The sequence below is a fragment of the Dermacentor albipictus genome, chromosome 10, assembly GCF_038994185.2.
Source record: "Dermacentor albipictus isolate Rhodes 1998 colony chromosome 10, USDA_Dalb.pri_finalv2, whole genome shotgun sequence".
Lineage (NCBI taxonomy): Eukaryota > Metazoa > Arthropoda > Arachnida > Ixodida > Ixodidae > Dermacentor > Dermacentor albipictus.
Window position 1 is genome coordinate 29,697,287 of NC_091830.1, and position 111,429 is coordinate 29,808,715.

Consider the following 111,429-nt stretch of genomic DNA (forward strand, 5'->3'; position numbering starts at 1 on the left):
GCGGCCTCTTGTGTGCACCAATCCCAGAGGTAGTTCACAGCCATGCCAAAAAGATTGGATCATTTTCAGCTTTGTTCTTATTTCGCACTTTTATTATTTTTAGTCAGATAGTCTGAGATTTGACATAAAAAGCATTCGCTGTCGGTGTTTTGTTTCACCACATTTTTTTGTGGACAGTCATTCTTGAAATTCCGAGGAATAGCATCAAAAATGTAAGACATGTTATGAGCAGCTTTAGTGATAGAAAGGTGCGGCAATAAAACCCACATATACCGCATGGCATATAGCAAGGCGTGGCATATACCTATACCTAAATATATAGGGAAATTTTCTGTCATGGACAACTCCGTTGACACGGAATATTCTGTGACATGGGGCCCTTGATCACGTTAAAATTGTTCCAGTCTAATGCAGTTTTCAGACACTCGAAGATAAGTGACAAGATATAACACTTAACGTATTTGGTGATTGAAGTGCTTTGGCAGTGCCATTAGGTACTAAGTTCGTGCAAGACTGCTTTAAAGCTGCATCAAGAGAACAAGTGGGTGAAACATCAATAAACCAGTCTTATTGTTTCTGTTGGAGCACGCTTGTGCTAGTAGTAACACATGATTGCTGTCTTGCATGACCTCTTGGAGCACATCTGGAATGCCCGGAAACAACCTCTTCAGTGTGCCATTACTGTCACATGCTAGCTGCTCCATCGCATGCGAATCACGAGACTTTGCCGGCCCACAGCCTCGGCCACCTGTCCCCAGTGCCATGTGGAAACAGGCTTGACACATACTGGGACTTAATGTTGTTGGACGTACTCCACGACAGAAGCGTAGTGAGAATTGGTCATTGTACGTCTTTTGGTGCTGCAAGCTTGAGGTGCCTACATAAATATGTGTTGTCCTACATAAATATGTGCACCGCTTGCCAATTTACATGTGCCCTAATGTGCTTTGAAGTAAGAACTCGCAGTGAAATGCTTCCTGCTTGGTGGATGTTGCCCTGTCCCCTAACCACATTGCAACTTGAGCTCAGCCTACATATTTTTAGCAGTTTAGCAGGTGGGCCTCTTAAAGGCTCAACTAAAGCCCTTTGATATTTCTTACTACTGCATTTATACAGTAGTTATACATCCGTGGTTTCTAACGTCGGATGGAAATTGTGGTATCACGACCCAGGTTGGCCTGTAGCATTAGGTCAGAGCCGGGTCCCGGCTCTGCACCTCAGAGAGTCTGTCTGCAGTTATACACTGGTCATGAATTCAGACATGCACTGAAACAAGCCACATAGGGGGCGCCACATTCCTTGGTCTAGGGACCATCCTTTATGCAAGACTTCCTCAAAGGCTCCCATGGAACAGAATGAAGTACTTTCAGTGTAAGGAGAGGCAAACAAAGATTACTTGTGCTAAGCAGTCTGATATAAATGTCTGAGGAGGTGGCACTGCTGCAGCAGATTATGCAATTTCTTAGGCCTGCTATAGGGGGATTGCCTCATGCAAATGGTTGGACATTCAAATACGGGTAGCTAGGTTTCAGGCAGGCTGCTTTGCTGGGAATTTTCCAGCTCGATATGCACGTAGAAACCACGCCTCGGAATTGCATCGACGCAGCATTTAGAGAAACCCTGTTCAAACGACGTGCAATATCTGCGAACTATTTTTGGATGTTGATCTGTCTGCAACCTGCACAACACATCGGAGACGCTGCTTCGGTGCCAAGGCCCTCTTCAGTGCCGGCAAAGCACTGAACCTCAAGCAAGAGAAATTTGTTTCCGAAAAACTCTGTGGTGGGACGGATGTAAGCTAGTGTGCTACCTTGTTTCTTTGTACTGAAATATGGGCAAGTGGAAATTCGTCTAAATGAGAGGAAGCTCTAGCTCGGGCTCGACTCCAATACTACGTGTTTACACTCGTAAAACACCGAAATGCTTTTCTGAGGTACCTACTGGGCCAATTTAAATGAAATCTGTTGCATTTGAGAGGCAAAAAGCTTAATTCTACTAACTGTTGGAAGCAGAATCTTGATTTAAGGCCTGAATCTGTAGAAGTTTTTTAAAAGATTGGTCAGATAAAAAATAGAACAAATTAAATTTGTAGCTCTGTGCCAAGAACAGATATGGCAGTTGACGTCCTTTAGAGCATCCAAAGCAGACAAATTTAGTGATGTGTGTGTAACACATCAATTTTGTCTGCTTTAAATGTACTATTATATGCAACTTGGCAGTATTGTGATACTTCTTTTTGCAGAGTTGAGGGTTGTCAGCTTGATCGTTTAGTTTTATAATTCGCGATTTTGTGCAATTTCCATAAAATAATCGACGGCCGGAATCGAAGATTCGCTACCTAGCCTTGAACTTGAGTGCAACAAACCTTAACAAATTTGGTGCTGTGGTTGCCGAGAAAAAGGATTTCTTTCCTATGCATTTAGATAGGATCCCCGAGGCTAAAGCTTAAGATGAACATTGCAAACATGCCCATGAATGAAGTATGAAAACCATTATGAGCATAAGGTTTGATTTAGAAAAGGTTAAGGTGGTGCCAGATGTGGTGTGCCAAGCTACATGGTAACGGCACATTGCCTTGCAGCCCGTTCAGTCGAGCACGTGGGTGCAGGGTGCACCGTTAACATGTGCAGAAAAACTTGGCTGAATCGAATAAACCTATAGTCGCCATTGGCCAGGCTGGTAACCAGGGTGTCTACCAACCGGGAATTCTCGGGGATTTTTAGTTGTCTGGAAAAAGTCAGGGAAAACTCGGGGAATTTGGGCCTCTATCAGGGAAAATTAGCGCCAATTTTACTGAAAGGGTCGAAAGTCGCAATAATGCTGGCTCGAGTAACAGACAGGAATCGTAATGAATTGTCTTTGACGCCCTGTCGTCGGCTGGAGGAGTTGCTAGTGTACAGTCAAGGACTGACTTTCCGGATTCCCGATAATTTGGACGGCTTCGCGGCACCGTCACGTACCCCATAGAGTCAACGTATCGGAACGTGTGAAATTTCCGTCGCAAGAACTCTTCGCCGTCCGATTTTCCGGACGTTTTGCCGTAACGGCAGGTCCGAAACGGCAATAATCAAAGGCACCACGGCTGCCGTTTTGATTACTTCGCCACCTCGAACCGGCGCTCTCGAACGTAGATCCGCTGGCAGCCGTTGCCACCACTGCGGCAGCGCTAGGCCTAGCTGCTTCGACGTTCGCTATGAAACTTCTTGCCGTTGGGTGCCGAGTTTTTTATTGAAACAATTCGCTGCTGTCAGCAATGGCATGGACTCCGCCTTTGTGATCCTCGCGATTGGCATAGAAAATGCCGGTTCCTGAAAGTCAGCTTCGCCTTTGTAAAGAAATGTTACTTGGTGAAGCATACACAAAAGTATTGCAGTGAAGCATAACAAGCGTGGGAAGGGGCTATTGCCACGGAACACAGTATGTATTCCTTAATTATACATGCGTGCAGCCGGTATTTCCTGTCACATTACGAGCACCGATATGTCTAATATGTGTAGCGACAGGCCTTCAGAGCGTTTGCGAACGTGCCTGTGGCAGTTTGAGTCCCTAAGGGTAGTAAATGACACGCATTTATTTTTTTGCAACTGGCCGATTTTTCGGACGTTTTCGCGGCCCCTAGGGAGTTAGAAAAATCGGTCGTGGACTGTGCAACTGACCAAGATGCTTCAAATGGTCCTTGGGGCGAACGAGTGGCGGAAGGAGGACAAGAACAGAAATGAACTACGCATTGAGGAATAAACGGGAAAGGAAGCTTGCTGCCGCCGTTTTGGAGGAGCTTGAGCTCAAAAAATAGTTTTGGTTGATGCCGAGATGCAGGTGTCCTTCATCCAAACCAAAATAAACTCTTTAAAGCAGTGAAACACAACACTCGGGCGTCGTGCGCGGGCTGAGAGTATGTCGGAACAGTTGAGGTTGACTTACGAACTGTTGAGAGAGAATCTCAATTGTGACAAAGTTCGGGCCTCATACCACTGAGCTTGCGATCAGTTGATAGAAATAGCTCATATTTGACAATGTTTGCTTCTATATGCATCTCCTTTTTATTCGTATTTGAGAATGTCCGACTCCATTGCAATGTTTTTCGAAGACACTTTATTTGCTGTGCATTTTACTAACCACTGCCTTCTGTTCTCTTTTTGAATAACATTAACACTACTCGTTTGTATTCAAATTGGATTAAGTCGCTTTTTTTAATTTTTTCATGTGTCTACTAGGGAGTGACAGCATCAGGCCACATGTTTTCAGCCCGTCTTGAGATAAAACATAGTTCTGCATCACTCAGGGAAATTTGCAATGGCACTCAGGGAATTTGGAAATGTCAACTTGGTAGACACCCTGGTAACTGAACCAAGCAGCCTCCTGTAGCAGCAAGCACGAGGAGCAACTCGAAGCACCGCAGGTGTGGCAGCACCATCGATAGTGATAAGCTTTCTTTGCAGACCTTTCCATGCTTATGACAGTCACCGTTGTCTTGCAAAATTGCGACGTCTCCATGTGATACACTCCTGCGCCAACAGCCGCGAGAGTTCTCCCCCATAACCACAAAGTCTGGCATGTACACACGCCCTTTCCAGGCCGTCTGCATGCGTAGGTGCAAGATGTACGCTTATGTTAGGCAATCCTTGGATTCTAGTATATGTGAAGTGAAGCGGTTCAACAAGTGCATAGCACAACATGCAACGCGCATAATTTTATCGAGCCGAAAGCATCAAATGGCTCATTGAGCGGTAGAACCCACGTCTGTGACAGCTAAACAGCAGCTGAATTCCTATTGGGTGCGACACTCGTCACGTGCGCACCTCGACGGAACAGAGCGGGCAAAAGGGAGCACTTGCTGGCCGCGCTACACTGCAGGTTAATTGGCCAGGTGTTGGTGAGGGGAGAGGACATTGCCGCGCCTGACGTTACCCTTGCCCTCGGAAGCCTGCATTATCTGCATGTTCCTTGCCAAGCTCGGGTTCAAACTTCACCTTGGTGATCGCTATGAAATTGATGTCTAAAAAAATAAATTTGAAAGTAAAAGCATCAGTGGTAGCAAGTTTTGCACCTACGACCCCGCACTCGGAAGCAGAGTGTGCTGCCCACTGGGCTAAACCAGGACAAGTGTCTCAGTGCACTTGCTTCCCCACAAGGAGTTCATAACTCGGACTGCTCAGCGGTGTTCAATTCGACATTAACGCTTTCGCATTCACAGCTCGTACAAAGAGCTTAAGTGACCTCAGATGTCTGAATGGTTAAGCCAATGTTACAAGTTCGTCAAGGAAGGAGTGGTTATGAGAGGTCTGTGAGCACAGAGAAGTACGACACATAAGTATGCAAATACATTTAGGCATTCTATACTCTGAATCGGACTCGTACTTATTCTGTAGTAATGGTCAAGTATATGCCCATACCAAGTGGCACATATACTCATTTGGGCAAATAACGGGTGGTCCAAATATATAATTTTAGAAAATCAAGGAAGCTGTCCGAAATCATTTTGAGGTATGTGCACTTCGGAGAAATCTGAGCTGGCTCGCGCAAAGAGAAAAAGTTACGGAATAAGTGGGTGCAAAAGGGTTTTGTTTTAATTCTAATAAGTGTACGTGAAACTACCTGTTTCTCGGTATGAACCAGTGTTTGGAGGCAAGACACTGGTCTTGATTGAGTGTCTTGTCCTTCACCGTACTTGAAACCTGGTTTACCGTAGGAGGTCTTCCGACTTAACGCTGACATACTTCCAGGTTTTAGGTTGTGCTTGATAATTTTAATACTCTTAACTGAGGTGTGTCTATTGGCACTCATTCGTCGGTTAAAATTCCATGATATATAAGCCAGAGCACCTTGTGTCACATTAGCTGCCCAGGAATGTCTGAGGTAATATACAGGTGGTGCCTTTTCCCATTAGGAGATTCAGACGAGCCAACATATATATATATATATACAAGATTTTTTTCGTGTTCTACCATTTTACTACCCAGAATGCAGAGGCTCCCACTTTTTATTTTTTCATAACATTCGGTGCTGTGTAAGCAGGTTTAATCAGTGAGAACACCGAAGCCTGTAACGTGAACGGTACAGCTGCACAATTAGGCCCCGATTTTGTCTGCAGATCCACAATACTGGCATATTCAGCACCAGGGTTCATATCTGATGGAAGAGCAATGTGATCACTAATAACGTACAAAGGCGAGGTAGAATGCAAGGCAGCACTGAAAAACTTACTGCCATAAGATCCAGACCCTACTCTGCAGGAATACGAAGCCGCTGAAATCTGCAGGACAGGTGTGGCTTTGACATTTGGCATTTCTAGTCCTGGCAGACCAGGCACATCTAGTTTGATGTGCAAGACCGGGAGTTGACCTTCCCTACCTCGTGATAGGAGTGCCATGCCTGTAGCCAGTACTAGTGCAAGATTAAAAGCAGGCTACCCTCAACCATCTGCCCTGCAAGTTTTCAGCATTATACAAGGCTCCAAGGGGAGCGACAGGCGAGAAATAAAATACTCTTTCCTGGATTACCTCTTGGAGACCATCTTGCCGCAGTGTTCAATTGCCTAGACCTAGTTCCTCTTGCCCCTCTTCTTCCTTCCCAAGTGGTTGCCACAAACTAAAAGGGGAAGTCGTGTACATTTTTATAACATTTTAAGAACTTGGAATTGCACTTGCAGAAAGCTTTGGTTAAAAAATCGTTTTGTAGAAGCACACCTCAGAAGCAACACATAGTTTTATCGTATCAACTTCACTTTATGTACCAGTGTGATCAAAAGCGATTGCACAGCTAGAAAGTGCTCCTTAACGAAGCACTATGAAATTATCGCAAATTTCAAGCGTTCACGACTGTAGTATAACTAACATGCATGCCTACAGACGTCGTATGCTTAAAGCTGGACTAACGGTACTGCCATTTCTAAAATCACGGGAAGATAGTAAGCCTGTTCGATCCGCGTGCACCATTTGAACAGGTCTACGAGGGGCTGCACCCAGCCATTCGTTTCATCAGTGCAGCAGTGGTGCCCTTTGAACCACGTTGTTCATTTTAGAAGGTGCAGGGCTGGTTCCCAATTTCGCTGCACCCTCTCTCCTGTCGGTGCCGACTTGGTGCAGACCTATAGGTGCGAGCACCGTCGAAGCCCCGCTCACATACATATGCTGCGTCTACACAAGTGCAGGGTGTATTTACGCCTCGAAAGCCGATCATGCCATCGTTTCTGGACCGCACAAACTTACACATTCGGTGCATATTATTCTGACAAAATATCTGCACCTCGGCATTCGTTTTGAGTGTCCTGCTGTGCCTGCTCCACAGAAATAAAGCTGCACCATTTCTGATCTTCTCGTGAGCCGCTGTGAAATGGTTCACAGTGGTGGAGGCAAATCAAATGACCTAGTGTGCATTTGTGCATTCACAAATGAGGTAGCATAGTCGAGCTGCAAATATAGGCAAGGGATGGATAAAAACTCCACAGAAGCTGACCCACCTGAAATGTAAACTGTTCCTTTTTTTTTTTTGGTTTTGCTCTGGAGGGAAAAAGTTATGGTTGAGTTGCAGTTCGCGCAATAATGGATATTTTTCTCTGGTGTTTGGTTCAGTTTGTTCGATACCACAAGACATATATTTGTAAGCCAAAAAATTTAAGTACTGTCCCTTTGTGTCTGGATCTTGCAGTGAAAGCTTTAAGCAGTGGAAATGACACATCCCTTATGTCCAAGTAGTGAAGCACTGAGTAGAGCACTTTGTGAGCTTTTATTTACAGTGGTCTATGTACATGCCTTTAAAACAGTTGAGTCAGACAAGGAATTCATCGCTTATGGAAAGCTAGCAATGACATTAAAGAAATGGTACAGCTCTTCACTGTCGTACACTGCAACCTCCGTTCGGCAAACTTGGCACCGCACAGGGTTGAAAATGTCGCGTGGGTCATTCACACCTTCGGGAAGATGGCGGCGTTTAGATGATGACCTCGACGGAAGACATCTGAGCGTTTCTTTTCTGTCAACAACACAATTCTTCACAAACATGGCACGGTACTGCGTGTTGTAGATTTCATGCCTGCACAGAGCAAAGTGTGCAATTTGAAGATGTAAATCCCACAATGTCAATGCCACAACTGCACTAGGAAAATATGAAAGGGAGTTCAACACACACACACAAAACATACAATATTTGTATATTGGCTGATTACAGAGTGCTAGCGTTTTTTACAATAAGACTCTTAGCGAACTCGAGAGCCGCTGTTCCCAGTGATGCGAGGAAAGATTGAGGTTTGGTGGGTCTTCCGAGTTTACGTTACAAGTGAGAAGATGCTGTTCACAAGGGGTGAACCGTCTTATAACGAGACTGAACAGCATGTGATAAGGAAAACCTTTTACTGAAATTTCCAGACTACAACCAAATGTTCCTATATTCTAATTTGAATGTCTTCCCAAGGGTCTTCAACCTACCCAAAAAGCCACCTGACATCACTCGCTTTCCACTTTTCATCTAGGCGCATATATTAAGGCTCAGGAGCAGTTGCAAGGCCATCACCATTATTAGTATTGGGACGTGCCTCTTGTTTCAGAACCTTGTGGGACGCCATCCTCCAAGGGGAAATATTTGCATGCTTATTGGGACGTCTTAGCCATTCATTGCGTGTTCTTGTGTGTCGTGACGAGGCAATAGAATGGCCATTGTCACTTCACCCCGCAATAACATTGCGCTCGTGAAACAAGCTGCAAAAGTTGTGCATATAACTTGTCTGCTTGTGCGCTGTCCACGAAACCTTGGCTTTCTTTACGGCTGCCAGTCTTCGTGTTGAACCTTCTGTTTGGACAGATGTTACACACTCTGTGGAAAAAGCAACAATGCTCCCCTTATGGTAAATTAAGTACGTTTGCTTTGGACACTCAAACAGATCCCCTCACAGAATAACAATATTATATATTTTCACTGCACAGTTGCCGAGCTGCAAACATGCCGTGATTTCTTTTACAGCAAAGCTGTATATGGCTAGCTGATTCGTCCATCTGTTCGTCTGTTCATCCGCCCGTCTGCCACCTGTGCGCCGAAAACTCCTCCGGGGCAACCCCATGCACGAGAAAAGAGAAAAAAAGTTGCGGCGGTCGCTCTGAATGCGATCATCTTCTATGTATAAAGTGCATTACCATTTCTGCTAGATGTTATCTGACGGGGTGGTCCCTCTGTATGTTATCTTACTGGCCATGTTCTGATGCTTGATCTTCATGGCCATATAGAAAACTTGGGATGGAAAAGCTCCTTCGCTCCCGTTGGAGGGTCCAAAAGCATAATAAAATGCAATAGTGTACCTACCAATTGTCGACGTTAACATCGACCTAGCACGCCTCAGTGGCAAGTGGATTGTATCCTTCCTGTTGGAATGGTTGGGAATTGACTGCTACACAAACATCAATGTGCAGACCATGCATCACCAGTCGTGTATAGATTTAATCTTTGGCAAGAATGTGTCTACCATAGCAGTGCAACTGACTGCGGTGTACCACAGCAACCACAAAGCTATGGTCATTGTGGTAATGAAAGACAAAATAAAGACGACCACGAAGTTATGTGTCTGTGTCTTTATTCAACCAATATAGAAATAACCATATAAATCAATATAGTCATCCGAATACAGCTTCGCTGGTTATCATTCTTGCACAGAGTGGAAGGGTACTAATTTTTTTTAAACTTCTCTTCTAGTTTTGTGATGTTCGGCAAGGAAAGTTACGAAAATCTGTTGAACTTGAACTGTATTTCATTAATCTATAAAACTGAATGCTTCAGCACTTGCCTTAGAAGGCCATTTTTGTGTGTTCCGTAAGAGGCAAAGCAAGCACTAAATCCAGTTTAGACGCATAGAATTTTAAAAAATTTCAGTCCTTTAACTGAAAGAGATCGATTGCTTGGAAAATGGCCAAACAGCAGTGCCACTAGGTCAGCGTGATGACATGCATTTCTAAGTATTTTCTTGCATATGGGCTGTTCTAACATGGAAAAAGTTGCCAGTAGCTCTATATTCTGAGCCTTCAGTTAACTAAACTCGTGCAGATGTCAAAAATCTGACATCCCAAGAACTCTAATATGCTGCCGCCACTTGTGTTCCACTTTTGTGCCTTTTCTGGATTGTCAAACCACACTGAACCTACTCCACATGCGTATGTTTACTATTTCTCGTAGTATCTCTAAATGACTTACCGCTGACAGTCGAGGCAGAGAAGTGTCATACAGCCCGGACAATTAAGGACAGCATCACTCTGGGGCAATGGCTTGACTTTACCACCATCCTCGTGCTTGGACTCATTAGGAAATATACAGCTTCGCCGTTGTTCATTAACCCATTTTTCATCTTCGTCATCCATTTCTGGATCGTAGAAGAGGTCGTCGTTGGACGGACCGCTCTTCTCGACCTCCTTGTCGCCCTCTTCTTTCACCTTGGGTGCTGTGCCGTCTGCTGCGGTCATCTGCGCCGAGTCTTGTGCTTCGCAACTCTCCGTCTTTGCATCTTGGAGGCCACCTCCTGACTGGCCTGGTTTCTCAGTGGTGTGTGCTTGCTGACCTGTTACGACGAATATTGTGACCTTTCTTAGTTTCACGACTGCTCCAAATAGTCAAACACACGTATGAGCATACAGCCTCGCGTCTCTCGACTGACGTCCTAGTGGTCAACATTTTCCGGCGGTCCAAAATGTTGCCCAGTTCACCACATACAACGTACCTCAGGCCTGTGCTAAGACATCGTCCCCTTTCCGTGTGCACGGTGCTCCCAGTTGTGTCGGGGTGTTCGTGTAGCTGGCAAAGAAAGGTATGCTATTCTCATTTTTAGCACGTGAATCGATAAGCTGTATGAGAGCTTTTATTCCTCCAATTTTCCCCATGACACGATCATTTATATAAATTTACCGATGACTACCAGTACACGAAGAACATTAACTTAATCTGACAAACTCTGAAGAACTGTCGCACGAACTCCACCTCCCAACTGATCTGCTAGTAACTAGCACTACCAATAGCAACAGAAGATACGTGAACGTTTTATTTACGTGTCTACAGAATCGTTCGACGGTGGGCTTTGATCCCCCCAATAGCACGCCGCTAATTGACGCTGTCTACTTGACGCGCTTACCTTTCACCGCTAGTTGTTGACGGGACCGACCAGCGCCGATTCCATAATCCGTAGAAGCGGCGTCGAACAGCTGTTTCTGTTCGAAGACTTTAAGCGTAGCAGAAAGCTCGTCTTCCATCTCCTTGTCGAAATCATCTTCCTGAGCAGGCTGGGACAGATACTTCTGGCGAATGTAAGCTTCGAAGGCATCTTCAGAACTGCAACAAGAGCAAATTGAGACGCTAGACCGAATGTCTAGGGCAGAAAAAAAAATCCACACCAGTTTTTTTAGTCACCCGCTAGCCACTGCGCAGCGAAATGAACGGCGCAGAGCCCCGGCCTACCTGCTACTGTCGTAGCCTTCGCTGTCCGAGTCCTCGCAAACCTGATAATCGTACTCCATGCCGGATATCACCAAAGAACAGTCACGTTAATTTATTCGTCCCGTAGAACGCCACAAAACGTTTCACCAAATACGGCGATACGCTGCGGACACTGCAGATCATGGACAACTAAAAGCCATGTTTGTTTGGAAATCATGCGTGTTGGAAACTTAAGGTGCGGATTGGATTGGATTAGTACAACGGGCGTTGCTGCTGCTAGTGGATAAATTATATGAAAAGGCTACAAAAAGCTGCAACTAGTCGCTCTCCCACTGCAGCTAGTCGCTCCCACAACGTTGGCTCCCACCACAGAGTTTCTAAATAAATATTGATATACTAATATGAAATTCTGTGGCTCCCACCCTGCTTCCGAATGTGGTGCACGGCAGCACATGCAATTGTACGAAATAATGAAGTAGTGTGGTTTTGTAGAAATGAAATTAGTCTCTCAAATATTCTGGGCTTTGCAGTATTAGTTTTCAATGTTTTATAATTTTGTGGCCCCATGTAAGTTATGGCCAGTATTCTTCAATTTAAATCAAGCGCACGTGACCAAAATTTTATACCCTTTTCTGTAAAAATGAAAAAAATATATATACAAGTTTCTGCTTGCGTTTCTTTTATTATATAAGTAACAAAAATTAGTACCACAACAACAAACATTTTCTAACCGTTTTTGAAGGGTTTCACAAATTTATGCGCCATCTGTGCATAAAGAAAAAGTTAGTTCTAAAATTTTAATTTGTTTAGGCTTGAAAAATGTGTTTTTAATTTTTTGAGGAGGTGGCAGAGTGATTACAAAGGTATTATTTTTTTCCGGGATTTGAAATTTGAAGGGTGGTGAGAGTTTTGCAACTAGCAGCGTTCAAGAGCTGGCGCTAGTGACGAAAGAAGGCAAGGGAGCATCTTTCCTTTCTTTAGATCACTATCATCATCATCATCATGCAAGGGAGAACGAAAGAGAAGTAGCGGACGGTGAATGGGAGCGGTGATGGGAGAGCCCGCGGTGTGGGCGGTGCGCGTCTGCTTGAATTTCGCTGCGTGATCAGAGGGCTTGCACACACAGCGGCGTTGCCTTCGTCGTCAGGCTGGATCCGCACGGGCGACGTGGTGCCGAGTTGGGGCGACGAAGGATGGACGCGGCGACCAAGCAGCGCTTTCTGGGAGAGCTCTTCCCAACTCGCCTGAGCGCCGTCGTGTTTGTGGCGTACATCGGCTTCTTCGTCAACCAAGGCGAGTACGGATGTAGTTTCGAGTCGTGCGGCCCCAGTCCCGACAGCTTAAGTGGCCACGCTTTGCCTATTTCATATTCGCTGATCGCTGTTTTGCTTTGCGCTGTGTGCGAAGCACGGAAAAGCGGCGTTGGCCCGCGTCTCAGCTGAGACTGGGAAGTCTGCACAGAGTCGATCGTGTCGTCTGCATGCAGCGTTTTGTCAGCTGTCAACGAGCGTAGCTTTTCCTGTGTTCGTATCGTTACCTTTCAGGTGTTGCTGTGGGATGGTTTAGCTGCGTGTGAAGCGTATTCGCAGGCGTCGTTTAGTTTCGGATCTGACTTCGCTGGAACGGATCGAGTTGGAAACATTGTGAATTAGCGTGTAAATTCCCGTGCCGGTGCCGCTCGTATTGCGCGGCTGTATTTCGATTGTATTCAGTGCAGGAATACGGCGCCACCCAAAGCGATCAACGTATCGAACTGTTACAGGCAGACACATACTTTTGGCGTACCGTTCCTGCAACTACATTTTGGCCGTCATCTTGGAGCTGGATTCGGCCATTTGAAGTACAGCGCGGCGTTCGAATCTGTCTCATTGGGAAACCCGCAATCTTACTTCGGGGAGCGCGCCTTTGGTTCTCGTTATTCCATTTTACTCGAGGCAGACGTTGTTAAGGATCCGTTTCCTGCCGGCATAAAGACGCTAGACATATATTTCCGCGTTCAGACGCGGAAGTCCGGTGCGTGCGATTCGCTTCGTCGTTGATAACACGCTTTGGCACGAGCACGCGTTATTGTATTATTGTTACTACATCGATCGCGGCAGAGCGTGCTTATCGAATAAGCTGGTAGGCAGTGTGCCAAATGTTTTGCCGCCCTGCACACGTTGGATAAGGCCCTTGCATAAGTAACGTACTCATTTCGTTCCGTGTACGAAGAAGCAGAATTCCGGGCATTCGTGCGTTGTGAGTGGCAACCAAGGGTCGTAATTTCGGTAATCACTTTTGCCTGAAGCGGTTGGGTAAATTGACAAGAGGCATGTGTAGAAGCTGTATGGGCGCTCGCCTAGTATTGGGCTTCAACGCTTTTTTCTACGCGCGTACGTTATCGAATAAAAGAAAGAAATAAAGGTGCCGATAAACGCATAACGTGGATACTTATTAATTAGGGGTGTTCGAATATTCGGAAACGTCCGAATAACGAATTGGATGGTGTCTTATTCGATTTGGTCTTCGAATCGAATACAATCGTCATTTGTAATTGCGAATACTTCTTTTTCGAATACTTTTTGAATGTTTCAAAACGTCAGCTGCGCCCAATTAAACATAAAATTGGAACAAAAGTCCGGTAAGCTTTCATCTCCCCCCCCCCCCGGCATAGTATACACAAAATATGGTAACTTGCGTGGTGGAGCTGGCTACGTCGCTTAGGTAACCACACTTTACAGGCTTGTTCATGCAAAGAAACTGCTTGTTGCTCTTAAGGCTCCATTCGTGCTTTTCATAAGCAATGATTCATAATGTACTACGTAATGACACAATCTTGCCAGCTTTAAGCATGCTAGGATGTGAACATCGTTTTATATTAATTGTGACAACGGCTGTTCATTATTCGAAAACTATTCGTTTCGCTTCTGGCACTATTCGCGCTCCCATACTATTAACATAGGGTCAGCATGTGGGCAGTTAGGCAGCGATTAGAAGAATAATTATGGGGCTTGCAGAATAACTAATCGAGTAGCGTCCTTCTCGATTCAGTATTCGAATCCAGTAGTCACTATTCGTAAATACGAACATTTCTCGACTATTTGAAGACGTCAACTGCTTGCAGTCGAACATGAAACTGGAGCAGAAGTGCGATAAATAAATACGATAACGCTGTATTTGTTAAATACAGCGTTACAACACAGCTTAATGTAAGTAGCATGCAAATAATCAATGTTATAGTTTTTACAAATGCTTGCTGTTATACAATGTTATCTCACTTTTCCTTTTCAAAAATTCGCGTTATTTCGGCGGGAAGTTGCCCTTTGCTTCTTTGCACATGGCAAAAATGATCGTAAAAAACAGACATGTGTTGCATGCACAAATCTTTATGCTGGTAATCAATGAATGCACTGAGATAAATGATATGTAGTCGTTGCATGAATTTCGGACGCAGAGTAAAGGTACGTAGTGATACTGTTTATTGGGAAAAAAGTGATAGTGCACTAATGCAATCATTCTATGCATAAAATGCAGGACCCAGATGATTCACGTACAGTACTTGTGCAGCCTTGTGTGCTTTAGAGAAAGCATGCACAAACGCATAGCAGTCTCTAGATTTATATGCACGATGCTCAGTAATTGAGTAAGGAATATGTGGTTTGCAGATTCGCATGGCAGTCCTTGAGCCTTAGCAGTACTGTATATCTCGAACCTTAAAACAAAGTACCATTGCTTTAGACAGAAATGACGAGGATTGGATGCGTTCGCAAATATGTATGAAGATTAGTATGCGAGTGTATATGTATATGTATGTCATGACCATGTAAACCCAGCAGGCAATGAAGCCAAGGCTCTGGGTGGCGCTGGCTAACAGTCCCAGGGATAGAGCTGGTGCCCGCAAATATGTAAGTTGATGGATTGATATATGTATACATATATATATATATATATATATATATATATATATATATATATATATATATATATATATATATATATATATATATATATATATAGGGGGGGGGGACGAGAAGAAAGGGGTTAACCGAGGGACGCGATTTTTTTATTAATCATATCATTAGGAGGCAACAAACAAGGACACGAAGGACAACATAGGGGAAATTAGTTGTACTTACTGAGTGAATTGAGCACTCCCAAGGTTAGTTCTAGTATTAATACATAAATGCTCCAAGACATGGATGGGAAAACGGCGCCGCGGTAGCTGGAGCACCGCACGTGTAATGCGAAGACGTGTGATCGTTCTCACCTGTGGCAAGTTGTTTTTTCATCCGCTTTCATTCCCATTAATTTATCATTTCTTTAATTTTACTTACAAATACTGCTGTCTTTATTTCGAGACATAGCAGGAGTGGGTAAAGATTTTAGTACATTGTAGAAAAGAACAAATCAACAGGGTATATGATTAGGGGTCATATAGCAGGAGCGTGTACAGATTTTAGTATATACAAAAGAAATGACACTAGAAAAGAACAAGTCAACAGGTAATATGACTAGGCAGTGGCTCAACAATCTCTTCAAATGGCAATGCGCGTAGCGAACCATCCAAACTTTTCCAGATTTCAGTTGTGAGCGGAAAGAAAGAAAATTTAAAACAGTCAATATGTGGCCTACAAGGAACAATGTTTAGCGGATGGCTCTGTCTAGTTGAACGTGCACTCGAAGATACAAAAGAGATGGGTGCCTGAATGCCGGATGACTTGTGGATAATCTTATGAAGCAAAATGATACGTTCATGTATGCGTCTACGTTTGAGATGCGTCTATGTTCTATGCGTCTATATGTGGGCGTGTGATGAAGGTGAAAAGGTGCGATCATAACGACCATAGATGAGTCTGATTGCTTTTTTTAATTGATTCCAAGTGGTCAACGTCACGCGTGTAGTGAACCAAACAGTTTAGGCGTATTCTAGTATCGGGCGAACTAGTGATTTGTAAACAGCTGTAGTTTACATTCTTTTCTTGCATTTTTGAAGCACATTTAAGGTAGCCAAGTTTCCTAAGCGCTTTTTCAGGGATGTGGTTAATGTGAGCGTGCCATTTTAATTATGTGAACAAATAACACCCAGGTATTTGAAGTCGCTAACACGAGACAAGTGGTTGCCATTAATGTTGTAAGAAAAATGCATGCCTTCTTTTTTGTTACCAAAGGATGTTGCGACTGTTTCATTTAAGTTAATTTTCATTTGCTACGCATTACTCCATTCCCAGAACGATGAAAAAACCTTGTTCCTGTTGATCGTGAGTGTTAGTAACAGTGCGGTAAAGGACTCAATTGTCAGCATATAGGCGCAATATGGCGGCGGCGTTGTTAATTACATTTACTACGTCATTAATGTAAATTACGAATAATAGATGTCCGAGCCCTGAGTCACGCCTGATGTAACTTCGACTGGTGATGCGTGAGCATGGTTGAAAGTGACGAATTGAGAACGCAAGTGTAAGTAATCTGTGATCCAGTCAAGGAATTTAGTCCCATTAAATATTGCACGCAATTTGCACAGAATTTATGACAGTCCATGTCAAATGCTTTCGAATAATCAATAAAAATGTCATCACTTTGATCGTGATTATTGAGGGCAGAAGCTATGTCGTGCGTAAATTCAATTAGATGCGTGACATGGGAAAAACCGTTTCGAAAACTGTGCTGGTATCGTGAGAGGAGATTGCGAAAAGTTAAATATTGAACTATGTGCTTATAAATAATGTGTTCAAGAAGCTTGCAGCAAGAGGAAACTAGCGATATCGGTCTGTAGTTAGATATTAGTTGTTTATCACCAGATTTAAATACTGGAACAACGTTGGCGATTTTCCGTGCTTGGGGAACTGATGACGTGTCCAATGATTTCTTGAAAATTATTGTAAGATAACGGGCATTCCATTCTGGATGCCGATTTAGGAACATGTTAGGTATGGTGTCATGTCCCACGCTTTTAGTTGTGTCAATCTTTAGCAACAGATTATGAACCCCAGCGTAAGTTATTTCGAGACTTGGCAAGTCATGGACCGAACTGTGAACTCAATTAGTAAGTAAAACTAATTTCTCCTATGTTGTCCTTGGTGTCTTTGTTGGCTTCTAAGTATATATATATATATATACACACCTTCCTGTACTGGCTGTAATGTTCGTTGTTTACTCGCTCAACCCATCGGCATACCTTTGGGAGACTCGTAGACGGCTTCGCGATTGCAGACGAATGGCATGTGTCCACAGGTTCCTTCGTAATTAACCAGCACACCGTTCACGGGCTTGGCGAGCGTCCTGGCCATTAATCAAGCAACTGATGGGGAATCCACTGGCAGCTACTTCCAAGGAACTCATTTGCAATGTCTGTTCGCGAAGATAAAATGGCGGAAGGTTGGCTATTAGTTATATATGCACGTATACTTGATAGGCTTAGTTTTGCCTTGGCATGCTTAGTTATCAGGTCGGGAGATTGCAGCTTGCTGGCATTGCGAAAACGCAATAGACAAGCAAATACGAATACAACAGAAGACGAGGCAGCGCGCGATGGGCGGTCAAAGGCTGTAGAGCTGGCATCCCCAACACTACAGCTCCTCGCACCTGCGATCAGAAAAATAGTCCATCACACACACGGAAGGTGCGGGCGTACGCGTCATGTAAATCGTTGTAACACGAAATCTTGTATCGTTGTACATATCTCAAAACGTGACGTGTACGTGGAAGCAGCCGCAGATTTGAACCTGTAGATACACTTGACACGAGATGGGCGGAGTGACACGCGCCTGTGCGCCCAACAGACACAGCGCTCACATGCTCGCGATCCGAAACATAGTGCGTCGCGTATCGGATGCACGGGGGTCCACAAATAATACGTAAATTTGACGTGACCTTGCGTGTAGTTGTAATGTATGTTTAGAGTGTGGTTCTTCCGTATAAAGCTTCGCAGGTCAAACTGCGTGCACCGCGAAAGTCGCGGAGACGGTGACACCTACCTATGATCGTACTGCAGCTTCCGCGTTGTCTGCGAAGCATGAAACATAGCGCAGGCTAAAAAGAGAAAGAAAGAAAAAAAACTGGCAGACTCAACGCCAGTTGACATCTACGTAAAGCCTAGCATTCTTGATACGGCGGCCGCATTTCGGTATGGGGGGGGGGGGGGGGGACAAAATGCGAAATACCCGTCTACTTAGATTTAGGTGCACGGTTAAAGAGCCCCAGGTGGTCCAAATTTCCGGGGTCCCCCACTACGGCGTGCTTCATAACCAGAAAGTGGTTTTGGCACGTAAAACCCCCTAATATTAAGAAGCATTCTTGATGTGGCTACCTCATGGACCACGCATGTGCGCATATAATGAAGTGTGGTATTCGAGGTATATTAGTATTAAATAGCAGCCTGCTATACGAAGCAATGATATTACTTGCAGTGAATCACAGACAGGGGCATGGATATTATATACTATAGACATAGTTACATGCAGTACGCCCTACGTATGCTAACTGTTTAAACTTCTGATGGTGATCCGTAATGTCGTGCTGCACTCTTGGGGTTTGCTCACCCAGACCTAGACAGGAGGCAAGCACGGGACTGGCGCCGCCTGCAAACAAACACTTTCCCACATTTATACAGGCTACACAAAATGTACCCAGACAAATACAGCAACACATGCCCGTGGTGCGAAGGAACACCGACATTGGTACACATAACATTCCAGTGCGCGTCACGTCCGGCGGCTGCCACCTCGCCGCTGCTAGACAACACTCTACATAACTGGTCGTGGGAGGCGCGACTCGCGGAAGTGGAATTGGGAAGCCAACTGGCGACCCTTGACCAGGCCCGGCGAGCCGCTGTAACCAGTGGGGCCCTGGAGGAGGGGCTCCACCCACCATAACCAAACAGTCTCTATTACAATAAACGTTTACTCTTTCTCTCTTATGCGTCGTATTCTTCCAGTGTAACTGCGTATCGAAGCGCGCCAAGCGCTTCAACGCGTTTGCTTGCTCGCAAGAGAGGATGTTCCACACCTCTATTTAGCTTTTCGCTAAATAGATGTTACTTTGCTGCTGCGCTGACCTTATTAGTATAGCGCGCAGTTGCAACGAGTGTCCTGTAGCGAATAATTCTAGAAACTATAAGTATTGGTATACACCTTCTTCTTGCATCGCTGACTCCTAGGCACTGCGAGTTTTATCCGCTGTGTATATACTTCTAACATGTGAACACGTCGCTCACAGTATAAGAGGGCCGCAGGTTGAAATCCAGTTCACTATACCAAACGCGCTACAGAGGTACTACTTTGAGATATCTTTAGTGTATAGCTTCTTGGGTGAGGGCTTGAACACCAATAGAGTGCTTCGCAAGATCCGAGTGTTCCTTTTATATGCGTTATAAAGGAGTGTCAAAGTGGGGAAAGAAGTGTCTATATATGTATGTATATACACTGCGCTCGTGTTTTATCGCGGAGCCCGCCTTAATTCGATTGATGCGATCGAAGTGCAAACTCGCGCGTTATTTAAATTTAGGCGCACGTTGTATATATATATCCTCAGTTATTGTGCGCACGTGTTAAATCCGGAGCCCCGTCACCGTACACGGCGTATACCTCGTAATGCAGAGCGTGATTTTTGTCGCGCGAAAGTACAAAATTTAACTCCGCCACAATTCGTGAAATCCAAATTATTTTAAAATTTACTTCGAGGTTCTCGTTTCCTCGAGAAAAGTGCACACAGGTGCACGTATACGGCGAGCGTTTTGAGACCCGTGGCTGTGTGTGTGTACACCCCCACCTGTGTCCAGTCTCCCCCCTCTAGACGTGACTCGAAAATGTCGCGCGAACATCTGGCTGCGGCAGTCACGTGCCAAGCGCGTATATTTATGCAAAAGCCAGACCGACAGCTCTCGTACGTCAAGCAGTCACGCGTATATAGATACGTATATAAACGGCGGGAAAATGAACTCGCGGGAAAAAGCAGCTCTTCTTTTAATGAGAAGCATTCTTCCCGAACTTCAAGCGCTTTGAGTGTATATATATCTATCTATCCATGCAGCTACCTACGGCGTGATGGCGTCGTGGTCGTTTCTCCAACTGGGTTTGTAACAAAATAGGCATGGGGAGGCGTGACATGCATGCATAACATGAATGACGTATGACACCACTAACGTTACGTATTTGTCATGACATAAATGGTATGAATGACATGATGCCGTAGTGGTCGTTTCTTTAAATAGATTTATGTATATCTGGATATGAATGTCACCACATGCGCGCATGACCTGACATGAATGTAATCACATGATGGCATGCGTGTCACGACATGAATGCCATGAATTTCATGACATTTCATGTACGTCATTACATCACCATTATGATAAGACGTACATGGGCATGTCATGTCCAGTGTCATTTTTGTCATGTCATGCACGCATGCCTCGCCACACACATCCTGATGCATATCCAGTCAAACGACCTCGACGCCATCGCCCTGTTATTTATGTTATTCATGACAATCACGTCACGAAAGTGCCTCGAGCGGCCAGTCGCGCGGCAATTTTGCGTGTATTCGCGGACTTCCTTCACGCTCGGGAAAATCACCTTAATGTAGAACGCATTGCGAAACAGAAAGCAGTATCGGGAGTTTTTGACGTTGCTCTACAATTTTCTCATTCACCTTTTTCATCTACTTATAATGTTCGAGAAGTTGAATAACTGATTAAGACTAATTTATGCAATTAGACGGAATGCAAAAAAAAAAAATAACCTGAGTATCTCCAAGCGACGGCAAACAACGTTACCTCGGTTTTGTCCGCCTACGTGTGCATTTGCATACCTTTAATGTTTGGCCAAAGCTACGTGGGGCACCTTGTATGCTATTCGAGATGCCACGATGGTCGCTGCCTCGTATTGTTTTGACCAAGAACGTGAAACGTGTTCGTCAAAACAAGATGGACAATCCTACGCCGTCGGAACCCGGAAAATCTCGGGATGTGTTCACATTTAGAGAGGCCTGACAAATATTAAGAGATAGTGAGATATGTATATTTATCGTGATTTATTAAAATTTCTTTTTTCGATAAATGTGCGAGACCATGCCCGCAGAAGCTGTGATGCTTGTATGCGGGACAGGGCCTCAAACCACCTTTTGCTTCTTCGCGGAAACTTCAAAAAGTGCTTACGCCGCCAAACAGTTGTTTTCTTTTTTACCAAGAAAAATACTTAGCTATGCCATTTTTTTGCCCGAAAGAATCGGCGATGGTCACTTTTGGGGTCTGGGACGTTTCGCGTGGAATGGACCCAGTGGTGTGTTGCGTGCCTTCTTCACTTTTTCTTTTTCCAGGGTCGATGTCTTCTGCAGGGAACTTTTTTTCTTGCAATGAGCAAATTATTTCCTTTCTTTTTCTTTTCTTTGTTTTATTTTTGGGGGGTGGATGGGTTGGGGCGGGAGGGCGTTTGCAATATTTTCTGAAGTTTTACCACCTCCGCTCGCACTCCGAATTCGGCTCACACATGTGCGTCACAGCTGCCCGCGAGTCGTGCGACGACGACGTCGCGGTTTAACTTATACTCCGCACGTGAAGGCGAGCTACGGTAATTACTCCAGCTCACGTCACCTTGGATGCCTCGACGCAGAGAATTGGAAAGTCGGGCTTGCTTTCCGTTAAACGTGGCTATACAGTTTGCGGACGGAGCCTGCAAATTAATGAAATACAGCTGCAAACGCGCTTATAAAGCGGACTTTCTTTTGTGTCCGTGCGGTCATTGTTCGGGAAGGTGTGCGTTTGCGCGAAACACTTCAGCTGGCCGCTTTTCTCTCTCTCTCTCTCTCTCTCGTTGTGCCATATGGTTGTGCACGCAACTTTCTCGATTGGCACAGCTGTTGTCTTGTGAAACGCGGCCGCGCCCCATGACGCCGGCGATAAACTCCGCGTTTGTTCCGTGCAGTACGCGTGGGTGCTCTCGCGCATGGTGACGGAAGAAAATATGTGAAGGCAAGCTTAAGTGTATACAGCGGTTATTGAAATGCTTTACAGCTAACGGAGGTGCGCGTACAATTTGCCGACGGCGGACGTATGCGCAGAAAACTACGACGTCACCCATCGAGCTGCATTTAGGGATTCTGTGTCTCTTACGTCACACGTGGGACACAACCATTCTCACGGAAAGGCAAAAAAAGAAGAAAAGAACAAGGGGCACCCTTGCAGGGTTACGTATACCCAATGGCTAAATCAAAGACAGTAAATCGAAGAATTTGCGCAATATAATTAATTCTTCCATAAAGAGATCTATGTGCTTCGGGAGGCGCGTGTGAGCGGACATTATATACGTTCATGTTTTGCATGTACGAATCGTATACGTAGCGGGAAGTGCCCATTCTGAAGCATTTGCCAAGAAGTCGGTGCCTGCCGCATACTGTGTGGCAAAAAAGAATAAAAGAAAATAGCCTAAAATCAAATAATCAGTCAAATATAATTCAGTGATCCATTGATTGACCGATTGGTGTGCTATATAGACGATGCCTGTGAGTCGACATTGTAGGTGTGCTGTTTTATATATTGGAACTTAATTTTTTTATGTTGTTACACAGAAAAGAGCCGGGCATACGTGGTCAGCCATGCATGGTATGTTTTATATAAGCCATTTCGTGGGTACCTTCATTTTTTTTTAATTTTTAATTTACGCTCACTCCCGCTCTGAGCATTAAAACCTACCGCGCACTGTGACGTGCTATGACGTCTGAGGCAGATACTGCCGATGTACGTTTGGCTTCACTCTTGTTGCGCAAGGCTCTCTCCTGATTCATTACTTCTTCCGCGGGATCGACCCCCCCCCTTCCCCTCCCCCCCCCCCCCGTTACCCTCTCTGCCATCTCCCGTACTCTCCGTATGCTCATCCCGGCCACGGCGGCCGCATTTCGATGGGAGCGATATGCCAAAACACCCATGGTACTTAGATTTAGGTGCACGTTAAAGAAGCCCTTGTGGTCGAAGTTTCCGGAGTCCTCCACTACGGCGTGCCTCGTAATCAGAAAGTGGTTTTCGCACGTAAAACCCCATAATTTAATTTTTTTTTCCCGTATACTCAGAGGCTTGAAATCGCCGCTTACGTATCACGTGGCGAAGGCCTATTTCCCCCACGAGCTTTTCCCATGCTTTCTATTTAAGCACTGTATAGGCTCCAAGATTGTCGCGTGGCGCTCACTCGTCATTTTTCTTGCCTCTGTGTGTGGCAATCGCACCGTATATACTTTCGGCTGTGTGAAACCGCGCGACTGTCTTGTGTGTGCACGCGCGTGTTATCTCGCCGGTCGCGCGATCGCTTCGACTGTGATCGTGCCACGATATGGGGAGTGCCGAGCCGAAGTGCGTCCTTCCCTGTTCAGAGCGTGCGGAGAAAAGAGAAGGACAAAGTATGAGATAACCACGTGGCCGCGTGCGCTGTTCGAAATCGTTATCTGTGCTGCACGCGCGTGTTGATGGGGGCGAACTGCGGACGTAGGTGGGCGCGGCATCGCGTAGGTCGCGCGGTTAGTTTTCTATCTGTTCAGCTGGGCTTTCGCTGATGGCGTGAAAGGGGGGGGGGGCGGAGGGAGGAGGAAAGAAGCTGCAGTATCGCGCGAAAGGCGAAGCATCAATTGCGATAACAAATTAGTGGACAGCTTCATAGTAACCTACGTAACATAGTAACCTTCATAGTAAACATAGCAATCTGTTGTAGTAGACAGCTGTACGATGTAAAGATAGTATAGTCTTATCGGCCGCATAAACTTTAAACTTATATGCTTTATATGGTTAAGGAGTAAGAAAAGAGCAGATTGGGTGAGGGAACAAACGTGAGTCATTGACATCTTATTTGGAATCAAGAAAAAGAAATGGGCATGGGCAGGACATGTAATGAGGAGGGAAGATAACCGATGGTCATTAAGGGTCATGGACTGGATTCCAAGAGAAGGCAAGCGTAGCGAGGGGCGGCAGAAAGTTAGGTGGGCGGATGAGATTCAGAAGTTTGCAGGGACAACAGGGTCACAATTAGCACATGACCGGGGTAGTCGGTGAAGTATGGGAGAGGCCTTAGCCCTGCAGTGGGCGTAACCAGGATGATGATGATGATGATGATGATGATGATGCAAACTAACTAAATTTACAAGCACGGTGTCACGCGCGCGCAAGCAAACGTGAACACATCTCGCTCGATGACCGCAGGCGAACGTGAACATATCTCACTCGATGACCGCGGAAACTCGCTGTCAAAACGCTGCAGTGAGGAAACGCGGTGGCGGTAGTGGAAAGCATCTATTGGGCTATATATACAGAGAGGTGCTCGGCAGCAGCAGCGATCGCGTTGACCTTCGCGCGGCCGGTCGCACCAACGCGAACTAAGTCGCGAAAACAAGGCGCAGCGCGGACTCGGTACCCGTCGCAGATGGCTTTCAAGATACAGCGGCCAGGCCGGATGCGCGCAGCCGCCCGTATTAGAACGTGACTCCGCCCTCCCTCCCTCCCCTCCCCCGAAGGCTTGCGCGCGACGGAAGGCGGCGCGCATCCTCCCCGCTTTCCGCCGTTGCGTGCGCGAGATTTGAGCCGCGATCGCCGGTCCACACTCGCAAGCTTTCGCTCGCGCGTACGGCATACGGCCGCACGCGGCGACCATTTTATCGCTTTTGGACTTTATACGGAACCTCACGGCGTCGCTGACGGCAGAAATGCGTCTGGAATGCGTATGTAATTGATGTCGCAATAAAATATAACTTTCGCTTATGTAGCCAACAGGAAGAATTCACCGTGTGTTTGGGCGCGGTTAACAATTAAGTGCACTCGCAACAGTATGCGAGTACCATACTGACCATACATTATACATTTTTTTACCAAATTTATGGGAGCTGGGTTAGGACCCTCCTCGCCTGGCCATAAGAATTCCATACATACATCCATCCATCCATCCATCCATCCATCCATCCATCCATCCATCCATCCGTACATACATACATACATACATACATACATACATACATACATACATACATACATACATACATACATACATACATGCATACATACATGGTCGCCCACTTTTAGGGGAAACACGTGGTCATGTATACAAGCCGGTATAACTCCGTTTGTTCTACTTCACGGAGTAAAAGTGTTTGATACAATATACAGTGTTGATGTCGATAAATTAAACAATAGTTTTCTTTATTTTTTTGCTAAACATTAGCTGTACATACATACATACATACATACATACATACATACATACATACATACATACATACATACATACATACATACATACATACATACATACATACATACAGCCGATGTAAGTGTAAACCAGCTCTTGAGCAGCTCATGCATAAAAACAGCTGAGATGTGGGGTGAGCAGGGCGCATCCACTTGGAACGACTTCTCTGGACAGCACCAGTTCCGGGATATTAATTGTCAATGTGTCCGTCGAAATGCATTGGTGTTCCAGTTACCTTTGTGCTTCGGTGCATAAAACAGCGGTTTCTTTAAAAATTAACTGGAACGCCAATGCATTTCATAAGACTCTTTGCAAATTAACATCTCGGAACTGGTTCTGTCCTGAGAATTCGTTCCAAGTGGATACGCTAGCGCACTCAGAGGCTATAATTCGTAGATTGAAATATATGGCGTGAAGTAATTAACCAGAAACTTAATTAGCGTAATTACATTAATTATTCAATGTAACATTTTGATTTTTCGTAGGAGTAATGGCCGCCTCATCGAGTAACTTCGATCAAGGGTTAGAATTGTGATATCTGCCATGTAGGCAATCATTAAAAAATTTGATGCAGCCAAAAAAAACCACCCTGTATAAGTTTGTTCTGACACCCTTGGGAAGTGTTGCGGTTCTGTCAGGCCACTGCGTAAAATCTGCCCATGGCTTTGCAGACTTTTCGGTATTTTTATATGCTTCGCTATATCCGAGCTTAGCACTTCTATACTCTCCGTTATATCCGACTCGTGTTGCAGTACATGCTGCGCTTTCCGATATGGGCTGGTAAAGCTACTTGGCTGTTCGCTATGTGTCGTCACAGACGAGGCAAAGCGCCCGTGAAGTGCGCTTCGGGTAACACATCTACCGAGGTAACAGCAAAATGCCAGCCTTTCTCATGATGGCTCGCTTTCATCTTTGTCTTTGAGCGATAAGTAACGCCGTTTTCACGACAAGAAAACCGAAGGGATGGTTACTTTCTCCATGCACGTGGAGATCTGGCCCTCGCCTTTTGACCACTGCAATATGCAGTAAAAAAATTCGTCGTTAATATTAACCGACTCGGAAAGCGATTATATGCTCGAACTGTCTCAACGCTGAGGAGAGTATGCTGAAAATCTGTGGATTTTTGATAAAATTTTATTGAAGACTGTGGAAACAGAGGAGGAAACTTATCCGTGTGAATATCAAAATAACGGTTTTGTAAGCTTGTAAAGAATGAAATTTTTCTTCTCACTCTATAACAGTCAATTAGGAATATATAAAACATTACATATTATGTCGCGCCCTTATCACAACAAAAAGGTGAGACATTTTTCCAGCGGGATCAACGCATTTAAAGTTTTCTTTCTCCCGTGCACGATTTCCGAATGGGACGCATTGCCTGCCACAACTGTTGACTGTCCAACGGTTTCATCCTTTCCTTCTGCAATTTGTGAATAAACCATAGCGTTCATCCATCGTCTCTACCCGTCAAATCATGATTGTGAAAAGGTTCCTGTTATGCTGTTTGTTATGCAGATTCTTGTTCAGTGTCTGCTATCTTGTTTGATCTTATTTCATACTTGTCTTTTGTTCCAAATGCCCACTCCTGCCTAAGGTCTGGTGACAAGGCTGGCAGTACTTGTAAAAGAAATAAATAGAATGCAAGAACACTCTACAAGACATTATCGATTTAACCCATTCTTGTAAGGCGAGTGAGAAATCGAGGTGCCTACGCTGGTGCATTATACACACCGTCGCGGCACCTCAGATAGAGTTGTGTAAAAAGAACGGCCCTCTTTCGCGTCGCAGGCATCCTGGTGACGGCGACCAAAAACTCCCAGGACCGGTACGACTACAACGTCACCGCGGTGGTGATGCTCACCGAGCTGTGCAAGCTGTTCGCCGCCACGCTGCTCTACCTGAGGGAGTGAGTGGCACCGACCCACGTGACGTGCAACACGCCGCGTTTGCTCGTTCGCACTGTTCGCGTTAGAGTACAAAAAAAACATGGCCTCCGAGATTTCACCGCCCGATCTCGGAGGCTGTGGAAAGATGAGCGGGTCCGAGAAGAAGAAAGATGGCGCCGAAAGGGGTTTGCGAGCTGTGCAAGCGGTTCGCCGCCACGCTGCTCTACCTGAGGGAGTGAGTGGCACCGACCCACGTGACGTGGCACGCTCCGCGTTTGCTCGTTCGCACTGTTCGCGTTAGGTTAAAAAACATGGCCTCCGAGATCGCGCCGCCCGATCTCGGAGGCTGTAGAAGGCTAAGCGGGTCCGAGAAGAAGAAAGATGGCGCCGACAGGGGTTTGCGAGCTGTGCAAGCGGTTCGCCGCCACGCTGCTCTACCTGAGGGAGTGAGTGGCACCGCCCCGCGTGACGTGGCACGCTCCGCGTTTGCTCGTTCGCACTGTTCGCGTTAGAGTACGAAAAAACCTGGCCTCCGGGATCGCACCGCCCGATCTCCGAGGCTGTGCAAGGATAAGCAGGTCCGATAAGAAGAAAGATGGCGCCGACAGGGGTTTGAAAGACGAACATTTAGTTCCGTGCACTCGCGTTAAAGAAAAGAAAATGCCCTCCGTCTGCTGGATGAAGTTACAGCGCTAAAACAAAAATCATGCACGTCCCACGCATCGCCTTAAACATGGCTATCGTAACGTATTTCCGGCAGCGTATAATCACGTCCGGCGCATGCAACCTGCAAGAGCATAGGCTTCGTAGTCTGCCTTTGTTACTCGGCAGTAACTGCAGCTGGGGAGCGGATTTGGACGCTACCCGATGCGGACGCGAAGCTTGTCGGCGGCATATAGGCATATCTACCCGCTGGTAGATCATTAAGGGGAAGCTTTAGCTCGGGTGCTCCCATCTGCACTGCATCACTGCACCAAATTTGACGAGGCCTATTGCATTTAAAAGAAAAGCTTAAAATCTAGCGACTGTTGGCTTTCAATCTCTGATTTAAATCGTCAATTTTTTAGTAAAAGTTGGCAAAAATAGAAAATTTTCAGAAAACGAAACTATCATGTTTACAACTTTCTAACTCCGCAAGGAAAAATGATGTCACAGTTCTGTGAACTGCATCTGATAGTACATCTAAAGAGTACAAAACGGATGATACACATAAATCTAAAAAAATTAGTAATATAGAAATACAGCTTTTGCAGAACCCTTGTACACAACGTTCGCTCCTTCTGTAAGCTCTCCCATGCCCTCTCTACCTCTACCACGTGACCGGATTCTCACACTTCACACGCGTACACTTTTCTTTCCCACTTTGACACTCCTAATGCTAACGCATGAAAGAAGAGAAGGAAGCAAGGAAGCAAATATTCGCTTGCTTTAAAAAAGAAGTGAACAAGGAAATAAACGAAAGGAATCAAGGGGCTTCGTAACTCGAAGGCACGTCCTAAACGCGAGAACAACTTGACATTCCCGCTGCACCCGCCGTGGTTGCTTAGTGGCTATGGTGTTGGGCTGCTAAGCACGAGGTCGCGGGATCGAATCCCGGCCACGGCGGCCGCATTTCGATGGGGGCGAAATGCGAAAACACCCGTGTACTTAGATTTAGGTGCACGTTAAAGGGACCCTGAAACGATTTTGGCGATTTTCTACAAACGTACTGAGTCGTTAGAGTAGGTTCTTCTGATCATTAATTGATGCATCTAAGTGCTCTGCGTAAAGCGTGTAATTTATTATAAGGTTTTAAAAATACCCATCGCTGCCGATCGCAGCGCACTGCTCGGCGGAATTTTAAGCTGCCCCTACCCATATGATGCAAATAACCCATATTACGTCACATGGGCGAGCTATCTGATTGGCTGACCAGGGCGCGTGGTCGATAATTTTTCCAACTTTATGGTGAACAAATGATGCTCGTAATAGTTGGAATGTTAGTTACTTTGTTTTTGTAAAAAGAAAATAACTTAAAGAGAATACACAAGAATAGTTTTTTAGTACACTTCAGCACTTCCGGCACACAGCAAGTGTCGTCTGCTTGTGTTACAACGTACTCCATTTTGACGAGAGCTCCGCGGTCAGAGTCGGTCTCAGTCTTTTCGCGAGCACTATGATTCGACTTTGTTGCCTTGTGGACTGCAAACCTAGCGACCTGCAAACCGCGAGTCCAGTATTAGGGCAAACGCAAGCGCAAGGGGACAGGGTCTGGTCGCTTGACTGTGCCGGGATGAGCCACGAGATGAGCAGAAGGGCAAATGTGAATGGTCTGCATGGTGCAGCCACCTGGTGGCACAGAGCCCAACCATACACAGTAGCAGCAACGAAGTGTATTCTTTGCTGCTGGTGTGTATTTTTCGCAGGAGTGTAATCATCAACACGTTGATTTATAGATGTTTAAAATGCTTTACACTTGGTTAGAGCAGTATTAGCGCTTTGTTTGACTGGTTAAGCGCTGCGCCAGCAAGTGTCTGGACCGTGCAGACCGATCAGGCTGCTCACGTACTACGCTAAAGTTCCTTCATCAGCTTGAGTTTATGCCCCCAGTCATTTGCCGAAATGACCAGCTTGCCTGTTTTTAGCGGAGTACCGGACACGTTCGGCGCTACGACAGAATGCTCGCAACGCACGCTGCTTCGATAGCTCTCGGTCGACGGCCAAGCGGCTAGCGGAGAGGTCTCGCGTGGGAGGGGGCGTGCTCCTAAACAACCGGAAGTGAGCGATGTGACGTCGCATCGTGACGCTGAACCAGTGAAGGCGGAGCTTAGCGCCGCTCGCTCGGCGAGCGAGTTGAAGAGGAAAAGCATAGATAGGGAGGAGGGTAACTTCTAATCGCTTGCAGCTCCATTAATACGTAACGCTTCACTTAAATTGTGGTGCGAATGTTCTACTTAAGCTGTACCCTACGCGCCTACAAAATTTGTCCGAACCGTTTCAGGGGCCCTTTAAAGAACCCCAGGTGGTCCAAATTTCCGGAGCCCTCCACTACGGCGTGCCTCATAATCAGAAAGTGGTTTTGGCACGTAAAACCCCATAATTATATATTATTATATTCCCGCTGCTTCTCGCGTAACCGCGCGCTGCGACGTCGAAGGCATATGCACACGGCCCGTCTCGGCGACGGGCAAAGATGGCGCGTACGACGCAGCGGTCAACTATCCGCGGCTGTCAGTCGCGCGTCTTGGTACGAAAATGAGCCTCCTCCGCACGCGGACGCGGCAGCCCTCAGCAGGCGCATTGCCAGGTTCGCGTATGCGTTGCACACGATTTGACGTGTGTCAAACGGCTATGGCTGGGCGTCGTTTCTTCAGGGAGCTGCAGGTACGCGTCAAAGTCGATCCGGCCTTTTTCTTTCCCGTGTACGGGGTCGAGTGGACGTCGACGGCCGGCCTTCATTCAGTGTCCGGGGGGAGGGGGGGCGGAGGCGGCTTGGAAGGACAGGAGATTACGCGCATGTGTGTGCATGCATCTATAAACGGCGTTGGCGAGTGTCGGTGGAGCTGCGGAGGCAGGGTTTTTCTTTTTTTTCTTTTCTGCAAGCGGCTGGAAGCGTGACCTCCGAGATCGCACCGGCGCACACCGTCACGATCTCGGAGGCTACGCCGGAAGCCTCGAGTTTCCTAGAAAAGGTTACTGCAGAAAGCTCTGTGGTCGCAATCTTTCGGCTGCCATAGTCAGCGGTGGGTAGCGCATGGATTTTTCGAAACTATCGTGCGTGCGGTTTCAGTGGCTTTCGTGAAGTTTTCTACTACGCTTTCTCCTTCCGAATTTTCGATAAATCGTATCTTTCTAAATGCATATATATGAGAGCAATAAGACTTGATCCGCGCACAAGAGTAACCATTGCGGATTTGTTGCATTTTACATCGCAAGTATTTTTTTTTTGATTACCAATTAGCAAAATTTCGAGACCGCCTGAAAAAAAGCCACGAGGTCGAAGAAGTGTCGGCAAAAGTTTTCCCCGCGAGAGCTTCTTTTTCGCGCGTACACGCCCGACCTTTGTGCGCACACATGCGCACGAAAAAACGCCGTTCTTGGCTTGCGCAGCTTCCGTACACCGCCAGTTCCACATTCGAGCTCTCGTAGTTTCACTCGCGTCACTTCACTTTGCTTCTTACGCAGGAAGTACACTCTTAGGCAAAGTTGCACCCTTTGGCTTGCCCCTTCTGCCACACAACAATAATCGTTATCTGCCTTGATGCGTTTCCTTTCTTTAACGCTGCGAGCCCGGCACTTTCCAGTGACGAAAGGCACGCGCGTTATCAGCATAGAACAGTTTACACCTTTTGGAGTGCCCCTTCTGATAACGCGCGTGCCGTTCGTTGCTGGAAAGTTCCGGGCTCGCAGCGTTAAAGAAAGGAAACGCATCAAGGCAGGTAACGATTATCGTTGTGTGGCAGAAGGGGCAAGCCAAAGGGTGTAACTTTGCCTAAGAGTGTACTCGAAAATTCTCCAAAATTATCACCGCTAACGCAGCTGAGATGGATGGATGGATGGATGGATGGATGGATGTTATGAGCGTTCCCTTTGGAACGGGGTGGTGGTTTGCGCCACCAAGCTGCCTTATATCTTATACTGCCTGAGACGAGCAGATATACCGCGACGCGTTGCGCTCACCAGCAGGGATTCCCGTTACATGTAGCATACCCGAAACCGACAGGCGCGGCATGGAGGTCACCGTCGACCGGCCAAAAGCCCCTTGACCGGCGTAGCCGAAGCGCCGCCTGGGCAAGCCCGTCACGCCCATAGGCAATGCTTGGCGGCCCCTTCGGAGAGACAGCTCGTCTACAAGCCAGTGGCTGGGAGGGATGGACAGGCATTGTGGGGGACACGCGTTCGCGGTAAGGCAGGGGTTTGCTCAATCGCATTGCGCTTATACGCGCGAACGCCTTTTCCGGCGTCGGCGTCATGCAAGCGTGTGCGAGGTCTCTGTGGCAACAGCGGTGTCGCTCTGCTGGAGGAAGTAGACAAGGGGGGGGGTCTTTTGTATACCGCGTTCGAGTACAAGGCGTACGTGTATATGCGCGTGTATGATGGGTTGCCCGCCTGTAAGTACTGCCGTGCGCGTACTACACGGGATGCGAGCTGCCTATTTTTTTCTGACGCGGGTGACGTCACACGTGCCGGCTCTTTTGCTAAAGGGGGCGGTGTAAGCTCTGGGGGAGGACGCTGACACGTCGCTGGCTTCCCGCCATTCCGTGCCCTGTGCCGTTTTGATAGTTGCGTGCTGTGCAAGTGAACGGGCGGTTCCGGCTGCGGTGTTCATTGATTGAGTGATTCATTTATTCATTCATTGACAGATTGAAAGATTCGTTTACCTATGCATACTTCCCAGAAGTGGCGCCACTTAGGTTGGAACGAGGGATGACTCATTTGGTGATTGATTCATACGTTGACATCTACGTCCAGAAGCGGTGGCATTTAGGCTTCAAGCGATTATTGATTGATTGATTGATTGATTGATTGATTGATTGATTGATTGATTGATTGATTGATTGATACCCAAGTCCAGAGGCAGCGGCACTTTTCGTTCATCCTGCGTTTTTTAACTCAATGTGTCATCATCATTAGCCTATTTTTATGTCTGCTGCAGGACGAAGGCCCCTCCCACTGTCTTCCGATTTGTACATCATATGGGTCTATAGTCTTGTGGTAGCCGATTCCAAGTTGTGCCTACAAGATATCCTAATTCCTGATCACGAGGAGAAAACTGAACAAAAGATGGGCTGGAGCGCATACGGCAGGGTTTACCAAATCACGACTGGCGTCTTACCGCTGCATCCTTGAAAAGTGTACAGTCGTAGCATTCTACCGGTGCAAACACAGGGGTTAGAAACGTGGAGGTTAACAAAGAAGCTTGAGAACCAGGAAAGGACCACACAACGAGCGATGGAACGAAAAATGCTAGGCGCAACGTTAAGAGACAGGACGAGAGCCGGGAGGGAATGAGAGCAAACGGGGACCTACCGATATTCTAGTTGACTTCAAGAGGGAAGAATGGAGCTGCGCAGGCCATTTGTGGTCTATATTATAGAGTTACAGAATGGGTACCAATGGTGTGGGAATCGCATTTGAGGACGGCAGAGAATTAAGTGCTGCGATGAAATAAATAAGTAACGCGATGCATAACTGGCAAATTGCTTATCGGAGTGCGGTCAGTATATTAAATCGCGACCTCGTGCTAAAAGAAAAAAAAAGTGCAGTTGCGAAACTAACGGTTGCCCTAAACTTCGCCTCCTTGTTGAAGCGTTTGTTTTTTCTCTTAGTAGATGGGGTGGTTGTGTTGTGCAGGCTCTGTAGTTAAAACTGTGAAGTTGCGGTGGTCCGTATATTCTCTGTCATACATTGGCAGTGACTGTATACCACTGTAGAGCTTTTTCGATAGTGTGTAGACAGGATAGAAAAAAAAAAGAAGTCTATGGATGTTCTGTGAACCGGCTAAATAAATTATCTTGCGATCTACAGTTCCAGCCTCTCCCCTCACCCTTTCCTTTTCGCAGTAATCAACTAACAGTTTTGGACTATACAGGGTGCTTCAGCGAACACTTTCAATGTTTTTTTTTTAATCTCTTTTAGAGTTACCTGTTTGCCGACAGCACAATTCTAGTACATAAGCAGGTCTACTGGAAGAGGCGGTCATGCACACAAAAATGATATGCATAATAGAATAAATAACAAAATTTGGCGAATTAAGTTTTTTAACTAATTACATTGTGGTACATATTGTTATTTATAAATTCTAGCGGGTGAGACTGCAGGGGATATGCACGTGAAAAGAATTCTGACAAAAAGAAAGAGGTGACACCATTTACGAGATACGCGCCGTCAAACTTGCGTTAAAAATGCGCTGTCGTTCCACTTGCTTTCTTGATAAACGGTCTTTTAACGCATTGAAGCACAAAAGTAACTGGAACGCCAATGCATTTCCCCGCAAAGTCCGGGAATGAACATCTCGAAATCGGTGTCACCCTGAGAACTCGTTCCAAGTGGATCCGGCTTGCGAAGTCCCCGGCTAGAATTCGTAAATTGCAATTTGTGTCATTGCATTTGTGTGTGTTAGTTAAAAACATAATTAGTACTTGTTTTTAAATTTGTCTATTATGCGTTTCAGTTTTTGTGCAAGTTACGTCGGCCTCTTAGTAGACCACCTCAGGGACTACTATCTGCCACAGTCAGTCCTTAAAAATTTTTTTTGAAAGTGTTCGTTGTCACACCCGGTATATAATTATCAGCCTATCGCAGCGCTGCACGCAATTACTGAAAATAGTTATATTGACTGACCGCTTCAATCACTCGCATCGCCGTAGTACAGTTGCATACAATTGCGTTTACCATATTTAGAGAACATCGCAGGAAGCAAATCGAGAGAGAGAGAGAGAAAGAGAGAGAGGAGGGAGAAAGGCACGACCGGTTTTGAGAGGACACCGGTAACAACGTGACACCATATGTTCGCTATTGTGGACCGCGCTGATGAAAGACCTGGCGTTCGCAGCGCGAGTTTCGTGTTTATTTTGGCCATACAATACGTAACGGCGGAATTGCGTGTCCATCACGTCATCCCTACCATTTCCTTTGACCCCCCTGCCGATGCAGTCTTTGCCGTCGGACGTACGCCATTTGTCTGGCAAACGACAACGATTTGTCAATAGCCCGCGGCGTCCATCAATCCCTTCCTTCGTTCCCTTTTTTTTTACCATATTATAAAACGCCCATGTGCCCCGTCACTATAATCGAATATGGTCGTATGGGTTTGTATGGAAACATACGCGTTTTCGCACCGTATACCATGTGGACATGACATGCAGGGTTGCGGATGCAAGCCATATGGGCATACGGGGCTTTTCAGTGGTGTTTGTCTTCGTATCATTCTTTCATTCTTTCTTGCTTTCGGCACGTACGGTTCGCCTTCACCCGCGGTCGTTGAGTAGCGGCCGTCACGTGACACAACGCCCGCGACGCCGCCGTGCGGATGTCGATGTCCCTGACCGCGACCGAACGCACGGTTTTCATTTGAAGGCTGCGCGCGCCTCGGCCAGCTTCAGCTTCATTATGCGCGCGTGCCCGAGTATACGAAGGGACGCCCTGACATCGGGCCCGCCATTTCCACGAACGTCGTTGTATAGCAGTGTCGTGACAACGGGCCCGTTGCGAAGGCACCACCTCGATCACCACTATTTGCGCCCGTTTGAACGTCCGAGCGCGCTCTTTTGTGCGGAGTCCCAGTTAGAAAATTTCATAGTGTTCATAGAAGAAAGTTCATAGTGTTTTTTTTTCTTTTTTTTTCATTGGTTAACCTAGGTAGGATATTAGGCAGCATAGTAGCAAGAGCTTGGTGGCGCAACCCACCGCACCGTTCTAAAGGGGGCGCTGATAACATCCATCCATCCATCCATCCATCCATCGCACGGCCAGGCCGGCGCATTTACATTTATGGGTGCCTGCGTGTGTGTCCGGCTTATTAAAGTGTGTGTGCGCACACACACACACACACACACACACACACACACACACACACACACACACACACACACACACACACACACACACACACACGCACGCACGCACGCACCAATCGCCTAGCGGCTGGAACTGCGTTAGGTTTTTCTTTTTTTTTATTGCGATAAAACACTCTTGGCGCGGTCTCGCCGTCGCCGTCGTGCTGTCGCGATATCGACAGCGCATGTGACAGTCCCGTGCGCGCGAACGCAAGCTTTAACGGAATATCAAAGTTGTCCGCTTGAACGGATGCAGTTTACATGTAACTGTGACATGGTTTTCTTATGCATTGTTACGGATTTTTGTGCATTGACTGCTGCTACAACTGTAAGAACAACAATCGGCGTCCTTGTGTAATGCGTATACGCTGCAGTGCGGCCCGTACCGAGAGGTCCTCGATATCGCGGCACGGTAGGGTTTCACCGTGATCTCTTGTCGAACCGATAGCCGCGCTTAAAACTTATCCCCGATCTCTGAGGCAGCGCGTCGAGGGCTCCATAGTCTACGCTGGCGCCACTGAATCTGCCACGACGCACGCGTATTGAGCGTGCGTGGCTTGTTTTCGCTTTGAAGCGTAAATGGAACGAGTTTGTAGACGGCATAATATAAAAGTTACAATTTGTATACATCAATAGATTTGACAGAAACTCTTTGCAAGCTTTATCTTAGCTAGCAATTCGTAATTTTTATTTGCTCCCGTCGCTTATCACCAGCTCCACGTTGGGGGTCAGCTAAGAGGTGGCCATGTCGACGACTGTCGTTCGTTATCGCTTCTCGGCCTTTTGGCTAAGATCAATGATAGTATCTGTTCTTATCAGCTTAATATCTGATAGGGCCCTCTGATGGGTCTTGTGATATTAACCGTATTTTTGTAAGGCGGCGCCGTGTGCGGGGCTTGCTCCTGCGGCGCCATGGGTCGGCCCGGTATTGCACTACAGCTGGGTACGGCCCTCACTTGGAAATTGAAAATCAGAATTACTTTGTGGATATGGAGAGTGGGTATGTTTCGCAGCCGCCCTCCCTCCTACGTCACAGCTGTCGTCACTCTGCGCTTCGCAATGTAAACGTTCGGCGAAGTAGCTAGCTCGACGTCACCAAAACAGTGAAGGTGTGCTGTGCCTCCGAAGCACTACCATTGCGTTCCCGATGGTCGCGATGGCCGCATTGTGTGGGTGTGGTATCTGAAAACTTGTGTTCAGTGGGTATGCCTAAAAAAAACACACCCAGGTCTTCAATATTAATCCGTAATCCGCGACTACGGCGAGCCTCGTTGTCAGATCGCGGTTTCTGCATAATTTAGCAAAACCCGAGGATTTAAATATGTTTCACTGGATGCTCAACGTACTGCATTCTGTCAGTGGTCGTGAAAGCAGTTTTTCCTTCCTCTAAATTCTTTCAGTGAGTGTGGATGTGTTTAATGGGTTGACTGAGTGTGTTGAGCTGGTGATTCAACTGTTTTTGCAAAAATATGCAATGTGACTATCAATAATTAGTTACTCTTTAAGTGTGAAAATTCCCTATGTAATGCACAAAGCCATCCTGCTACAAACATCACTTTCTTTCACTAATGGCGTGTGGTTTCCACATGATGTTTAAAATGCCAGAATTACCATTTACCATGTTTACCATGTTACCATGTTTACCAATTACCATGCCAGTTACCATGTTCAACATGCTGCATTCCGTAAGCAGTCGCGAAATAATACTTTTTGGGGAGTTGGTATGATGTTGATGCTGCTCTTGGGTTTTCATGTTATCTTGCAGTATTTGAAACACACTTCACCATTTCGTTTTGTCATCTGTGACAACACAATATTGACCGTGCGCGGTTTGTTTTCGCTTTGAAGCGTAAATGGAAGGAGTTGTAGATGGCATAGTATAGAAGTTATAATGCGTACACGTCAGTAGAATTGACAGCAACTCTTTGCAAACTTTATTTTAGCCAGTAATTCGTAATTTTTATTTCTCGCGTCGCAAGAAAGGTGTAGGAAGCGCAAATAAAATCTTGGAATATAACTGGAGCCAAAAATTATGGATGAAAACAGTGCCAATGTTATCGTAAGCTGACGTCAAGAACATGATTGAACTGCTTCCGTAAAATTCTACATTGATTTTCACTTCTTATCAGAAATGAATACTCTACACAGTGAACTCCGAGATAATTTTGGGAAGGATTGAAGCATATATTGTGTGATATAATGCACAAGGGGCCCTAAGAGGTTAATCCAAAGTATTGTGTGCGTTTTCCTTAGTGTGAAACGTTGAATTTGCGGTCATGCTTTCCAGCCATGAATGACATGCAGCATCTTTACATGCCATATCGGGCATGGCATTCCTGAGTGAAAAGTAGCTGCCGCTCAGCCTTCAATATATGCACACAGTATAGTCCCCCTCAAAACATTTGGATCTTTTATTGGGGGTTATTTTATTGTTCCCCAGCAATAATTGTGACATGAATATATTGAATGCATTTAACACTGCCCGCCCGGTATTTTTGGGTCATAATTGGCATGCACGCATCAGCGTCACATAGTGTTCCTGACAGGGAAGTAGCGACTGTAGAATGTTAAAAAAAGAAAATGCTTACAGCACACACAATTATTGCTCGGGGACAAACCCCCGAAGGGTGTAAGTTTTTAATAGTGTAGATACAATTGTTATTGTTGCATCCGAAAGGTTGCCACATTTTTAGAGTTAGCAAGCATTAGTGACCGACCTCAGCAAGGGAACGATCTGCGGCTTGTATGCTTTTCAATAGGTTGCACGTCTGTACAGATTGAGTGGTTTGCGGCACATTGTCTGCGACGCATTCCATATCCACATTCCACATCGTCTGCGACGCATTCCATCATAAAATTCCATCATGAAATTGAAATATCATGAAATTGCTGCTGTGTCTTCCTTTTCTCAGGTGTACTTATAGCCTTGCAAACTAAGTCATAGTAATATAAGGCTGTCGCTTTGATATGCCTTACCTTAAGTTCTTGCTGGCCACTGAGTAGGTTGGGTCTGGTTAAAGTGAAGTAGAATTAGATTAGACCTGGTTTTGTGAAATTATAGTACTTGCCCACAGGCTTTCTTGCACTCTAGTGTTGTATTCATTGCTCTTCCATTTCCTACTACAGGCATAGCTCTGGCAATAGGCTTGGCACAGCTTTTATTACCTTAGTTTTGTTTGCTTTCCATATATTTTATTGCAGCAGCTTCGCCGTGCTTGCTTTTTCTCACGACACACATCAGTCTCATTGTGCATTGTGTAGGAAAATGTGAACCAGTTGCACGTTGAAAAAAAAAATTTTTTAAATTATATTGTGGGGTTTTACGTGCCGGAACTACTATCTGATTATGAGGAATACCATAGTGGGGGACTCCAGATCAATCTGTACCACCTGGGGTTCTTTAACGTGCATCTAAATCCAAGTGCACGGGTGTTTTTGCATTTTGCCCCCACCAAATGCGGCCACAGTGGCCGGGATGTGATTCTGCGGCATGCATGTTGATTGACAGGCATCATTGTTCAGTCATTTGTTATAGCTTTTGTTGAACGCACTGTTTCTTTCTGTTGAAATTATGAATTTCTCAATATTTTGCTGTTTTATTCCGTGGTATAACTAGCTGTAGAATAATTTATGGTCTCCAAGTATTATGAGATGGCCACACTGGTAGGAGGTTTGCAGGAGTGGCACATCATTTCTTGCTTTTTCTTTCACAGCCATTCGTTCCAGTCCTTGCTCTTGGAGATCAGCAAAAACCGGAAAGGTGCGTATATTATACATTCGTTTAGAATGGCTGAAAGTTGGGTATGTTGGCTTTGATTCACAATGAGTGCTTGAGAATGAAAAACTCCTTTCAACGAAACTTGTCTACCATGCTGAATTATTAAGGGAAAAAAGTAAATTTTTCTGCCTTATCCTGCTGTAACTTGAGCCACCTAGCCTGTAACACGTTTTTGTTACATAGCACTACTGACAAAAATGTGTTTATTTGGCAACGTCAGAATTTAGGATGGTTAATTGATCATTTTGAATTTGTAACAGTGCAACATTGGACAGGTCTTATGGTGCACTGTCCTAAATTCAACATTATTTATTTCATTTATGTAATGGCTTATTTATCTGTTTGTGCAAATTTGACTCTCCTGATCATCAATTCTTGACTCACCTGGCCCTGACTATGCATGGTCATAGCACCATTTGTATCCGAGATCCCTTTGGAAGTTTTACGTCATAGAGCATAATCCATGCCAAGTTTGTCTGTTGTTCCTGAAATAAGAGCAAAGCGAGGATCGGGATAATATGGCAATTCTATGTTTCAGTGATACTCTTTTTGACACTTCATCAGTGGTCTGAGGAGTGCTCCAGCTACCTTACCACCAAGATGGGCTAACCATGAATTATGGATGATAAAGCAATAAAATTGTGCCAAAGGAATCCTTATATTACACCGTCACAGGTGTATTACACAAAGCCTTTGGGAGGGTGCTTAAGCTTTGCCTTTAAGAGTGGAATGCAATAGCATTCAAACAACCCTGAGTGCGTCTCACGTTTCCCAGCAACTGCAGCTTATGTAGCCGTAATGTTCTCCTAGAAGTGCTGGTGGTGAACGCAAAGCACGAAGGTGAGCTTTCTGGTTCTCTTTTTGATGGTGTTGCAAAGAAGAGCGCGGACCACGCCGCTCCTGCTAAGAAACACCTCAAATGGGAGCTGGAATAGTGGTTTATGTTCAAGTTTCCACATAACTGAATTATGTTTTCTCATATATTCAAATTACAGACCAACGCTGTCGTGTCTGTAGGTTGTGCGTAAGTCACACTTTATGAATTTTGTGACGCATTTTACTTTGAGAAACTCAATTAGTTCAGTAACGCCTATGCACCACACGGGGGGCCCTGCAAGGTTGGGGATGCATGGTTCGGGATCATGCTGCAATGCAAATCGAGTTAGCAGGGAAGGAGTTTAGCACAAGAGAACTTGTCTTGTGATCCATACTAACAGCCATTCTGGATCCAAACTGTTTTTGCATATTTATGTGTCAAAATGATGCTGTTTCATTCTCATTGTTCCAGTGCTGTTCCTATACTTTGTTCCTGCGCTGCTCTACTGCTTCTACAACAACCTGGCCTTCGTCAACCTGGCTGCATTTGACCCCACCACCTACAACCTGCTGCTCCAGTTTAGGGTCGTCATCACTGGCCTCTCCTTTCAGGTGAGTGCACTCACAAATGTGGTGGTTTGCTCAATTGTTGCAACAGATCTGTCCTAGCTGACACATTTAATGAAGGCATACCATCGGGAAAATAAAGGGGAATTGCCAACATTATAGTGGAGATCAACAGAAAGGAATTGGGTTGGAGAAGTCATCTGGTGCGTAGAGCTGATGACCAGTGATTCTATTGGAGTAATGGAATGGATGCAAAAAACAACAAAACATGGCGCTGTCCACGTGACAAGCATATACAGGGTGTTTTCGTTTCGCTGCAGCAAATTTTCTTCAAAATTTAACATCGCCTGTGGCAGATATAGCCCAATTCTAACCCTTGAGCTAAATTACTCAATGAAGTGACCATTACCTCGATGAGAAATTAAAATTCTTAATTGAGAACTTAACATAACGTCACTAATTACATTTTTAATGAATTACTTTATGGCACATATATTAATCTATGAATTGTCGCTAGCGAGTTTGCAAGGCATATTGACTTAAGCAACCTCTGAGGATGGCAGTGATTTCAAGATGTGCAGCGTCAAACTTGTGATAAAAGTGCACCGTTGTTCCACATACCTTAAAAAGAAATGCTGTTTTGTGCATTGAAGAGCAAAAGTAACTGCCCAGTACATTTTGTGAGACGCTTTAAAAATCAACATCTTGAAACTGGTGTAATCCAGAGAATTCATTCCAAGTGGATACGACTTGCGAACTCACCAGGTACAATTTGTAGATTGAAATACATGCTGTAAAGTAATTAATTAACGAATATATTAGCGTAATTGTGTTATTCAATTGAGCAATTTGATTTCTTGTAGAGGTAATGGGCTGCCTCATCGAGGAACTTAGCTCAAGGTTTAGAAGGGTAAGACTGAGGCTGTCATTTCCACGTCAAAAAATTGACTTATTCCACGGCATGAAGATATTATATTAAATTCACGTCCTGAAATAATAGAGCAGTAGAAATAATAGACCAGTTCAAATGCCCAGGGGTTATATTTTCCTCCAATATGTCATGGGATTGTCACGTTAATTACGTCTCAACCAAAATGGCTCAAATCACTGGTGCTATAGGACGTTTAAAAAACATCCTTCCTACACAAACTAAGATGCTGATTTACAATGCAATGTTCAACGTGCATTTGAATTATTGCCACTTAATATGGGGTACCACAATGTTCACTAACCTTGAATGCATTCACCTAATCCAAAAAAGGTATCTCTGGCATGTGTATAATACGTCATACAGACATCCACGTGCAGCTTTATTTAGTCATTCTAGAGGGATTAAAGTACATAACCTCTATAATTATCGTCTCAGTGTCATCTTTAAATCGGAAATTAGGAATAATATAAACAATCTCAGGAAATTAGCAGAACTAAAGAAAAAAATTTTAAGCTATCCAACAAGACATGGCGAGAAATGGATAGCACCGACACCTTGACTTAAACTTGGACAAGAACGCCTTCACTATATTCTTTGATCACTTCTTAATGGCTATAGTCTCATTAATTTCGATGTTTTCTTGTTCTCGAGAAGAGCTTCACACTATGTATTTAAATAACGTGACTTAAGTTTACTTACGTGTACATATTGCTGTTTCATGTATACTTTAGTGATTCCTTGTTATACTTATTTGTTTATTTAATTGTACAAGTTCCAGTACTGCCTTCCTGCTGAACATTAGGTTTGTAGACTCGTCAAGCTGCCCTGGTGTAGCTTTTTTTCTGCAACACCTCCATCTGTATTGTAAGATGGGAAAATGAAATTGAATTGGGCTATCTGTCTCAGGCTTTTCTTAAAAATTTGGTGCAGCTAAAAGAATGAACAAACACCTGGTAATTGTTTCTCACGTGCAGGTACTCTTCAAGAAACAACTGACGCGAAAGCAGTGGCTGTCCTTACTCCTGCTCACTGCTGGATGCATCGTGAAGCACCTCGGTCTACCAGCAAAGCCACAGCCCGCCGCCACCGGAAAGGTGGTCGGCCTCTTCAGCAGTCTGTTCAGTGCTCACATGCTGCTGTTGCTGGTACAGGTGAGTGACGGACAGTCCAACAAGGCTTGTTATGGGGCAGACATGTTCTGAAGAAGCCAGCAAGGTGGAGAGAGCTTTATCGGAGTCACCGTATTACTCCGTTGATCGCTTACGGATGACATTTGCCTGTCACAACACTTCCTCCATCTTGTGGTCTTCCACGGAACTGATTTGCCATCTTCTGTGTCATTGTGCTTCCAGCTGTCTGCTAATTCAGCCGCGCTCCCCAAACTCTTGGCCTCCTGCTGAGCTCGGATGGTAGAGCGGCTGCACCAGTAAGGCGTTGGTCCCAAACTCGATTCCCCGACCAGTACACATTTTTCTTCAACTGCGAAGCTTTCTGAGAAACCCGTTGGAATTTATTTTGTAGCACCATGCTACTTGTGGAGTGCAATTTGACCTTGGTAAATTTGACTTTTCACCTAATTTGAAAGCACTGCATAGCTCGGGCGAAAAACCACACATTGCTTATATGGATAAAAAACTTGTTTAGTCTAACTCGAAAGCACATCGCTTTAATTATTTTGGCTCTCACCAGCGTGGCCTCATGTGTGCAGCTGATACTATAAAGGCTTAAATAAACTAAGAATTCAGCAGACGGTGCTACTGCTTCCCTAGGCAGAAGCAGTTCTTTTTATTTATTTTTATTTTTAATGGCCGACGCTTCTTTCACTCATGAAGCCGTCCATTCCCGCTTGTTTTGCATCTTGTTATGCTAAGGCAGTGTTTGAACATGTTGCCATCTCGTGATGGTTGAATAATGCTTCAAAAGCAAAAACTAAAAAGACATTGCACACTCCTTTCAACTACAAGGTTTGAATTCTATCCTTTTGCCACCATTTTCTTATTTGACCTTTTGGATTATTCGAAGAAATTATGTGGCCCCACCTGGGTCTAATTGACGAGAGTCGACTGTATTTCCCTTTCACAAGTCCCATTATACTCTGTTAGGGTTTCCACCTGCTTTATCGCGACAAAGAAAATGATCAAAAACAGTTTTGGGTCATTAATCCTGGAATGACTGGAAAACTGGTGCAACTACATTAAATAATCTTTTAATTTGGAGTGTACGGGAGCATGTTCTCACTTTGTAGGTCTTCTGTTCCTGCTTCGCCGGTGTCTACAACGAGTTCCTGCTCAAGGACACAGGCGTCAACATTGACATCATGATTCACAACGTGTTCATGTACATTGACTCGATCGTCTGCAACGCAGCAGTGCTGCTGGTGCGGGGCGAGGCGTGGAGCGCGTTCTCTCGCGCTTCGGTTGCGACGCTCGTCAACCCACTAGTCATCGCCATCGTCGTCAACGGTGCCATCTGCGGCATCGTGACGTCGGTCTTTCTGAAGAGCCTCAACTCGATCCTCAAGACGTTCGCAAGCGCACTAGACCTGTCTGTGATGGCTGTGCTATGCTGGATTATCTTCAAGATTCCCGTTGACACATACACCGTTGCGGCGATTGCCATAGTGTCCGTCGCCATCTACTGCTACTCTCAGCAGCCTGTCGTGAACAAGCCTAAGGAGACGCCGCACTGTCACGACGATGACGATTTGGAGCGCAGTCTTGTGAACGGTAACCAGCGGAGTGCCGTCGTGGCTGTGGAAAAGGGTGCTGTAATGAACGTATAAATAGTGTTGTGATGAGCATAAGTTTAAATAAGATGCGACTTCTAGCCAGGGCGCAGGTAGCCTGCAACTTCTACGTTGGCTGTTGCATACTGGTCACAGCTCTCCGGCTGAGCCTGAGGGTACTGTTATATGCAAAGCGCACGCGTTCTCGAAAACCTAGTCTTTGTACATGATGCTGCTTTCATCCCTGTGTGATATGGCTTTCTGGCAATGCCATTTGCTGCTTCGTTACTGTGCAATATTATTTTTTGGCTGCAGCAGTGCTACTGGTGAGCTGTCTTCTGATTTGTCCACCTGTAATTGCAGCTCATTCAAAGCCTGATCGGTCCACATTGAGTGTTGCAGCTACTGATGCCACTACCGACTCGTCGATAAATTGTGTAATTACTTATGATCGTAAAGTAATACAAAGTCACTTTATCGAGTGCGTATGATGATTATAACAAGCAGTTAAAATGTGACTGTAACAATTGTAGGCAGCACTAGCTTGTGAAATCATTAAAAGTGCAGGTTAGAACAATTAATGGACATGTTTCTTTGCTGTAATAGAGGGAAAGGGTTTCTGGGTGCCAGTAACATTGTTAAGGACCATGTAGTAGGCATTAACAAGATTACAGGTACCCCAGCAACTTTTACTGCCAACATCATTTGGAAAGTGTGCAAGTGTGTGGCCAACATGGGTCCTAACGTGCAGGCGCTTCTTGCAAGATCCTTTTTCTTGTCACGACACGGCTTGTGTTCTTCACCATACACACTGCTAAATGCATTACAACTTTTATTACGTATCGCAGCCTTCACTTGTAACATGAAAGCTCGCCTCTGAGTTTCTTTTCATAGGCGATAAAAGTTCATGGTATTGCCAGCGATGGGATGAGAATCACCTGTGCAAGTCTGCATAGTAGCATTTGCATTTTTGCCAACACCCCTGGCATTTTCTTTTATTGTTGCACTGAATTTTAAACACTAGTAAATTAATGTTTCTTGCAATTACGAGATGGAGCACTGTCTTTCAGCCGAGATGTTATCGGGGCATGCATGAATTCGTGCAAGTTACTCCTGCCCCTCTGGGTTCAATCTGGAGACCAGCGTAGTCGCTTGTGGTCATTGTCAGCAGGGTGCCAGCATTTGGAGCCCGGAATTGTCACAGTGCGTTCTCTGAATGTGACACATTCATCAGTGCACATATTCATGTAGTGGTGAAGTTGCATGCATCACAACCACAACCTTGACAAGGTATTGTTTGAGTCTGCAGTTTGTCAACAAGCGCATCAAAGAAGCTATGCTCATCAGTATTGCCATCTTTGTATCATTAAGTGCATTAGCATTTTGGTATCTATGATGCTTGCCTGCGTGCTTCGGCACTTTGACAGGCACAGCTTTACGATTTCCTATTAGACGTCAGCATAGGTTTGTTGGCAGTCTGAAACTCTTTTTCTACAATGCAGGTGTTCCATAAACAAGAAAAATAAACGGGTGACATTTGTCATCTGTTTCATCACAGCCCACATTGACAAATAGATTTATAATTTCATCAAAGATATCAAGGCATGCTTGCTTGTAGTTAGTAACTATCGTTAATGCAGTTAGACAAAAAGAACAGACATGTGTTGTCCATGTGTGATTGGCAATTGTATAAAATTAAAGAAGTTATGCTTTATGATGAAAGTATATAAGCCAGGTGAAAAACCATGCGACTGGAATGTCCATCATATTGATAGTCTAGGTGCCCTGCTGGATGGATGTGAATTTTTTTCTGGGTGCTAAAAGCACAATTTCGTGCCCTCCTCACTGTTTTATCTGTAACCTTGATTCAATCAAAGTGAGCTATGCCAAAATATGTGATGATGACATCGGAACTGAGTTTGCTGTATGTCTATTATTTGTGGTGATAGAATAAGCGAGAGACATACCTTGTGGCAGGCAGCTTTTTTGAGCAGCATCTATGAGCCAATGCAAGCACACAATTGAAGGGAAACTAATATATACACACCCCCAGAGTGATTAAAATTCTTACCATAGTAATCACTTCAATACCATTAAACATTCACGCCATTTTGTAATTCTTTCGGTCTGTGTTCGCACTGTATTTTGTTCCTCGCCAATACATAAATGAAAACTGCAGGGTTAGTCATGCCCATTGTCATTTAGCACTCATTTAACGACAAAGTCATTCTCGTATTATCACTCTTGTCATGTGCATGCTTTATCGCCTGAACTACAGCATTTTGTTTATACTTGCCACCAATATAGTTATCAATGGTAGTTAAAGAAAGCATGAACTTGCTGCAGGACATGTCATTGAGGCTGTCGTTTGTGCACGATTCAAAATGTAATGGCTATAGATTCGCAAGAATTCGATATTCGGTGGTTAAAATTTCTGTGTGATGCTAACAAACATTAAAGTTTTGGTTCCATGGGCCATTACATTTCCAAAGCATTTTGAAACCACTTAATTCAGACAAGTTGAACAAGCATTTTCCTTAATCTGAACTTTTGTGGAGCTAATGGCACAACTGATTACAGGATGTGTAACTGATAAGAGCACATTCATAAAGAATACACGGCTAAGATGTGCCTATGTTTGAGATACAGGCTGCTGTGTTTGTTTTGAAGTGCACTACGGCAAAATAATGCCACCTCTGCAGTTGCCGAGAAGATGGATTTTCTGGTTGTATATATTTTGGAACATGACTGGGTGTTTATACTTGTTCAGGTTACGAGTTAAATTTTGTTTTATGTGAGACTGCACGTATTCATCTACGAATACTTCAGACCCAATAATTCGAGCAGTTTTAGTTAATGCAGCAATGCCGTAATCATTTCTGGATGAGTTGAATATTATGGTGCAAGGCTTTATGTAACATAGCCTGTAGAAAACACCAAATGATCACTGAGTTGTTTTATTAAAGAAGCCGAACTTGCACAAGTCGGAGGGGCTCGCATATTGTGTGTTGGGATTTATATACACTGCAGCATCATGCTTGCTGAACCTTTAGTAAGTTATTTGTGGTCTATGTGCTATACCACTATAAAAAATGCATCTGCTTAAAGAGATCACATGTTAAGCAGTGTCTGGAGTTGGGTCTGTTTCACTTTCGGCATGACAAAGCTTTCAAAACAAACAATGCAGCATACCTGTCATCGTAAACCACAATTCAAGTTCATTCTAACATATTTTAATGTGTTCCTAGTCTATCATGCTTACTCAAGAAAACTTATATCTATGTGTCCAGAAAAGATGTCTATTCTTTGTGCAGATGTTCCTTTAGTTTGCGATAGCAAGTCCACCAACAACATATCCCTTTTCTTTAAAGCTATGTAATTGATTGCATTGACTTTTATCATTTTTATTCCTGTTGTATAGTAAATCTACACAGAACTTTCTGAAGCAAATCCTGTGAGAAATCTAGAATGTAGGCTGGAGCTTGTCTGTGATACAAGTTGTCATTCTGTGTGTATATTGAATCTCAGCATAAGTGTGACACGAAAACTACTATATCATACTGCCCATTTAACTTGGGCTGGTTTAATGACGTTATTCAAAGACCTTTCGAACTCCTGTGTGCCTTCATTTCCAAAGCTAGTGTCAAGTTCTTTATATTGTTATTAAATGCAGAAATAGTGATACATTCGAGAACGCCACAGGCCTACGTAAAACTTGTTTTGAGATAAAATGGTTTATTACAAAAAAGTTGTTCAAGGTATAGAATATTTGAGTGTAAATGCATTTATTTAATTTTTTAAATAATAATTTATTTGTTTTATGTCATTAATGAGGGTCTGTATTCTGAAACGATCCACTTCGGCGATACTATTGCCTCAGCGATGGTTCACCGTTAGGCACACGCTGATTGGCTGATTGAACAAAATCGGATGACGTAGCTCATCCAGTTTAGCTAAAACAACTAATTAGCGCCGACCTGACACCGAACTATCACCAAGAGGATAGTATCACCAAAGTGGATTGTTCCAGAATACGGCCCCAGAACTGCACTCTTCAACCACACTACTGCAAAATCTGAAGTCAAAGTGGTTGAAGCAAAAGTGGCAACTATAGTGTCGTGAATGTCTAACACGGAATTATGACAGTTTTTGTGTTTATGTTGTGCTTGAGCCAGCGTGCCTCAATGTAAAGTCATTATATAAAGTTGTTTTCATTACACATTTGTTTAGCATCACCCAAACCATGCTGTTCAACAGTGTGTGCATTCAATTGCTGAAACGGTGTTAGAACTTTGACAAACCACTGACAGAATGGCTGCCACTGTTCTTAGTAATGTGGCTGGTACAGTTGAACCTCCTTGTAACGAATTATCGGATATAACGAAATAAATCTTACATTTCTTGCTGATATCAGCATGTAATGCATACTATGGTCATAACGAATATCAGACATAACGAAGTTATTTTTGTTTTTGATGCTACTTTATAATGACAAGGTTCAACTGTACTCAAATTGCATTTGGAGTTGGGACATCAGGCAATTAAATCACCTACCCTCTGTTTTTGACTGTTCTCCTACTTGAAGCACCACATTGACTTCTGAGTTTGGAGAGCAGCATTGCCTGTCAACTGAAGTAGTCACTTTAAATAAAAGGCCAACTGTAATGAAATTTTGGATTGCAATTATAAAGCTTACTTTCAGATAGTATAAATATATGCTGCCCCCATGCATAATTTTACATTTAAACTACTAAGCTTGCAAAAAGGCACATTTTCTTTAGCACCAAAACTCAAAATAAAAGCCACCATTACGGCTCACCAGGAATAACTCAAAGCTTGTGTCGCCAACATTCATTATGGCACGTGGGCGTGACCTTCGAGGTTGGGGGTCATTGGCAGCACACTGAAAATCTCAGAGGCCGTGTTCTGGGATTTGTTCATACCTGCTAACCACCAGGTGCCTGTGTTGTAATCTTTGGTGCCCTTTGAAGGCTGTTAATAAAAAAAGACAATTATTGCACCTGTAGCTTTGCTAAGATTGCTTCAAGAGCACAGAACTGTTATTTTCAAACTAAGCTTGCCACAAAAAAGTTTCGTCACAGTTGGTTCTTAATAATGCTCCTCTGTGATTCTTAAGTGAGGAGCTGCTTGATAAGTGTTCCACCAAGCTCAGGTAGACATTGAAATCACCTGATAATGAGGAAATTGTCAATCATCAACATGCATTGCTGAAACATACTATTTTAATCAAGGAGTGTGCCTGCCTCCAATGCGTGAAGTCAGGTTGGTGTTCAAAAGGGAGGAATGCCTAGAAGTATGGTCATTATCTGTGCCTGCAAGACATACATTTTGTTTCCCTTATTTTGGTGGTGTAAGATCCAGTGATCTAAAGATGAGAGACCAAAGTTTTTCAGTAGCTGTTACCTTGTAGGGGGAATAGAGAAAGGTACACACTTTTTTTTTAGTTATGACAAAAAGTGGATTTGATGAAATAAAGATTGTCTTCACATCGACATATGCTTTTCCTTTCTTTTGTGTGTTTTCTTCACTGCCTGCAGTGTAGACCACGGCCGGAGTGGTATTATTTTCTGCTACTCCCTATTCCCCAGCATCATTATCACCTGACTATTCACATGCCTGCCAGCTACTGTGAAGGAAAAATAAATTACGTTTGCGAAAAAGTTTTGCTTGTTGGGCTCCAAACCTTCAGCTAGAAGTCTAGAAGACCAGAGGACACAAGAGGGTGCTTTCTTCGAGAAAGTTTTCAGAATATTCTGACCAATTTTTGTTGTGTACTGATATCGCGTGTCACACGGACACTGCATTCTCATATGAGTATCGTATTATCAGCCACGCAAGCAGCAGTCGGCGGACCACGTTTTCATCACCCTATAAAAGGGGCACTGCATCATAAAACAATGTTTCCTTTTCCACCCTGGCATCCGGCTGATACACAACGAATTGAGAGAAGGTTTTCACACTATTGTGCCCCATTTTGCATACTGTTTCATGACAGCTGTGTCGCCCTGGAGCAGAAACCAGGTCTAGCATAACTGTTTCGTTAACGCTGGAAATGTGAAACCTGCACTACACGTGCACTCTGCAAACATCGCAGATCGCTTTGAATATGAGGCCCGCGCGGGCGCGCACTTTGAACACGTTGCAGGTCGCTTTCAAGACACGGCACCCGCACGGCCGCGCCGTATGCAGCAGCCACCGGAGAAGAACGCAGTTCCCTCGCCTCACCCGCGTGCCTCGCGCGACAGAAGGCGGCGCGCTTGCCTACCGCCGTCCACGCTCGCGCACGCGTGATTGAGTAGCAATTCGCCGGTTCACGCTGGTTTTATGCGAAGCATATTACTAGAGCTCAACCCAGCTCCTCAGGCGCGGCGGTGTCGCCTTCAATACCACGTAACACCGTGACGTCACGACAGAGGAGAAACGGGGCTCCAACTCGCGCCGTCGCTCGCGGCGTCGCCCCCCGCATCGGACGCGGTGAGCGTCGAGCAACGCAGCGTTCGGCGCGACAACGATTTATTCATGAAGTGCAACGCCGCATACACCGACACCGACGACACCGGCTCTTCTGCGACACGAGCTCCTTAACGCTGTCGCGTTGAAATAAAGGCTAGTATGCTTCGCATCCTGGGCGTAACCGTAGCTAAGCCACAGCCATTTTTTATTCTATGCTTTCACTCGCACGTACAGTATACGGCGCACGGCGACGAGTTTATCGCCCTCCTAACCTCACGGTGACGACGACGGTAGAAATGCGCCTGGAGCGTTATACAAGTGCTATCGCAACAAAACAACCATCGGTATCCTTAAGGATACACTGCCGTGCAGTCCGTACCAAAAGGCCCTCGATATCGCGACACGACTACGTTTCACCGTGGTCGACGTCACAGGGACCAAGGCCGACGCTGGTGGCACTGTATCTGCTTGTACGCACGTTTAGTGACGGCGCGTAGTTTGTTTGAGGCTTGAAACGTAAATACAATGAGTTGTAGATGGTATAGTATAAAAGTTATTATGCTCACACGTAAATCGAGTTGAGTGCAACTTCCCCGCTTGGTTTATTTCAGTTATTATATCGTAATTTTTGTTGCTCGTGTCTCTTTCTACCGGCTCCACCTTGGAGGTCCGCTTTGAGGTGGTCAGGTCGCCAAACGCGGTTGGTTATCGCTTCTCGGCCTTTTGGCTAAGATCAAGTGTAGTAGTTGTTCAAACTCGGTGAAGTCGAGTTTCTTCGCCGCTGGTCTACGCGGTACATAACCGTCTCCCGAGGCAAAGTCTCTCTACAGCCAGAATAATGCTCAATTCGGTTGCCCGAGTTCAGGCTGTGTCAGTATGTGCCCCGAGTACCTTTCATAAATTCGAGGCCGACAATAATGCTTTTACGTGGATGTGGTAATGAGTTTCGTTGTTGTTGTTGTTGTGTGTGGCAAAGCCAGTGTCTAGAAGACACCATTTATTATTTCATTTGTTCATCTTTTTTGTTTACATCAAGTATGATGTATTACATGTGATGTACCTCATACTGTACTTTTCGTTCCTACCACTGTTGTAAGTGTGCCTACGGGTGAATAAATTTCCTTTTCAATCTGTTCTTATCGGCTTAATATCTGATAGGGCCCTGTCATGGGTCTCTTGATGTTAACTGTATTTTTGTAAGGCGGCGCCGTGAGCGGGGCTTGCCCCTGCGGCGCCACGGGTTGTCCCGGCACTGCACTGCCGCCGGGTACGGCCCACTTTGACGAAATTCAAAATCAGAATTCAGCTGTTGGATGGGCGTACGAAAGACGCAGCCGTGCTAACTGTTGCGACCCTGCTGTCGGCCCGCTGCGCTACCGCGTAGTGGGAAAACGTTCGGGCAAGTAGCGCGACGTCACAAAAAAAAATTACCGACGATTACGTTACTTCCTAATGCGAAATTTGAGCGCAGCAAATAAGCTGTTTCACCTTTTCGATAGATTGAGGCAAAGAAATCGAGCAACACATGTATGCGCTATCACAGAATTTTTTTTTAATTTTTCACACGTATTACGGCAGCGGCAATTTCGGCTCGGGCGGTGCACATATACAGATCCGCCGCCACCGATCTGGCTCTCTGATTGCCACCGCACAGGGGTTGCATTGGAGGAGGAGCGAAGGAATTAAGTTCGAGCCGGCGCTTTGACAACCGGAGACTCGCAGCAAGAGGGGGGAGGGGGGCGGCGTGTACACCCAGCGGCAAACGATGGGGGCAGAAGCGCGCGCAGCAAGCGGACAACACGATAAAGGGAGGAGGGAAGAGATAGCAGCGACTGACTGATGCCGCTGACACCGATAGTGAGTCAACCCCAGCTGCGGAGTTGGTTTCAGGGACAACGCCGCCGATGCCGACACAAACAATATGATACCCTCGCTTCCGCAGCGCTAAGAACCAGGTCTAGCCGTGGGAAGGTGGTCACGTATTCGTCGACGTGCCGGGGCCTACGTGAAATAACCGGCGCGTCGGCAACTGAAGAGCACCCTATCCGCCACACAAGAACAGGGGGGGGGGGGGGCTTTCCTCCTCTTTCTGCATGGCGGCGACGGTGTTCTATGCAGTCACGTTATCTTGACTCTCTAGCGGCGTCAGCAGCATCCAGCGGTATCAGTCGGTCGCTGCTAGCGCTGGGGGGATGAAAGGGGGGCGGAGCTGGTTACGAGGCCGACGACGACGCGAAACCCAGGAACGGACGCCAAAGAGCTGCGCTCTAAAACAGGGCTTGCAGCAGAACTGATAGTTGGGCGTGATTGGTACGAATTCATAGTAAAATATTTAGCGCGCACAATTGACAAGGGCACGGTGAACGTGATGATGATGATATTGTGGCCAACCCTTTGTATCGGGTGGACGTGGTAACCACGCCCAAGCCAGAATGACGCTCTATTGCCTACCTATCGAGCAAAGCAGGCACAGGTAGGAAAAGGAAAGAACACCAAAAGAAAGAAGAGAAAAGGAGAGAATGCACGTATTTTCATTCCGTGTTTTAACACGTATTTTCATTCCGTGTTCACACAGGATAACTCTTCACTTCCACCTTTTAGCTGTGACTCATACCCTCCTATTGAAGACATCGTCGTCTCTAGCTCAGGTGTTCTGAACATGATCCTCCATTTAGATACTAAAAAGAGCTGCGGCCCAGATGACATACCCAATTCTTTCCTCGTTCGCTACTCCCTTTGGACAAGCAGATACCTCTCCGTTATCTTCCGTAAATCATTATCAACCTCCACTGTTCCCCAATCCTGGAAGCTTGCTACGGTCATTCCGATATACAAATCCGGTAACGCTCAACTTCTGCAGAACTACAGACCCATTTCATTAACTGCCCACTCATGCAAGTTACTCGAACATATAATTTTTAAACACATCACGGAATTTCTTGAAAGCCACAATATTCTATCCAATTACCAACATGGTTTCCGTCGCGGATATAGCACCACTACCCAACTGATCGAATTCACGCACGATATTTGTCAGTCATTAGATTTAGGCGGACAGATTGACGGCATTTTTGTTGACTTATCCAAGGCTTTCGACACCGTCCCACACCCAAAACTCCTCTACAAGCTTAACTCCATTCTAAATAACCCTTCTCTGGTTGGTTGGATACATAGCTTCCTAACCCAGCGTTCTCAGTCTGTGCAATTTAACGGCTCTATTTCCTCTCCTGTTAGTGTTTCATCCGGCGTCCCACAAGGTTCCGTTTTAGGCCCGCTTCTTTTCTTATTATATATTAATGACTTGCCGCATTGCGTGTCCGTTAGTATTCGTCTTTACGCTGATGATTGCGTCCTCTATCATAGTATTAACACACCAATGGATCATGATTTACTTAATGACTCCTTTGCAAAGTTTTGTAGGTGGTGCAAGGAATGGCAAATGAACATTAATTTCTCTAAAACTGTTTCCATGTCCTTCTCCAGACGCCCATCTCCATCGCTTTTCACGTACACTTTCCATGGTCAAGATTTAAAAAGAGTAACCGAATTTAAATACCTTGGTCTTCATTTCTCCCATGACATGTCATGGTCGAAACACATTGACATCATATGTAACAAAGCTTTTAGACGTCTCGGTTACCTCCATCGTTCACTGCGTAAGGCTCCAAAGGACACCAAACTAATGACGTATAAAACACTTATCCGACCTATTCTTGATTATGGCTGCATCATATGGAATCCTCATAAGAAATCCGATATTAAAAAGTTAGAATCAGTCCAAAAGAAATCACTGCGCTTCATTTTTCGCAACTATAGCCGAGATTTTTCCCCTTCTTCCCATTATACAGCTACAGGTCTTACAGTTCTTTCATCTCGCCGCCGCTTAGAATGCATGAAATTTTTACACACGATTATTCATTCTGAGCGCCTTGATACACTAAATAATTATTTGAACTTTAGTCCACCTTCTATCACTAGAAGTTCTCATAATCTCAACCTTATCCCTTTCTTTTGCCGAACGGAGATGTTCAAGCACAGCTTTTTTCCACTGGCCATTGAACTCTGGAATGCACTGCCTGGAAGCATCCGCTCTTTACCTATGCAAGAATTTTTGAAGGCAATTACATATACTTGATATTCATACTTATTTTTGGGCTTGTATCTCGTTTTCTTGCTTTCCTTTTTTTTTCACTACCCACTCCTGCAATAGCCTCACCGAGGCTGCAGTATGTATAAATAAATAAATAAATAATAAAAATAAATGCGCTACACTGATAAGCAGTCATTGGGGTCCATCCGCAAGTGCCGCTCGCCAGCATTCAAGGCGCCTCTTTGTCTCTGCGACTACGGCTCTGTCTATACCGCATGCACCGTCCGCTCTACTAGTCTGATCGAAACCAAGGGCAGCCTCCAGAGATAAACCCTGCGCGGCAGATGGCCCGATGCCCTCACAGGGTTTATCTCTGGAGGCTGCCCTTGGTTTCGGGGAACACACACGAAGCGCTCGTGTGTGCCGCTTCACTGTGTCCTTGTGCGCGCTAAATATTTTACTATGAGTCAGGGCTTGCTGTCCATTATAGGTGGTGTTGCTCCCATGCACTACCATTGCACAATGTTGCTAAGCGCGAGGTCGTGATGACCGCATTACATATTGCCGTGGTATCCGAAAACTCGTCTGCAGTGTTGATTGGGTACAAGTTAAAGAATCCCCCAGGTCATCAACACTGACTCCTAGTCCGCTAATATGAGCCTTGTTGCGAGATTGTGGTTTCTGCAGGATTTTGCAAAACCCTGGAATTTAACATTTTGGAGCGAAGCTTTCTTTGCCTCTTCCTTCTACTTTCCCACTGCTGCTGCTGCTGTTGCGGACTCAGGGGTGGCTCAGAGTGTGTATGACAGCGCGAGTACGAGGAAAAAGGCGATGGGAGTAATTCCCTTTCACCCCACCGCGTCGAATGTGCACAATGCCCTCTTGAGCTCCCTGGCCATCGCCACATTAGCTGCTAGACAGCTGTAATTATCCCCGGCTTCCCTCAGAAGCATTGCACAAACTGCAGTGCTTCCCTTTCTGCTAACATGAGGCCAGAGGGGACGCAGATATAACTGTAGAGAGGAGAAGAAGAGGGAGAAAAGGCAGTCCAATATAAGAGAGGAGGGAGGTGACATAAGAACGTAAGGAAACCCCACTACTGTACGACGGCAGTTACGGGGAAACAGGATAAGCTTAAGTTCAAGATACGGTACAGTACGTTGCTGCTATTTCTGAAAAATAAATGTCAACTGGGCAACTTGTGCAGGGCGTGTAGAAGCAGAGCCGCATTAATTAAAGTGCACCGCAGGGTCCAGGAGACACTACGGAAGCAGTCAACCCTCAAATCAACACTTCTGTGGCCACCGCATTAGCTTTGCAGCTATGGCATTGCTAGAGGTCGTGGATTTGATCCCGATCACGGCAGCCGCATTTCGACGGGGGCGAAATAGAAAACGCAAGTGCACTCAGATTTTGGGACACGTTAAAGAACATCACAGTGTCAAAATTAATCCGGAGTCTGCCACTACGGATTGCCTCATAATCCGAGTGTGGTTTTGGAATGCACAGCTCCATAATCCAATTCAAGTTTAATACTTCTGCCACAATGTGATGTGCCAGGTGAGGAAATGATAACACTCAACCCTCTCAGAAGTTATAAAATATGGCGCACAACAACGCCTCATGCAAACATCTCTTTCTGTGTGTTCTGTGTACTACACAAACAACAGTGGTGCACGCAAGGTAACGTTTAACATCGACTCACCACTCTCGCATTAGCCTAAACGTTGAAGAAATTAAGCTTTAACCATCAACATCACTGCTAATTATTATCGATCAAAGCATCCATCATGGAAAGTTTCACTTACATCGATTCCCACAGTGCGTGGGATCTGCATAATTTTTTTCTCTGGATGTTCAACATGCTGCATACTGTCAACAGTTGTGAAGCAATAGTTTTTCCTTTCTCGTAATTCTTAAAGTGAATGAGTGTGTTGAGCTCCTGATTCAATTGTTTTTACAAATATATGCCACATGACTATCAATATTTAATTACTCATTAAGTGTAAAAATTCACTGGAGAATGCACAAAGCATCATGCTACAAATGTCACTTTCTTTCGAGAGCGCCTTGTGGTTTCTGTTTAACTTTCAGAATGCCAGAAATAAATTTCTATTACCATGTTTCACAGGATGTTCAACGGGCTGCATTCCGTCAGCAGTCGCAAAAGTACTTTTTGGCGAGTTGGTATGTTGATGCTGCTCCTGGATTTTTGATGTTATCTCACAGTATTCAAAACCCACTTCACGGTTGCATTTTGTCATCTGCAACAACACAATATTGACCGGTCTATGGATGAAAACAGTGCCAATTTTATTGTAAGCCTATGGTAAGAACACGATTGAACTGCTTCCATAAAATTCTGCATTCATTATTGACTTCATATCAGAGATGAATACTTTACACAGTCAACTCCAAGATAATTTCACTTCAGTTGTCATTTAAGATGGTGCCTGACATTGCTAGTAGGACTCCAACGGAAATGTTTACCAGTGTGTAAAAGGCTTTCAGTCAAATTGATTAATTTCTATGGTGCAGTATGAAAGAGTTAACCCTATGAATGTGCAAATACATGTGTGGTCATGATGTAATGAAGAGAACTGTGCTCTAGACCCAAAACTAAGTCACTGCTCCACACGAGGTTGCAGGTTTGGTTCCCTCTTTCTGTCTTCTAAAGGTTACATCTGCCTTCTTGCTATCAATTGCTGCTGCTGCTGTTGTAGGATATTGTGCAACTTTCGTCAGCTTCCAAATGTTAGCCCTATAGAAGAAAGAATATAATTAACAACGCATTTTTCTCGGCTCTTCTCCTGTGTGATACCTTCTGGTGCAAGAAAAACAAAAGCAAACTTTAAAAAAATGTTTAGTACACTATATAAAGCAGAGTTGCACTTGCAAAAAGCCCACATTTAGTCCCTATAGTTGAAGAAATCGACCAAATGTATAAGCTTGCGTTTACCTTAAGATCTCACCACAAGTTTTTTGCACCACAAGCAAGACAATTTTCCAAACGACCAGATGTCGATAGCGCTTTCATGAATTTTTTCTCACTAAGGTTAATCAATGCCCGATTAGTTGAACATGATACTTATGATGCTTGTTACACAGGCACTTTTCAATGGCCATTGAGTTGCCTTTGAAACTACAGAACGCAACCGATCTTGAGTGAGTTGCATCGCCGCTACATGGCAAACCCAGTGGACAATAATTTGAAGCCAAGCGCTTGCAACACTTCCATCGCAAGGTTCTGCATCTTTGAAAGTGTTCAGTCTTGAAAGTTATCTAAACATCTTTTTAAACAGTACATGTTCATTGCTGTAGTTACTAAACATTTAGAATAGTTTATTATTTTAATTTACATTATCATCATATTCATTTATGATGTACAGACTGTAGTCAGCATTGTTTTGAGTGCTCTGGCAATGATGGGCTGCTGGCTGAAGTGTTTCTATCCTGGCTTGACTTTAACATCAATTGCAGGTGCAAGCGAATAAGTTACTTTTATAAGGAAGATTGTTTCTGGCTATCATTTTTCTGTGAACACAATGTTGCACTGTTGTAAACACACTGATGACGGCACCCGTGTTGTATGCTCAAAGGCTTTCACGATTTTGATACAGTTGCATGCAACTCCATCAACTAGGCAGGCTATTGACTTGACAGTTGTCAAAGCTGCCCATGTAGCAATGCCATTTCACCATTGAGTCAACATACTATCGATTCAAAGCTCTCAAATGCCCATGTGACATCGATGCAACAATAGTTGTTAATGCTGTGATCATGAAACATTTATTTACAAGAAATGACCTCAGAATCCCACAGCTCCAATCACGACACCATCAGTTCGTCTGCACTGTCTATTTGAGAACTGAGATCATCGTCCCCGCTGCCTCCTTCGGACATCCTTTCCTCTTTCCCCTCTTTCTCCTTGAACTTGCGGAGCGTCTCAATGTAACTCAGCAGGTACTTGTTGTGGTCACAAACCTTCGACAGCTCTGTATGCCTCAGCCCCACATTTTTCGTCACCGTCCTCAATGTTGCCATGATGTTCCGTGACCTCTCCTTCAACACCTCACCGTGACCTTTCAGCAGCGTCACGATCCACGTGACGTAGAAGTGCACATGCGTGGTGGACTCCAGTTTTGCACCCACGAAGTTGAGCAGTTTCTCAACGTAAACCTGCGGCAGTGACCGGCACACGAGGTCAATCTGTCCAACAGGAATGCCCTCAATGACCTCCGTAGTCAACTCGTCTTCATTGAGTCGAAATGCCGCCACGACAGCCCGGACGTAGTCCTTCTCTCGCGCTGCTGCTCGTATAGTTGCTGGCGTCACGCCCTGCTCCAGTTCGAAAGGGTCAAACACTAGGGCGTTGTCAAGGGAGTAAACGAGCACCCCTTCAGTGGTTGCGGCGGCCCATGCCCGTCCCGTCGGTGAGAAAGACACCGCACTGACTCTCACTTCGGGCTTGAAGCTGCGGCTTGAAAGGTCACCCTTCTTGACGCCAGGCAAAGAAAGAGCGGTTTCCTCCGAGGCAGCACGCTCTTCGACGAGCGCCATGTTGCCAAACTCTGTGATCTTCCGACGGCTGATGAAATCGTCGACGGCGTCAAGCGAGTGGTTGCACGTCACCTCGAACTTCTTGAGCAAGAGCTGCTCGTGGACATGGTAGATGCAGACGAACTTGGAACGTCCTGCTGCGAGAATGCACTTGCCATCAGCCGAGTAACAGAGGGTGGTGAATGCCTGTGTCTGGGCCAGCCTCTTGGCTGTGATGATGTCCGTGTCTCGCCGCCCGCTGGACAAGTCGCGTTTGCCTGCAGAGACGTAAGCAGATTGCCACAGTTGCTGAGACCAGCAATGCACAGTAGAGAAAGAAGTGAACTGATGGCTCAAGCAAGCCTTGTAGTTAAAGAGCCCCTCACCATACCTAATTTCAAATTTTGGTTATACATACACTAGAAGTTGTAGGGCACCGTCTAGGGAGCATCTTACTGCAAACATTTTTCAAATTGGTTGATTGGTCAATTAAGTTGATGCAGGATTGTAGTATAGCGACATCTCGTTGTCAAGAGGTACGACATACATTGAATCCTATGGGCGTTTGCCAGGGATAGAAAGATAGTTTGCTGTTGCTAGAATTTTGTTGTGAGATTTTGTTTCTGCGGGTTTTGACTGTATAGCAAACGCTTGCGAGTTACAGGTGCATGTTAAACATTTTCTCTTGTATTTCCAAGGACGGAAGTCATGTGACCCAAGGAAACAACTCTACAAGGTATCATGAGCAACTGAGAACAAAAGAAAGAACAACTGGCCATGTTAGACGAGACAGTCACACAGATGAGCGCTGAGTTTCAGCTACTCTTATTTCTGCAAGAACACATAGCATATAATTACATACGTCTGTAAGCAAGTGCCATTTTTCTCATTTTCACAAGGCCAACGTACTGTACACAAATATTGGGCATTTCTGAAAATAATGTAAATGCCACATCGCCTGCTTCTTTACAAGAAGAACAGTACAAATGCCAGGGACAAGGGCAGAAAACTGCTGTTCCAGAAGCTTGACAAAGGCCCCTACCTCTATTGTATTTGGCAGCAGACATTGTGAATACATCGTTCCCATGTGAACTAATACACTGAAGGAAATTGTTTGAAGGTGTAGATATCGACATCTCAACCCAAAAAATGCTTAGATCATTCTCACAATACAAAGTTCCTTTCTAACAGAATGACATATTGATAGTTCATGGTTAAAAAAGAAAAAAGAATTTCATAAAACTACATGTTACACAGAAACACAAACATTTCTTTATATTTAAAGAATGAACAAAGAAAACTGACATAACTATGACACATTTATTTTTCTTCATAGCCACATAGTTCATAAAACATACTCCTTAAAATTCTGGTGTGAAATGGCATTTATATCTGGTTTCCTTTCTGGGATTGCTAAGTAGGACTGACATTCGACGCTGTTGCCTATCTTTTCTGTAACTAGCTCGCAAAAAAGGCACCACCCAAGGTTCTTTGTGTGCCGTTGGTTGTTTGCCATGATTAATAAAAGTCTGGTAGCCTGCCAACACACTACGACCTGTATGGTGGGTTTCTTGTCCAGTAAGGTAGTTAGTGATGATAGATGAAACATACAATGAAAAGATGCAATGGGACAGCCAAGTGCCTTTTTATTGTCTGTTCAGGTTTTGCACTCTTTGTCATACATAAGTATAAACTCAGTGGCTTAGACATCTACCCTACTGGAAGAGGTAATTGTTCAATCAGAAACAGCCCGCTTTTACTTCAATGGCATTTCAAAAGGCGTTTAACAAAGGGAAGCTGCCAGACAGGCCGAGCATCTAGGGCACGAACTAGTATCTGAAGCAAATAAAGTTCTAAGAGTTGTTTCTGGAAGTACCTTCAATGCATCCTACTTGACTGCTTCCCTGTGGCTCAAAGAACACAATGGCACCATCCAGGGTCGCCACAGCAAACTCGCATCCGTCGGGCCGAAATTCAACGGTCAGCGCATCCGCTGTCAGCGGAATGGCCTCTCGACCACCGCCTTTCTCTGCAAACAGGTTCCAGACACGACACGTCTTGTCCCAGGATGAACTGACCAGGACAGACTCCATTCCAGGACCAAATGCAAGACCAGAGACGCAGCTCTCATGCCCCGCTAGGACGTCAAGCAGACGCCCCGTCTGGAGCGCCCACACGAACACTTCGAAAGTGTCCTGCAAAAAATTGAGAAGACATCAGAGGATGAATGTCAAAGTCAAGCACTGGTTTCGCAATACATATACCTGCTGCTGGAAGACATAACTACAGCTAAATGGACGTCCTTCTAGTGACAATTATGTCTCGCAGTAGGCACCAACTGGGCCAACTACTAGCCAAGGTGCTTGGACATTAGAAAAATTGATTGGTTAAACCATTGGCAACTAAAGCTGGCCATTCGCCGAGTTGGAGGTATTGTTGGTCTAAAAAGCTATGAGTGGATGCTGCGGCAGCCAGTACATGCCATACAACTTCCAAAATATTGTCCATAGAAGGCATCATGTGCTCACTTCAGGAGTGGCTTGATTTTTTTCTTTTTAATTCATACTTGTAAATAAAGATGGGCAAGGGTCAAATTTTTCGAATACAACGTAAATACGAATACTAAGTATACAATATCAAATAGTAAAATGTAGACACACATATTTATTTACGGCCGGAATATTTATTTGTGTATAACTGGGTACCACATCTGCATCAGCTAGTCTACGAAAAGACAGCTGACCATCAGGAACAAAGAGTCATTTTAGGCACTAACTGTCATTTAAAAAATACACAAAAACCCTCTCAAGCTTTTTAGAGCCAATTTGCAAACACGTTTTCCGAGAATGAATGGCTGCTGTATGAAATGTAGCTTTAGCAAAGTGCTATATAGATGATCACCGTAAAAATATTGGTAGTTTAGCAAAAGAAAGAAAAAAATAAAAGCTACTGAAAGACTTGCCATAGATACATGTAAAAGGAGCTGTTGCAAGAAAAACATCATTGGTTGTAGCAGAAAAGATAAAAATGTTACATGACAAGACTGTTGGAAACTCCTAAATGACAGACAAGCAAAACTCACAGACTGCCATGTAGGCTTCTGGCATGAAACCGAAAATGAGATTTGAATTATTGGTTTTGTTTCTGCATTCCTCTCAAAACTTCGATCATTGTTTACCTTCCGATAATTTGCAATACAGTAAAATCTCGTCTCGAACTATGAGATCTCGAAATATTGGTTAAGTCAAAATTTTCTCCTTGCTTGATGTCAACGCTATGTACTTTTGACCTCTTATCTCGAAATGATTGTGCGCCGTAGTGTGGATACCTCGACTGTGAAAATGTCTGGAAAATGTCACTACCCAAAAGTTTTCATATTTTGTGCGCAGCTGCGATATCGCCATAAAGTGACAGGACTGCAAGTTTGTAGCAAATTCCGTTTGATTCTATGCCACTGTATACATTCACGGTTCACGGCTGGCTGCGATCTCATTGGTAATGCGGGTGGAGCACCACTCTGGCCCCCGACGAAAGCGTCGTCAGTTTGCTTATTCGCTGTGCTCTAGTGTTTCTAGGTTTGCGGATCAGCGCGCTACGCGATATTAAGTTGTGACACCTCACTGTGGATTTAGTGAATGCTTCGAGAATTGTGCGAGGATGGTGCTGTCTAAGCAGTGCAAATCGCTGATGCTGGAGCGTAAAGTTGTCCTCATCACTGTTGCTCGCACATGCCCAACGGACCGGATGGTGAGTCGCATATCTCGCAAAAGTGATCTATCGAAAATACTGCTGATTTTCTGCGTGAAATTTAGTGGCTACTAGTGCCTGTTTGGAATGGCTCTAGATGGTCCATGCGCGACCAGGGGCTTACATTTTTGTGAATTCACTTGTCTAAGAACTCCGCTTATCTCAGAAAATTTTCCAGTTTTTACAACTTCAAGTTAATAGGGCCTTACTGTACTTCATTTAGCAGGTAGAGAACATCCATAACACTTAAGCTTGTTGTGAATATTTGGTTAGCCTGGTTAGCTGACGAAGTTTTTGAATGGCAAGATAGGCTGACACCCTTTCAACACTTGTATGCGTCTCATCACATGATCCTATTCCCTGTATATTTAGTCACTTGTTTGGAAAAAATAAACCAGTTGTTAGTGTGCGCTTGTATCGTCCACTTTCTATTTTCCTTCGTTCAGGGTTGTGCTGCGACCCCCCCCCCCCCATTACGAATATGTCTTGAAATACAGTCGCTGTTCATTAATACGGACTTGACATGAACTGTCGAAAAGTCTGAAATACCGGATGTGCCATGGGTGTAGCCCAATCTTGGATGTCAAGCCCAGACGGTGTCCTTAGTTGTCTCTTTTTCCTTCTAGTTCTGGTACCGAAAACGTCCACTTTTGTAAACTTTTCGTAAGGCACCCATTTGTATGTACTTCAGGGTGTAAAATTTGATGCAGAAGCTGCTATTTATTTATACAATTTTACACTATGCATTCGATGCTGACCAAAATTTAATTGCTCTTCGCCTCTACTGTCCTAACCTAGGTTAACTTAACCTAAACAAAAACCAAAGCAACAACAGTCAGAGGATGGAGGATATTACCTGTGAGCCTGCACAGACGACCTCGCCACTTGTGTCAACAGCCAGAGATGCGAACTGGACGGCCCTTGGAGCCGTCAGCGTCTTGAAGTTGCGGTAGCGCTTCAGGTCGTAGGCGCGAACGGTGCCATCGAGAGATGCCGAGAGAATGGCTTTGCCATTCTGAGTGAAGGCCACTGCAGCCACTCCGGCGGCATGGTCCGTGAAAGTCACGAAACAGAAACCGTTCCCTGTGTTCCACAGCTTCACCTGCATTGCAACGTAACAGAAGTTGAAGTTTATTGCTTGTTACTGCATGTGCAGAAAGCGAGCTTGTATATTATGGCGTTTTTCACTGGTCGATTCGGAGCAGGTTTTTTTGCTCTGCAGCAACGAATCCGAATTTCACTGGTCGATCTGGAGCGGGTTCGCGTGTTCCACTGGTCGTTTCGGATCAACTCGCTCCGCACCGGATCGCTCTCACTTGCTCCGCCGCCGAGACGCGGATTCGGGCGGAAATAGAACGTGTCACATGGCGTCACTTCCGTCTTCAAGCGAAATCGGTACCCGGTCGGTACGCACAACATTGTGTTGGGCATAGTTTGCGGAACTGGTTTGTGTCACGTGCACGCAGACTTCCTGTGTGATCTCCCGCGGAGCGTTCGTGCGCTCCACTGGCAGACTCGGATTGGTGAAAGCCGAGCGCTCGCTCGAGGATTCAGGCGGCTGCTCCAGATCGACCAGTGAAAAACGCCATTATACACAGCATCAGGAGGTCCCAGAGTGAGAAAGTGCCAGGGAGACCTTCAATCATTCTTGGCTACATAAAGAGTATTAGAGCAGCAAGAACAGAGGAAAAAAAAAAGCATCCAGAAATACAATTGGTAGGAAGCAAGTTATAATAAATAGCAAACAATCAGATATGCATTAAAACAGCGCTATACAATATCACAATAAACAACCACTAACAGGAATGCCAAGTAATGTACAAAAGAATGCTTTTCTACACTACTACTAACATGGAAAAATAAAACGTGTTTTAAAAAAACATGAAGCCTAACAATACAGTAATGAAAGTAATGTAAAGAAAATTAATAATTATGAAAATGTGTTTATGACAAATGAAAAGATGGTTCTGCTAACATTAATTTTTTTTTCATGTTGTGTTTAAAAAAGTGCTGTGAATGAGATGACTTACTGAAGACGTCAAAGTTTCAACTGCCTTCTAACATAACAGAATTCGACATCTGCAACAAGAATACAGCGAGTTTAGATCAGTCAATGATGATGATCATCTTGACGTGAGAGTGGAGGACTTTGAACTTCGATGTATTGGTCGTCAAGGGCTTTCCGGATACTGATTTGTTACATACACATGGACAATGCTAAGAACGATGTCACAACATGCCTGTGGTCATGTGCGCGATTCAAAGTATAACACCGTGACTTTGGAATGAGGACGAAACCAAAGTACCACAGGCAAGTGCTGAGGTTCAACTCCTTGTCTGTGTTCTTTGCTTCTGTTCTCGTCCAAGAAGTTGCGCTATGTACTATGAATCATGCTGAACCAAGTAGCCCAATATTTGACATTGCTAAGTCATGTACGGTTAGGTTTAACATGGAAACGATGTCTCAACTGCCATCACTACCAAGCGAAACATAAGTAGTGCTGCAATAATGATGAATTGACTCTAGAGAAGACAACAGACCTTGCCATCATCTCCTCCAGTCACAAGATTTGCACCGTCTGGAGAGTATGCGAGGCAAGCCATGTTGTTGGCATGCCCCTGCTGCTTGAGAACAAACGACTCCGACTGCCACTCCCAGACGACCAACTGTCCACGTCGCCCACTTCCCAGCGCAATCCAGTCACCCGTAGGGTTGAAGCATGCTGCTGTGACTTCATGGTCCGAAACATTCAGGGACTGGATCAGGTTGTAGTCGGGCATCTCGTGCAGCAAGAATGACCCATTGGAAAAGGCGGTGACCAGCATATGATTTCCGCCATGGTAGCACGCTGCCAACAGGTTTATGTGCTGTCCTCCTTCCACCTTAAGCGCATCCTTTAGGAAGTGCTTCCCTGTTCGGTGGTACCGAACCCTCTCCACCTCAACGTCACCTCCGGCGTCATCGTCGGGTATGACGTCACCTGTCTTGTCCTCAACGTCACCTTCCTCTTGCTCTGACGTCGCAACACGCCGTCGTCTGCTCGACGACGACGAGGCCGCGTCGTCTGCAATCACGAATCCTGACAGGTCGCAAGACGCGTCCCAAACGCACAGCTGTCCGTTTCGGCTGAGCGTAAAGACATCTGCGGAGTCCTTGTCGAAGAAGCAGTTGACGATGATGTCGCTGTGACTGGACAAGGTGTTGATGCCGAAGTTCTTCATCTTATGAAGCGCCGTCACTCTGACCGACATGTCTTTGCTGCCGATAGCGAGAAGGCGCGAATCGGAGGACCACTCAACGCACGTGACCGCATCGTAGGCCGTATTTAGCACTCGCTCCAGCGCAAACGGCGTGAAATCGCGCCTGGCGTAGCCAGGCGTGCGGTACACAAAGACAGAGTTGTCCTTGGCGACAGCGAAGTATTTGCCATCGGGACTGAACTTCACCGTCGACACGGGCTTGCGGAAGTGATGTCGGTGGATGACAGTTCGCGACACGAGGCTGCATAGCAGGGCTTCGCCGGTTTCGTTGATGGCGATAAACAGGAAGCCTGAGGGCGCGATGTCGACAGCGGTAAAGTTGTAGCGGCTTTCGATAGGCAGCGTTTCTGATTTGTTGTTGCGCAGATCGAAGAGCGAGAGTCGGTTGCCGACAGGCGCCACAACGGTGTTTCCATCCGGCGTGAACAGCAGGTTCCCCTTGCGGTACACCGTGCCGATCAGGTTGGAAAACTTGAACGCGAACTTCATCGTCACAGGGGGGGATTTTTTCGGCACGGAATATAAGCACGGCACACAAATGTCTGAGAAATACACACGAATTTCATCGCACTATAATTGTACGTCGAAGACGCAACGTGCTTCGCACAATGGGCGCCGCCATGTTACTGTTAGTTGGCACTATCACTACGATGTGTCGCCAGCGTCGTGGTTGCATGCTGTGCCCCCCTAGTGGGCCTAGTGGAGATCAGTGTGCTGTGCCGCCTATGTGATGCAAAGATGATACAATGGGGCGACAAAAAAAAATATAAATGCAAATATGTAGCAAAATTTTGACGCACGGTTCAATACAGAGGGATAATTGATAAGTTTTTTAGAGCCTGTCAAAGCAGAAACAATTTACAATTAACTAGTGGCGCCACACAACACCCGTAACGAAATGTAGCGCGTAGTCCCGCGCACGGTGACGCCCGCGATAGGTCACGTGATCCAATTGTTGGCGGCCCTTCTTTAAAATCGGTGGTGGTGTTTTTAACGGACAGTGGGACAGTAGTGGCATTGCAGGTGTTGCACAGGCTTCGGTGTTGCTGTTGAATGTAAGGTGTTCACTGGACATAATCGATTCTCGCGCTGTGCCTTGGCTACGCTGGATGCGTCACTACGTATAACCTGCGATGGCCGAGCGTGCAAGCGACGAGAACACAGAACCGTAAGTGTGCAACATTTCTATTCCGCTTGTCCCCAATCACGTATAATTGGTTTCGGAGAACTATTAACAGCTGCGCAAAAAAAAAAAAAAGAGCTTCGTTAGTTATGCTATCTGAGGCTTGCGCCAGAAAGTAGTATGCATTGGTAATATGTTCTTTTCCGTTTCTTTTAGCGACGTCACTTTGCGGAGGTCACGCCGGCGTTCTTCGGTGAGTTGCTACAGTGACTTGTTTCGAAGGATATTTGACGGGCCCAGCCAGTGAAGGTTGTTGCCGAGAAATAGTCGCCTTGTTGTTTAAACGTTAACCCATTTCTTTATTGCCCTTTTTGTCTTGTGAACCTCAAGGGTTTGGTGCACAAGTTATCGCCGTGACTGCGCCGAAGATTGGCACTATACTGCTTTACTACAGTGCACCTTATTTACGGTCCGCTGCACGTGAATTTCGTCCAGTACACATTGCACAGTACACAACCTCCGTACACATTAGTGCACGCAGGTTGTTTTCGCCGGTTTTGCCCGGTAGTGGCAAGCAGAGCTAAGCGTTAGTACATCGCCTTTCTTACACGCTGTGGCTCATTTGTTGATTACTTCACCACACGACGATTTTGCTAAAGGCACTGCAGTCGACTTCGGTTCGACATTTAGCTCGCACTTGGAAGTTCCGGCTAGAAACCATACACTTGGCTATGGAAGGAAAACTTTAGTTGGAACGAGAAAGCATGCCGCTTTGGTTGTTTCGAGCCCAGTCGCCGCCTCCTGATGCGTGCAGCGGTTATCAAGCTTTAAAATGTCAATTTAGCGGACGGTGGTGGTGATTTTTCTTTAATTTCTTTAAGTGGCCGACGTTCCTTCCGCCCGTGAAGCCACTCGTTTCGTGTCGTCACGCCCACATATTCACCGGTTTGCTTGGTTCGTTAAGCATGGCGTCGCTTGTATGTGTTGCTGTTCGTTAATTTTACATTTTGGATACTTGACGAAATCTCGCGGTTCCGCGAGGGTCGTAAATCGCGCTCATGGGGTTTTAGCCTTTACAGTCATCATCAGCCTGGCTACGCCCACTGCAGGGCAAAGGCCTCTCCCATACTTCTCCAACTACCCTGGTCATGTACTAATTGTGGCCGTGTTGTCCCTGTAAGCTTCTTATTCTCGTCCGCCCACCTAACTTTCTGCTGCTCCCTGCTACGCTTCCCTTCTCTTGGAATAGAGTCCGTAACCCTTAATGACCATTGGTTATCTTCCCTCCTCATTACATGTCCTGCCCATGCCCATTTCTTCTTGATTTCAACTAAGATGTCATTAACTTGCATTCCCTCACCCAATCTGCTCTCTTATCCCTTAACGTTACGCTCATCATTCTTCTTTCCATAGCTTGTTGCGTCGTCCTCAATTTAAGTAGAACCCTTTTCGAAAGTCTGTTTAAAGGGACACTAAAGTGAAAAGTGATGTCTTCTGCATCAGTAAATCACCGTTCTACAACACCAAAAACACCACTCTTACAACGATAAGACGTTTGGTAAGCCAGAAAAAGCGCAAGAACGAAATGCGGGTGGCGACGCCTGCTAGAGTTCCTGCACCTGGGGGCTGTGACGTCTTGGATCTTGATGGCATCTTCTAGGGCCTACTAATTATATATAGCGGTACAGATTGACTACACTGTGTTCTAAAGGAACCAAATATTAAACATGCCAAGTTTCGGGAACCTTTATTCGGCCAACACGGCCCAAATGCGCAAACAAACTTTGGAATCCCTGATGTCACGCTGACGTACCAGCGCGAAATTCAGTACCAGCGTTCAGTACCAGCGCGTTTCGGCGCGAAATTCAAATACTGATACTTGGACCTTCATTTTCTCATCTAATATTCAAACTATTTTCTTGAAATGACTGCCTGCAGGTTTCTCAAACAATGCTTTATTAGTCTAAACTGATTTATTGTTTCCCTTTAGTGTCCCTTTAAATACTCTGCACTTATGAGCACCTCGCTAGAATGCACACGAAGTGCCTTCACATTACAAATGTTTTTGTCAGCAATGTTGACAGTGTTATGCAAATTATGTTTGCAAATTTGACTCGCGTATCACAAGTCTGTCATAGTTAATGAATTAAAGGGCTATGTGCAGATTTCTAACCTGCACGGCAGCGGGAAACGTGGTGTATATGGGAAGCCCTGTTTGTATTCCGCATTCACAGCACTTATGCCTGGACTGACGCTTTGTGTCAATTACAAACCACTCGGGTGATGAAAGGCAACACTTTCCTCTGCAGTTTTTGATACGGCTGCAATTTTCTCTTCATTTAGTTTGACCTTTCTGTGTACGGATTTAGGGGAGATCCAACCCCAAAAAACAAAAGTGGATGCATTAGACTTGACAGCAAATCTGTTAATGTTTAGCTGTGTTGTAGTGGGACTGTAGTAGTTGTCGAGCACAAGGTCGGACTTGACACCTTGTTGCATCTGGATGGGCCCACTTAAACCAAATATTTTTTTGTTTGAGATTTTGGTGATGGTTACAGTGCAATTTTCATGGATTGCATAACAGGAGAGACTAGAAACTCGGACAACATAACACGGGCACTGACTTGAAATGTTTAGTTTGAAGCCAACATTCAATCTGTTATTTCGAAGCCGTTGCCTGTGCAATTGTCTTGTCTATATTATTCTCTCCTGCACTGCTATGCCAATTGTGTACTTGTACAAACCTGCTCAACTTTTCATTCTTGTGGATCTATTTTTCTTGTGGTCCATATATAGCCTATGTCGGTAATTTTGTCCTGCTTTTGAAGTGGCTTTCTTCATGTGAATTTCATCCTTAGGGTTCATTTACGCCATTCTCTTTGGCTCGTTTCTGATAGATCCTGAAGCCTGCCCGACCGATCCTTGAAAGTGTGGACTCAAACGTGGTGAGACTCTCGCTACATTAGTGTTTGTCAGTTTAGCACTCTGTTATGACTTGACATATTGACGTACATTTCGGCAGAGGATGCTGTGAAGAGTGCATGTGGTGTGTTGAACTTTGGCAAGACTTACTATGGGGATTTAAGCCAATTTGCAAATTGCAGCTTGTGAGTGCACGACACTAGTCTAGTTGGTTGTAACGATTGCTGCAGACTGAAAAAGGGATGCAAGCGGGACAGGTGCCTTACCTATGACCAGGATAGTACATCTATGCTGTTCATGTCGCTTGTCCTGTTTGTGGTATTCATCAGGTTTAACGTAAGCCCACTCGCCTATAGCTTGGGGCTTCCCCGCTAGTCTAGTTCTTTGAAGTAACATAAAAGGCCAAGGTTGGCATCATTCAGACTGTTGGAGAACCTTTTCTAGAAACAATGCAGCATTTATTTTCATAGGTGACTTGGTTACAGAAACGGTTGTGACTGGAAATTCGGCACAGTGGGCCTGCTCTCTAAATTCCCTCCTATGAAAGAGATCTATTCCGTATAGGCAGAAACTGCGTGCTGTCTCGGAGGCCATGGTATAGGCATCCTAAGCTACGCCAGCAATCTCCGAGCTCGTGCTCTTCTGGGCACTACTGCCTCTTTTGAGTCTTGGAGCTGCCAGAGGAAGGCTCGACGCTCTTGTAGATAGTCGGGTCCCTGCATGTTTTCAACGTAGCATCATTACCCCTTTCCCTCCTGCATAGAACACTAGCAGCGCCCCAAACGTTGCAAATTTGTCAATACAGGTGCAAAAACAAGCAGCTTTATCACGCTAAATTTACTATCAATACTCGTTTTGAAAGTGTATTTCGTGCTGTAAATCTTTATGTGTATGTTGGTGTAAACCATGCTACACAAATATTTGCGATGTTTTGGGGGCGCTGGTGAAGAGTGAGGTGGTGAGTTTGGGCACATGGGAATGCTATGTGACCATGCAAACTACAAAACCACCTGTGTACATAGATTTAGGTGCATGCTAAAGAGCCCCAGGTGGTCAGAATTAATCCTGAGTGCCCCACTACAGCGTACCAGTTAATCAGATAGTTTCAGCACGTAAAACTTGAGAATTACTTCACATTTCAGTCGTTAAATGCATAGCAACTACAGCCGAGCTGGTCTCCACAGCTTTTGCTGCAATGACAGAAGTTTAGTCCTGCATTGGTCACTTTCTCGCTTACGAAAGCTGTTCTTTGCAGAAGTAATGCTTCAGACATCTCGGTGCACTTGTGTAGATATACTAAATTTTTGCCTCCAGTGTTCCTTTAAAACATTGTTTCGTTGGTTGTTCATCGCATACCTGCAGTCCTTACCGGATTTTCCCATAAGCTTTATCTTTTGGGCTTGTACACCCTTGCAAGTCTTCCAATTGCGAAATACAAGAGATGCATCTGCTTGAAGTTAATTAGGACAAGTTCCTGAAGCAGGTGAAATTCGCAACAACAGAATAGCTGTGATCAAAATACTGGTGCATTGTTTGTCAATCTCTGCTAATTCAAATTTGCTGCTACTTGTGTGCTGAGCAAAACGTTTTGGGTGCTGCAACTAGATTGTCTTTCATAAGTGTGTATGTATAGGGTAAAAAAAAAGTGTTGCCACCCTCTTTCTGTTGCCGTTCCCACAGTACCTTTACAAATTTTAAAGTTCAATTTGACAGGTATTGTCAGTACCTGTATCCCTGTTGCCTTAGAGCAATGGTGCATAATTGTGGTGAACATGAATGGCTTGGTTTTGCCTTTCTCTGAATTGTGCCGAGTCCCAAGGCTGTTTCATGGTTTTCAAGTAATTTGCATGTGTGGCAACATACCCTAACCTAACCCTAATGAAGATGCAAGTGGCAGATTTTTTTGCATTTGTGTTATTTTGAGTAGCAGTGTCCCTTTTCATAATTGTAAGGCTAGCTTTTCTGCAAGACAGTTTGCCCAACTCGTTGTGGTGCAGTCGTTCATCATGTGCAAGTGCACTTTGCGTGTCTGATGGCATGAAAAGTGTAGACGCGGCCCTTGTGATGAAATCGTGTGCTTGTGATGAGGCCAGTCTGATGTCTCTACGTTCGAAGGTGAGAAAACTTGCACGTACACTCTGTTTCAAGGGTTAACGTCTTTTGTTTTGTTGCCTTGCATGTAAGTTGTACAAGAGTTCTGTGTGGCTTCCACTTGCTGTACATTCGGTGTCGAAAGGGTACCTCAGAAAGCATTAACGTTTCGAGCAGTTTGTGACTATAGCCAGAGAAGCTGTAATGCACACTTCGAATATACCAATGCAGGCTGAAAATCTTAATACCAGGCTGTGGAAGTGTTTTAGCTTTCTCTCGGCTCCTGTGGTCTGCAAGCTTTTGATGTTGGCTGTGCACATTGTGAAGCTTGCACGGGCAACGTCTACTCGCGGAAGTTTGCCGTCTTGGTGTTTACCCGATGCAAGTGTTCCTCTTTTCTACACATTGCAGACCGAGGACCTCACCGAGCGTCGCCGACTGTCCAAACGCGTCAGTTTCTCAGAAACGCATCAGATCAAGTAAGTTCCTATGCAAGTTCACTAGAGCTTAATGGAACTGTTCAAGGGCAGAGGGGCAGAAATGCTACACGAGTTCAGACTGATGGAAGTATTCTTTCAAAACAGTTAATAAATTTTGCTGTAATAGTTTGATGATTGAAAGAGGAAAACGAAGGTCAGTCTCTTCTTTTAACTGGGCCGGCACCTCGGCACTGGTATTTCACATCTGAGCTGTTTGGAAACACACTTTCCAAGTTTGCTTTCCAAAGCGCCGGAGAGTGGTGCTGTCGACTTTTACCAATAAACGATTACGCAGGCCTGCACAGATACCGTCAACTTGTGGCGTCGCACCGAGCTTGTGCGGCAGCTTAAAGGGGTCCTAAACCACCCTTTCGGTTTGGTCAGAACACAGTTCGTAGATGGCATATGCTGCTGTGAACATGTTGGCCAAATTTTGTAGTCGTGCACGAAGCTCCCAAGCAGAGTGCGAAGTCGCCTTTCCTTCGAGTGCTTTTCAATAGCAGCCTCCTCCTCCCTTTTTGAGGCTGCCATATTTCGTCCTATAGCAGATTCCCATACAGTTTTATTGGGCAATATTTGATGTCAAGCAAGGGTGTTTGGATCAGTGCACTTCTTTCTATTGTTGCTGTGTATATTCATTGACTCGGTATAGTAAAAGCACTTCTTGTTGGCCTAGTTGGTAGTTGTTCATTATAAGGTATTTTGATAAGAATTATTTACTTCTGGAAGTGTGACTCTCGTAATATCGTCTGCTAACTCTTGGCCCCGCCGGCCGGCCATAGGAATGAGCTTTGGCTACGCTGCTTATTGAAGTTGTAGCGTTGGGTCTCGCCAATTTCGATCTGCTTTGGGCACTCGACTAGCCGTCAACCATGCGAAATGTAAAGGGTTCGACAACTGATTTTCGAGGATCCATTCTTTTGTGGCGCAATGACATGCTCGTCCTCTGAAGTGTTTATGCCCACAGCGGCAACTTAGAAGGCCAGTAGAAATTTGGCAAGCAGAATTTCTCGATCTGAATAATCTCTGAAGAAATGGATTCCCGGCACCAGCAACACTGAGAAGTGGGAGCGATATCCATAGCTGGCCTTGCAAATTGTGTGGCTTTTGCAAGAGTGCACCTTTCATTAACCATCCGCATTTTAACTTCTGCAGCCCTTGCAAAAATGAAATGCTGCTGCGATAAGTTGCTGCATCTGTGGCTGCTGCAAATACTACTACTAGCTAGTGCCAGTGTGGTGCACTCTTTTGGCTGGGGGCGTAAGTTTAGCTGCCCCACTATGGCCTTTGAGAACAGGCTACAACGCATGCCACTGGACCTCGGAGGCCACGGCATCAATTTTCTATTTGCCGCAATAGATTCAGCTCTGTGTGCAAGTTACGGAGAAAATGTGTATATAAAAGATCTGTTGTATTTTACGGAACAAGTGTGTATAGAAAAGATGTGTTGTATTTCACTACTTGAAAAATAGACCAAGGAGCAGTGTACACAAATACCTTACCTGGGAGGGCATCTTATTTTTTTTTGTCATTGTTTTGCCCCATGGGAACGCTGAAGGGTCACTTCTTTGAGATTTGTTCTGAAGAATTAGATATACAAATCCTCGTTTAATGAGGCATACGGCGCTCATTTCGGTCAATACGAAACTGTTTTTTCCATCAGTGGGGCTATTTTGATTCGTGTTCCGAACAGTTCTCCGTCTCTTTAAGGTTGGCCCATATGTGTATGCTTGCCAGCTCGTGCTCGCTTCTGGCTAGACAGCTTGGCAGACTTCCCTTCGATTTAAGCTATGGCACTGAATGTGCAAGTTGGATGTGGCTGCCATCCGTCGGTCAAGCTGGTGCAGGACAAAGCCAGTCTGCACCACATGGCATGGCCAAACTGGAGCATAAGCAACGTACTCCACCCCTTTTGCGCACACAGCTGTGTTGCAGCTTGGTGTACGTACTGCAGCTGCCATGGAGCGCTGCGACAAGCCCGCTCACTGTGGTTCACTGAGCACAAGTGTGCTCAGATTGTCATCTGTGGGTGACGGGACTCGGGGCCCAAGCGCCAAAATGTTGACAAATTGGTCGTCTGCTTCCCGATTAGCACACCAAGGTGCCCTGCCTTCGTGGTCGAAGCTCATTACCTTGGTGATCCTTTCAATGCGAGTCACGAGTGCGGCATCCATAGCTTAGTTGATGTGTGTGCCGCCAGTGTTTGCGCGTGCGCTAAGAGGTTTGTTCAACCCTCGGAAATATGTGCGGTTGTCGTAGACAGCGCAAAGGAAAATGTGCCACTCGCGTCGTTTGGTTTGTGCTACTCGCATCGACGGATACTGCGCATAGCTATCTGCTAGACTCTACCACAGCAAAGGGATGAGACACCGCGAGCTCAACCACGAGCTGATGGATAGCTTCCAAGTTTAGCACGTTGTAGGCACACAAATTGGAAGTATTGGCATTCATGCGAATGTAACTGCATGCCACCGCGAGGTTCAGTAGGCTGAGCGTTGCAGGCACTGCCTTGCTCCGCAGTAGTTTTTTGCAGTGCAAGGCATTGAGGGAGTGGGAGCACTGTGACGACTCTTTGATTCCCTGTAATGCTGCTTCTGCTGAATACACTGAAGCACCTTTTGCTGAAGTGTTCCTGCAACAGCGTTAACTGCCAATGCATTTCGCGGGTTCAGGACCTCTCTGGCTTACGAAGTCTCTACTGTAGAATGCCACGGCAGCCACATTTCGATGGGGCCGAAATGCGAAAACACCTGTGCATTTAGACTTGGGTACATGTTAAAGAACCCCAGGTGGTCCAAATTTGCGGAGTCCTCCACTACGGCGTGCCTCATAATCGGAAAGTGGTTTTGGCACGTAAAACCCCATAATTTTTTTTTATTGTAAAATGGTAATATACTAGTACAGCTAAAATTCAGCTAAGGTACAACTAGTTCATTGCTTCTTTTAGCAGTGACTGAATACTGCGTGTCAAATTGCAGCCTGTGGCAAACAATGAACTGTTGTCAAGGTTGGTGTAATTGCTACGTTTCTTCTGGTGTACCCGACAATTGAGGCGACTTGTCCCATTTTCATTTTGGCGATGCAGATGGTCAGGACATTATTAGACTTGTCTCTTGAATTTTAAATCCTGGCTTAACACGGCTGCAAATGTACCACCTGTAAACCAGCGTCCCGTTTGCCAAAACATAGGTTTTTTTTAAAAAGAATGCACCGTGAAATGCTAGCTCTGTGTGACATTTGAGCATAAACGTGCCTGCAGTTAAATTGGAAGAACCATTTATATATCTTTATGTATGTATATATGTATGCATGTACTTTTTTTTCTTTGTTTTAGGCAATATAGCCCACGACGGTAAGTGGTTTTCTACGTAGCATGCAATGCTTCGAAGGCCACAGAGACTGCTCTTGCTACTCACTCTCAACCAAAAAAATAGCGCGTCCTAATGAAATAAAGATTGGGTGTGCGCCATATGCAATTCGATGCGATTGTCTTACTTTTATGTCGCAAAAATATGATGTAATTATTGCATTCGTGATGCAAGGCATTGTGGCGAGCCATTTCTGTGACCAGCAGCCTAGCACACCACTAGCTACTAATGTCTCTCGCTGGAATTGCAAAGGCACGCAAGTACTGCACAATTTGACTTAAGTTTCCGTCCGCAAGTTGTATTTGAACATGGGGAGTAGGTATCCTCTAGAAAGTGTCGCAGATGATAAACAACTATGCTCTAAAATGCACAGAGTAAGAGCTGCATGACTGCACCACGTACCTAACTTCCACAGTGTTTCCTCTTGTGTGAAACTGAGCATAGAGTGCGAGTCTGGTGCCAGCGTTCATTGCAATTGAACTGGCACGTGGGGATTTGTCTTCGTTGCCTCTCGTATGTACACTTGAGGACAATGTCATCTGCCGCAGTAACTTGGCGGCTGTGGTGTCGAGCTGCCGAGATCGCAGTTCAATCCCAGCTCCAGCGATTGTGTTAGGATGGGGGCTAGATGCAGAAACTTATGTGCTTGGATTTTAGGTGCACATTACAGAACCCTGGATGGTCCAATTTAATCCGGTGTCTCCCCCACTACAGCATGCCTTGCAGCCGGATCTTGGCTTTGGCATGGAATTTAATTTGTGTAATTCATTGTCATTTCGTTCTCTGGCATTGGCTAGTATCGTTTGACCTCCAGTAGTAGTAACTGTTAGACTTTGTTGAGCAGTACACAGGCACAAAAGGCTTTTAGAACATTGCAAAGAATATTCCCATTGCGAGTGTACCTGTCCAAATGTTGTCCACAAGAAAGTGCTGCAGTTTCTTTGTTCATGGGAAATTACAGCTGACAATGACTCTTAATTACCCTTGAATTTAACAGCATAACACAGTTAAGCCTAAAACAAGAAACGAAGTTCCACTAAAGTCGTTCCAAATCTTGGAAGAAAACTGTTCTGGCCGTGATTCTCGTAGTAAAAGTCATGGCAGTAACTATAGTAATTTCATTATAGTATACTAAAATTCCTGTTGTGAGAGCTGCTTTGTGCATAGCACAGTCTAGTGACAAGCCTCTAATTGTTCACATTTGTGCTTCCAGATTGTTCAAGGCCGAACTATCTGGAGAACGTAGCTCCAGCTGCGGTGAGTTGATTTGCACCAAGCATTCCTTGATGCACACGTGTATATGCATCAACTAACCATATTAGCCCATATTAACCAATAGCCTCTTAGCGTTGCTGAAGGGCGTAGTCTGTGCAAATTTTTCTCGCATAATCTTTACCAGGTAGAATTCGTATGGTGAAAACTCTGTGTTAAGATTCGCTGCATATCCTCGCCGGTCGCTGGACGTTGTGTGTTGCATTCACAGATGCATGCACGTTTCAGTGTATCGACACTGGTGCTGTCGAGAGCCTGTGAATGTCGATACATTCAAGGCCCCAGCACACTGTAGCAGGGGTGTTGAAAGCTGGCTTCTCCACAATAAGTTCTTGTTAGGGGCAAGCCTCTCTTCCATTTTATGAGTGGTGCTTGACGTATTGGAAGTTAACTGTGCCTGTTACCGGTATTAGTATAACTGTGGCAGGGATCATTTGCTTTTCTTCAGGGAAATCTTTTTTTTTTCTAAAGACATTTTGTTTTCATGGTGTTGAATGCAATTTTGCTTGAGTCTATAAAATGCTTTCTTGGAGCCTAAATTCTTCGAAAGATAACAAATATTGCAAAAGAGAAACAAAATCGAGGCAGGAGTCCTTAGGAAAGTATGTGAAAGATATGAAAGGAATCTCCGGTTCCTAACAATTCGTAACAGCAGTTATGATAGAAAATCTAACATGGACAGCATGCTGTCGTGTAATCACTGTTATGGTCATTTTACAAATGGTGCATTCCTCGTAAACCAATAGATCCTCTTCGTAATCGTAGTGCTAGCTTTCTTGCGAGGCTATTTGCTGACGTAGTGGGGGCATAGTCACTTTCGTAAACAGCCTATGCAAGCGCTGTTCGGTTGTATTATGACACAGAAAATGTAATGTGGCTTGCAAGATGAACCCATGTGCAAGAGAAGCCCTAGCATGTGCTGCTTGCATGACCCCATTTGAATGATGCATTTGCGAAGTGCATTTGCAATTTACAGAAAGGTCTCTTGCTACTGTAAAAGCAATGGCATACTTGAGAAAGTGTCGGGCAATTTCAATCGGGGCAAAATGCGAAAGCACTTGTGTACTTAGATTTAGGTGCATGTTAAAGAACCCCAGATGGTCCAAATACAGCGTACTACTACGGCGTACCTCATAATCGGATCGTGTTTTTGGCATGTAAAACCCCATAATTTGCTTTTTTTTTCCATACTGCTCAAAGTTCGTGTTTGACGTGCTGTATTTAGACTAACCTGCCCGGTTTATTTTCGTTCTTGCATTTTTCAGGGCACCAGACTAAACATATTAAATTGCATATGTTGTTTCCGCATGTTCATGTCATAGTTCCGGTTAAATCATTAGCAGAGCCGCAATTCTGTTTATGTTCCCTTGCTTTGTTACTGTGTTGATACACGAATAATGCAAAAATTACATCGAAAATTTTTTCTCCATATTCCTAGCACATGCTCCTTGCGGAGGGTGCTGCTGCAATAGTAGTGGTTAGTAGAGTACATGCCTCAGTGCCTTGCATACAAGGGTCCTGATGAGGCTGTAGTGCCACCAACACATTTTAGTGCTGTATATCATCCCTTTGTAACATGTCTTGTATTGTTTTGGCATGCTTCATAGGTAGTGTTTTTAGCCTTGTAGCATAACTGTTTTAACCTTGCTGATACGATACAGCCTTGTTACATCTATCCTTGGCGTGGATCAACCATTGACTGCATCTTACCCTCTCTTGCCGCTCCTGTTAATTGTGTTGTGACTTCTGTTAATTCAACCATGATGTGACTGATGTAATTGGTTCAGTTATCTCATGGGTTGAATTAAGCAAGAAGCAGAACGAAATTGCAAGATCTGATTCATTTCGTAGTATTTGTCCCAATTCTAGCTTATCCCTGAATAAAATTGCTTTTTTTTTTGCGAGTTCAAAGTAGAAAAGTAATGCAAAAATGATGTTCGAGCACCTAAACAAAATAGAATTCAACCATGCATGTCATTTTTTAGCAAGAAAAATGTAGCTTGCCTCTAATGCTGGCAATAAGAATTGGACGATACGAGTGCATTACCATTCACAGAATAGACATTTATTTGCTTTTTGTCCATCGTCATGTCATGACACAATTTTATCCGTAGTGCATATAGTATTCTGCATTTATCAACCGGTTCTACAGCAATCTCCAATGGGATTGTGGCTCATGCCTAGGCTAACAACTTAGCCAGTTTGTTCTGCGACCCATGTACTTCTCCAGAATGCGAAGAACACGTCACAACTTGTTGCCTCTAGCTTAACATGTAAAGTAACTTAGCGTTTGAATGCGCTTTCAGAATTTGAGTGCAAGCACCTCGTTATTGTCATGATAGGCGAAAACTCGATCTGCCACCATTCATGGTTGCCATCTTGCGATGATGACTCTGAGTAGACTGGCTCTGGCGTGTCAATCTTGTATGATCTTGCGGAATTGCACAACGCATATTAGCAACAGTGCAAATTGTGTGCATGTAATTCCTTCTGTACAAGCTGCCAAATCACTCAAAATGGGCAGGAGACCCTTTGCTTTTTTTTTTCGGTGAAGGCCAATGTGCCACAGTGTGCTTGGCATCAATCTGCAATGAAACCTGTATTGGAGTGCCAAATTTTTGCTTTGAAATGGGGGAAACAAATCAATGACTAAAACAACTTGCATGTACCATGCATGAACGGGCACATTCTGTGCAGCTTTTTAGATGGTCATTCTTAATTATTTATTGCATCGTGTTTCATCTGCTTCAAGTTCCGGGTCAGCGAGGAGTTAATATGGGTGCAGTGCTAAAGAGCAGCCAGCAACCCAGTCTGTGTGTGGGAACCCTAAAGCAGTCGCATGTGCAGGGCACATGTTCTTGGCATTGTCGCTTTCGGTGCGGGCTAATTTGGTCGTTGAGCAAGCCTGGATGGGCTAATTTGGTCGTTGAGCAAGCCTGGATGGGCTAATTTGGTCGTTGAGCAAACCCGGATGGGCTAATTTGGTCGTTGAGCAAGCCCGGACGGGCTAATTTGGTCGTTGAGCAAGCCCGGACGGGCTAATTTGGTCGTTGAGCAAGCCCGGACGGGCTAATTTGGTCGTTGAGCAAGCCCGGACGGGCTAATTTGGTCGTTGAGCAAGCCCGGACGGGCTAATTTGGTCGTTGAGCAAGCCCGGACGGGCTAATTTGGTCGTTGAGCAAGCCCGGACGGGCTAATTTGGTCGTTGAGCAAGCCCGGACGGGCTAATTTGGTCGTTGAGCAAGCCCGGACGGGCTAATTTGGTCGTTGAGCAAGCCCGGACGGGCTAATTTGGTCGTTGAGCAAGCCCGGACGGGCTAATTTGGTCGTTGAGCAAGCCCGGACGGGCTAATTTGGTCGTTGAGCAAGCCCGGACGGGCTAATTTGGTCGTTGAGCAAGCCCGGATGGGCTAATTGGCTGCTTGAACAATATCGCGCGAAGCCATCGCCGAAAGTGATCGTCCAAGAATACGTCCCCCGCGGCATTGGTGAGAACATGCCGGCAGTGTTGATGAATCGTATCTAAGAACAGCTAGTAAACGTCCTTTTAAAAGGGTGTGAGAATTTGCATGCGCAGCTTCGACGTCTCTTGATGCATGCCAACCATCAACTGATACGTCTGCAAAGGATTTTTTTATCTAATCTATATTAGCCCGTGTGTCAGGTGTAACTTTGAAGTATCTCTTGAACCTTGCTATAACACTTTTGGCTCTGCCAAGGCAGTGACTGGTTACTGCAGCATTAATTTTGTTTTTTCATTTTTCACCTTCTGTATGGTAAAGTTGCTCGCTCTTTCTGTTGCAGAGAATGCACTGGAAGCTGGCTCTGCGACCATGGCCGGGTAAGTTGCTGCGGTGCAGGTCATGAGGAGCTTTTCTGGGTTTGTGTGCAATTTTCGCATCTGCTCGACAAATGCGATTTCCACAAGTTGGACCTCGATGAAACCAACTGGTCTTCACGGCAAATCTTACTGGTGGCCTATGTGCGGAATTCTCATAATTTTAAAAATCTTGTTGCGGCACAGATATTGGTACGTTGCAAGCGCTTGAGGCATGTGGTACAAGTTCCCACTGCTCCTTGCATTTTATTTATTTTGAATTTGCATAGTGCTAGTTTTTCATTAGTTCGGTACTTGCAGCTGCTCTAGGAGCTATGGGATGGTGCAGCCGAGCACAGGGTTGCTGGTTTGATTCCCATTGTACTGTACTTTGGGTTCAAGTTAAAGAGGCCCCGGGGTGACGAAATTAATCCGAGGTGTTTCACTACAGTGTCGTACGCAACACTGCACTTTCGGAACGTTAAACATTGTTTAATTATGGCAGTGAGCATGAACTTGTTGCAAAAGCCAAGTAGGCTGTAGAGCTTTCTGCATAACGAAAAAAATGAGCGCAAATGGGGCAGCGACTCAAAGAAAGGCGCTCGTCATCATTTCGTAGTGTCCCTGTGATGTTTGCATTCCTTTTCTTTGTTCCAATATGACACCAACTCTGCCATCAGTTGTAGCAAATTGTTGAGAGTGGAGGTTCTGCTACAGTGCCCCTTCGTGGCTTTTGCACAAAAGATTTTAAGATTTGTGTGTTGGTGCTTCGTTTTGAGATGTGGCATTCTCAGTTTGCACTTGTTCTGTCATGGCTAGGAACAAGACGCTGGTGGGCAATGCCGCCGAAGACCTGGTGGGCGAGGCGGTCCAATTGCTGCAGTATGACCACACGCCCCTCGAGCAGAGCTTCTACCACGATGCCGACAACAGCGATGCCGAGGCTGCGTCCCCGACGACCAGGGCATCTGTTCTAATGGAGGAAGCACAGTCTTGTCTCGTGTTCGCTCAACACGGGGACATCACTGTTGCCTCTGAAGGCGCTTCCAGCCAATTTGGCCTCAACACGACTTTGGCCCGTAGGACTATGGACATTACTTACGTTGGCGTCCGCACAGTTGACCAGACCACCACCACCACGCAACCGACAAATACAATGCTCTCCGACAGGAGCATGGAAATGACATTTGCTGGCAACCCCGCTCATAACCACGCAGCCGCCACATTGTTAAGGACATTTGTGGACAAAGGCGCAGACAGTACTCTTGCCAGCACCTCTGCACTTCACCAGGGGGCTGGAAATCTGTCTAGAACCAACATCTTTTCAACGAAGGGGGACATCACTGCTGGACCACAAGATATCGCAGAGTTTCGTGGCGACGCCACAGTGCAGCTTCAAGACACTATGAATATCACTTGTGCAGTTGATTCTACAAGTTTTGCAAGAGGTGCTCCTAACGATACGGACACTGGAGCTGTTAAATGTGCTGGTCAGAGGACGGTTCTCAGCGCAGCAAAACCCACCCATGCTGTTGCACATGCCGGCAACGTTTCATGCACGGCTGCGCTGTTTGATCTCTCTGCCTTTGTGGCATCAAGCCGCCGCAATGATGTCTCAGACATAATGGGCAAGGATGATGTATGTGTCGCAGAAGCATCGTGCACTCAATCTGGCCCATCTGTCCAGGCTCCGGGCAGTTCCAACACAGGTTACGCGAGTATGAAGAGCATAATGGAGGAAACGGGCAGTGTTGGAGCCATTTGCTCTGCCAGCAGCATTTCAAACACTGCTGGGCTATTCGATCTCGCTGCCTTCGTGGCATCGGGCCACCGTAATGATGTGTGCAAGATAATGGGCACCCAGTCTGACCCATCTGCTCCTAGTGGTGCAACTTGTTCCAACACAAGTGACGTGGACGTGGGGCATGTTGTAAAAGAGACTGCCAGCAGAGGCCTTTCACCTGGGGAAACATTGGCAGCGACTGATTACTTGGCAGCTACCACAAACATAGCCGGTCTTGACGTAACTGCAGGGCCACCATTAGCCAGCTTTTCTCAGCTGCCGAATGCAGATTTGCCTTCTGCCTCTTGCACCTGGCCGAATGCCCCTGCTCCAGTTAGCCTTGCTTCCGGCGAGTGCAGAACTGAAAGCCAGATGTTGCACCACTCCCAGGCCATGATGCCGACTTGGGGCCAAAAGCACATGCAAAGCTGCAACTCTCCTCCTGGTGCCACTGGGCGTTCACGGCATCTCAACACAAATCCTGTCGATGCCACCGGCCTGGGCACCAACGCAGATGACTCGGAGGATTTAGTGCAGCATGCTGAGGCACAAAGTGGAACTACCTGCGGTGGGAAAGATTTCGATGCTCAAAAGACTAGCCTGCTCCCTGGTGCAATGGACATGACTTGCACGAGTGAAGCAGTACCCACTCTTCATGCTGCAAGCGTAACTAGAGCACCAGTCGTGAGCCAGCAACTCGAAACTCTCATGACTGTGTTTCCGGATGTCATGAATATGACCTGCACTGACCGAGCGGTATCGGCAAGGGTAGCTTGTAGTGACGTACGCCTCTCGTGTGCCAACCCGGCTTCGATGACTCTGCACTACGACGGCGCTAACCTGACGGGCGCAATGAACATGACTTGCCGAAATACTACAAGGTGCCCTTCGCTTGTCGCGGATATGACATACCTCAACGTAGAGCCGAATGGACAGCTTAATGAGGAGCACGCACTACATGCAGTTTCCGGCAGAACTCGTCGGGACATCAGTGAGCACAGTCTTGACCAGGCAAGCAGTCCTTTCCTTTTGGAGGGACTGAACGTCGCAGCACCCGATGCTGGAGCTCCTGGAGATGGAAATCTTGACGGTGCTGCTCAAGACCCACATGAGTCTGTGGCTTCCCTGAATGCCACCGTCGGGAACAAAAGTAGCATGAATTCCTGCCGCAGTCTGGCTTTCTTGCGTGTACCTGCCAGTGCCGAGCCGGGTGTTCCTGCATCCGTGGCTGAGTTCACTGATGCCGTGCCACAGGACCTCCCGGTTCCAAGTGAAATGACTGCTCCATTACTTTTAAAAGCCGCTCCAGCGGACAAACCAATGGACAAGCTGTCCCATGTGGAACGTGCAACTTTGAGCACAGCACCCTTAAGACCCAAGCTTTTGAAAGGCGGCACAAACGTGAGCATGAGGGGCTCTGAAAGTAAGTGCCTCAATGCTCGTGCATTGCCTGTAAGTGTCCTGACTGGCAAAGACAGCATTGCTTACCAGCATCTTTCTACCCCTATCGCTAAAAGAAGTGACAAAGGAGTTTTAGGCCCAACAAGGATGGCAAGCGGAGTGCCATCATCGATATCAAAGAGCTGGAATGCTGCTTCAAAGGTGAATCTGACTGCTGCGACTGAGATGTTCAACTCTTTGACTGACTCGGCTGTAAACCTTTCTAACGTAACAGCACAGCTGGAGATGCCTTCTGAATATGTCAGCTCGCTGTCACTTTTGGCTGACGTGTTCTCTCCAGAAAGGGTTGCCAAGAAAAATGCAGAGGCACGAGACGTCGATACAAGTGCATCTAAAAGTCTGACCAATGCCCAGCAGCAACCAAGTGCCAGTCATTCGCATCTTGCGACGGATCGAGGCGAGCACTTGACAGATAATGGCGACATTGGAGCAAATCTCCACAAGATTTCGGCGCCAGAAAGAGACGCTCAACGAGACCAAGCTGTTGCTGGTCTTTCGCCTTCCAAGAAAAGTTTGCCTGTGACAGCCACAAGCGCTGACATCTCTGAAGTGAACCTCGAGCCAATGGCCGAGCACCTTGATACTGCGCTCGAAAAAAACACTACGGGGGCGTTGACAACAATGGCGGACAGGTGCCCACAACCCAACACTATCTGTTCACCTGTGAGTAGTCTTAATGCTACCTTTGCTTCTGGCACCCAGCCTGTCAGTGCAAGCTTGTCAGCATGTCTGCACAACATTGAACCTGCCCGGAAGAGTGCAACGTTTCTAGTGTCTTCTGCAAAGAACGCAAGGCCCAGTGCCACATTTGCTGTCTTGTCTCCTGCCTGCAGAGTCATTTGCATTGACAATAGCGCAGATGTATCTCTTGTACCAGAAGATCCTCGTCCCTCCGCGGCCCACCGTCTCTTGGGGAAGGAGCCTGCTGCGACAGCAGACCAATTGGACAACAGTTGCAGAGACCAAAGTGCCGCCCTTTCGAGGTCTAGGAAAAAATTGGAGTTTACTGAAATCAGGCCACGGCCTCCCCAACATGGTACAGTAAGCACTTGTGGTGGTCGTATTGCTGACAGCTGCAGAGAAGACTCTTGCCGAAACATGCCAACTGTCTCTGTCTCGAGCACACCGTGTTCAGACATGCCCCGCTGTCGGACTTGTCCTGACTATGTTGCCTCCTCTCGTAAGCTGCATGGTACGTCGTCGGCTTCATTGACTGTGTTCCAAAGTTCCACCGGAGGCCGCTCCAATGACGTAGAGATGCTGATGGACACCTCAGAGCCACCCCTCGTCACGAACAGTCCACCAACCTCCTCTGTGGACAACTTGCAACCCTCCAGGAGCAGTGAGATCGCTGTCCAGCCAGTGAGCCGTGTGGAAGTAGGGGAGCTCCCCAGCGAAGCAGCGCTGGCATCGGATACTGGTATCTGCATTCCGACCAACATGTTTTACTCCTCTTCTGGGAAAAGGCGGAGCAGGCCGTTGACGCCTTCTCCAAAGCCGTTGGACAAGTGCAGGTCAACGGCAAAGAAAAGGCGGCCGGCACAGGCGGGTCCGAAAGCCGGCAGCTCAAAGCGCCACCTCTGCTCACCTGCATCGACCGGCAAAAAAAAGCGTCAGAAAGGGTTACAGGAGGGGCGTACTGCAGCCAAGTCGATGCAAAAGGCAGCCGCTGGTGTCGCAAGTGCTCGCAAGACGGTGCAGCACAGAACCGAATCAACGGCGAGTACGAAGGACATCTTGCAGTCTGTCTTTTCGTACAGACCAAAGCTACGAAGCCTACCTCCATCTCCTGTGGCCAGCTCGTGTCCCAAAGACAGCCCGGATCCACTGGCTCGCTTGAAGTGGCCCGAGGGCTTGGTGTTGCCAGATGACTTGCTGTTGCCAGGTGACCCGAGTTCCTCGGCTACCATGGGTCCTGTGCAAGCAAGGACCTCTCGGAACTTGGACAACGTAAACGGTAATTAAGTTTTCCACATTCCTTCACTAGTTAATTTGAAGGATTCCTTTAGTCCCAAGTGGAACAAATTGCTATGAAATCGATGATGTCATGCTGGCGGTGATGTTTCAGCAGGAAATTGAGCAAATGGAAATTTGGCCTTTATTTCCTCTAAGCAGGAGTGTGCAAATAGCAATTTTTGAGTTTGAATGCAGTACGAACAAAATATGCATGACTGCCAAATTTTCCAATTTTATAGTAAAATGTCCGATTTCTTGTGCTTCCTTCAGATTGTAATAATGACGCCAATAATTTCGCTATATTTATAGGCATCCTGCAAGGACAAAAGCGATCTCCACAACATGCAAATATGCTCATAGAGCAATTTCTGAAGTAGACTTTTCGGGCCCGCTCAGTTATTCAGATTTACTGGCAATTGTGCCACTTTTAAAATGGCAGATGAAATATTTGGCTGCTGTTGCATGAATATTCCATGACCATTTATTTTTCGATGATTCGGATTACTTTTGCTACGAATATAGAGCAACGCTAGTTTTGATAATTGTTTTGAATATATAGTGTCTTATATAGAAAAGAACTTTCTATTGCGATAGCAAGTATACAGACACTCGAAGCTAACTTTTGCCGTCTGCATTGCCGTGAGGTTCTGTATATATTTAGGTATATGCCGGTTATATTGCCACATCATTCTGTCACGAAAATTGCTTATACCAGGTCTCACCTTCTTGACAAAATTATTCCTCAGCATTTTGAGGCTGGCAGCCCACAAACAAATGTCACAAGACACTGAAAGCACATGCCTTTGATCTTAAGTCTTCTCAGACTCAAATATTAAAAGTGTGATACAATAACAGTGCTCAAACCTGAAAACGTTGCAGTTTTATTGGTGTGGCTGTGCGCTACCTCTGGGATCAGCTCGGGAAAATTTGAAACATACCTGGTATGGAAAAGTGGTGGCAAAGTCGCTGGAAAAGACGTTGGCTTTACTAAACATTAATGAAATTGTGTGATGGCAGGATTCAATCTGAGGAGCCCTAGCACAACAGCTCGTTTTTACTTTGTTGGCTTACGTTTACTTCAGTTCATACTGCAACTATGGCTGTGATTCTTGCACTTTGTGTAATATTCTAATATGTTGCTATCACATTCATTACTTCACCCTTATGGAGAAATTTATATTTTTTGCTAAATCTTAGTATTTTTTTGGCTTTGACGGTATTATGGTTTATAGAATACTTTCTGAGTAGCTTTAGAATAATGAACAGAAAACAATGTTCATTCTAGTATTAATATTGGCAACTTTCTGCCAGTACATTGCACATTACCAAGTCTCGCTCATTAACAGCACAAATGGAGCATTTGGAACAAATATGCAGATCATGTGCTTACGTACGACTTCTTGGAGTGTGTGATGATCGTGGTTTAGCTTGTCAAGTTTGGTTCCCTGAGTGACCTAGCCTGTTCCGCAGCGTAACTTCTCACATTTTACATCTGCTATGACCTTGGGGATGAATTTATTGTTTTGTGTTTCAAGTCCATGTTTGACTGAGCAGAGCAGACGATTCTGAAGTATTCCTATTTACAAATGGCGACTCTTCGACTTTTAAGGACAGAATGAAACAGGACAATATTCAATTCACCATTCTAAAGTTTGCAATATTTGCACATTCCTAATTCTGAGGAACCACTTGTAACAAAATTAATGAAGGTAAGGGTTTTGAGAGAACTAGTACAAACTGATTTAGTGCTCCTCATTAATGTTCCTTAAAAAGCTCGCTCATTACCCCGTGATCTCGGTAAGCTGAGCTGTCTTTCACAGCGATCTGGTGTGTCGGATACTGACCAATATTATGTCCCTGTCCCTAGTGCTGTACTATATGTATTAAGGGGCGTTTGCATGTTCCCTGTCTGATCACCTTGCAATTTCGTGCCTTTTTCTTCCTTTAGGTGCCCTTGCTGAAGCTTCGGCAGCCTTGTCAGCTGAAAAGGATACGGACAAGTAAGTCCCTATTACATTCTTTTCTAGGGGTGTGCGAATAGAGAAAAAAAAATAGTGGAATATTAAATATCAAAATTTGTCGCAGAATGTAATGTGTGCGAATTCTGAGCAAGAATGTATGGTGCTGCACTTGCTCCTTAGTCTCTTAGCATTGCATAACAAGAATGTAGCTAGCTATGAGTAACGTAGGTATATAGAAGTGAAGATAAACAGTATGATCTATTATAGGAAATGCCAAATTAATATGCCAGCAGTGATTACTGCTCAGTTTTAGTACTTGAAAGTCTGGAAATCTTTTTGCGAGAAATTTCTGTTTAATCAAATAGTTTCTTCCTTTTTGTTTCTCTAAAACTAATTAATTAGCGATGTTCTCGGCCTTATAGTGGGCCTGCGTTTCCCTGCATTATTTATATTCCGCAGAAGGTTTGCCTTTCCAGTTTTTCAATTAGACTCATCCAAATTTATGACAGTTAGGTTACCGTAAGGCCAATCTGTGTGAAAGGACTGCGCATCATGCGACTCGATCACTGCTCTGCGCATAGCCAATGGTACAGAGCAGGCGCCACTTCTTTGACAAGTGGCAAACCACGAACCTTGCGAAGAATCTGAAATCTGGAGGGTTGCACGATGCTTGCTCACTCTGGCGTAGGATTTCCCAATGATCGGCAGAAAAGAATGCCACAAAGGCCAACTCTCCCAATTTGCAGGGGAGACTCCTGAATTCTGACTCATCCTTCAGATTGCACAGTCACGACCCCTAAACCTTTTCTCACTAGATTGTAAATAAAGGTGTCTTCAGTAATATGGTGCGCCGTTGCATTGGTTCAATCAAGTGTGGTCGTGTGCGCTGACGCTTTGCAGAGCGCAGTCACGTTGGGCCGTGTTTGTACTAAGAGTGGATGACCTTGTAACTTGTTTCACATTTCCTTGAGAATTTATTCTTGGATTGTAGCTTGAAGTGACACTCGCTCGCTCACTCGCACTCGCTCGCTCACTCGCACTCGCTCGCTCACTCGCACTCGCTCGCTCACTCGCACTCGCACTCGCACTCACTCGCTCACTCGCACTCACACTCACTCGCACTCACACTCACTCGCACTCACGCTCACTCGCTCACTCGCTCACTCGCACTCACGCTCACTCGCACTCACGCTCACTCGCACTCACGCTCACTCGCACTCACTCGCTCACTCGCACTCACTCGCTCACTCGCACTCACTCGCTCACTCGCGCTCACTCGCACTCGCACTCACTCGCTCACTCGCGCTCACTCGCACTCGCACTCACTCGCTCACTCGCGCTCACTCGCACTCACTCGCGCTCACTCGCACTCACTCGCTCACTCGCACTCACTCGCTCACTCGCACTCGCTCACTCGCTCACTCGCACTCACTCACTCGCTCACTCGCACTCGCTCACTCGCACTCGCTCACTCGCACTCGCACTCACTCGCACTCGCACTCACTCGCACTCACTCGCACTCGCACTCACTCGCACTCACTCGCACTCACTCGCACTCGCTCACTCGCACTCACTCGCACTCACTCGCACTCACTCGCACTCGCTCACTCGCACTCACTCGCACTCACTCGCACTCACTCGCACTCACTCGCACTCACTCACTCACTCGCACTCACTCACTCGCACTCACTCACTCGCACTCACTCACTCACTCGCACTCACTCACTCGCACTCACTCACTCACTCGCACTCACTCACTCGCACTCACTCACTCGCACTCACTCACTCACTCGCACTCACTCACTCACTCGCACTCACTCACTCACTCGCACTCACTCTCACTCACTCTCACTCACTCGCACTCACTCACTCGCACTCACTCTCACTCACTCTCACTCACTCACTCACTCGCACTCACTCGCACTCTCTCTCTCTCTCTCGAATACGGGACAAGCGCTCGTCCTGTTTTCTCAGTCTGTGTGTGTGTTTGTCACTGTGCGCTGCTACGATCCATAAATATGTTACTGTACCAGCTCGCCCAACATTCAATCTTTCTGCATCCTTTTTCATTGAGAACTGCCTGTACGCACACCGAGGCATAGTCGAGGGCTTAAGGCAGAAGCTTGCGTTGTTCTGCCTGATGTTGCCCAACGGGCAAATGAAGTTCCCCAAAATATTACACATTCTTTATATATCCATATTCTCGGTCCTTTGCATCATTTAGTCGTAACATAAACGTTTCCTTCAGGTATTTTTGTCTCGTCCTTAAAGGGGTGATTGAACTCTAGAAATAATGGGAAATTAAAGTGGGTGAGACAATCTGCCACTGCATTGCATGTGCAATCTGACGCTTGCAATGCTCTGCCAATCCAGCCACAGCAGCGGCTGCCTTGGTGTGTATCTTGCCCCCTAAACAATAATCGGCATTTTCTTTCCAGAGATATCTGTGCTCTAATCTCCTGTGACGAATACTACACCACGTTAATAATGAGCATATTTGTTCGTAACCTGCATGGGCTTGGTATGTAGTGTTATAGAAAAACCTACACAAGATACAGTAGATTTATTTATTATTTATTTATTCAATACTGTCAGCTGCCATCACGGTATTGTTTGCGCACAGAACAAGCTCCTAGGCTGCAAACATTTCTTCGAGTGAATGTGACCTAGACCCCTCCCCGAGAGTTTTTACCCAGTGCCACTCACAGTTATGGCAGTGCATTTGGAGCATCCTTTAAACTAGAAGTGTCACACGGTATGTGAACTTGGGGGCAGGCAACTGGCTGCTAAAATATCATTGGTTACATGAGGCTGCAAGAGTTGATACATGCTAAGCAATGAGCAAAAGGAAATCGAAGGAGAAACGGAGTTTTTTTTTTCTTGTGTGGTAGCAACTGTGCAAAGCCAACAGAAGCGCAATAGTTCCTTCTGCTTTACGTTGTCATTATCTATTTATTCAGGTTTCCTTACAAGTTCCGTCGGGGAATATTGAGTAAGGGGGGAGATTGAATCAAACACAAGTTTCACAGAAACAATGCAGTATCAAACAATGCAATGTGGTTACATAGTACAAATAAATAAAAAAAAGGTTAACATGACACAAGTACACTATAGTTACAAAAAGCTTATTCTTTGTAAAGGCGTGATAATGCAAGAATGTAAGATCCACAAGGGGTGGAGATAACCTGTTCAATAGGCAGGCAGTAAGTGCATGGCAACAACTGGTATGCTAAAAAAAGAATTCCTTTGCAAACAATGACTTCAGGCTGTGGAAGGTACTCAATCTTTCATATTTTTGCTTACCACAGCAAGTTCCAGGAGCTACTGTACAATGAGAAGGCAGACTGGCAGTTTTCATTCCTTATTTACCCTCCCCCCCCCACCATTTGTATTCACCTAAATTCATTTTTATCCTCCTCAGCGATAATTTACTGTTTTTGTCCATTCTTTAAGTTCTTCAGTTTCGTCATACTTGATAATATATATGCTCCGTTCTAATTTTGAATGTATTGTGACTTGAATTCAGTGTACATGTTTAATATTTTTATTGCTTATTTTGTGTTATGCTTATGGACAAGTTTTTCTTTGTAACCTGTGCTTTTCTCAATTTTTTATTGTTGAATAATCCACTGTCTGCAATAGTGTTACGATTTCAGTATCGTATGTTTATTAATTGTTGCAATACTCGTGAATTGTATCAGCCCGGCCCACTATGTAATGCCCTCCGAGATCCTTTAGGAGTACTTTTGGAAAAAAGTGTATGTTCACTGTATGTTCAACATTGTGTATATTCAACATTGCAGGGACGGTTCTCTCTTCGAAATCCCGGATCCACAGCTTGACCTCACAGCTAACGTCGACATCCTTGGAATTATTGACCGCCTCGACGACACAAACGTCAACGAGTCACTGTACTGGAGCTTTCATGAGATTTCTGCAGAGTCCCTGTGAGTAGACTGCAATTTCTGCAATTACGCCTTCACAAATTTTTTTTTTTTGGGGGGGGGGGGGGGGGTAGGGCAAAGTTCAATGAGCACTGCAGCAGTGTTAATACTGTCTTCAGTATACCTACAAGAATTTATCATCTTTATTTTTAGGACATTCTATGTGGTAGGTCTATTCGTTTAGTAAACTAATTCAGGCATACCTGCATTTCGCTGCTCGTTTCAGCGGTGCAAATGTACCATCCTCTGCATGGCACTGTTTGTTCTGATAAGTGGAGGTAAAGTTCAGGCCCAGTTCCTGAACGTTCTCTGCCTGTTGGTGCCGATGTCATGCGGTGACAAAGCGGTAGGCCATTTGTGCAGTGCCGTGGCAGCAGACGACGCTCCAGGTTACGTGACCAGGCTGCCATTGTCGCTGCGGATTAATCGGCAGCGACAATATCCATGTTCCCAAGACAAGCCAGTATTCTACGTGGCCCTCAATTATGTCTCGAGACAAGTGGGAAAGGCCCTCTAGCTTGAATTCAACATAGTTTTTCGGACTATTTACTGTGTCATCAGCTTGTGCATCAGCATTGCAACTGGATCGTCGTACTGCTCATTTTTGTTTTCCGAGTCCTGCCAAAGAGCCACTGTCCCTTTTTCTTGTGGCACGGCAGTTGCAAACCTGATCAAAACGAGAGAATCGCCATGCACCCCGGACAATGCCAGCAACAAAAGGTGCAAGTTGGGGATGCAGACGCAGAAGGCAACTTGTTTTATTGAAAGTTCCTTCGCCAATTTTCAACGGTGCTAAAGGTACTTGTCAGTTCAGCTTGTATTGAAGACACAGGCAAGAATCTGTAAGACAGAATTAACAACCCTGTCAACGTCGTCCTCGTCACTGTCACTTGAGTCAACGCCCGAAAAGTTTATTGGTCCATTTTCTCTAGGAGCGTTTTTGCACATTGCTTGTGTGCATTGTCGATAATCTTCCCCTCATATCAAGGCAGTGCACCAAATGCTTGTTATACGAGCAATATATTAGCTAGCCAAGTTAAGCTCTGCACCGCACTGCATGCCACTATGCGTGGAGCGTTCCAAGCACTACCGTCGCAACACCTTTGTGACTGCACAAAACCATGTGTGTATTGCAGTTTGGTTTTAACTCTCTCGTCATTCTTGTATTGTAACGGCTAATTTTTATTGCACACAGTGCTGGAAATGAATGAAATTGACCAATACTTTACCTGGTGGCCCACCACACTGCAGGTCACCAGGCTGAATATCTCGCCCGTTTTTATTACAACTTGAGAAGTCTTGCAAGTGCGTGGTTGACGAGTGCAGAATTGTGTAGCATGCCTAGCATGTCTTTGCAAGATGAATTTAATGTTCATCAGGGTTTTGCAAAAGTTCTACTTGCAACTTGAAGGGGCAGAGCAATATGACGAAGACAGAAGGCAGGAACACATAGAACAGCCAGTACCAACTCGCCCAAATATTGATCCTTCTACTTGCAAACTAGGCTTATATCTTAGAACAACGTGCAGCACAATATTTGTCTGCTTTGGATCTACAGTGAAATCTCATTAGTACGAGTCTGCATAATAAGTGTTTCAGGATAATGTTCGCTTTTCGTTTCACGGCCAACTTGCCGCTGGAGCAGTGTATTTTCATACGGTTATTGCAATCGCATTTTCACCTGAAATTAGATATGATTGCAGAAGTGGGCTTGTGGCGGTATTACCAAAACTTGTAGCTTTATATTCCAGCGTACCAGCTTAAATAACATTCTGATGACCCATAAACGTGTGAAGCCCCAGGCATACTGGAGGATAAAACGCACACGGTCACTAAAGTTGTTTTCTCTCTCTCTCTCTCTGCGCGCCACCGGCAGTGAAATGCTAATGCTGCAGTGTGGCTGCACCGCCTGGAACTGCACAACTGCTCAGCCGAGTAAAGAAACAGCGGCTTGTTTTTTTTAAGTTCCAGGAGTTTTTTTACGGACATTGAAGAGAAAATTCGGCGCACACTGAGGAGCTATTTCAACATTGCCGAATAAAGTGCGTTGGCTGCAGTTCGTGCGGCGTCGAGTGATGCTGCTCTGCGTGATGTTATGCAGAGCTGTGTCGCTCAATGCTGCACGACCCTTTGATATTAAGTTTCTCACCGAGTATGCCTATCTTCACATTTGTTAGCGCTTCTTTGCAAAATAAAATTTTCACGCAAGTTTTTTTTCCCAGTTTACTTGAACATAGTATCAACGAGAGTCTACCATATTACGGTAGGTGCACTTTACAGAACTGCGATATCTGCGTTTTCATGTTGCTGTTGCTGAGTTAGAGTGGTAGACTTGATACTTCATTTCTGGAAAGTTCGAAATTTTCAGAAACTTCTTAAAAAAAATTTAGGGTATGAATAAGAGATGCTTCCTACCGTTCCAAGATTCTAAGTCAGGCTTTCTAATGCAACAAACACCTTGTCAGAATGAGTGCAGTAAATGGGAAACAAAAGGATTTCTTCATTTCTACGTATTTAAATAGCAGTTCCCAAGTTAAAGCTTGATCGTAAAGCATGATGAAAGCACCTTCAAAGCTGCTTCAGTATTCTGCCAAACTTGAGCGTTGCGCTAGTTGCTGCATAATTCATTTTTCCCAGGACGTTTTACAAAAACAGAATCTCGAATTGACACTGTGTGTCCATTCTGCTGTCCTTGACTTGTGCATTGGGAAAACATTCATTACTCTCAAGTGGGAATCTTTTTCGTTGCTACTATTTGCTTGTATTTGCCGCTGTTTCTGGAAACTTTCTTTTTCCAAGTTGCCTCAAATTGTCTCTTGTCCACATGTGCTAGAACTGTAGTCAAGCTTGCTCATTGCCGCACGCTGTTTCTTTCGACAGGAAAAAATGGCAGCTGCACCTTTGGCACTTGAAAGCTGACCAAGCAATCTTCACTTACATCAAAGGCTGTCTCGCGTTGGTGATGAACCTCGGTGACTATGTCAAGCTACCCGACACCGAGGACAAGCTGGCGCTAGCCCGAGCGGCATGTGAGGGAGAAGTTCGCCGGCGTGTCAAGCGCATTGCGAGTCTGCGCTATCAAGTCAAGTGTAGTAAGTTGGATCCTGACATCCTGTTATCTGAAACTTTGTTCTCCTGTTAAACACTTCATGGTGTCAACACCAGTGACGAACATTGGAGAGATACAGGCTTCAATGATATGCTGCAGATGTTAGCCTGGCTCAGTCGAACATGCGTGACGTGCCTGCACCCTTGTCTGTAGAATATATGGGTGCCAGCATTCTGTTCGTCTCGTATTCGAGCCTGGTCATTGCTGCACAAGGTGCGGCTGGTGCAAAGTTTGGCGAGCCTTGATGGCCGGTGGCTTCGTGTGTGTGCTGTGGTCTTGCTGCCTAGCGTTGGAGCTGGTGTAACCAAGTTGAAGCTAGAGGTCGCATATAGTGTACGCTCACCAATGCTTCTGCTCTCCATCATGAGTGTTGTGACAGCAAGTGTCCACGGTTGAGTGATCTGTTAATGTTTCCCTGCACCATGTGCAACTGCAATTTATACGGCCGATCAAACTACGGCCCCTCCTTAGTGTAGTGTCTCAATACTTGACTATAGCTATCACTGCTGAACCTTTCAGACATAGCTGCAACATTTTAAAAACTGATGCCTCTTTTCAGAGCTGTCTCGATGATGCATTGACAGAGTTGTAGTGATCTGATACTCTGTTCTTGACTCTACTTGTCTGAGAAATACGTATAGAGTGGCGTTTTCCATCTGCATGTGTTTTTCCAGGCAAAATACCGATCCCTAGGAAGTCTGAAAAATTTAACGCATACTGAACAAAGTTTGAAATCAAGCATGACCAACCAATGAGTACTCCAACATAACAAAACTGAAATTACAAGATCAGAGGCAATAGCGGTTACAACAAAGCATTAGTTTGCTTGCTGTTCAAATTATGTATTCTAGTGGCAGATATGTCGCTCAAGAGCAGTTTGAAGCAACCCATTGTAGACACCTCTGCGTGTTTTGGTTGGCAGCTTGGCTATCTTGCAGCCATTGTGCCGATCCCCTGCAATTGCACCAATCCGGCATTTGCATATTAACAACTGTAAGGCACATGTATAATTCAGCATTTCGTGTACCACAAGTTGGCACAGCAAGCTGCTGACGGACTGTGACAGACGATGGGAAATATTTTGATGCTCCTTCAAAGCATCATGCTTGTATTTCTTTTGCACAGACACGATCTCACTTACTCTGCTCGTTAATATTGGCTTGTACATTTACGACGAACATAGGTTGTCGTGAAATTTTTTGGAGGGCCTGACATTGTCGATATAATACAGCAAATCTTGTTGCTATCGGCTAGAATCAAACAAATCTTTTAAAAACTACTGATGTGCTAGCCCAATGTTCTGTATCGATCACTTCTGGGGATATCTTTGAGCAATGCTGTTTGGCTAAGCCATAGGGCAGAATGTCCATCGCTCTAGTGGCTTTTTATGTGGGATGCGACATTGAGCAAAAGTGAAAGCTTACCTAAGGGGATTGACCGAGAATGCAGCCCCTGCTTTGTGTCCAAACAGCCCTATGTTTTGCTCATCCCCAATATGTTGGAAATGACAACTTGATTAATTTGTCCCTGTCCGAAGGTTCACCTCGACTGTCCTGGCTAATGGCAATTGTTGCATTTTTCTTCCCTTTCAGAGCCGAACGCTCAGTTCAACAAGTACATGTTGAATCACCGCCTTCCAGAAATGCACAATACGGACAAGCTACTGAAGCAGTACCCCACCACAGACTGCTTGCCAAAGGTTTGTAAATGTTGTAAAACTCTAGCAGTTTGGATTTCTTGAATGTTGCTAGTCTTTTTCTGCTTTATAAAGCCCCTAATTGCATCTCTTTTATCATCAAGAAAGGATGTCTTATGCCAGAGAACAACGGCGCTCTAGTCTGCTTTACCCAACCAAGGGCCGATTGAAGGTGGTATCAAGCTTGCTCGGACGTGTGGCTGGGGCGGCAAGGGAGGGTGCGGTTCAAGACCCTCGATCACTTGATATTGCATTCCTCAACCCATACTGCACGTTAAGTTGCAACTGTGGCGGTTTCTAACGAGTGGGGGCAAATACAATGGCGTGATAGTTATTGCTCGGGCATGCAAAATCTATTTGATTGTTTACAGAGGGCCACCTTTTAGGACGAAGTAAAGGGGGTCAGTGCTCGTTCTGTGTGGTGCTTGTTTGCGAGGCAGGAAACAGGTGATCTGTTGGAAAGGGCCAAGGTCTGCAACTGGAAAGAACAAGGAGTCTCTTCGAAACCGTTCCTTTCACCTTCACTTGCACAGAGAGCCGTCCTCGCCGAACTGACGCGTACTGCCTTTTTTCCAGTGACTCTGGTTGAACTGTGCATTGCATTGATCGTGAGGAAAGGCTTGAAAGAAAAAGAGCATGGGTGTGCTCTTTCCATGCCCTCTGCCTGGTTGCTTCGGCACAATATGCGATACTGAACCAGTGCAGTGCACAAAAAAAAATTGGGTGCACATGTTCCTTGTAAATGTTAACCCCCCAACTTTCTAATCAGGTGCGTTGCAACACCGTTTTGTCAGGTAAAATCGTTAGTAAAACAGGTAACTGACCAACATAAAAAGAAATCTTATTGTTTCGAGATGGGTATACAGATTCCTCGTTTGTGAAGGGTTATCGGATTATGGACGAGGTCCCTAAACAGTTTCGGTTTTTTACAGTCGTCGGCAACCTGTTGTCCTAATGATACCTCGTCCTGTTTCCCAATGCCGTCTACACCAGTTTGTCGTTTGTTGCAAGGGATGTCCCAGGTCTTCTGCTAGGTGGGGCTTATTCTTGGTCAGGCTCCAGATGAGTCTCTGCACACCCTAATGACTCTTGGTGATGCTTCGTTTTTCAGTGTGGTCCACAGGCTCAATCTGTGGCCATATGTATCTTTGTACAAAAATACTAGAGGATTGTGGCACTAGGATCATTCAGCTATCATTGGAATGATGGCTAGTACACGTGGATTTGTCTAATCCTTGTGCTTGAAGCTTCAGACACTCTAGTGTCGTGATTTGTATTAAGCTCTACTCTTTTTAACTTTCTAAGCACTTGTTCTTTTCTAAACTCTACAAGGTGGTCATAGTCCTGGTGCACGCACGCAATTTTGTTGTCACCTGTGCGACGCAGTGTTTGAAACCAGGATGGAGTTCAGGCGAATCCTTGTGTTGCTCATAGTTTCCATGTTCTCCGAACAGCCACACTTGCATCTGTCGCATACAGTCGCACCCGTTTGCAATTGGCTCGATAGTTCCACGAAAAGTTGTCGTATCATAAGTTGGTTATATGTGAACTCTCCCATCAAAATGCCTGAAAATTAACACTATAGCCGGCTTCGGCAGTTATGCTTTGATGCCACTTTGGTTTGAAAATGGGTTTTTTGTTCCTGGCACATTTGCAAGTCTAACCGCAAGTTCCCATTAAAAAAATTCATCTAAAGAACAAAATAGAGCGTCGTAGCTCCTTCTAAATGGTGCCCTGCCTCTTTTGTTCACCTGTCGTCGACTACAAGCACCTCTGCTGCCACTTCTTCCTTTAAGGGCTTGTGATATACAGTATATTACTATCGGATTCAGCATACGATAGCGAAGTGTTCTAGTTGGCTGGAAGCGACAAATACTGCGGCATGCCGGCATGTGGCAAAACCCTTGCTGTTACGACTGCAGCATTGGACAAGCGTGCCAAGCAACGCTTGAACTGCTGTTGGTTCGTATTCGTCAAAATTGTCCAAATAGCATGCATAACTTGCTGTTCATGGTATCGCACAGAGAACTGCACTTTTGTGGGTGGTGCGCCGCCGTGCACAGAGTTCGGTTGCACTTCTGTGCTTCAGAACTTTGTGTGCACTCTGCTTGTACGACGACCAGGTTTGAAGTGTTCTTTGCAGCACTGTGGCATTTTCGCGGATGTTCAGTATCTCTGGATGCAGTTTAAATTGGGAGGGATGGAAAGTTGTAAATGCCGTGAAATGTGGTTGTTATAACCCACAGATTGTCGCACCTGGGAATACAAGTGGGCTTGACTGTACCGACACCAGAATTCTCTAGCGATTCCCGCAGAAAACTTTGTTCAAATGAGAAGGTGACAGGTTGCCACACTCTGCTTGCTGTTTCTTGTTCACAGCTGCTGGGAGAGGTGGGAAGCTTCTTCGCACGCTACTGCCCAATCACCCAGGACATCTCCATCATTGCCAGGCGTCACTACCATGCCTTTGAGTACCCTGTGTGAGTAGTTGCTGCAGCTCTGCTGTATGAAGCAGTGGTTTAGTGGTCGTTCGCACGTTCCGTTCAGGGCATTCAGTGCATGCCACTTACAAGCAGGAATAATTTGTTGAAAGGTGGACATTATCTTTTCTTTCTTTCCGTAGCTAAAGTGTTTGTGATGAATTCAGTTTTATATTAAACCATTGTTTGTCTTCTGCACTGATCTTAAGTGTATTGAGTCGTGCCTTGACTGTTTCAACTTGCTCATGATCGACGGTCGAACCACATTGTAACGCATGACAAAAGCAGCAAGTCACTAGACTTGCTGCTTTTGCTGCTGGACAGACATACCCATCGGAAAAATGTTGCAGAGTTAAACAGGCTTGCCAAACAATGTCTTTTTATTTTTTAATAGCCTCCCTATTTGAAAACGCATGAGTTGGCCCCGAAAACCGTCGGCCTTTGCAGCAATGACCTTGCGGAGCAATGCCGATCGTGATGTGATGCGCATTTCCAGCTTTTGTCCGTCGCGCAGATTGGCCTTGCCAAGCTGGTAACCCACAGAAATGACTTGCTGTAAAGATGGAGACTCCCTCCTTTCCCTGGAAGAAAACTAAAAAGCAAAACTTCTTAGGTAATAGATTGCCATTAAGCACAGTATGACCTACTATTAAACTGAAAGCTTCATAGGTATTTCGGACAACTTTGCTGTTTCTTCTGCTTTGGAGGCATAAAGAGCTTGATTCTTTACGACTGAAATTCTATCAATAAAATTCTTTTTCCAAACCTCCATATACGAACCGATTTATCAATGCTGGCATGTCAACTTAGTGTTGCCTTTAACAGGAGTAGAATGTATACTGTAGTAGTACATCCCGACTCCTAGGTACCCAAGTTACTGATGGCTAGCTACATTCTTGTTACATAATGTGAGTAGCCTCTTGGGCATTTGAAGCACCATGTTTATTGCACAAAATTTATAAGCATAAGTCTCCGTTCCAAAGCTAAATATAGAATCTAATATCAGAAAATTAGATTTCGAATCCAATCATGAAAAAAATCATTGTTTATTTGCACACTCCTAATATAACAAAGTAAATACATTTATGAAGCTTTATATACTTGTATAACTAATCGCCGTGTTATGACACACTAGATAAGGGCATTGTGCTGTTGTCCTTGTCTGGTTTGTCCTATCATGGTTATTAGTTACAGCTAATCGGTACCGGCTAACACCAACTAGCCCACTTTCTCGCTGTACTCGATGCTTTATTTCACTGAGTACTCTGCTGCTCATGTCGAAACCAAGCACAAAACTTGCGCTACCCAAAGCAGGGGCGCTGCTGCAAACGCATTGGAATGCTATGTGCTTTGACTCGTGCCCATAGAGCTGACAGCACGAGCTATGTATGTTTTGCGACACCCATGGACTGGGTGTAGGCAGCGCTCACGGTAGCACGTCAGCGATCTTCTAGTCTTCACACTAGTCTTCAGCGACACACTTGTAGTGGATGCTGTTCCTGATGTATGCCTGTTAAGAGTTCGCATGAATCTGCTAATTCCCTTTTCTCCCCCCCTTTTCTTAAATTATTGCAGGCTGTCGGTCCAGATTATCGCCGGTCGCCGCATAATCCGGTTCCACCTGGACCTCCCGATCGACATAGACACGTACCCGAACACTGTGATCGTGCCATCAATGCGTCCGTACTCGGACGAGGATGACGTGATCTCGTGAGTGTTGCGAACTTTTCTTAAACCTTTCCTGGTTCAAACTTTATAACTGAATCAAAAATTGTTTTGGGCATCTGAATAATGAAAGACGAGCTAGAATGAAAAAAACAATTCCATTGCATTTTTGGCAACATATAAAAGGTTTTTAGTTTTGTCAACAACTCGGGATGTTCGAGACAGCATGTGGCGTTTCGTGGTCTTCAGTTATAATGATGGTAAAGGGACTGACAACTGGCCAGAACGTGTTGTGGGACGTTGATGGAAAATGAAATGACCATGCTTTATAGTGATAAAAATTTAAATTTGCAAAAGAAGTCTCAAACCAGAAGTGGCGAGACCTGGTGGTGAAATCTGGGTACTTTGGATGTATTCTACGAGATCACTGTAGTTAAGTTGACCGTTAAGTACATCAAAATTATTGCTTAAAATTGCAGTTGGTGCATGATTACGCTCGCACATTCTACACTTTGGAAATAAAAAATGCACGCGTGGCTATGGCAACACGCTGAACTCTGTATCACGTGTAAAGGCGTCGTTTCGTTTTCGATGTAATTGGTTTTGTCTTGACTGCTTAAATACGAAAGCAGTTGGAGAGTAAAACACGTAGCTATTATTGCAGATATCATTTAACAATTTGGGAACACGTGCATTGCAGGAACGTCGGCTTCATAAACAGAACTATACTGTATTCCAGCACGGCCACACTTGTCTGCCTCCCACTAATGCAGGCACATGATCACTATTGCACTTGCCTCTCGCCATTTTCAGCATGCTTCTAATGAAAGACTACATCCTCACTGCAGATCTAAAAGTTCTGATAAAAAAATGTTTCCACGGCATTTTCCACGTTAGTGCAGTTCATGATTAAACACTCTGACCAGTAAGATTTTTATTGCACTAAAAAAAATGGGTACCATGGAAATTCGTTGTCAGTCCCTTTACCTATGATGAAGCCCGTATGTACACTGTTTTGAAATGTGCCACTAATTTGCAGCTAAAAATTCTCTAGAAGCTTGAGTCAAGACCAACTATTTCACATAGTCTGCACGCTAATTGCTTTGTATACTGTTATAAAGCTTTTCTTTCTACTTGCAAAATAGTAAACTTGGCATTTCATTTTCTTCATAAATTATGTGCACATTTTCTGATTCGATGTGCAATTCTAGTCCGAGGCGTCAAACGATTGATTGCATCTATACGGGAAATTTAAACTACTAGCAATTTTGTTCCAATTGGCATAGCAGTTTCTCAAAATCGGGGCTTCTGTATCTCTTGCATAATTGGGTAATCTCAGTGGGCCTCAATAAGAGTCTTTCTCTTCACACTAATTTACATAAAGCGTTCTATTGGGTACAGTCTAGCCTCATTACATTGAAGTCCCATGCGACACAAAAATACCTTCATTATTTCTTGCTAATACCGGCATTTAAGTTTACTTTGTTGTATCAGACAGGCTCGCATAATGAACTCTCCATGAATGCGTCAAATTTTCACGGCCTTCTTCCAAGACTCTCGACACTCCATTGGAAGAAAAACAAGGTGGTAGAATGGTGCTTTGTGCATTTTCAGCGATAGTTGCAGGACGCATCCCTGCATATTTATTGTCGTTAGGATTCGGCAGTTTCTGTTTAAAAGGAATGGTATTGCAGGCTTCATGTGTACTTTACTTACTGGCTGCTTGCATTATGTATGGAAGCTGGCAGGCGGCACGTCAAGCGTCCCGTCAAACCTGGTGCTGCCTTCAACAAAGTGTTCGTTTGTAGCAGTGTGCATGGCACATCGACGTGAAACGAAGGCACGCATTGAGTAATGCAGAGAGCGAGATTCACCTGAAGCATGTCTACTGCTCTTCCTCAACCACCACTTGACATAACTGGCAAACAATGTGTCTCTGTCCACAAACGTGTTTGCAATATCCAAGCTGTGCTGTATTTTGCTCATTGCTTTAGCCCTGCACTGTTTTCAACTTCCTCAAATCTGCAGGACGGAGAAGCTACGCCGGATTACTGCACGCGTCAAACCTGGGCCCAAGTACTTGATTCGACTGGTTAAAGAGATCGAGAAGTTCTTGGGGGTATAATTGTCAAGTCGTCGACCAGGCTTGCAAGCTGGTTTGGAGTTTGTAAATGTAGCGTCTTGGTGGCTGTGGCTTTCAGCTGTCTTACAAAACTGGCAGGAAGCGCAGGCTGTAGCTCTGTGCAATTCTTGCATGCTATTTATTGTCACACCCGTATAATATTTGAAAGTCCTGCGTGGTTGCTTTCTTTTTAGTTTTTTGTACAGAATGAGTGTTTTATTGTAAAGTTTTAATCTTCCCCTGCGAAATTTGCATTCACCATGTGCATATTTGCAGTAGTGTAAAACAGGTGTATTTTATCGTGTTTGTGCTGTCTTTTTAATTTCCTCACTCATGCTTTTTACCTCAAATACAATGCAATTAACCCTAATTGGACGTATTATGCAACGGAATCTGCACATTCGCGGCTGGTTATTATGTGATTGGCCAATTACTGAACACAATCTGGTCACCATAGGAACCAATGCCACATGTTGTTTCAGTAACAGCAGTCTTCAGAAAATACAGAGCTTCCGACAAATAATGATCATTCATTATCATTACAAAACTTGACTGCTGTGTTCTTCGACAGCTTCATAATTTTTTACTCGGCTTCATATGTATATACATCATTTTTAAACATTTATCGAGAAGTGCAACTATGCAGGGTTCTTCTGTGTATGAACTATTCTGAAGATGCCACGAACACTGCTGTTGTTCTTTTGTACAACTCTTGCCATTTACTACATTCATATATTTGAATACCTATATGGGAACTATTTGCATGAGTTTTAATTGATAAAGTGCGGATTGTGTGCCACAATCTAATCTGTATCATTAAGAGCTGTACAGTATTCAATAAAGTTACATTCTTGTATGTAGCATACTATTTGGTTTTGTTCCTTCTCGATTTTTGTTGACACATTCTCTGTATTTAGATGCACAAAGGGGGAGCCCTGAAGCACATTTCTTTAAAGCCCCAAAAACTCCTTGAAAAGAGCGATACATCCCAGGTATAACTGTAAAGTCTTGTTAATTTGGATTTCTCTGGACAGAAAAATGTCCAAATTAAACGATCGGCTAATTATCGATGCCATCAAGAAAACAAATGCACGCGCTTTTATTCAGTGCAGGAATCGGCGAATCGTGTTTATATTTTTCACCCGAGCAGTGCAAACGCTGCAGTTCTCGTGAACGATTAGTGTAGCCGCGGCTCACGTCTTCCTCCGAGACATGCTTTTCGTTATCGTGCGCACATTCTGATGATTTTTTCCGTCGGTGTGTTGGTCAACGGATTGTCCGTCCGTTGCGGTGTAGCCGGTGCTCTTCATTGTCCACAGCTTTGCACAGAGTTAAAATGAAACTACTGTTCGCCGTAACCGCTGCGAATGAAACCGCCACTCCAGAATCCGTTGAATCCGAATGAATGTGGACAGCGTCCACATTCATGGCGGCTCTTTCGCTTGGTGCTGTGCTCGCCTTTCTCTTTCGTGGTGCCGGATTGAAATGCTCCGTCGAAGCCGAGAGGGTCGTTGCTGCCAATCGCCATATTTAAATCGGTCTGGAAGATTTCGGTGACGAAACGTCTGAAATAGCAGCGCTGTGCATGCAAATGTCCAGCCTGCCCAATGAGCTGCGTCAGATTTTTTTAAAGACAGACTTTTAAGCGAGCTGAAAGAAAAAGGAAATGTTTGTGCGTAGCAAGCTTCTCTGAAAATTGCAAGCACTTGTTCGCGGGGTTGCTCTACTGCAACAGGTACGATACTTCCCTGTTTTTGACCTTAATAGGACAACTCTGCACTGCAGCTTGTGTTGCAGTAATCGCATAACGCATCCCACACTAAGTGGGCAGTAACCTCTGTCATGCTTTCGGAAGCTAAATACGGATATTTTGCACTGAGAGAACGAGGCTAAAAACGAAGGTTACCTGGTCAGTGTCTCTTGGGATAAAAACATGATTTCTGTCTGTGACTTGGGGTGCACCTTTCTCTTTATGGTTAGATGATTCGTCTGATAAGGCAGTCTGTGGCTGTTGACTGGTGCTTGTTCATGCTTGTGGTACGCAGTGTTAAGGTGGGGCTTGGGAATGCGTCGGACACCTGCCGCCTGTAGAAATTGTCCAACCTGGTGGAAACTTGGGCAGTGAAAAAGAACCAGTAGGACCGAGAAGAGTTTCTTCCAATAGGTTTCCAAAATATATTGATGGTTTTGTTTCGGCAAAGTCGGTTGTAGTATTACTGTAAGCACACAACTTGGAAATGAATCGAACCGGTTGTAATGGAATTTAGCTGTGTGCACAGTTTTGGGAAAACAAACTAGCGTGCTGTGTGCGGGTCGAATGCTCCAAAGCTGTAACGAACGCCACTTGCAGTTGCTTCTAAATTTCTGGCGAGTAAATGAACTGACAACTCCCCGTACTGGATGAGAAAACGGCATCTTCTGCTTGCGCCGCTAAATTAAAGCATGTTATGAAAACGATATGTCGCCTCGTGGCATAACATCAACTTCAGACCATCCGAGGTAGTTATCATTCCTGCTACCATGCCTGCTGACAAAAGTACATTTGCGAGAATATTCCTGCTGCTTAGAGCATTCATTGCACTATTTCTGGGGCAATAAACTATAAAACAAAACCAAGCGAAGCTTAAGTGTACATTTCTATAATTTATCGGAGTGCCTGCCTAGACAAAGTACACTCCGAAATTTGAAACACCAGCAAGATATTAAAAATAATAAAAAAAAGCCCCATGATAGGACATCGTCTTTTGCTTGAAGCATAAACCTGGATTGGCTGTTTCTTGGCCCGGATGCCAGGTGCCAAGCATTTACTTCGACTCGTGAGATTTGGTGACCTTGCGGTTCTGAAGGCACGCACAGTCGAAACGAAACTATTTGTTGCAGCCGCTACGGATGAAACTGCGGTCACTATCCGCACTATCATGCGGATAGGTGGCCGAGGTGGCAATGTGTGTGGCGGTAAACGCAACTGATGTGCGTGGCGGTAAACGCAAGAATAAAGGCTTTAAAGGCACAAATAGGGGCGAGGCATTCAGGCATTGATGACAATAGTGATGCGAACTCCACTGCTTTGCTTCGATTGGAAGCTGGCGCTGTTTCTGCTTTTTTGCGTCGCTCATTTGCGGCACTTGCCAAGCTCCGAGAGTTCACCGATTTGCGGCCAAATGCATCTGAATTAACGAGAGTTTGATTGCTTCCAATAATGCATATGCCTGCCGGGACGACAGGACGAGTTCCAATTATCCGATTTTCCCAATTGACGAGGTTTTACTGTATTACCGAAACATATTTTTTTCTGAAAAGACGTAGTACGAGGGTAAATATGTTAAGCATGTTATTTACCTTTTGCTTTCAACGTCCTTCATTATGAAGTTCTCAATGCTCCGCCTTGCAGCGAGAAGATTACGCTATGCATTAATGCTATGCAGCTAAACGCAAGTGCATGCCAGGGCTGGAGCATTTGGACCAGCTTTGTCCTGCATGGATTGTAGGAAAATCCATGTTGCACACTTGGTAGCGCTCAATGTGAAGCATGTCGAGCCAGGCGCGGCCACAAGTGAACACATACCGACGTGCATCCCTCGTAGATGCTGTCATTCCTCGCAAGGGGCGGCAGGTATGGCACACGTGCGGTCTGGGCTTAAGTTTCGCACATTTCAAAGCTAGTTGAGAGTTCCAGACTAATTGAATTGGCGAGACCCAACCGCCATGACACCGATAAGCAGTGGCCAAAGTTTGCTTCCTACGTGGGCAGGTGTGGCCGAGCGTAAGCAGACTATTAGTTGGCTCGCATTTAATTGATGTCGGCTATTGGCCAATAGCAGCTGTGTAGGGGGAACCCGCTATGACTAAATGTGGCAGCCCCGAAATGGGCTTCTCTTGAGTGTGTGAGAAAAAGGTGACCTTACGCTCCACTTGTAAGCCCCATGTGCTGCACTCGAGCGTGAATTTTGGCTGAGATGTTCACAGCAGCGTGTGCCATCTGCGGGATGTTTTTTCACTGAGCTCAGTGGGTGGTTCAGGACATCTTTAACATAAAGACCTTTGAACAGGGAAACCAAAGCTAAATACTATACATCGCTGTGCAACTAATGGACTAAACGGAATGAAATTCCTTGCACTTATTTTATGTCCTTGCAACTCGTGCAAGCTAATTCTTGATTTAAAAGGAAGCTTTAGCTCAGGAGCTCTTATCTAAATACGTAAATTTTTTGACGGCAACCACTGCAGAGATTTTGACGAGGGTTGTTCAATAAAGAAGTTAAAATCTAGCAAGTGTAGGAAGCAATCTTTTTTTTACTTAATGCGTCAATTCTTTAAAAAAAAAATTCAAAATTGGCGTATCATGTTTACAGCTCTAACTCTGCAATAAAAAAAAAGAAAAGGAAAGATGGAATATTACAACTCTGTAAACTGCACCTAGTAAGGCATCTAAAGCAGAACAAAACTGATGTATTATACGCTGCTCTGCAATATGCCACTAATGTAGGAATAGGACTTTTGCAAATCTACACTATTGGAACAGTTTCATGTATGCTGTAATTTCACATTTCGCATATGTCCACTTGAGACGCTCTGTTCTTGGTCCAAAGTTGCAAATCTGTAAGCTTCGTGTGTCTTTTTTCCCTTGCTTTTAAAGGGTATTGACAAAAAAATTCAAACTCGAAATAACCGGTGGATTCTATTGCTGCAAGCTCATAGGTATCATCTGTAAAGTAGCAATAGCAAATGCAGCTATGAATACATTTTAATTTAATCTTGAATTTCATGTGAGCGACAAATTGGAAATTGCAGCAACTATCGAAGCCATCAGCGTGGGTTCCGTTTGTAAACGTTATGTCACAAGTTTTGGCGATTGATTTTGGGGACATGTGACTTCATTGGCTTGTCTTCCACCGACCGCACCGGTAGCCATAATACGAGTAAACTTCTTACCTTTTCACGGATTACTAAGTTACCGTCGCCGTGGCTGGCAGTAGCAGAGCTAGTAACTACACACTGTGACAATTTGTCCAGCAACAAAGCGTTCGAATTTTTTGTTGCGTCGTTACTATTGCTGAAAGGAATTACCATGAATGTACGGTACGATAATTATATCACTACCAACAAATTATACCAGTAGTTAAGCAGAATATGCAAGTTGCAGGATTCGTTCTGCATGCTCTCTGGTTAGACACTGCGTCATCAGATGCCGCTACCAGCATTCCTGATGTACACCTTTCCGGCTACCCAGTAAACCACAAACTGCAGGGAGTTTTCAGACGCACTAAAACTCTAATGCTAGAATCGTACTGCATAGCTCCCTTCTGTCCAACGAATCATTATGACGGCGAAAGAGTGCACAGGTTTTCCACCGAACTAGCAGACAAAATGGGCGCATAGATGGTGTGGCACACGGTCTGCCAGCATGCGTCACAGGTCTATGCGCTCACATGATCGCTGAACATGCGCTGTTTACAAACAACCTCTTGTGTCAACCTCTAATCTGAGCAGAGCACTGCTCCGACCACTGATCAAGTGCAACAAGGAATGACATTGGAACAGAATCGTTACATTATCTCTGCGCAAGTTTTAGTTGTAATCTATAAACTGTTAGAAAGAGCATTAAATCTGTGAGGGGACTAACTAGCACACCACATAGGCCAACTCCTATGTGCCCTCTGGTGAAAGCAGGGTGAAGCATGCAAGTACCAAAATGTTTACACACCAAATATCTGCTTAAGTGATGCATGAAATGTGCCCCAATACTTCTATATATTCCCGTCAGTTGCTTCACAGCCTTGCCGTGTGTGACCCCTTTCTCGCCACGATCATCGGTGGAAAAATAAGGGACCTGAGGCGCTGAAGGAATGTTTTCTTCGGCTTAAGGGTCGCATGCGCTGTCACACCACAGATGGACAGAGTTTAAGCAAGAATATCGACCTCTGAGATTGCGTATGAGTGCTCCGCATCTTCAGTGACCAAGACACGCTGGCCATGGCATTACCTGCTCGGTTAAAGCCCTTTGACCTTAAATGTAGTCACACTCGATCCATGCCACTGTTTCCCTACACCTTCACCTCACCGCTGCTTCATATTCCCACCCACTTCACCTCCTGCAAGCTTGTTAGCTGCAGCATAAGAAACTACTCTGCCAGCTGACTGAGGCGCCAAGTACACTTCATAGTTTTTCCCTTCCAGTGACTGACATGCTTCACTGCACAACTCCCCAGTCTCTTGAGGTTTGGCTTTCCTGCAAGGCACATGCACGACACAAGCCACTAATTAACCCAAGCTGCCCACGTTGTCCGGTGGGCATCTTGGCCTCTGGTAACGCAACACACACATCAAAAGTGCTCGCGGCGCATCTCGCCGCGGCTGTGTAACTACCAACATAGCTCCCATTATCACACATGTATTGTGTGTATAAGCTGTAGGCAAGAACACGAACTTCGCACCAAGATGAACATATAGCAGACTCGAATGCTCCCAAAACTGGTAAGACCCGCAACCAAGGAATTCCACATGCAGCATCAGTTGCTTTTGGTGGAGCCAAAACACCGCTGACTTAAGTCTGCAGAAGTGGAGACTTGTGTGAGGCCCACTCCAATTTTTCAGTTCAGTGACATCAAAAGCAGAAACGTTTATTAGTCAACTGTTCAATCTATTTCAACTAAATTGGCTTCGTTTGAGAGAAAAGAGCCAAACTTATTCACAACAACAGGAAGGGCGCTCCTGACAAAGTTGGGTTGGGAAATAGAAAAACCCCAAAGTAGTAGGGCAATAATACCGGACCTGCTAAGGAAGAAACTACGCATACAACCTGTCTCCCGCAATATGGACCCCTATCTCCATACCAGCAGGCGACAGGCTAGGGCAGAATTCTACGAAAGAACGATGGGGCAGAGAGACAACACAGTCTACACAGATGCTTCCCTCTATCCAAAAGAACACAGGAAACACGCAGTAGCGGTAGTAGCTAATAATCAAAGCAAACTAATCACGAGTCTCACGGCAGCGGTATCAGACATATCCGAAGCAGAGGAAATAGCTGTCGCTCTGGCAGCAGAGGAAGGATATACAGGATAGGAAAATCCCTCAACATCCTAACAGACTCACAAGAGGCGTGCCGAAACTATATCAGGGGTAGAATAAGCAGCACCGCACTCAAGATCCTTAGTAGAGCACCGCTCTATGAAGGACAACCTACACACAACATAATCTGGATACCAAGCCACGCAGGGATTCAGGGCAA

General features: G+C 45.2%; 4 protein-coding genes, 1 non-coding gene and 2 pseudogenes across 7 annotated transcripts; 5 read left to right on the forward strand and 2 right to left on the reverse strand.

Annotated features, from left to right (window-relative positions):
- Positions 1-7,706: 7,706 nt before the first annotated feature.
- Positions 7,707-11,667, reverse strand: LOC139050540 (E2F-associated phosphoprotein-like). The gene is made up of 4 exons (XM_070527053.1): positions 11,425-11,667; positions 11,102-11,298; positions 10,174-10,534; positions 7,707-8,031 (listed from the first exon to the last, which is right to left on the reverse strand). The coding sequence occupies exons 1-4, from the start codon at positions 11,481-11,483 to the stop codon at positions 7,788-7,790; spliced, it is 861 nt and encodes a 286-aa protein (XP_070383154.1). The 5' UTR covers positions 11,484-11,667; the 3' UTR covers positions 7,707-7,787.
- A 716-nt stretch (positions 11,668-12,383) lies between these two features.
- senju (UDP-galactose transporter senju) lies at positions 12,384-50,353 on the forward strand. Of its 2 annotated transcripts, XM_070527555.1 has the most exons (6): positions 12,384-12,696; positions 27,387-27,504; positions 39,735-39,781; positions 41,088-41,227; positions 43,088-43,264; positions 44,359-50,353. In XM_070527555.1, the coding sequence occupies exons 1-6, from the start codon at positions 12,597-12,599 to the stop codon at positions 44,893-44,895; spliced, it is 1,119 nt and encodes a 372-aa protein (XP_070383656.1). In that variant the 5' UTR covers positions 12,384-12,596; the 3' UTR covers positions 44,896-50,353. The 2 variants fall into 2 exon arrangements, with proteins under 2 accessions (XP_070383656.1, XP_070383657.1); XM_070527556.1 differs by lacking the exons at positions 12,384-12,696; positions 27,387-27,504 and adding an exon at positions 27,827-27,930.
- LOC139051148 (U2 spliceosomal RNA) lies at positions 36,789-36,980 on the forward strand. Its single transcript, XR_011509270.1, has one exon. It is a non-coding gene; the product is annotated as a U2 spliceosomal RNA (small nuclear RNA).
- A 1,666-nt stretch (positions 50,354-52,019) lies between the features above and the next one.
- LOC139051107 (U2 spliceosomal RNA) lies at positions 52,020-52,119 on the forward strand (annotated as a pseudogene).
- Positions 52,120-52,429: 310 nt separating this feature from the next.
- Positions 52,430-52,595, forward strand: LOC139051156 (U2 spliceosomal RNA; annotated as a pseudogene).
- Positions 52,596-59,165: 6,570 nt separating this feature from the next.
- Positions 59,166-67,622, reverse strand: LOC139050686 (periodic tryptophan protein 2 homolog). Its single transcript, XM_070527292.1, has 4 exons — positions 66,230-67,622; positions 64,545-64,790; positions 61,818-62,136; positions 59,166-60,219 (listed from the first exon to the last, which is right to left on the reverse strand). Exons 1-4 carry the CDS (start codon positions 67,436-67,438, stop codon positions 59,231-59,233), a joined length of 2,763 nt encoding a protein of 920 aa, XP_070383393.1. The 5' UTR covers positions 67,439-67,622; the 3' UTR covers positions 59,166-59,230.
- Positions 67,623-67,875: 253 nt separating this feature from the next.
- On the forward strand, positions 67,876-104,820 carry LOC139050685 (uncharacterized). 2 transcript variants are annotated; one of them, XM_070527290.1, is made up of 15 exons: positions 67,876-68,117; positions 68,289-68,325; positions 70,970-71,017; positions 73,497-73,564; positions 76,899-76,916; positions 78,146-78,189; positions 82,009-82,045; positions 82,841-87,222; positions 89,170-89,221; positions 92,986-93,129; positions 96,007-96,218; positions 97,828-97,934; positions 100,311-100,411; positions 101,987-102,121; positions 104,105-104,820. In XM_070527290.1, the coding sequence occupies exons 1-15, from the start codon at positions 68,083-68,085 to the stop codon at positions 104,199-104,201; spliced, it is 5,517 nt and encodes a 1,838-aa protein (XP_070383391.1). In that variant the 5' UTR covers positions 67,876-68,082; the 3' UTR covers positions 104,202-104,820. The 2 variants fall into 2 exon arrangements, with proteins under 2 accessions (XP_070383391.1, XP_070383392.1); XM_070527291.1 differs by lacking the exon at positions 76,899-76,916.
- Positions 104,821-111,429: the final 6,609 nt, after the last annotated feature.

What these genes read in the sequence shown, in the direction of transcription:
- LOC139050540 (XM_070527053.1), bottom strand. Translation starts at nt 11,483, where the DNA reads ATGGAGTACGATTATCAGGTTTGCGAGGACTCGGACAGCGAAGGCTAC. An exon ending in TCAACAACTAGCGGTGAAAG is followed by an intron (nt 10,535 to 11,101) that starts GTAAGCGCGTCA and finishes TCGTCGTAACAG; the next exon opens with GTCAGCAAGCACACACCACT. An exon ending in CTCTGCCTCGACTGTCAGCG is followed by an intron (nt 8,032 to 10,173) that starts GTAAGTCATTTA and finishes TGCTCTGTGCAG; the next exon opens with GCATGAAATCTACAACACGC.
- senju (XM_070527555.1), top strand. Translation starts at nt 12,597, where the DNA reads ATGGACGCGGCGACCAAGCAGCGCTTTCTGGGAGAGCTCTTCCCAACT. An exon ending in ACGCTGCTCTACCTGAGGGA is followed by an intron (nt 27,505 to 39,734) that starts GTGAGTGGCACC and finishes TTTCTTTCACAG; the next exon opens with CCATTCGTTCCAGTCCTTGC. An exon ending in GATCAGCAAAAACCGGAAAG is followed by an intron (nt 39,782 to 41,087) that starts GTGCGTATATTA and finishes TCATTGTTCCAG; the next exon opens with TGCTGTTCCTATACTTTGTT.
- LOC139050686 (XM_070527292.1), bottom strand. Translation starts at nt 67,438, where the DNA reads ATGAAGTTCGCGTTCAAGTTTTCCAACCTGATCGGCACGGTGTACCGC. An exon ending in TCGTCTGTGCAGGCTCACAG is followed by an intron (nt 62,137 to 64,544) that starts GTAATATCCTCC and finishes AATTTTTTGCAG; the next exon opens with GACACTTTCGAAGTGTTCGT. An exon ending in TCAAGTAGGATGCATTGAAG is followed by an intron (nt 60,220 to 61,817) that starts GTACTTCCAGAA and finishes ACGTCTCTGCAG; the next exon opens with GCAAACGCGACTTGTCCAGC.
- LOC139050685 (XM_070527290.1), top strand. Translation starts at nt 68,083, where the DNA reads ATGGCCGAGCGTGCAAGCGACGAGAACACAGAACC. An exon ending in AGCGACGAGAACACAGAACC is followed by an intron (nt 68,118 to 68,288) that starts GTAAGTGTGCAA and finishes CGTTTCTTTTAG; the next exon opens with CGACGTCACTTTGCGGAGGT. An exon ending in GGTCACGCCGGCGTTCTTCG is followed by an intron (nt 68,326 to 70,969) that starts GTGAGTTGCTAC and finishes CGTTTCTGATAG; the next exon opens with ATCCTGAAGCCTGCCCGACC.